A 110,704-nucleotide genomic window follows, 5' to 3' on the forward strand; every position below is an offset into this window, starting at 1 on the left:
ATTCTATAATGTCAGAGCAAGGTTCCAATGAATATCAATGCAAATATACAACACATTTAAATGGTTTTTAATTACATTCTATTTATACAGTTAGCAAATGTTGATCATATCTTATTAAAATAGGTCCATCTAGGAGACTGTGAACAAATTTCTAGGTTTGTCATTAAGAATCCCTGAATCTACTGAATTTTAGAATTTCGACACAATTCACATTTTTTCCAAATAATTATTTCTACTGTTTTATAAATAACTGTATATTGATAATGTTTGCTCAATAATATTGAGATGTTATTTACTGTTCATGATGTATGCAGGAGGAAGTCCAAGGCCAGGTTTTGTTCATTTCCTTTTCCAGGTCTTATATGGCTTGTGGCACTTCACTAACTAGGAATCATTTTCTTGAACGTTCACAAAACAGAAACTATCCTAACCGAAATCCAGTCAGATGATTTCAAAAAAGTAGATCTGAAATGCCTTTTGAGAGCTGCGAGTGCCTTCTGAGCAGTCCTGTGCCCAGGTGAATGCTTTATGTCAGCATTTTGCAAAATGTGTTCTGGGAAAAACCACATGGGAGGGATATTAATAGAGTGTTACTTTAAAGTTTCTGTGGTTAAAATGCTAGAGAAACACCAGACTAAACAAAGTTAAGCAAGTTCATCACGGCAGGCCTTCTCTGAACGATCTAATATTCTATTAACTGTGTTAAGAGACTGGCAGATTCCTCCCTCCTTCCCTCCTCCCCTCTTTCTCTCTTTCTTTTCTTTTCTTTCTTTCCTTCTTTTTCTCTTTTCTTTTCTTTTCCCTCCCTCCCTCTCTTTCCTTTCCTTTTCTTTCTTTCTTTCTGTCTCTCTCTCTCTCTCTCTTTCTTATTTTCTCCTCAGGAACACATAATGGCAAATGCTTCTTTATAGGGAATATTTCCCAACACAATCTCACAGAAGTGTCAGAGAAGGTATATCAGTTTCACACATGAATAGTTTTCGTTTTATGGATAGTTTCCGTTTTATAAATGTTCAAGAAAATGATTCATAATCACTGAACTGCCACAAGCCATATAACACCTGGAAATGGAAATGAACAAAACCCGGCCTTGGCCTTCCTCCAGCATACATCATGAACAGTAAAATAACATCTCAAAATTATTGAGGAACTAACACCTGTGGTAAGTGGCCGCCCTGGTAGAGAATCCAGGCCAGTATTCTCAAACTAGTAGTCTACAATCATGAGTCTCATTTCTCCTTGGTAAGATTTTTTTTTTTTTTTTTTCTGAGACAGGGCCTCATTCTGTCACCCAGGCTGGAGTGCAGTGGCACGATCTCAGCTCACTGCAACCTCCGCCTCCCAGGCTCAAGCCATCCTCCTACCTCAGCCTCCCGAGTAGTTGGGACTACAGGCGTGCACCATGATGCACAGCCTTTGGTTAAGAGATCTTGATTTTGTCTTCACCCTCCTCTCCCATAGGGAGGACGTTAGGACCCTTTCTACCCCTGTACCTCCAATCCTCCTTCCAAGTGGCACTGTCTGCATAGTTCTTGTACTCTACTCTTCCAGGCTCATAGTTCCTCATCTTCTGAACTAATCTTCTTCCCCATTATGTGGTCACAATACTACAGTGCATTTTTTGTTTGTTTGTTTTGGTTACTTGACTTTTTAAAATTGACAAGTCAGTCGTTCTCCTACATACGGGAAAAATGGGCCCTAAAGTATATATATTTACAGGTCTTGTTCTGTCGCCCAGGCTGGAGTGCAGGGGTGCCACCAAGGCTCACTGCAGCCTCGACCTCCCAGGCTCAAGCAATCCTCCCACCTCAGCCTCCAGAGCAGCTGGGACCACAGGCGCACACCACCACGCCCGGCTAATTTTTGTATTTTTTTTTTTTTTTTTTTTAGTAGAGATTGGGTCTCGCTATGTTGCCCAGGCCGGTTTCTAACTCCTGAGCTCCAGCGATCCTCCCAACTTGGCTTCCCAGAATGCTGGGATTACAGGCGTGAGCCAGTGCGCCCGGCCTAAATTAAATACTTTTAAGTTGCAGTGTCACCATTATTTTTTTCGAGCCTGTAGGGGTTATAAAAAGGAAAGTCCAGAGCTTAGGTATTGGAGGGGCCGATCTCGAGGTAGCACTTAGGCGAAAGGGATCCTGGCGCTATGGGCTTCAAGGGGGCCCCTCCGAAAAGCCTTCCACCCCGGCCCCCAATCCCGCGGCGCGCGAGTTCCGTGGAGGAGGCCCCCCCCCCTCCCGCCGCCGCCCGCGGCCCCAGAGTCGGCATTAGGGGTTCGCGTCCACCCGGCAAGGCCTCCCGTGAGCCCAGAGCAGGGACCTAAGAGGATGCGAGAAACCCTCCAGCAGAAAAAAGCCCGCAAACTCAGTGCACTCACGCTGTCTGAAAGAAGCCGAAAGTGGGCAACCGCCGGAAGCCGACATCCTGAGCCCGCATTTCCTCTCTAGGAATCCGGAGGTTTCCGCATCTCTATGGTCTGGGCCTCGAGCGGCGGAGCCTGTGGTCTCTGGCGCAAAGGAAAGTGAACTCCCAGCGAGGAGGGGAAGGAGCATCGGCTTGTCTCTTCGCGATCCCTTTCCTACCCCTTCTCACTCGTGCGCACCTGGCAGTACCACCAGCAGAGCCTCGGAAATTGCTTTCATCACGATTTAACAAAATGAAGACACAGGAACACAATAGGACACCCCCAAACTCAACAAGTTTCTCTAGCTTTTTGCCAGTAGTGTAGCGCACATGCATTTTAAAAATTTAGATGAAGTCTAACATTCATGCAATAACACAGCTGAAATGACGAGTAATAACAATAATAATAACCCAGAAATGTTTGACATTTGAAGTTCCTTTTGAGTTTGAACCCTAGGCTGGAACTGGATGAGCTGGCCTCGTCTCTCAGCACAGACCCTGTCCTCTGGTCCCTAAGGCCGCGAGCAGGAGAGACACACCTGTTCTTCCACTTGCTCCCAGGGCTCCAGCTGGCCCATCTGTTGATTCGAAGGTTCATGCTAACCAACTTATATATACTTTCTTATTTGTATTTTCCACTCTAAAAAGGGATAGGGAAAACAATGCAAATATAAATAACTGCAGAATCTACTAAAATTAGAATTGTCTAGGTTTACAAAACATATGGCATCCAACACAAATAAGGGTGTGGTGAAATTTGTTCATTCTGAGCAGACAGAATGTAAATATATGCATCCTGTTGAAAAACTACTTGGCATTTTATATCAAAAGCCACCGTGACTCATGGGATCCCATCTGTGAAAATTTATCTCAAGCAAATAATGCAAGAGAAAGGAAAAGCTGTATTTTTGAAGTGATTCTGCAATGGACAACTATTGTTATTGTTCGCCCAACATTCAGTTTTTCTTTTAATGATTTTAACAGTAGGATTTTTCTGTGGGAAACCTACTAGCCCTCAATCCACTTCTGGGGTGGGCCCATGACCCAGGCCTGGCCAATGAGAATATCCCAGCATGGCAAGGCAGTAAGACATGAAGTCATGAGCCAGGCTGAAGGCCCCGAGTCCTGGCTCTGCTGCTTAACAGATGCATGAATGTCAGCTTGTTATTCAGCTTCTCTGACTCTCAGTATACTCATTTGTTGAATGGGCACATTAATAGTCCCCTGCCTCACAGGGGTAAAGATTAAATGAATGAAGCAGGTATAACAGTGCTTGTTATGTCCTACCATGATCAGTTCCTACCTCTGTGACTCTGATCAATATTTCCTATGTCTAGCACGCTTTATTACCACCTTTCCTTTCTTTCCTTTTCTTTTTACTTTCCACATGTTGCAAAATCATCTACTGCATTATCCTAGACATTTATTTTATATTTTTCTTTCCTACGGGGAATACCCTGAAGGTGGGACTGTGTCTTATTCATCTTTGTACTCTGGGTGCTTAACACAGTTCCCACCCCAGAAATGGTGCTCAATAAAGGCTTCTTGAAGAAACGGAATAGCCTTGAGCCCAGAGATGAGAAAGAAGTTGGAACAACTAGTGAAAAGGTGATAAATCCTAGATGATAAACAAAAGGGGAATAGAGAGAACCACATGAATATGAACAATTTTCTTTAAAAAACAAAAAAATCTTGATCCCTGGGGATTGCAGACTCCCTATCTCCCTAGCCCTGGACTGGCTCCCATGTGGTGGACAGATGAGTTCTAAGGACAGACTTGTGCCTAAGATTCACTTTCTGAATTACTGCTTCCTTTTTCTGCCTTAGGAATCATCTCTTCCCTTGGAGACTAACAGGAGAAATTAGCATTCTTTTCAGATAGATCCAATCTGCCTTCAGGAAAGACCACCCTGCATGGCCAATATTCATGTGCAAAAATTCAGACATAAAATGCAAAGTGTAGAGGAGGCTTTAAGATACAGTAAACAAGGCCAGGCATGGTGGCTCATAACTGTAATCCCAGCACTTTGGGAGGCCAAGGCAGGAGGATCCTTTGAGTCCAGGAGTTCGACACCAGCCTGTGCAACCTAGCGAGACCCCCATCTCAACAAAGATATAGTAAGACACTAGGGAAAGGACAAGCTTCATTAGGTGCCTGGAGGAGATGGGTCAGGCCAGCCTGGAAACCCTTGAAAACCCTTTCTAATGAGTGATTGCTCATCTTTTGATGGTGATACTGAACGAGTGATACCTCATCTTTTGATGGTGATACTGAACGAGTGATACCAGCATCAATTTCTCTGCTGTACAAGACCCTCCTGGAATCCATCTGAGACTCAGAAATTCTCAGGTTTGAAAGAGATGGACAGCAGCACAGTTTGCCATTGAGTATAGAGTAGATCTCATCTACAACTTTGGACTGTGGCCACTGAAGCTGGGAACACTCCAAAGACACCCAGTTCCCTGGTCTGTGAGATCATCTGCTTAAAGTACAAAATTAGTTGTTAGAAAGTTTTTCCATGAAGTCCTAATTAGTATTAATGTAATAGTGTCTTAATTCAGGTATTGGTAACCCTTAGCAATCTTCGGTGAAGCATCCAGAACCTAACAGATAGAGGACTTCCTGACTTAACTGACTTCTCCTACCACCAGATTCTGCAATTTAGCAAACATTTTCACTTTTTTTTTTTTTTTTTTTTTTTTGAGACGGAGTCTCACTCTGTTGTTGCCCAGGCTGGAGTGCATTGTCATGATCTCGGCTCATGCAACCTCTAACTCCCGGGTTCAAGTGATTCTCCTGCCTCAGCCTCCCAAGTAGCTGGGATTACAGGTGTGCGCCACCACACCCAGCTAATTTTTGTATTTTTAGTATGGATGGGGTTTCATCATGTTGGCCAGGCTGTTCTCGAACTCGTGGCCTCAGGTGATCTGCCTGCCTTGGCCTCCCAAAGTGCTGGGATTACAGGCGTGAGCCACCATGCCTGGCCTAAACATTTTCACTTACAATATTAATTATAATTTTTTAAGAATAATTAGATTTTCTCATAGCAAGCAAATGAATTATTAGAAAGTGGAGGCTTTGCCCAGAGGTACGCATGTTAGTAAGCAGCCAAACCAAGACTCAGCCATGGTTTATTTTGTTCTGAATCCTGTGCTCTTTCCATGACTGCAGTGCTCGGCCTCCCTGAACTGCTAGATAACAGTGACATAAATTCAGTGAAATAAATTCTGGCTGTGTTGGCCAGGCACGGTGGCTCATGCCTGTAATCCCAGCACTTTGGGAGGCCAAGGCGGGCAGATCACTTGGGGTCAGGAGTTTGAGGTCAGCCTGGCCAACATGGTGAAAGCCCAACTCTACTAAACAAACAAATGAACAGAAAAACAAAGCAAAACAAAAAAACAAAAATCAGCCAGGCATGGTGGCATGAGCCTGTAGTCCCAGCTACTCAGGCAGCTGAGGCAGGAGAATTGCTTGAACCTGGAAGGTGGAGGCTGCAGTGAGCCAAGATTGCACCACTGCACTACAGCCTGGGCAACAGAGTGAGACTCCATCTCAAAATAAATAAATACATAAACAAACAAACAAACAAACAAATAGATAAATAAATTCTGGCTGTGTCTACCTGGGTATGGGATTGATTGATCCATGACTGGGAAATTTTGGACAAGTCTGTTAGAAAGAAGGTGAGGGGCTCTTCTTGAAAGGCTCTTAAGAAGGTAGTAGGCCAGGTGCAGTGGCTCGCGCCTGTAATCTCGGCACTTTGGGAAGCCGAGGTGAGTGGATTGCTTGAGCTCAGGAGTTCAAACCTGGGTAACATGGCAAAACTCCGTCTTCACCAAAACGACACCAAAAAATTTAGCTGGGCATGGTGGCACATGCCTGTAGTCCCAGCTACTCAGGAGGCTGAGGTCAGAGGATCACTGGAGCCCGGGAGGTTGAGGCTGCGTGAGCCGAGATCACGCCATTGCACTCCAGACTGGGTGGCAGTGAGACCCCTGGGCCCAGAGAAAAATAAAAAGAAATGAAAGTAGCAAATGTGGCAGACTTAAGCTGAGAGGAGGGAAGACCTAACTCATGAGGGATGGGACACTTGGAGCAAACAGAGGGTCCTGGGATCTAGAGGTTTCACAATGATGAACAACACGTAAGTGAACCCTGAGCAGAACTGAATGCTGGACTTAGAGGGCAAATATACAAGTTCAGACTTTCCAAGACGACTCAGCTCAAAGTTAAGATCAGGATATGGCCATGGAAGTGGATAGCTGAAGTGAAGCAGAAGCAAAGATCGCTGGAAGGGAGGAGGTTAAGGTCAGAAGGTTGGGGAATTCATCCACTGGGACCCTGAATTCACCCAGGATGGACAAGAGGAGGATGTGGGTAAGGTGCTCAAGTTCTGTGGGGGAAAATCTGGAGGAAGACAAGAGTGCAAGGAGGAGGAGAGGGGTGGAGAGGGGTGTGTACGTCTCAGAGGAGGAAAGGTTTAGCACCAAAGTAGAAGAGCGATGCCTCAGAAGTGGCAATGGCAAGCTTGGGGAACTCCTATTACCAGCCTGGAAATAGGGTGATGACAGGGGAGTAAAGCAACCTCCCCTGTAATGGATGTGACACCCCGGGGGACAAGCCCAGTTGCCCTTAGGAGGAAGATCTAGTAGAATATTCCAGGAGGACAGAATGCTCATTCTATTATCATTATTTTTTTAGAGACAAGGTCTTGCTCTGTCACCCAGGCTGGGGTGCAGTGGTGCAATCATAGCTTACTGCAGCCTCACACTCCTGGGCTCAAGTGATCCTCCTCCCTTAGCCTCCCAAGTAGCTGTGATTACAGGTACATGCCACTACCTGGCTCATGTGTTTTAAAAGATTGAGATATAATTCACATACCATAAAATTTACCCTGTAAAGTATACAACTCAGTAGTTTTGGTATATTCACAGGCTGAATCTCTACTACAAATTCCAGAACATTTTCAAGAAGAAACACTATACTCATTAGCAGTCACTTCTCATTCCTTCCACCTCTAAGGATTTGTTTTTTGTTTTTGTTGTTTTTTTTTAAATGAAGTCTTACTCTGTTGCCCAAGCTGGGGTACAGTGGCACAATCTTGGCTCACTGCAATCTCTGCATCCTGGATCCAAGTGATTCTCCTACCTCAGCCTCCCAAGTAGCTGGGATTAATAGGCGTGTGCCACCATGCCCGGCTAATTTTTGTATTTTTTAGTGGAGATGGGGTTTCACCGTGTTGGCCAGGCTGGTCACTAACTCCTGACCTCAAGTGATCCGCCCGCCTTGGCCTCCCAGAGTGCTGAGATTACAGGCGTGAAACACTGCGCCTGGCCGGGATTTGTACTTTTTAATAAAACACCACATTTGCTGTCAGTAGGGTGGCTTCAATTTTGAACTCAGAAGGAATCTCTACTAAAGATAAAGAAAGATGAGAAAAAAAGGACAATTAGCTTTTCCAAGGTTCAGGTGATGTAATAAGACATAAAGATAAAGATGGATGGACGGATGGATGGATGGATGGATAAATGGTTAGATAGACAGGATAGATTGATTGACTCACAGATAGAGAAAGCGATTATTAGGTTCACACATCAAAACAAAGAGAAATGAACCTAGGGAAAGTGGATCTTTAGAAGCAACACCTGAACTGGATTAAAAATGCATTCTTGCAGCATTTAATGTTTCTTTGTGTCTCCTGTATCAATCATCTTCCTGTGCCCTTCCAGACATTTCCATTTCTGGGAAAACCAAGGGTAAAATGGGCAGGAGTTTTGGAAAATCCCTGGCTTTGGAAAACCATAAGACAGACACTTGTTCCCTATCACCCTCTCAGCTCCTTACAAAGAGCGGTGGTGGCTGCTGGAAGCTGAAGGAGGAGGTGGGACCCCCCCAACCTCCAACACACCGCTGTGGTGCCTGAGCCATCCCGTCACAGTCAGGCAAGGGGAGAATCTGGGCAGTTGGCAGAAACACCGAGGGAGCCACAAGCCTCCAGGTGGATCTTGGGGGCCTGTGTCAGTAGAGGACCCTCAGTTGGCGTGCATTCTGTTTAAGCATCCTTTGCAGGGTGGGAGTGTTTGGCTAAAGAAAGGGGCTGCGGTGAGATTGATACGCATGGAGTGCAGCAACTAGTACATTTTCCTGAGGCCTTTTCTTCTAAAGCAGGTCCCTCTTGCTCCATCCCCGATCTCTGTCTGATAACTTGTGGGGAATGTTGATGGTAGCACTCAGCTCTTTTGAATGTCTGCCACATGGAATCCCATTTTGGGGCGGCTGGTCTAAGTTCAGAGGGGCCTTGACTTAGGGGGAGCACTGTTCCCACTCTGCTACACCTCAGGGCTGATTGAACTTTTTACTCTACTCAGAATACTGACCTCATAGGATTTCAAAATTTGAGGGGACTTTTGAATTCATCACGTCTGATTCTTTCTGAAATTACATATTACTAGTGAGAAACTAGAGAATCAGAGAGGTTAGGTAACTTGATCAAAGTCACCCATCCTCAGTGGGTGTGGTGGCACACATCTGTAATCCCAGTTACTTGGGAGGCTGAGGCTGGAGAATCGTTTAAGCCCAGGAGTTGGAGTCCAGCATGTGTAACACAGCGAGACCTTGTCTCTACAAAACATAAAAGAATTAGCCTGGCGTGGTGGTGCATGCCTGTAGTCTCAGCTACTCGGGAGGCTGAGGCAGGAAGGTTTCCTGAGCCCGGGAGTTGGAGGTTGCAGCGAGCTATGATCGTGCCACTGCACTCCAGCCTGTGCAACAGAGCTAAAAAATAATAATAATAATAAAAATAAATAAATAAATAAAACAAAGTCGCCCATCCAACTAATCCATAGTGACAGAAAGCAGGTCAGTTGTTGTGTGGGTACAGTGTAGGGGGAGGAGGTGAAGGTCAGAAGGTGGTGCAAAGAAGTTCTGGAAGATGATGGATAGGTTCCCTATCTTGATTGTGTGTATAGTTTCATGGGTGTATATATATGCCAAAACGTATCAAATTGTACACTTTAAATATGTGCAGTTTATTGTATACCAATTATACTCGACGAAGCTGTGAACAAAAGGTCCCTATCTGGTCAGAAGCAGAGGAGGGATAAGAGCACACATCTTGTGCTTCGTGGTCTTCACACCGCCCTAACCCCAGCACTGTCTTAAAACCAAAGCTTATTCTAAGTCATAAAAGTACCTTTACCCATATTGTCATTTTTTAAAACTCTGTATTTATAAATTTTCTACAATAAAAAATAATAACACCCTTAAAACAAGTAGCAAATGCCCTTCAACAGTTCCAATCTGACCCGGTCCTTAGATGGAATTGTACCCTACAGAATTGGGAAGGGGTGGGGAACAGAGAAAGGTGTGAGTTTTTTCTTTTTTCCTGTGTTCATCTTGAGCAATGCATGTGCCAAATATCTTTTCTGGATGCATCAAGTGAATTTAATTTAGGATAAAAAAATTGAGAGGAGCCAGGTTTCTATTATAGGACTGTGGTTTGTGGTGGTATCTGGTGGTCCCCACTAGGTCGAAATAGTTTCCGAACAACCCCTAGATGAGGAAGATGCAGGAAGCCTTCTAGGAAGTACCAACTCTTCTTTTTCTCCTTCTTTCCCTGTTCAAACACCCAGGGCCACGAGGTGTGGCCAGCTTCCGGAGGTCCAACATAGCTTCTTTGTGGAGCATGTGAAAGTGCAGAGACAAAGGTCGGTGTGTCCAACCATCACTTCCCTTTATTGTTGAACTTGGGCTGACCCATGAGGAGCATAGAGACTCTGCCCAGCTGGCTCGATATGCTCAGTGTGGAAAATGAGGCCCTTTGGTTTCCCACCAGAGTATGTCTTCATGCTGTATTGCCTAAAAGGACCTAAGAAGAAACATTCATGCAACTGAAGGTTTTTCTGTCTGTATGATTTTTTTAGAATTGCAAATGTAATATACACTTATCATAATTTCAAACAAGACAATTAGATGAAATGTAAGCAAGGGTAAAGGATGGGCAGTGACTCTGGGAGTCAGATGAACCCGACACCATTTCTGTCCAGGTCAGGGAGATGTCTCTTTGTGCACGTGTGGGAGGTGCTGTACCTGAGTTGTCCAAAGTGCTGGGGGACAGTGGATGAACTCTGAGACCGAGATCTGGGTGTGCACACTACCATAGACATTTAACCCATACGCTGCCTCTTCACACTGTGCCTCCCCTGTGTCCCTTCCAGCCCCCAGAATTTTTGCCCTTCTCTGCCTGACTTCTGTGCTCCAGGAGGCTAACTCTAAAAGACTGCAGACCCATTGCCCTCTGGATTTGGGTCAAGACTGAACACTGGGAGGAAACAGGAGATGGAGGGCAGGAGGAGAGAGAGCCAGGATATGTATTCCCTCAGGCTTTCTCCTTCCAAGATGACGGACCCCCCAGCAGGGCCCTGGCTCTCCATCCTTAAATGCCTAGATAATGCATAGTAGCTTTCCACGGTTGCTATTATATTACCTGGGATCTTTAACATCCCTTAGTGGCTCCTTTAACCCTGCCCCACTTCTAAGAAGTCCCTTCATGGAAGTCTTGGCCTGGCAGCGGTCTGAAACATCCATCCTGTTGAAATGAACTGTTTAAGTTTCTGTCTCTTTTTCCAGACTTTGAGAAGGGCACAAAGGCAGGGAACATGTCCTTTTAAGCTTTAGTGCAGCGCTTGGACTGAACTAAATTGTTGGGTTGACTAGGGGTGTTGCGACATTTTATTGAGATGATCTTAGACCTGGATTTTAAAGGGCACTGCTGCTTGCATGTGCTGTCTGGATGAACACATGACTGTACCGAGATGAGGTTTTAGCCTACAGGGAACAAGGTCCAGGACCGTGTAGATCATGTTGTACAATACCCAGGGCAGCATGACTCCGCTTAGGGTCTGAATCACACTCTTTTGTTGATAATGATGCAGAGGACACTGGTCACAAAACTGATGATGATGTTGATGATAATGGAATGTCCATTTACTGACTCAGTCAGAGTCACAGGAGGATTTAATTTTAGTACTGGTTTATTGCAAGGTAATATCTGTTTTTTTTGGTCCTTTTTTTTTTTTTTTTGAGACAGAGTCTCACTCTGTCACCCAGGCTGCAGTGCGGTGGCACGATTTTGGCTGACTGCAACCTCTGCCTCCTGGGTTCAAGCGATTCTCCTGCCTCAGCCTCCTAGGTAGCTGGGATTATAGGCATCTGCCACCATGCCCAGCTAATTTTTGTATTTTCAGTAGAGATGGGGTTTTACCATGTTGGCCAGGTTGGTCTTGAACTCCTGATCTCAAGTGATCCACCTGCCTTGGCCTCCCAAAGTGCTGGTAGTATAACAGGCATCAGCCACTGTACCTGGCCTCAGTTTTTGTTTTTGTTTTTGTTTTTTTTGGAGACAGGGTCTCACTCTGTCACCCAGGCTGGAGTACAGTAGTGATCCTGAGCTCAAGTGATCCTCCTGCCTCAGCCTCTCCAGTAGCTGGGACTACAGGTACGCACCACCATCCCTGGCTAATTTTTAAAACTTTTTGTAGAGACAGGGTCTGACTATGTTATCCAGGTTGGGTCTCAAACTCCTGGCCTCAAGTGACCCACCCGACTCAACCTTCCAAAGCATTGAGATGACTGGGTCAACCTTTTAATCGAGGTAAAGTTTATATTCAAGGTACAGTTTACATATAATTACACGCTCTAATTTTAAGAATAGTTGGATGAGTTTTGGCAAACTTATTTCCCTGTTTAACCAGCACTCCCATCAAGATAGAAAACATTTTTTATCCCTTTAATCCCTGACCCAAACCCTCCAAATTTCTTTTCTTTTCTTTTTGAGATAGATTCTTGCTCTGTCGCCCAGGCTGGAGTGCAGTGGTGCGATCTCGGCTTACCTTGGCCTCCTGGGTTCAAGTGATTCTCCTGCCTCATTCAGCCTCCCAAGTAGCTGGGATTACAGGTGCCTGCCACCACATCCGGCTAATTTTTGTATTTTTGGTAGAGACAGGGGTTTCACCATGTTGGCCAGGCTGGTCTCAAACTCCTGACCTCAGGTGATTCTCCCGTCTCGGCCTCCCAAAGTGCTGGGATTACAAGCATGAGTCACCATGCCCGACCCCTCTAAACTTCTTGACCTTGTGTCCAACAAACTCCTAGTCACCACCCTCAAATTATGCTAATCCTTGCCTCTGCACCTTTTCTCGTGCTGTTCCCTGTGAGGAAACTTAGCTTGCCCCTACACCTGGTTAACTTCCTATTTTCTTTTAAGACTCCTCTTCCAGGAAGCCTTCCTGATCTTCTCTTCCATTCAGGATGGGTGAGGTGCCTTTCCACAAAATCCTGTATTGCATTGACTACATCTTCATCACACATAGATTTTATTTTATAACATTTTTGTCTAAATATTCTTTTTCCACTTTAAACTCTGAGCTCCTTGAGACAGGAACTGGGTCATATTCTTTTCTTTCTTTTTTATATTTGTATTTTTCTGGTCTTATTCTCATAGAAAGGACTGAGTCATATTCTGCTTTGAATTCCAGACTCTAGCACAATGGCTGGCAAACAATATGTTTGTTGATTAAATAAATCGATGAATTAAATCAATTTTTTCCCCTAGGACACTGGCATGAAACTTTGAATACCATATTATATGACAGGCTCTTTCAGTTGCAAGAAACAAAGACTCAGATATGTGGGAGGATTCCTGAAGATACCCTTGCCCTTGGTAAGGCACTGACCCAACTTAGTCCGAGGGGCTTGTCTGTGTCATGGCCCCTCCGCTGCTCTCTGTTCAGCTTGTTGCTTCCCTTTTTTTCTTTTCTTTTATATGTATATTTTTTGAGACAGAGTCTCGCTCTATTGCCCAGGCTGGAGCGCAAATCTCAGCTCAATGCAACCTCCGCCTCCCAGGTTCAAGCGATTCTCCTGCCTCAGCCTCTCGAATAGCTGGGATTACAGGCATGCGCCAGCATGCCCGGCTAATTTTTTTGTATTTTTAGTAGAGATGGGTTTTTGCCATGTTGACCATGCTGGTCTCGAACTCCTGACCTCAGGTGATCCCCCGCTTCGGCCCCCCAAAGTGCTGGGATTACAGGCGTGAGCCTCCGCGCCCAGCCTGTTTGCCTCCCTTTTCTGATCAGCTTCCTCTGCTCACCTTTCATTTCTCCTTCCTCATAACTTCAGCTTGCATTTGGTCTCAGCTTCCTGTGGCCCTGACTTTATCTGACTCAAGTTGGCATTTGTGAAGGTAATAATCTAACAAGCTCCTCTCCATTTTTCGGATCCACATCATGGTCCTATCATGTGGGGAACTGGCCTCTGGTCCAATGAGCAAAGATGGGTCCCACAAAATGTAGTTGCTTGGAGAGCAGGGCCTGACAGAAGGGGTGGGGAGGAGAGTGGCAGGCACTGAGGCCTCTCCTATTCTATTAGTGAGCAAAGTGCCTTTTATTTTTGCCTCTCTTTGCTCCTGAATAATTTTTCTCATCCTTCATTTTAGGAATGCCACTTATCTTCTCGATGCTTAGGGTTTCTAGAGACAAGGGATGTTGAAGCTGGAAGGAACTTCATAGCTCATCTTGGTCAGATCCCAGCACGTGCTCTGTATAACACTAGGCTCAAAAGATGCTTCATGAGAAAAAAAATCAAGATATTCCAGCATTTTCTTTGGATTTAAACTCACACCAGGCTCAAAAGATGCTTCATGAGAAAAAAAATCAAGATATTCCAGCATTTTCTTTGGATCTCAGCTCACACCAGGAGCATACTTCTCAGTGGTTCAATTTGCTTGGCAGGATCTCTGGTCTTCTGCATGGATGGATCTCTGCAGGGTCCAGCGTCCTCTAAATTGGAGGCTCTAAATCAGGGATTCCTGAAAAGGCACAAGAGAGGCCCAAGCATGAACCTCTTGAAATTGTTTGCAAACTTCAGTCAGTGTTGTGTACATGTGCATGTGTGTGTGTTCCTGAGTGTCTGTAGCTTTCATCAGATTCTTACAGGTAAATATCACCCGAGAGAATGGATAAGAACCACTGCTTTTTTTTTTTTTTTTGAGACAGAGTCTCACTCTGTCACCCAGGCTGGAGTGCAGTGGCTCGGTCTTGGCTCACTGCAGCCTCTGGGTTCAAGTGATTCTTGTGCCTCAGCCTCCTGAGTAGCTGGGATTACAGGTTGCTCCACCATGCTGATTGATTTCTGTATTTTTAATAGAGATAGGGTTTTGCCATGTTGGCCAGGCTGGTCTTGAACTCCTGACTTCAAGTGATTCACCTGCTTGGGCCTCCCAAAGTGCTGGAATTATAGGCGTGAGCCATCACACCCGGCCAAGAACCACTGCTTTAAAGGGACATTGGTTGACTGTGCCTTCCTAAGGTAAAGTCCTTCTTGTTTTCTTCCAACTTAAACATTTTATCTGCTACACTCAATAACCATCGAGTATGTTTAAGAGAAAGTGCTTTATATAACAAAGCAGAAAGGCTCTTGATAATAACTTAGAGGCTTCATCCTTGCATTTTTCTCAAGATGAAAACGCTAACATAATGAGCTGTCAAGGTAGGTTCATCAATTGTAACAAATGGGCCACTCCAGTGGAGGATGTTGATCATGGGGGAGGCTGTGCGTGCGTGGGGAGAGGGGATATATGACGTGTCCCTATACCTTCCGCTCAATTGTGCTGTGAACCTAAAACTGCTCTAAGAAATAAAGTCTATTAAAACAAGCAAACCAGCCAGCTGCAGTGGCTCACTCCTGTAATTCCAGCACTTTGGGAGGCCGAGGTGGGCAGATCGATTGAGCCCAGGAGTTTGTGAAACTCCCTCTCCACAAACAATTTTTGTAAAAATTAGCTGGGTGTGGTGGCACGTGCCTGTAGCCCCAGCTACTGGGGAGGCTGAGGTGGGAGGATTGTTTGAGCCTGGGAGGTTGTAGCTGCAATGAGCCATGATTACGCCACTGCACTCCAGCCTGGGTGACAGAGCAAGACCCTGTCTCAAAGAAAAAAGTTAAACAACAACAAACCCAAACCAACCAACTAACCGAAACACTAAGAATCAGAGAAGTGAAATATAATTCGCTTCATCCAGACAGCTAGCCCGGTGAGGACTACAACCTTCCCCTCTTCCTTCTTCACTTCTTTGCTCTCTCTTTTCAAACCCACATCTTAGCAATTCCTCTGCTATTGGGTCATTAAATCGCCACCTCTAATTTTTTTTCTAAGCATGTATTGAGGGCCAAGCACTGTGTTACACATCTCCTCATTAAAATGGTATAGCAACCTTTTCTGGTCGATATTATGATCCCATTTTCCAATTTTTACTTTTGAGTGAAGGACATTGATTCTTAGAGATTGTAAGGAACTTGCCCAAGGCTGCCGGCTGGTTAGTGGCAGAGCTGGGATGGGAAAGTCCGTATCTTCCACCGCGCTGTATTAGTGAGGGCTCTTTGTGTCACTTCTGTGCATAACTCCGCCCCAAGTTAAAAGGCTCGCTGCTCTCGACAGGTCCTCCTCCTCCTCCCGCCAGGTCCTCCTCCTCCCGCCAGGTCCTCCTCCTTCTTCTCCTCCTCCCGGGGCCCTGCCCTGCGGGTCTCACCTGCTGCTCCGCGGGGGCCGGATAGCGCCCCCTGGCGGCAGGTGGGCGCCCGTGCAGCGCATGCTAATGAGCCCGCGGCGCCGCTCGCGGATTGGCTGGCGCGGATTCCAGCTGCTTTCCAAGTCAGCGGCGCCTAGTGAGAGTCAGGGGGGCCGGCCCGCGCCCTCCCCGCCCAGCCGCCTCCCCGTTGACGCCCAGGGCTGGGGCGAGCCAGGCTGCCTTTCGAACTTGGGGGGCTTCTCCTCTTGTCTCCCACTGGTGCTCTGGCTGTGAATCCATCCAGGGGCCAGGATGACAATCCGACACCAAGGCCAGCAGTACAGGCCGAGGATGGCATTTCTCCAAAAGGTAACCCTGGCCCCTCACCTGGACCCTGGAAGGAGGGCGGGGGACCGCATCTGCGAAGCGTCCGAGGACAAGAGGGGCAGGAGTGGAGGGCACCCCTTTGGGTCGATTTGTGCTGCTCGATTTTATTAAGTGACTTCTTTGCTGTGTGTGTCGATATTGATGGCTATAATAATTAGGTTTTCGTGTGCCCTGCCTGTAGTGGAGAATCTGAAGCCAGCGCTGATGGTCTGCGGGAGGTGAAAACAACCTGTTACTCGGGAGAGGCAGGTTCAGTTCAGGCTGTGGCAGATTTGAGACAGCCTGCCGATATTGTTGTAAGACGACCAGATGTGACATTGCCATTTTTGCCTTTTTTTTCTGATCCCAAACTGCACTATTTTAAAGTGTGTGTGTGTGTGTGTGTGTACACATAGACCATGAAAACGGGGTGATTTGTAGGATAAAGGGCCACCCCATTTACAATGTCCTGAGAGCCCTCATTTGAGTGTGTCTATCTGTGCATCTCCTGCTGTCTGCGCTGGCGGCAGAAGTCCCAACCTTTTCACTTCCCTTGCGAATGCTTTCCCAGACAAAGTGACCGGGCACAGGGTGTGCACACAGGATGGACATGTGGGAGGTGGAATGCACCTGTGGGGTGATGTGTTTAGGGACAAAGTGGTTCATTTAGTTCTGAGCTTCTGGTGTAATCACTGTCCGATGAGATCTACAGAGGATTAGGTGCCGGGTCACATCTTTGTCCTTCCTCCCACCCGTAGCCACTTTTCACAGCCTAGTGTCCATCTTCTTAGGCTTATCTTGTTGAGTAGAATTAGTTGAATGTTTTGTGACAAGCTGGGCTCTCCCTGAGCCCCTGGAGCTCAGCAAATTGGTATAGTCAGTGACCGCTGTCCTGATTTGCCTAGGACTTTCAATGCTAAAACCTGGACAGTCCTGGGGACCCCGAGACAGTTGGTTGCATTTGGTCCACCTGTTTCAAGATGCTCGTGCTCATCTTCCGGGTAGCAGAGGTGTGGGTATCATCTGTAAAGCAGACAGGCTGAATGTTGTCTCACTCAGAAAGAACCCTGAGAGCCTGTATTGCAGATACCAGTTACTAAAAGCAGAAGAAACTGCCTAAGTCGGCTATCTCAAAGCCACACATCATCTTCCAGGATTTATCCTAGGACTGTCTCCTCCCAGGCAGGACAGCTCTGGCTTGGAGGCTCAGAGGGTAATTGTCGAGAGATAAATTCAGTTTGTTTATTGAATCTCTGGCATTCTTTTCCATCATGACTCTTCTCTGATAGATTCTCCTCTCTTTACCTTGGTCTTCTGACTAGTGTCTTGGTCTCTAGTTTCTCTCCTCCACCCCAGGCTTCCCTCCTCCTCCCCAGCCACCCCTCCTTCACCCCGGCATCCCCTCCTACATCCTAGCCTCCCCTCCTCCACCCCAGCATCCCCTCCTCCACCTCAGCATCCCCTCCTCCACCCCAGCATCCCCTCCTCCACCCCAGCCTCCCCTCTTCCACCCAAACTCTCCCTCCTCCACCCTAGTCTCCCTTCCTCCACCCTAACCTCTCCCTCCTCCATTCCAGCTCCCCTCCTCCACCCCAGCTCTCCCCCCTCCACCCCACCTTTCCCTCCTCCACCCCAGGTCCTCTTCCTCCACCCTGTCTTCCCCTTCCTCTACCCCATCCTCCTCCTCCTCCCCAGCCTTCTCCTCCTCCATCCTAACTTACCTCTCCTCTACCCTAACCTCCCCCTCCTGCATCCCAGCTCCCCCTCTTCCACCCCTGTCTCCCCTCCTCCATGACAGCTTTCCTACACACACTGTTTTTTTTCCCCCAAATCAATGGTGACCTCCTTGACCTGAAACGCTCCACTGGCTTCCCACATTCCCAGCATAAAGTCCAACCTTCCCCTGAGCAGCCTGGTTACCCAGGATTCCGTTGCCACCATCTTCCTGGCTTTGCCTCCTGCCTGCCTTCCACACCTGCCCTCTGGGAAACAACAAAGCAGCCACAGGCACCCCTGGGCTCCTGCCTCAAACACTTCCTTCCTTTTTAGGAACCCGGTGCCCTTTCATGCCTCAGGGTCCGTCTGCTGGGAAAGTCCTTTCTCCCCCTCTCGCTTGCCAAGCTCCACTTCTCTTCCCATGCCCAGCTCAGTCACCCCTCGGCTGTGAAGGCTGGTTCTCCTAATGCCCCTGGGCAGGACAGCTCCCTTCTCTGTGCCCTACAGACCTTGCCACACCTCCAGCATTGCTCTTTCCCTAGACCTTGTGCTGGCAAGGGTCCTGTCTATGTATCCTCTATATCTATGTATGTATTGGTCATGTCACAGAGCTCCTTGGAGCAGCGGACAGAATAAAGGTCTGCAGAACAGGTCTCAAGAGCCCATGCCAGGTGATCCTTAATGAAGAACCAGCTACATTCGATGTTCAGCTTTCTGGAGAAGGGCCTGGAACAAAAAAATGTGGACCTGGGTGCAACTGTCACTCATCACTTGTTCCATGCGTGTGATGAAGTACGCCGTGTCTGTGATGGTGTGGAGGGGTGGGCATTATGTGCATTATCTCATCTATTTCATTAGCTGGAGGTTATGGCCACCATTTTACAGAGAAGAAAGCTGAGGCTCAGAGAGGCTAAGCGGCTTGCCAGTCACGCAGCCCTAGGTGGTGAAACCAAGAAGAAATACAGGAGTGGTCATTGTCTGTCACAAGTTGTGATGCAATGCCCTGAGCTTTCCCATGACGTAGGGCAGAGTGTGGAGGCTGTGGGAAAGCCTGGCTCAGTGTGCTTAGGGACACAGAGCTGAGACCTGAAGGATACATAGGGTTTCCAGGCAGAAAGGGAAAGATGTTTCAGGCAGAGGGAACAGTTTACGCACAGAGGCATGGGAAAGCTAGTGGGTTTGGGGCCATGTTCTGTAATGGATGGATTTTGAAGTGCAAGGGGAGTGGGAAGCTGGAAAGGAAAGGCAGAGGTAGTGGGTGCCTATGGGCCTTCAAGACCTTTGAAACGTTTGGTTTTATCTCGTACGGAGCCACTATAGAAATTGGAATGGGCAAGTGATATGGCAGATTTGCAAATTAAGAAGATCACTGGTGGGCCAGATGCAGTGGCTCATGCCTGTAATCCCAGCAGTTTGGGAGGCCAAGGTAGGTGGATCATCTGAGATCAGGAGTTTGAGACCAGCCTGGCCAACATGGCAAAACCCTCTGACTATTAAAAATATAAAAATTAGCAGGGTGTGGTGGTGGGCACCTGTAATCCCAGCTACTTGGGAGGCTGAGGCAGGAGAATCGCTTGAACCTGGGAGGTGGAGGTTGCAGTAACTGAGTTCCCAAGTTCTTGCCACTACACTACACTCTAGCCTGTGTGACAGAGAGAGACTCTGTCTAAAAAAAAAAAGGACCACTGGTGTGAGCCAGAGGAATGGGTGGGATGCCTTCTCCCTGAACTAAGAGAGTTTACTCAGGATCCTCCTGTGCCCCTGCAGCTCCAACCTCTTGAGAAATGACAGCTGTCATGGGGCCATGGAGAGCCATACTGGTCAGAAAGGACTGTGTGCGATTCCCGAGGTTCTCACACCCATGCCTCCATCTCAGTCTCAATGCAGCTGTGGGTCGGGATGCCCGCCAGCCATGCTGCTTCCCACCTCTGATGCCTGGGCTCGTTTCAGATGTGGTAGAAAGAGGCAGAAGGCCCATCTGTTCTTGGCTTTGCTGGGGAATTAGCTGATGGCACACAGTGGACAGATGAACACAGGTGGGTGGCCTCCTGTGGTTCCAGCACCCATGGACTCTTGTTCTGGGGATGGCCCATTCCCCTCTGCAATTACCAGATCACCATCCCAGCCAGTACCACCACTGCCCTTGGGATTCACCATGGGATGGACTTTCTTGGAGAAGCCTTCTGGTGACAGCTTTGTTTTCCTGTGTGGCTTCTGGCATCTCTTTTTGCCTGAGAAAGGAATGCAGAAGCAGAAATATTGAGGATATCCAGGCCGAGTTTGGTATCTCTTGCTTGTAACATTCTTTCATTCAATACAGACACATAATTGGGCACTTATGGGCTAGATGCTGTGCCAGGTGCTGGGAGCACCAAGGAGCTTAGAGTCTAGTGGAGAAAGACAGATGTATAAACAAGGAGACAAGAAGTGTTCCATAGGCTGTGGCAGACATTGTTTGAGGATACATGTGACACCAAGCAGGGAGTGGTCAGTTCTACCTGGGGTCAGGGGGGATCAGGACAGATTTTACAAGGGGGCTTGCAATGGAGTCGAATTATAAAAAGTCAGTAGTTTTTGGCCAGGAGGTTGAGGAAATGAGTGACATTTTAGGCAATACAAAACAGGGACATGTAAAGTAGCATGGTGGTTTGGGAGATTGCCTACGGGTTGGGAGAGCTGGCCCCAAGTGTACAGGAAGTGAGTTTGGCGTTGATGGAGGAGAAGCCTGGTAGGTAAGAAAGGCCCAGATCTGCTGGGTTCGGTGCCACATGTCTGTAATCCCAGTACTTTGGGAGGCTGAGGTGGACGGATCACTAGGTCAGGAGTTCAAGACCAGCCTGGCTAACATGGTGAAACCAAAAATACACAAATTAGCCAGGCATGCTGGCATGCGCCTGTAATCCTAGCTACTTGGGAGGCTGAGGCAGGAGAATCGCTTGAACCCAGGAGGCGGAGGCTGCAGTGAGCCGAGATCATGCGACCGCAGTCCAGCCTGGGTGACAGAGCAAGACTCAGTCTCAAAAAAACCCCAAAAACCAAAAACCAAAAACAAACAAACAAAAAGAAAAGCCCAGAACTGGAGGGCTTCCTAGGTCATGCTACAGAGTTTGATGACTTCTGTGTTTAATGAGAAGCTGTTTGACGTTTTAAAATCAGGGATGAATAAGATGAGTTGGTTTATATGCTAGAAAGATGATTCTGGTGAGAGGGAATGAGTAATTCTCAACCTGGGCTGCACTTTAAAAAACATTAATATCAACTCACTCTACTTTGAGTTTCTGATTTACTTGGCCTGGAAGTGAGGCTTAAGCCTTGGTCTTTTTATGCCACTGTTTTTCTCCCTTCCTTTCTTTTTTTTTTTTTTTTTTTGTTTGTTTTTGAGACAGAGTCTGTCTTTGTTGCTCAGGCTGGAGTACAGTGGCGAGATCTCGGCTTACTGTAATCTCTGCCTCCCGGGTTCAAGTGATTCTCCTGCCTCAGCCTCCCAAGTAGCTGGGAATACTGGGACCTGCTACCATGCCTGGCTAATTTTTGTGTTTTTAGTAGAGACGGGGTTTCACCATGTTGGTCAGGCTGGTCTCAAACTCCTGACCTCAGGTGACCCACCTGCCCTGCCTCCTAAAGTGCTGGGATTGCAGGTGTAAACCACAAAGCCTGGCCTGGTTTTCTTTTCGTTTCTTTCTTTCTTTTTTTTTTTTTTTTTTTTAACAATTTCTTTTTTTAGAGATGGGTTTTCACTATATTGCCCAGGCTGGACTCAAACTCCTGGGCTCAAGGGAACCTCTCACCTTGGCTTCCTGAGTAATTTCATTTACAGGTGCCTGCCATCATGCCAGGCTTAACCATTGCTCTTTTTGAAAAGTTTTCCAGGTGGTTTGAATGTGCAGTCAGGATGAGAGCCCCCGGGGACATTTGGCAATGTCTAAATACATTTTAGGTTGTCAAAACTGGGGGTGCTCCTGGCATCTAGTAGGTGGAGGACATGAATGCTGCTAAACATCCTGCAACACACAGGACAGCCGCTCTCACCAACCCCCAAAGAATGATCCAGCTCCAAGCGTCGATGGGGCCACGGTTGAGAGCCCTGGGCTAAGGAGCACCCCGGAGGCTGGAGACAGATGCCAGCTCAAAGGCAGAACCTGATAGTCCAGGAAGCGGGTTAGAAGATGTTCCACGGAGGCAGGATTGAGTGGGCAGAGAAGAGATGTGTTGAAAACAAAAGCAGTCAGACTGAGCAACATATCAAGACCCATCTCTACAAGAAAATTTAAAAATTAGCTGGGGGCCAGGAGTGGTGGCTCATGCCTTTATCCCAGCACTTTGGGAGGCCAAGGTGGGTGGATCACTTGAGCCCAGGTGTTCGAGACTAGCCTGGGCAACATGGTGAAACCCTGTGTCTACCAAAAATACACACACACACACACAAATGAGCTGGGCATGCTGGCAGGCACCTCTAGTCCCAGCTACTAGGGAGGCTGAGGTGTGAGAATCACTTGAACCCAGGAGGCAGAGGTTGCAGCGAGCCGGGATTGTGCCACTGCACTCCAGCCTGGGCGACAGAGCCAGACTCTGTCTCAAAAAAAAAAAAAAAAAAAAAATTAGCTGGGCAGGGTGGCACATGCCTGTAGTCTTAGCTATGGGATGCTAAAGTGGGAGGATCACTTATGCCCAGAAGTTTGGGGCCACAGTGAGCTCTGATCGTGCCACTGCACTCCAGCCTGAAAAAAAAAAAAAGGAAACAAAAGCAGATTCAACAAAAGTTGGCCACATCTTGGCTGGGGTCACCTGGAACGATTCCCAGGCTTTTGAATCGGTGGGAAGAGCAGATTTTGGAGAAAGACTACCGAGCACTGGTTAGGGCGTGGTGCCTCATGAGTGTCTGAGCGTCTGGGAGACATCGGGTGGGACAGCGGGAGGGCGGCTGGACTGTGTGGCCAGGCCTATTAGCAGGAGTGCATCCTCCTCTGTTAGAAAAACAACTCTGCGGTTCTGGGTCACTTTTCCCATCTTTGTATAGAAAAGTACCGATTATTATTGTTCCCCCGGGTGCCTTCTCCAGCTTAAAGGAAAATTCCAGCCCCAGAGATCTTCCGCAGTGAGTGACAGCTCCTTAATGTGAGGAGCAGCGTGGGCGTGGTGGGTGGGATGTCAGAGCCATCAAAGCCCTCATTTCTGATCCCTCTGTGATGTCGGGGTTCCCTGGCACGCCCACTGTCATGCCTCAGCACGTTGGCATCTGAGAGAGGAAAGGTGCAGCTGACACCCTGACCCCCTTCTCCCCGACACGGGGTCAGACAGGGTCCCGCGGTGGCCTGGTTGTGCAGCACTGACATGTTGCCTGGGAACGAAGCGGGGCTGATGCTTTGTCTTGGGAGGAGCTGGGAAGCAGAGTCTGTTTGGGAGTGAGAGTGTTGGCCTTTGAGGGTGAGCATGCCCCCAAGGACACAAGGAGGAGAGTGCAAGGTCTGCCGAAGTTTGCAGCAGAATAGCAAGGGCATCTCACTCCCTGGAGAACTTGGGAAACAGTTCAGATTCTCTCCCCTCTGTGCAGGGGAAGGGATGTTTCTGATTGAATATAGGACACAGAGTCTGTATGAGTTTGTAGGGCTGTCGTCACAAAGATCCATAGACTGAGTGGCTTAAGCAACAGAAACTTCTTTGCTGACAGTTCTGGAGGCTGGAAGTCTGAGTTCAAAGTGTGGCACGGTTGGCTTCTCCTGAAGCTTCTCACCTTGGCTCGCAGATGGCCGTCTTCTCTCTGTTCTCACATCATCTTCCCTCTGTGTCTATCTGTGTCCTAATCTGTTCTCATAAAGACACTGGTCATAGGGGATTAGGGTCCACTCCATGACCTCATTTCACCTCTTTATTTTATTTTTTTATTTTTATTGAGAATGAGTCTCACTCTGTTGCCCAGGCTGGAGTGCAATGGTGAGATCTTGGCTCACTACAACCTCCGCCGCCCGGGTTCAAGCGATTCTTCTGCCTCAGCCTCTAGAGTAGCTGGGACTACAGGTGCCCGCCACCATGCCTGGCTAATTTTTTTGTATTTTTAGTAGAGATGGGGTTTCACCTTATTGGCCAGGCTGGTCTCAAACTCCTGACCTCATGATCCACCGGCCTTGGTTTCCCAAAGTGCTGGGATTACAGGCATGAGCCATTGTGCCCAGCCTTATTTTTACTTTTTTGAGACTGAGTCTCACTCTGTTGACCAGGCTGGCGTGCAGTGGCTTGATATCGTCTCAGTGCAACCTCTGCCTCCCGGGTTCAAGCGATTCTCCTGCCTCAGCTCCTGAGTAGTTGGGATTGTAGCCTGCCACCACTCCTGGCTATTTTTTTTTTTTTTTTTGTATTTTTAATAGAGATGAGGTTTGCCATGTTGGCCAGGCTGGTCTCGAACTCCTGACCTTGAGTGATCTGCCCATCTCAGCCTCCCAAATTGCTGGGATTACAGGTGTGAGCCAGTGCACCTGGCCTCATTTCACCTCTTTAAAGACCTTATCTTCAAAAGCAGTCACAGTCTGAGGTACTGGGGTTAGGACTTCAATGTACGAATTTGTAGGGGGACGCAGTTCAGCCCATAGAGCTAGAGTTCTGTGGTTTCCTGGGGAGACTGAGGAGATGCCTCAGAGGAATTTGTACGGGGAAAGGTCTGAGGAAAAAGGATCGGGATCCCAATGGGCCGAACTCCCTCAAAATGTTCCTGAGGTCCACGTGACGTTCCCTCCTCCCACCCAGCCCTTCTTTCTGTGAAGGGTGACACACCTGCTAGAAAGAAATCTGACTCCCCTCATTGTGTTTTTAAAATAACTCTCATTATTCCTCCTCTGAAGGTTATTTTCAAACTCTTTATAACTCGATTTTTTTTAAATGCAAAGACAAGGAATCAAATCTGCCAACTTTCTATCGGAGAAACTCGGGTTTCTAACTTTTAAAGTGGGATTATATGTCTTCTCCAATATATGGGCTCCCTGCTTTTATAACATGCTGCTGTTACATCTAATAAAAACCATTTTGAATGAAGGCAGCCTTTCATCCGGCAGCTAATGTGGGAAAAAGGAGTCTTGGGCCCTCATATTAGAAAATCTTGGCCGGGCATGGTGGCTCACGCCTGTAATCCCAGCACTTTGGGAGGCCGAGGTGGGCGGATCACGAGGTCAAGAGATCGAGACCATCCTGGCAAACATGGTGAAACCCTGTCTCTACTAAAAATACAAAAATTAGCTGGGTTTGGTGGCGCGCGCCTGTAGTCCCAGCTACTTGGGAGGCTGAGGCAGGAGAATCGCTTGAACCTGGGAGGCGGAGGTTGCAATGAGCCAAGATCCGCCACTGCACTCCAGCTTGGCGACAGAGCAAGACTGTCTCAAAAAAAAAAAAAAAAAGAAAATCTTGGCTGGGCGCGGTGGCTCATGCCTGTAATCCCAGCACTTTGGGAGGCTGAGGCGGGCAGATCACTTGAGGTCAGGAGTTTGAGACCAGCCTGGACAACATGGTGAAACCTCATCTCTACTAAAATACAAAAAATTAGCGTAGTGGTGTGCGCCTGTAGTCCCAGCTTCTCGGGAGGCTGAGGCACAAGAACCGCTTGAGCCCAGGAGGTAGAGGTTACAGTGAGCCAAGATCATGCCACTACACTCCAGCTTGGGCTACAGAGTAAGACTCTGTCTCAAAAACAAACAAACAAGAAAATCAGGCACTTCTTGGGTACCATGGAGACCTGAGGTCACAGTTAGTGGAGAACTCCAGAAGGAGTCACTCCTGCAGCCTGTTGGCTCCTCAGTTCCCTGGGCCACCCCCAGGAGCAGCAGCTGTACCTCCCAGTGCCCCGCAAACACCCTCCTGGGGTTGTCTCTTTGCTCCCCTCATTGCTGCTGGACCTACAGCTGACCCAGCGACCTCAGATGCTGCCAAGTCCTGTCACTGCAGATGGCCAAGGACTATGGCTCTGAATCAAGCCAAAATAAGTATTTTCTGTTCCAAAACAATTCTGTGAGCCGAGAATGTGTCCGTGCAGAGGAAGCTGACAGTCAGTCTTGCACTGGGAGTCCCTGGAGCTGCCTGGGTCTGCACGCTGGCTGGCTCTGTGCTCAGAGTGGCCTCAGCTGTGTACCTGCCCTTGGCCCATTTCTCGAAATCATGGTTCAGCTGCAAATGCTGGTTTAGCAATAAAGATTGAAATAGGGAATCTCACCCCTCAGCATCAAGTTAGGTCATGGTCCCACGCTCCTTGGGAAGGTGGGAGCTTCCCAGCTTCAGGCTGCCTGAGTGACAGGTGGCAGGTAGCATTTTTCCACTTCAGGACTCCCTTGAATGACCCGTCACCTTGAATGCACCTGGATCATTCTCTCTCTCTTTTAAAAACTTTTTTTTTTTTTTTTTTTTGAGACAGAGTCTCACTCTGTTACCCAGGCTGGAGTGCGGTGGCATGATCTCAGCTCACTGCAACCTCCACCTCCTGGGTTCAAGTGATTCTCCTGCCTCAGCCTCCTGAGTAGCTGGGATTACAAGCATGCGCCATCACACCCAGCTAATTTTTGTATTTTTTGTAGAGACGGGGTTTCACCATGTTGGCCAGGCTGGTGTCGAATTCCTGCCCTCAAATGATCTGTCTGCCTTACCCTCCCAAAGTGCAGGGATTACAGGCATGAGCCATTGTGCCCCGCCTCTCTTTAAAAAATTTTTATTTTATTGCGGTAAGAACATCTCACATGAGATCTACCCTTTCAAAACTTTAAGTGCACAATACAATATTGTTGATGAGGTACAATGTTGTACAGCAGATGTCTAGAATGTATTCATCTCATTTAACTAAAAGTTCTTTATGTCTGTTGAGTAGCAACTCCCCATTTTCCCTTCTCCCTAACCCCTGGCAACCACCATTCTGATATTTGATCTATGAATTTGTCTATTCTAGGTACTTCATGTAAGTGGAATCGTGTGGTATTTGTCCTTCTGTGACTGGCCTATTTCACTTAGCATAATTAGCCCTAGGTTCATCCATTTGCTTGCATATTGCAGAATTTCCTTCTTTTCGAAAGCCAAACAATGTTCTTTTGTATGCATAGAACACATTTTCTTTGTTCATCTGACAGTGGACACTTAGGTTATTTCCACATTTTGGCTAACGTGTATAGTGCTGCAGTGAACATGGGAGTGCAGGTATCTTTTCCAGAGCCTGATTTCAATTCTTTTGGATACATACCCAGAAGTGGTATTGTTGGATGCTGTGGTAGTTCTATTTTTAATTTTTCTGATGAACCTCCATACTGTTTTCCACAGCAGCTGCACCATTTTACATTTCTACCAACAGTGCACAGGGTTCCAGTTTCAATCTCTTTCCTTTTCTGAATTAAGAAACCTGAGTCCTTCTTATACCACCCCTCCCTTAGAGTGCAGCCTGGTCCTCACCATCTAGGGAGATTCTGTTGGCCCTCTCTGCACTTTTTTTGGGATCATCTCAGCCAGTTTGCAGTTGCTATTTTTTTTGTGGGTAGGTGTGGGGAGGAGGACAAGGGCTCCCTGTGTTGCCCAGGCTGGTTTCGAACTCCTGGGCTCAAGTGATCTTCCTGCCTCAGCCTTCCAGGTAGCTGGGATTACAGGCATGAGCTACCATGTCTGACTTGCAATTGCTATTTCATAAATACTTTGTGCACAGAATGATATGAAATGCTTTGTATGCTTAATCTCATTTAGTCTTCACAATATCCCTACGATGATTGGTTTTGGTGTTTTTTTTTTGTTTTTGAGGCAAGGTCTCTCTCTTGCACAGACTGGAGTGCAGTGATGTGATCTCGGCTCATTGCAACCTCTGCCTCCCAGGTTCAAGCGATTTTCCTGCCTCAGCCTCGTGAGTAGCTGGGATTGTAGGCGCCTGCCACCATGCCCGGCTAGTTTTTTTTTTTTTTTTGGTATGTTTAATAGAAACGAGGTTTTGCCATGTTGGCCAGGCTGGTCTCGAACTCCTGACCTCAAGTGATCCACTCGCCTTGGCCTCCTAAAATGCTGAGATTACAGGCATGAGCCATCGCACTGGGCCTGATACTATTGCAAGCTCTATTTTACAGATAAATGAGTCCTAGTGAAATTTAGCAATTTACCAAAAACCTCTAGCTTCTAAATTGGAGCAGAGATGCGAACTGAACTTTCTCTGCATTCAGACTCCTAGCTTTCATATTAGTTAACTTTTCATTTTCATGTAACTGTCTGCTCAACTTTCGGAAGACTGGGTGTGTATCTTTTACCTTGTATCCTTGCAGTGCAGGGTTCTTAATACATGCTCAATAAATACCTATACTTATTTGGTTTGTTGACCTGGGTTTCTATTCCTGGGCACCTAAACACAACCCTGCATGCAAAGTTTCAAAATGTATTAGTATGAATGCTACTAATATTAATAATTCTAACCATAATAGTGAACATATGTCTCTCCTGATAAAGCATATATCTTCATGCATACATAACATATATCTCTCCTTATAGAGCATTTTACATAATTAAATTCTAAGGGATTATAAAGTCACAAATTAATTAAATTCTAAGAGATTATAGAATTCTTTAGTAGTCCACATCATGGTCCCCATTTTATGGAGAGAAAGGAGATTCAGAGAGGTTAAGTGAGTTGCCCAAGATCCTACAGTTAATAGAGAAAGAAAATCCCATGGAGACTGAGTGATTTTTCTTTGGACTGCAAGCAAGCACCTTCAGATCATAAAAGGATTTTGTAAATTGTAATGAGCCAGACAGTGTTGGGAGATGTTGTTTAATTCAATGCCAGAAGACTAATGATGGTGTAAGCAAGGTGGCTAAATGGAGGGGAAGCAGGTAAATGGATGAGATGTTTTACTTTGGGTAATGGCGGGAATGTGGACAGACTGGGTGTGAGAGCAGCCATCCACGTTGATGTCCAGCTGCACGCAGCAGCCCAGACCTCAGGAGAGAGCCCTGGGCCAGGTGAAGGCAGGAAAGGGCTTTGTTTCCCGCTGCTGGTTCATGTTCTGTGCTTCTGCTTCTGTGGCCCTTCCACCTAGAACACCCTCACCCATGCTCCTTTTCTCTTTCTGCTTCCTACTCCTTGCTAATCTTTGTAAAATTCAACCTAGGAGGCTGGGTGCAGTGGCTTATGCCTGTAATCCCAGCACTTTGGGAGGCCGAAGCGGGTGGATCATTTGAGGTCAGGAGTTCGAGACCAGCCTGGCCAACATGGTAAAACCCTGTTTCTACTAAAAATACAAAAATTAGCTGGGTGTGGTGGCGGACACCTGTAATCCCAGCTACTTGGGAGGCTGAGGCAAGAGAATCATTTGAACTCGGGAGGCGGAGATTGCAGTGAGCTGAGATCACGCCACTGCACTCCAGCCTGAGCAACAGAGAGAAACTCAGTCTAAAAAAATAAAAATAAAAATAAACCTAGGAGGAGTCCTTCTCTCCTGCCCAGCTCTAGGCACTGCTGTGTTCACATGACACCATAGACTCACCCTTGTCATTGCACGTTCTGCATTGTCCTAGAATATCCTTGCACTGGTCAGTTAGATCTTTGGGCTCAGGGACCACAGCTTCTCTCTTGTTTCCCGGAGTTGATCATGACTGTGCCTGGATGTCGAATGACCAGCTGACCATTGGCAAGCACATCTGGGGCAGGGGGAGTGGACAGCTTTCCCGTTAGTGGGGGTTTTTCCAGGGGAACATGAAGTTTGAAACCTCTGCACGTGAAGCTTTGTCAAGATCAGTAGCAAACAACGAATAACAAGAGAAACACCTGGGTTTTCTCTAGTCATCTTTGTTAACTAGTGTCAAACATCCAGTTTGTTTTAAAAAAAAATCCTTCACGCCAGGTGTGGTGGCTCACGCCTATAATGCCAGCACTTTGGGAGGCTGAGGCAGGTGGATCACTTGAGGTCAGGGGTTCGAGACCAGCCTGGCCAACATGGCAAAACCCCGTCTCTACTAAAAATACAAAAATTGACTGAGCATGGTGTCATGTGTCTGTAATCCCAGCTACTCGGGAGGCCGAGGTAGGACAATTGCTTGAGCCCAGGAAGTGGCGGTTGCAGTGAGCCAAGATCGTGCCACTGCATTCCAGCCTGGGCGACAGAGGGAGACCTGTCTCAAAAAAAAAAAAAAAAAAAAGTCCTTCAGCTGATATTATTTCCATTTGATTTTTTCAAGTGGGAAATAATTTTTAATAATAAAAATGAAAAAAACAACTCTAAAGATAGTCAGGGCTGTCCCTGTGGCTGCCTTCCTGCAGTGCAGGCTTCCTTGGACAGTTTGTTGATTCTCTTTAGCTTCAACTCTCCCTGACATTCATGGCTCTAATTCATATCTCTGACCCTGTCTCTTCTGAACCTGGGGCAGTCATTTCCAATCACCTCCCAGACATTGTGGGAATCTCAGCAGCCCCTTACAGTCGACCTTCCAAGGCAGATACCTTTGCTTCCAGAAGTGGCTTCTTCTTTGCATTTTCTAGTTTGGTAACTGGTAACTCTGGTCGTATAAGTTATAAACATTGGCATTATTCTGTGTCACCCTTAGTGAACCTTTCAATCACTTGCAAATGCAGTTTATTTTCGCTCTTCTAGGGCTCTGAAAGTCATGCCTCCTTACCATCTTCCTGGCCACTGCCTCATTTATTTATTGATTCACACATCACTTGCTTACTGGGTACTATCTATGTGGCAGGCATGCTTCCTGACACTTGACATCCAGCAGCAAACAACAACAGAAAAAGACCCCCAGGAAGAGCTTGCTTTCCAGGAGCTAGGGGAGATGCACCATCAACAATGTATTAACTAGGTCAATTATTTTGTATGTTTGAAGACCACACATGCTCTTGAGAAACGGAGCAGGGCGTCAGGAGTGCCACGTGTGGAGTTCAGGGTTGCAGCTTTAGGAATGGTCAGGGTGGGCCTCCTGAGACCATCAGAAGGGGAAGAAGGTGAGGAGGGAGCCAAGTTGGTCTCTTGCGAAGACTGGCCCAGGTAGAGGGAACAGCCAGAACATGGGACCCGCCCAAGGCTGGCTGGGAGTGTCCTTGGTATGGCTGGGGGAAGGAAGGTGGCCAGTGTGGCTGGATCAGAGGGAGCCGGTGGGGAGTGGGTAAGAAAGAAGTCAGAGAGGAAGGAGGTCCCGAACATGTGGACCAGTAGGGGAACTTTATCATTTACTTGGAGTCAAGTGGCCCTTGCAGTGGAACAGCCAAGCAGAAGAGTGACATATTCTAAAATAATGGAAAGCCCATCTGGCTGCTCTGCTGAGAATACAAAGAGTGGGAGTGTTAAGGGTTGAAGCGCTGTCATTTCTTTTCTTTTTTTAAAAGAGACAGGGTCTCGCTCTGTCACCCAGGCTGAGTGCAGTGGTGCGATCATAGCTCACTGTAGCCTGGAACTCCTGGGCTCAAGTGATCCTCCTGCCTCAGCCTCCCAAGCAGCTGGGAACTACAGGCATGTACCACCACGCCCAGATAATTTTTAAGTTTTTCGTAGAGGCAGGGTCTCACTATGTTGCCCAGGCAGGTCAGAAACTCCTGGGTTTAAGCGATCCTCCCGCCTCTGCCTCCCAGATTTTGGGATTACAGGCGTGAGCCACTGTGCCTGGTCACTGTCGTTTCTCACCTGGGCTGTACGTAATAGCTTTGAATAGGTCACTGCACTTTTTTCTACCTCTGCAAACTTCTTCACACTTCAGTGTTCTTCTCTCTGTCATGGGCCAAATTTCCAGAACGCTCTCTAGGAACAGTCACTGGAATAAAATCCACACTGCAGGGGTGGCTTTGAGGTCCATGTGGTCTGGCCTCCACTGGCTTTTCCAGCTGCAACTCCTGCTGTTTTCTGTTCCACTAACCCTGGGAGCTGTCATCCTTCCATGCCTTTGCCCATGGTGTTCTATCACTTTCTGTTCAGCAAAATCCTTTCTTGTTAAGCTCCATCTTTCCTTAAAAGCCACCCCAGAATCTCCCAGTCAGGATGAATCTGCGAGTCTTCACATGCAGGGATGGGATCTGTGTCTGTGGAGCACACCTTAGTCTTGGTTGCATTAGAGTCACTCAGTGCCCACCTGGCTCCTGTACCAGATGGGGAACCCCTGTGTCCACCTTTGCATTTTGAGGTCCCTCTCAGTGCAGTGGAAATTGCCCTGCACAACTTTCAAAATTGTTCTCGTCAGTCGGCTTTTTCCTGTTCTGTCTTGCAGATTGAAGCGCTCGTGAAGGACATGCAGAACCCAGAGACAGGGGTCCGAATGCAGAACCAGAGGGTCCTGGTCACCAGCGTTCCTCATGCCATGACAGGTGATGCAGCTTGCACTTTAGTCTTGGCCTGGAATAGACCCCACAGGCCCAATACGGCCCACCTCCTGTGTTTGTAAAAAAACTTTATTTTTGGCCAGGTGCAGTGGCTCACGCCTGTAATCCCAGCACTTTGGGAGGCCGAGGCGGGTGGATCACAAGGTCAGGAGATCAAGACCATCCTGGCTAACACGGTGAAACCTTGTCGCTATTAAAATACAAAAAATTAGCTGGGCGTGGTGGCAGGTGCCTGTAGTCCCAGCTACTCGGGAGGATGAGGCAGGAGAATGGCCTGAACCTGGGAGGCAGAGCTTTCAGTGAGCAGAGATTGCGCCATTGCACTCCAGCCTGGGCGACTGAGCGAGACTCCGTCTCAAGCAAAACAAAACAAAACAAAACAAAGCTTTATTTCTAAATAAAGTTTTATTGGAACATATCCATGTTCACTCATTTATGTATTGTCTATGGCTGCTGTTACACTACAATGGCAGAGTTAAAATATATAGTTGTGGCCAGGCACAGTGGCTCACACCTACAATCCCAGCACTTTGGGAGGCCAAGGCAGGTGGATCACCTGAGGTCAGGAGTTCGAGACCGGCCTGACCAACATGGTGAAACCCCGTCTCTTCTAAAAATACAAAAATTAGCCAGGCATGGTGATGCATGCCTGTAATCCCAGCTACTCGGGAGGCTGAGGCATGAGAATCGCTTGAACCCGGGAGGCGGAGGTTGCAGTGAGCCAAGATCGCACCACTGCACTCCAGCCTGGGTGACAGAATAAGACTCCCACAAAGCTGAAATGTTTATTTACTATCTAGCGCTCTACAGAGTACATTTACTGACTCCTGGACTAAAGTCTTCCTCTGAGGAAGGGGTCAGGAGGGAGAAAAGGACTCAACAGGTCATTTCTTGAAGCCATTCCTCCCAGAAGTTCATTTTAGAAACCTTCACTGTCATTTTTTGTTTTGTTGTTTTGTTTGCTTTGTTTTAATGAAACCAAGTAGCAGAAAAAAAAATACTATTTAGCAGAAAAAAGTTGGCCTTTGTTTTGCTCCACCTTTTACCTTCTAATTCATTTCAGGCCCTTCTCAACTGCCCTGTGGGGGTGGTGCCACTGTCTCCTCTCTGTGTGTGGTGGGGGTGAGGTGCCTGCAGAGCATCATTTGGGGATATTGGCAAGAAGGGCTGGACGCCAATATTAAGAGAGCATTTTGGTTAATGTGTTACCTGTTTTCTGATCTTGATTTTGCAGTAAAGACAATGTTTCATACTTGGGCGTATTGCCTGCAGAAGCAGACAGCTTCTCATGGCCCAAGCCCGGGCCTCACCACGGCTGTGCTCAACCTGAGGCCTCCCTCTCTACGCCACCCCTGACCTGACTATTTATTTTTCACTCAAGGTGCCCTAGTCTTTGCAGAGACAAGCTGGCTCACAGCTTCCCCTTTCCCTTTCTGACTGCTTAGAAGAAAGGATGCCCCCACCAGCAATGTGTCACTCAGGTTTCCTTGCATGCAAGCAACAGAAGACCCACTGTTTTGTTGGAGCAAAAGGGGAAGTAATTGAAATGCTATAGAGCAGCTCATGAAGGAAAAGGAAACACTGACAAGCCAGACTTTGGAAAGGCCAAGAACCAGAGTAGCTCTGGGCACCCAAAGAGTGGAAACAGGGGGCAGACTTTTCAGGGTGCCTTTGTGTCCCCCATCACCTCAGATGCAGCTGGGGCAATTCTTCCTGAAGGCATCCCTGACCCCGTCCCCCTCCCTGCCTTTGACTGTCATGAATTTTGGCCTGAATTCTCTACTGGACTGGGGCCCTTTAAGGGAAAGTATCTTGTCTTGCTCATCTGGGTAATCCCAATGCTTAGCAGAGCTGTGTTTGTAACAGATGGTTAGTAAAAGTTTATTGAATGCATGAGTCACTTCTTGTCTGTCATTGTGCGGAGAGTGAAGGATTAAATCCTTCAGGTGTCTTTTCTAGCTGTAGCCCTGGTCTCAGTTTACTTTCTCCATTGTTTTTGTTTGTTTGTTTTGTTTTGTTTGTTTGTTTTGAGACAGGGTCTCATGCTGTCTCCCAGGCTGGAGTGCAGTCATGCAATTATGGCTCACTGCAGCCTTGACCTCCTGGGCGCAAGTGATCCTCCTGCCTCGGTTTTCCAAAGTGCTGGGATTACCAGCTTGAGACTCCACAGCTGGCCAGTTTTCTCATTTTGAATGCAAGAATGGCAATCCCTCCCTAAGGGAACGAGTGCAGGAAGGAAGCGAGAGAGTGCTGTGCAGGTGCTGAGTATGCGGCGGGTGCTGGATGGTGGTGGTAGCTAGTGCTTTCCCACTCATTGTCTGTTAACACTCACAATAAAGTTAGGGGTAGATATGACTGCCCACTTTTTGCACATGGGGTTATGGAGACCAAAGAGTTTCAGCAACTTGCCTTCATGTCCTTAAGCTCATTTCATTAGTGAGCTTGAATTTCAGCCCAGCAATGTGACTCCAGAGTCCATATATATATTTTATTTTTACTTTTATTTATTTTTTTGAGACAGGGTCTTGCTCTGTTGCTCAGGCTGGAGTGCAGTGGCACTATCTTGGCTCATTGCAGCTTCTGCCTCCTGGGTTCAAGCGATTCTCATGCCTCAGCTCCGGAGTAGCTAGGATTACAGGCACCCACCACCACATCCAACTAATTTTTGTATTTTTAGTAGAGATGAGGTTTCACTATGTTGGTCAGGCTGATCTCGAACTCCTGACCTCAGGTGATCCACCTGCCTCGGCCTCCCAAAGTGCTGGGATTACAGGCATGAGCCACCGCGCCCAGCCCAGAGTCCATATTCTTATCTACTGTCAGTGTGCACCAGCTGCTTTCCTTCCCTGCACACGGGGCACACTTGGTTCCTGGATTTGGGTGAGGTCGCCCATCCTGCCATGGTTTCCTTGTTCCTCCTGCACAGGTGAATTCCAGCTGCTGTAGAAACAACACAGGGAGAAGCCCTGGTCCTGCAACAACAGCACTGATAAAAAAAAAAATTATTTAACTTCTTGGATGGCAGGCGTCCCAGGGCTTCCTCGGGACAAAGGTGGCTGATGCAGGAGCCTGAGCAGCCTGCCATGCTGTCAGCGTAGACCGCGTGGTACAGATGCTGGTGGCACCATAATCTCATTTGATCTATTTCGGGAGGCAGTCAAGTGGATGAGAAAGCCCTCGGCTCCTCGGTGGAGAGAGCTAATCAGTCTGATGTCTGCCTAGGTCTGTCTCTCTGCCTGCGCACCACTGTGTAGCATTTAAAGAGAGAGACTTGGTGTGGAAAGTCTAAACACCCAGTCCTAGGAGTTTAGATGAAGGATTTTGCTTTTGAACAGCCATCCAGGGGTGAATGATACTAAGAGCAACAGAGGGAGAACCATGGAAAGCCACGACGGTGTGCATGTGGACAGTGACAGAGATCATGGCTGGACATTTGTGTCCTAGGGTGTGGGCATGAAGGGAAGAATTACAGGTTGTCTACACCCAGCCATGGTCGTAGGCAGGCAATTATGCCCAGAGAGTGTGTATGTGGGTCATAAGAAGAAATGTCCCTGCACCGCCTCCGAGGAGGGAAGTATCATTGGCAATTATCCAGACATAAGAACACAGGGAGTGGAGTCTCAATCCTGGCCCTCTTCTTTGATATGTTATGTGGGCCTGTTCCCATGCAGACAGGCTTCCACCTTGGCCTTTGGAAAGCAGGCTAAGATTGCTGGAAAATGTGACCATTGGCATCTGCACGATGGTATCTGTGATGCGGTGCTTCGTTCCAGGGCACCTTGTCTATCTTCTGAGATGCTATTACCTTGTGCCTACAAGCTGTACCTTCTGCTTGTGAGGCGAGAGGGCCCAGGCTGAGGGAAGGGGCTCAGAGCTTCTGTGGGGTCGTATGGCAGCTCTGGGCTTGTTGGTGGAACTTGGCTTGCCTTGACCCTTAGATAAATCTGAATCCTTGAGGGGAGCAGGTGGGTGGGACGGGTGTACGGGTGCACATTCTCTCCTGGCCTCTGAGCCCGCCTCTCCTGCTGTTTTTCATGCCATTTTTTCATGTTTTTTTGTGTGTTGTTCCCAAGCCAGCCCCTAAGATTTGCAGGGCCTGGGGCGAGAGTACACATGGAGCCTTCATTCCATCATCTAAAGTTATAAATCAACTAGGATAGGTCCCAACCTCCTACCCTGACAAAAGTACCTTCACAATGTCATGGAAGGCCAGGTTCAAGTTTAGAAGTTTCTGACTCCTCGGAGTTCTGCCTTGGGACTTGGGGAGTTGGAGAGCCGGCCCCAGCCCTCAGCCTGTCCTCTTCTCATCCCTGGCTCTGTTTTACTCCCAGAGTCCCAGCTTGGTCCAGAGCCCTGCAAACAGCTTGCCTCGGGTCTGTTTTGTGTGTGTGTGTGTGTGTGTGTGTGTGTGTGTGTGTGTTTAGACTTAGCCTATTTACTATCCAGTTAGTGAATAACAGTCCATGTACAAGTTATCGTCAGGTAAAAGATCGATACAACAAGAGATGTAAAGATGAAGCGTGTGTGTATGTATGTGTGGGCTGGGAGGGCGTGCGGTGTTAAGTTGCACATCTGCTGGAGTCAGATCATGGATAGCCTTGAATTACAGGCTGCAGAGCTGGGACTGAGCATGATGAGGTGGGGGTTTCTGAAGGTTCTGAGCGAAGAGGAATGAAATCGCAGCTGAACAGGAAGGAGACCAGTCAGGCAACAGCGTGGAGGAGCGGGGATGTGTCAGGAGGCTATGACAATAACCGCAAATGTCTCTTGTTTTTCAGGAAGTGATGTTCTGCAATGGATCGTCCAGCGGCTTTGGATCTCCAGTCTGGGTGAGAGCTCATCTGGCACTCAGTTATCCGGGACGGCTGTGTGTACAGCACCATGGGAGAAACTAAATAGAGACTTAGCCTGTGTTTCTGAGAAATTTACATTTTAATTGGACAGACATGACCTTCGTGTGTAAAAGTACCAGAATCAAAAGCAAAGGCAGGATAATTTGGGGACGAAAGAGTTATTTTGTACAAAATATTTAGAGCATAAATAACAGGGATAAGTGCGGAGGACTCAGTCAAGAAAGTCCTGGAGGGGGTGCTGTGTATAGCTGGTCTTGAAAGAAGTGATGCTTGTGAATTGGTGAAGAGGAGCTCTGAGGGTCTTCCTATAAGGGGACACTAGCAAGAGCAATGGTTTAGAAATGGAATGAGCGGAAAGTGGAGGAGTGACAAGGGAGATTGAGAGTCATGGCTCCAGATGGCTATGGAGGGTGGCAGAGGGGTGGAAGAGCACCTGAAGATCTGGGAGATAGGCAATAGGAAGCCACAGGCAATTTTTGAGCATGGCAATGTGCCTGATAATCATATTTCAGCTAGGGTGCCTCGCAGTGTCAGGCCTCTGAGCCCAAGCTAAGCCATCATATCCCCTGTGGCCTGCACGTATACATCCAGATGGCCTGAAATGAACTGAAGAATCACAAAAGAAGTGATATTTACATGGCCTGTTCCTGACTTAACTGATGACATTCCACCACAAAAGAAGTGAAAATGGCCAGTCCTTGCCTTAACTGATGGCATTACCTTGTGAAATTCCTTCTCCCGGCTCATCCTGGCTCAAAAATCTCCCCCACTGAGCACCTTGTGACCCCCCACTCCTGCCCGCCAGAGAACAACCCCCGCTTTTTCCTTTACCTACCCAAATCTTATAAAACGGCCCCACCCCTATCTCCCTTCGCTGACTCTCTTTTCGGACTCAGCCCGCCTGCACCCAGGTGAAATAAACAGCCTTGTTGCTCACACGAAGCCTGTTTGGTGGTCTCTTCACACGGACACGAGCGAAAGGCAGCAATTTAGAAAATGGACTGGAGCAGAAAGAAACTGGAGAGTAGATTTCACACTAGAAAATAGGCTGTTGGTACAATGAGGCATACAACTTTAGGACTTGGTCTTTGATGGAGGGAGCGAGACCTGGAGAGGGAGGGCTGGGGAGGAAGTCTTCCCACACCTTGGAGGCTGAGCTATGGGATGGGGAGATGGGTTGGGTCCTTGGGCTGGGGGGTCCTGCAGGAATGGAGGGATGGAATCCTCTCCAGAGGATGGAAGGATATCTGCTTTCATTGATGCTTTGGAGAAAGAACCAAGGAAGTTTGTCCTTTAATTGATATAATTGATAAACAAGGCTGTGCTTCCGAATAAACTGGAGCAGGGTGGGAATGAAAGTGAAGTGGGAAGGAGAGGAAGGGTCTGGACCCGAGATGCAGGCAGAGGTGAGCTTGGGATAGAAGTTGGCAATAAACATGATGCTCCTTGCTCATTCTTGGAGTGACAAAGTGTCTGTTGGTCCAACAGAGACATTTTCTTCCCAGTCCTGTGACCTTTCCCAGACCCAAAGGGCCTATAGAGGCTTCTCTAGGCCTTTCTTAACCGTCACCCGCTGCAGCAGACCACGTGTGGTTTCTGTTAACATCCAGATTTCCTAGTTCCCATCTAGACTTATTGAGTTGTCATTCCTGGGGATAAGACCTGGAGGCCCTCCTTTTAGCGTGCAACCCAGCTCACGCTTGTCCACAGCCAAGTTCAGGAACCAGTGTCCTCACTGCTCATGAGATGCAGTGCTGTTAGGAAGGGGCACCTGTCCTGGAGTTTGGGGTGCCGTGGGGGCCGGCAATGAGCTCCTGTCTCAGCCCTGCTCTTAACTTCCATGTCTGAACTGCTTTTCCCAGAGGCACAGAACTTGGGCAACTTTATTGTCAGGTATGGCTACATTTACCCCCTGCAAGACCCCAAGAATCTCATTCTCAAGCCTGATGGCAGCCTCTACAGATTTCAGGTGAGTCTTGGCCTTGACCCTGGCTGTTCATATGGGGTTGATCTCATTTGAAAAGGTGGGGTTCATAGTTTCACAGATCAGGACTTCAGAAACGGTGGAGGGGGCCAAGGTGGTTGGATTTCTTTAGCCACAGGGTTGGGGTCCATTGAGTCACAATCCAGTTTTAAAGCGTGGTTTCCCTGGTTTCTTTTGCAGACACCGTATTTCTGGCCCACCCAGCAGTGGCCAGCTGAAGATACCGATTACGGTAAATACTTCAGCCCCAACTATGCCTTTGGTAGTGCTTAACATGCTGCTTATTTACTTGCTGCACTTTGGTGACATTTGTCTTGCTGTCATCGTGACCTTTCTGTCAGTCCACATCTGTACTGGGCATGTCCCCAGGGGCAAGGGGCTGGGTGTGCTGAGCGTTCTCTCCCCGACTCTGAGCACAGCAGCCTCAGGCTTAGGGAGGCTGCAGATGGGGTTTTGAAAGATGATGATGGAAAATGTCATTGCTTTCTTTTCCAGCCATCTATCTGGCCAAGCGAAATATCAAAAAGAAAGGGATTTTGGAAGAATATGAAAAGGTATGGAGGTGCTTTTAAGTAGAGGTTGTTATAATTGAGTGGAAGATAGTTTTGAGCTGTACTTTCCTCATTCCCACATCACTACATTCATATGCGCCCACATTCATATGCGATCCATCCAGCCAGCCAGCTAGCCATCCATTTATTAATTAGAAGCAGCTAGCTGAAGTAAATTCTTTCTCATGTCTAACTTCAGTTTCTCTTGCTGTAATTTAAGCCCTTGCCTCAGTGGCTACTGGGCACACAGTGGCTACCCACTTCCTTTTGCCATCCCAAAACAATGTGACATAATAAATATGTACTCTAATGGACAACCCTTGGTTAACAGATTTGAACTTGAATTGTTTTTTTTTTGTTTTTTTGAGACAAGGTCTTGCTCTGTTGCCTGGGCTGAAGTACAGTGGCATGATCTCAGCTTATTGCAACCTCCACCTTCCAGGTTCAAGCGATTCTCCTGCCTTAGCCTCCCGAGTAGCTGGGATTACAGGCGTGTGCCACCACGCCTGGCTAATTTTTGTATTTTTAATAGAGATGAGGTTTCACTATGTTGGCCAGGCTAGTCTCAAACTTCTGACCTCAAGTGATCTGCCTGCCTCGGCCTCTCAAAGTGCTGGGATTACAGGTGTGAGCCATCGTGCCTGGCCCGAACTTCAATTTATGATGGGAAAACAATAGGACTGTATAGACTTTTGTTTTAGGCTGGGTGAGTCCAGTTTCCCAAAGAACACATGCTAGCCCTCAAAAGGCCAAAATTTCTGGGTGGAGGGTTAAAATCTTGCTGTGTTTTTATATTTATTTATTTATTTATTTATTTATTTATTTATTTGAGACAACGTCTTGCTCAATCACCCAGGCTGGACTATAGTGGTGCAGTCTCGGCTCACTGCAACTTCTGTCTCCTGGGCTCAAGCCTCAGCCTCCCAAGCAGCTGGGACTACAGGAGCATGCCACCACACCCAGCTAATTTTTGTATTTTTTGTAGAGACAGGAGGCCCAGGCTAGTCTCAAACTCCTGGGCTCAAGTGATCCATCCACCTCAGCCTCCCGAAGTGCTGGGATTACAGGCGTGAGCCACCATGCTAGGCCACGTGTTTTTATTCTTACAAACATGTTTTCAGAAAGGCCGGTTTATCTTTGGTTTATCTTAGGGTTTATTTTGTGAATTTGTGATGCTGTGTTGTTGAATAGTGAGTTTCCAGGTTGGGTGTGGTGGCTCACGCCTATAATCCCAGCATTTTGGGAGGCCAAGATGGGAGGATCACTTGAGGCCAGGAGTTCAAGACCAGCCTGGCAACATAGTGAGACCCTATCTCTACAAAAGATTAAAAAATTAGCCAGGTGTGGTGGCATGCACAGGTAGTCCTAGCTACTGAGGCAGGAGAATGGCTTGATCCCAGGAGTTTGAGGCTGCAGTGAGCTATGATTGTGCCACTGCCTTCCAGCCTGGGCAACAGAGTGAGACACTGTCTCAAGAAAAAAAATTGATTTTCAAATTATTTTTAATCTCTGATGCTCTCTTCCTAATCAGATTTGGGATACATTTATTTATTTATTTATTTTTTATTTATTTGAGAGGAAGTCTCACTCTGTCACCCAGCCTGGAGTGCAGTAGCACAATCTTGGCTCACTGCAAGCTCTGCCTCCCGGGTTCATGCCATTCTCCTGCCTCAGCCTCCCGAGTTGCTGGGACTACAGGCACCCGCCACCACGCCTGGCTAATTTTTTGTATTTTTTTTTTAGTAGAGACAGGGTTTCACCATGTTTGATGGTCTCGATCTCCTGACCTTGTGATCTGCCTGCCTTGGCCTCCCAAAGTGCTGGGATTACAGGCGTGAGCCACCACGCCTGGCCGGGATACATTTATTTTTACAAAAGCAAAGAAAACCAATAAAAGTGAGGCTTCTTGTGAAAGTGTTTTGAGAATTCAGCTGCTCCTTGAGTGAACACCATGGTAAAACCAGCTTAGATTCCATCGGGCTGGGTCCATGGTTGCCATGAGCCAGGGGTGTGCCCTTGCTGACTTAGAGTTTGTTGCCCTGCGGCACATGGCATATGTCTTGGGGCTTACTGTTCTCATTTTGTTTTTCTTCTTTAGGAAAATTACAATTTCTTGAACCAAAAAATGAACTATAAGTGGGACTTTGTCATTATGCAGGCCAAAGAGCAGTACAGGTGAGTGAAAGGAGACCATGCTTGTCCTCTCGGTGTCTTTCCTCCCTCTCTTCCTTCTTTGTTTCTTTTTATTTATTTTATTTTTTATTTTTATTTTTTTTTTGAGACAGAGTCTTGCTCTGTCGCCCAGCCTGGAGTGCAGTGGTGTGATCTCGGCTCACTGCAACCTCCGCCTCCTGGGTTCAAGCGATTCTCCTGCCTTGCCTCCCAAGTAGCTGAGATTACAGGCACCCAGCACCATGCCTGGCTAATTTTTATTTATTATTATTATTATTTGTATTTTTAGTAGAGACGGGGTTTCACCATGTTGGCCAGGCTGGTCTCAAACTCCTGACCTCGTGATCGGCCTGCCTCAGTCTCCCAAAGTGCTGGGATTACAGGCGTGAACCACTGCACCTGGACTCTTTCCTTTTATTAAAATAAACTTGTTTTTGAGCATTTATGTGCCTAACACTGGGCTGCGCAGGGGGAATCAAAAGACACAGTCTCGTAGGTCAGGCAGATGAAAGAATAGGCTATGGTGCTGCTGTGAGATGAGGGCCACCTGGCTGGGGTTTTCAGAAGGAATCGTAGAAATGGCATTGAACCTGGGGAATGCATAGGAGGGGTCCAGGTGAAGGATGGCAGTTGTGGAGGAAGAGGAGAGGTGTGGTGAGAGGAAGGGGCTCTCAGCAGGCAGAACCAGAGGCTGGAGGCAGGAGTGTGCCCACTGCAAGCAGTTCCTTGCAGCTGCATCTGAGAGTGCAAAGTGTGGAATTAGGAAGATGTGAACTAGAGATGTTAGCAAGAGCGGATCGTGAGAGGGCTTTGTGGTGAGGGCCATAGGGAGCCATAGAATGTTTAAGCAGGGAAGGGTACACAGTGATCAGATTGTCATGTTAGAACCATGCCTCGCTCACTTGCATTTGCCTGTTGCCATATCAGAACTGGAACTGGAAGTCCCCTCCAGGACTCTGCCTTAACGAGAGCCGGATGCAGATATTGGGGACAGTGAGTGGTAGGGAGAGGGTGTGGTCAGGACAAGGTTAGCCTATCATTACAAACAGACCCCAACTCTCAGGGGCTGGAAACCACAAGGTCCATTTCTTGCTGGTGCTCCTCATCCACCGTGGGGCAGCTGGGGCCCTGACATGCTTTCCCCACCTCCAGGACCCATATGCAGAAGAAGCAGCACCATCTGGGCTTTGTGCGTTGCTTAGCAGGGACAGGGATTTCCTGTGTGTATCAGAGCAGCCCTGTCATCCTGCTCATGAGTCACTAGGCAAAGCAGGTCAACGTCAAAGGTTGGTGGGTGGGGACATAGAATCCTACTAGGTGCCTGAGAAGAGGGACAGCTGGGAACATCTGGTGACCCGCACCAGTGATTACCAAAACCGATGATCCCCCCAGTCCAGCCTCACTCGCTGTGACAGTCCCAGATCCAGGAAGGTCTAGACTTGCTGGTGCTCAGCTGGACTGGATGGGGAAGACCTGATTCTCACCCAGCAGCCTAGGTATTGGAGTAGTGATGAACACTGTTTATGGGAGAGCTGGTCCGGGAAAAATAGATTCTTATGGTGGAACAGCTTTACTGCCCTCCAGGGGGGAAAATATGTTCTTAGGGTTTAGAATCAGGTAGAACATCAGTGAGAGAGCTGCCACTGCTCATTAGCCACAAACATGTTTCTACCTGGGTACATTTGAGGCAAAACAACACGGGTTATCTTTAATCACTTATATTTGTTCATAAGGCTTCATTTGGTGAGTTTCTGGGTACTGTCTCACTTTATGTTGGTGTGGGGAAATACTTACCGTAGTAATTATTGTCACCCTTCATTTCTACAAATGGGGAGACTGAGACTTAGGGAGGTGAAAATTACTTAGCTGAAGTCACTTGGTGAGATAATGGTAGATCTTGGGCTGATATTACTTAATTCCATTTGTTGCACCAGTTTTGAGTTTCTGATGGGTTCCAGCACTGGGCTGGGCTCCAGGGACACAGAGATGGGTAAGATGTGCCCCTCTCCCTCAACCCCTCCATCCCTTCCTCCTCCTGTCTGCTCTGAGCAGGACTATCCCAGCAACCCACAGGACTATGAACCCTGACATCTGCTTTCCTGGGCGCTCTGGGTGCTCTTGAAGCTTGGAGCTGTTCTCAGTGATCCCTGCAGGTCCACCACCAAGGCCTTGGACTCAGCTGCGATAAAGCTCTGTGCTGCCCAGGTCCTGGGACATTCCCCTCTTTCATTCTTCCAGGTGCCTTGGAATGAGCGATTCCTAAAAGGCTTGCTCCATTTGAGACGGCTTTTTCCCACTTATTTTATGGCTTAAAGGCTGCCTCTGATTTCAGATTTAGGGTCTCAGCACAAAACGTGGTTGACCATGTAGGTTGGCCCATAAAGTAGTCATTTTGTTATGCTGAGTCCTGTCTTCCAAGTTGCACACTCAGCACCCAGACAGCTACTCAAGATCTCATGTTGCTGTCAAACCTCAAACTTACCTTGTCCATATTCAAATATGGCTTTCCCTCACTCTCCAAACCTCTTCCTCCAGTATCACCCATATCAGTACCTCTACTGCCCCTACCCTGGTTGAACCAAACTCACCGTCACCTGAACCATGGCAACATCCTCCCAACTGGCCTCTCTGCTCCCAATTTCTCCCCATGTTTGAAACACAGATAAGATCACCTCAATCCATCTTCTCTAGCTATCAGGGAGAACATTCACTTCCAATGTTACTTCCTCAAAGAGGCTTTTCTGATTAGCTGTTACTGCACTCAGATCATCCTAAATTTAGTGGCTCAAAACAACAACAATTATTTTATTATGTGTCCTGATTTCTATAGGTTAGGGATTTGGGAAGGTCTTGGCCTATCAATTCTGACTCAGAGTCTCTAGAGTGGTTGCTGTCAGATGGCTGGAGCTGGGGGCCTGGAGCAACTGGGGGCTGGCTGGCATTTCCTACTCTCTTCTTGTAGCCTCTCTGTGTGGTCTAGCTTGAGCTACCTCACAGCACGGCGGCATCAGGGAGGGTTGTTAGATTGCTTAGAGGTGTTTGGGGACTTCAAGACCACATATTCCAGTAAGGAGGGTGACTGCTGTCCCACCTTTTATGGCCTGGCCTCAGAAATTAGTGCCATGCCTGACGTCCCATGTTGGTAGAAACCATCACAAAATCCCATCTGGCTTCAAGGGGAGGAGACATAGACACATCTGTCAATGGAAAGAGTGTCAAAGAATTGTAGACATATTTAAAAATCACCACAGAGGCCATCCCTGATGCTACATGATGGTACTCTGAATGTTTCCTTATGGCAAATAATGCAATTTGCAATTCTGTATTGATTCTTTGACTGTGTATGTGATGTTTAGCTCAAAAGCTACTCAAGGGCAGGGACTATGTTCGGTTCACCAGTAGACTCCCAGTGCTTGGAATATACTGGAAGATCAATGAGTACGTGAATGAACGAATGAATGAATGAAAAATTAAGCAAATGCTGTTGCTGAAAAAATCACAAACTAAAGTAATTCCTAGGTTACTAACTCTCTTGCATTCCATTTATCATGACTCTCCTCTAATAACATCTGTTACAGAAAAGCAGAAGAGCAAAGCCGGAAAGGACCCGTGGGGTAAATCAGAGAGTGACTCTATTTACCAGGCTCTCCAGCATTGTGGAAACTGCAATGCCTCAGGCTGGTTGTGGCCCATGCTCCTGAGGTCAGGGGCTAGTTAATGTGGTAGAAAATCCAGTTAGGCTGTCAGGGGGAAGTTTGAAAACAATGTTTATATTTAATTTCCAGAGGAGGCTGACGGAACGCCCAAATGGAATGGCGCTGTTCACCCATCTGGCTCCCTGAGTGTTATGATGTTTTTCACAGTACGTTAACGGGGAGATGAATTCGCCGACTCTGTCTTGCAGAGGGCGTGTGCGTCATCCCACGTTGCCTGGGAAAACAAGCATTAACAAGTGTGAGCGCGGGTCACCATGGAAATGGTACAGAAGGGGGCCCACGGCAGGATCATTAGTGTTACTTTGCCCCTGGAGGAAGAAGGCCCTGCGTCATTTCCCATCCAGAGTGGGAAAGGGAGAGAGACTGCGAGATAAAAAGGAAAATAAACAGCCCTTTTTTATTTATTTATTTATTTTTGAGACGGAGTTTTGCTCTTGTTGCCCAGGCTGGAGTGCAGTGGTGCGATCTCGGCTCACTGCAACCTCTGCCTCCCAGGTTCAAACGATTCTCCTGCCTCAGCCTCCTGAGTAGCTGGGATTACAAGTGCTTGCCACCATGCCCGGAACATTTTTATATTTTTGGTAGAGACGGGGTTTCACCATGTTGATCAGGCTGGTCTTGAACTCCTGACCTCAAGTGATCTGCCCACCTCAGCCTCCCAAAGTGCTGTGATTACAGGCATGAGCCACTGCGCCGGTCCATAAATAGCCTTTTATAGCAATAAGTTGTGCTCAGAAAAAGCCCCGACGTGGCATGAACTCTTTGCAGTGCCAGAGTAGAAGTTACAGGCACGGAGGAGAGAGGACTCCCCAGGCCAGCATCTTCCTCGTCACCATCCCACAGGGGGTTGCCTGCCTGACCAGACGTTGACTATGTTGTTGGCCCAAACAGGGAAAAGTTAAGAAGCCAGGAGGTCAAATGTCGACCCAGAAGTTCACCCATGCGCACTGCTCTCCAATGTTGAAGTTGGTGGAGTTGGTTTGATTTAGGGCTGGTGGCGGCAGTATGATCTCAGTGCAGCACTGTCCTGTCCGGGGAAGTTAGACCCCGGCCAGACTCCCAAGTGCAAGTGCCACTTCTGCCAATTGCTGGCAGTGTGACCCCGGTGGGCTGGTGGGGCATTCACCCCCTCTTCATTTCAGTGCCCTGAACTTTGAAGTAAGAAAAGGCCACCGGGAGGATGAAGTGGGATTAAAAGAGTTAATACGTGTCAAAGTGGTTAGAAGGGTGCTAGTACTTAAGTGAGATGTCAGTGCTTGCTGTGTTCATTACTATTACGGTATATGTGAATTACTTGGGCAGGTTGGGAGAGGGGTCTAGGTCATCAGGAATGAGGGGCATCACTAATCAAAAGACACAAAGTCTTCCTGGCCTTACACGTGGCTTTTGGCTTTCCAGGGCTGGAAAGGAGAGGAACAAAGCAGACAGATATGCCCTGGACTGCCAGGAGAAGGCATACTGGCTGGTGCACCGATGCCCTGTGAGTATCCTCCTGCCTGGTGTCCTCTGTCTCTTCCTGTGCCTCCCACCTCCATCCTGTGCTCTCCATACCTGTTGCCAACTCCTCTTTCTCTAGGGCGAGAATTGGATCAGCAGGAGGAGCTGCTCAGTGTTGGGTTAACATCCAAGTGCCTCTTGGCCAGAAAAGGAAGTTCTCTGCCTGGATGGGGTCTGCTCATGGCCCATCTGTTGGTGTTAGGTAGGGAGGGACCTGAATGAATTTGTCTTTTACGAGGGCTGGGACTTTTTTTTTTTTTTTTTTTTTTTGCTAGGATATCATACCTTGGGAAAGGAATATAAGGAGAAAAAATTAGAACGTAGGCCCCAATGGAGGCGCCAATGCAGAAAAATAGAGTCCCGTGAGAATGGAAACTGCTTGGCCAAAGTTCTCCTTGGTGTCTCTAGCTCCCTCACTTTTTCCTCTCCTAGATCCAGTTCCCAGCAGCTGAGATGGGAGAAGGAGAAGGAATACGTCTGTGTTGAGCTTCTCCTTGCTTGGAGCACACTGAATCTCTGGCTTTGGGACTTCAGTGGCCCAGAGAGACAAGCTGTACAGAGCTGGTGTAACTTGCCCCAGCTCATCACTGGGAAATGGTAGCCTCATTCCCCAGCACACAGAAGTGGGGTCTGACTGCTACATACTGGGATTAACTCTGCTGCCTCAGTTTCCTCCTGTACAGCTCCCTGTGCTGCCTATGGGTCATGGGAGGTAGGAGATGTGAATGAGATTCTGGAAATCGAAGAGTTAGAAAGAAATGTTCTTCCTCCTCTTCCTTTAGCTTCCTTGCCTGCCAGGTATCAGAAATTCTCAGAACCAGAAGGAGAACTGAGTGAGGCCTGGTGTCAGAGTTTATGGATTTTTGAGCTTCAAGCCCATCGATTTTGGCTGTTTTGCTTATATTCTTTATATACTGAAAACAGATTCTCCTAAGGTGTTCCACTCTGTAGCGGCATGGGTTTGGATGCTGTGTTGTTGAGGTTAAGGTGCTGAGGTTGATCCCAAACAGCTTGTTTGATTTTTTCTTTGCTTCAGGGTTTCTCCTCTAGGGAAACCAGTTTACAGATGCCTGACACAGGTATCTGGGGGCTGGGTGACAGAGCACAGGGTCCCAGAGATAAGCACCCCTCCTGGTTGGTAGCGAAGAAACTCTTTGTATGAGAAGGAGCCTCACATTGCTCGTGTGTTCCAGAAGCACTCTGTGGTGAGGATAAGGAGACTTGGCGGATATGCCACATTTGGCAAGACACCTTGGTGCCCAGTGGCACCATACCTGAGGGTAGGTAAAGAACGGCTTCTATATTATGTGCAGAGACTCCTCACTGTGCGAATGCCTATGTGACTACATTCCTTGCAAAGTGACATAGACTAGCTATGCATTAACATGAAAAACTGATCATCCGGGTTCTTCTCAGTTCTTCTGGGGTAAGTTCTCAGCCCCCACCAGGCTAGTGGCTGAGTGGCTCTTCACAGGATGATGCAGAATCACATAAATATGACCATGTGTCTCTATGACCACCACCTCCCCCCAGCCCATCTCCACCACCATGACCGTCATCCCACCTCCCACTCCCTCACCTCCCTTATCTCCCTGACCTCTACCACCTCTCTTATTTCCCCCACTTTCTCCACCACCTCCACCACCCTTATTGTCTTCATCATTGTGGTCACTGTCACCGTCACCATCACAGTAGACATGAACTGAGAACTCCCAGTGTGCTGGCCACTGTGCTAAGCCTTCTGCATTCTTTTTTTTTTTTTTTTTTTCTGAGATGGAGCCTTGCTCTGTCACCCAGGCTGGAGTGCAATGGCACGATTTCGGCTCGCTGCAACCTCCGCCTCCCAGGTTCAACCAATTCTACTGCCTCAGCCTCCTGAGTAGCTAGGATTACAGGCACACACCACCATGTCTGGCTAATTTTGGCATTTTTAGTAGAGATGGGGTTTCACCATGTTGGTCAGCCTAGTCTTGAACTCCTGATCTCGTGATCTGCCCGCCTCGGCCTCCCATAGTGCTGGGATTACAGGTGTGAGCCACCACGCCTGGCTGCCTTCTGCATTCTTATTGAACCTTTGCAGCCCTGTATGGAAGGGTTTATTATTATTCTCATTTTACTGATAAGCAAGTGAAAGCTCAAGGATGCTGCTAATTTGCCCAAAGTTACACAGCTAGTTAGTGCCAGAGGGTCTGAACCCACATACCACTGACTGTGGAGCACCAACCCCTGCACCTTAGCCCTGTGCACTTCTGCCTCTCATGACAATGTCATGTGATATCTTGGTACAGTTCTGTCCTTTGGTAACCTCCTCGGTCATTAGAACGTTGCCTGGGTCACTGCTGCTCTAAGAAGCCGAATGCCTGGGTTTACACGTGCCTGGTGCTTCTTTGACAGCACTGGGGACCCAAGTTCAGCATGAGGCTATGATGGACTTGGAGTGGTCCTAGAACTTCCAGGACTAAAAACTGCTCCCCACATCTAACCTCTTTCATGGCTGCTCCCTGAGTGAAAACCAGACCAGTAGTCAAAGATGAGGCAGGAGAGTGCAGTGGCCCCACTCTCTGTGATTTTCTTAAAATTCTCCCCATCTCTTGTTGGCCTGTGGGGGTGGAAGGTAGTGTTTTTGAAGAGCATCTCAGTCTAGAAATTGAGCGATCTGACTGACAGGCTCAGGAAGCCCCGGAGCTCACAGGCTGCCAGACTGTCTCCAGGAGACCCAAACAAACCATCAGTTCAATGGGAAAAAAGCCAGCCAAGGCAAACAAAGCACTTGGCGCTGTGGAGTGTCGCGGCCACTCCGTGTCAGACTGTAACCAACAGTTGTAGAGTGAGACGTGGCCTGCTGTTACTGAACCGACTCATTCACTTGTTCATTTGTCTGTTCGTTGATCCATGAAATCTTCGTTGAGCCTTGACTTTGTCCCAGGGAAGGGGTTAGGTGCTGGGTGTGAAATAACACCCAAGAGTCATTGAGTACTCCTCTGAACCTGTGTTAAGCTCTTGGCACAGATGACCTCATTGACGCCTGATGCTATGATGTAGGGAATATCACCATCCCCGTTATTCAGATGGAGAAATTGAGGCTCATAGGGGTTCAGTAGCCTGCTCAGTTCTGAGAGAGGAAGCCACATCTTTCTGATGGTAAAGCCCGATATTCTGCTTCTGTGCAAGGAGGCCCCACCCGTGGTCCCTCTCTCAGCTCAAGGAGCTCGAAATCCAAATTGCTGGAGCACAGGTGAGTGACACTCTCCCAGAGATAAGACCTAATTGCAGAAGGGGCACAGCGAGAGGGTGATTGATTTAGAAAGGCAGGGAGAAACGTCTGATAGATGCTGTTTCAGGGAGATCATCACTGGCAAAGGCCAAGACCCCACGTGGGTGGTGGTAGTTGAGGCTCTGACCTGAATTCCTACCCGGAGCCCAAAGGACACCTGTGATTCAGCATCCTGTAATGAAGGAAAACGATGTTTCTCACCCGTTTTTTACTCAAATGGAACCAAGTACAGATCTGAGCACGATGCAAACAACAGTGAGTTTTGTAAATGAACAAAGGGAGAAAGCGCTCCCTTAGACAGGCATGTGGAGGCCTTCCCTGCATCCTTGCTGTGCCATCTGTGACTTCCTGCCTCCCAAGGATGTAGTCTGAAGCTGCTTCCTGGCGGTGGGTGTGCTAAATCAAGCGATCCCTTATCTGCTTATCAAGCTAAATGACCCTTGTTTCAACCACATATGCAGACACTTGCCAGAGATGTCTGCCCTCCATTTCCCATCGAGGTTAGGCTAAATGTCCAACAATGGAAAATGGCAAAATAAATTGAGGTATATTAACATGATGGAACATTGTGAAGCTATTCAAATAATATTTTCAAAGGCCATTCATTGATCTAGGAAAATGATCTGACATATAATGTGTTTTTTGTTTGTTTGTTGTTTTTTGTTTGTTTTTGAGACAGAGTCTCGCTCTGGGGTGCAGTGGCATGGTCTTGGCTCACTGCAACCTCTGCCTCTTGGGTTCAAGCAATTCTCCTGAATCAGCCTCCTGAGTAGCTGGAATTACAGGCGCCTGCCACCACACCTGGCTAATTTTTTGTATTTTTAGTAGAGACGGGGGTTTCACCATGTTGGCCAGGCTGGTCTCGAACTCCTGACTCTGCCTTGGCCTCCCAAAGTGCTAGGATTCCAGGCATGAGCCACTGTGGCGGCCTGACACATAATGTTATATTGTAAAACCAGGGTGGGTGGAATGCTCCATGTGCCATGGTCCAAAAATAAAAAATAAAAAAAATTAACATATATTTTGTGAATATCTGCTCTATGCCGGGTGCTTACTAGGCATTGGGGATATTTGGATTATGAGCCAAGACAGACATTGCCCGTGACCTCAAGGAGTTTCTTGCAGTCTGGTGGAGAGACAAAGACTAAAATGATTAAACCAATGAATGAGTAACAAGCAGAATGCCATGGCAGCTGGTAGGAGGCAGGGGCTCTGCGTCCGGTTGGGGGTCAGGGAACACAGGACACAGGACGTGGAGAGTGACATTCAAGCCAAGATCCTCTAGGAGCTGACTTTCCTAACACAGCAACATAAAATTGTCTCCCTGTTTCACCTCATCTCTATTTCTTTTTTCTTTCTTTCTTTCTTTTTTTTTGAGACGGAGTGTTGCCCTGTTGCCCAGGCTGGAGTGCAATGGCGTGATCTCAGCTCACTGCAACCTTCGCCTCCTGGGTTCCAGCGATTCTCCTGCCTCAGCCTGCCGAGTAGCTGGAATTACAGGTGTGCGCCACCTCGCCTGGCTAATTTTTTGTATCTTTAGTAGAGATGGGTTTTCACTGTGTTGGCCAGGCTGGTCTCGAACTCCTGACCTCATGATCTGCCGGCCTCAGGCTTTCAAAGTGCTGGGATTACAGGCATGAGCCACCGCGCCTGGCCTCATCTCTATTTCTTTCCCCTATCTTATTTTGTTCAGAAAACGAGTTAGTGTTTTACTTAGTATTTGTTTTCTGTTCCATGCACCAGAAGAGTCTGATATTTTTGGGAAGAGGGTGAAGCTGAGAGAAGGAGGGGCAGGGGGACACGGTGGAGTACCACCGAGAAGTGTCCGTCAGCTCCACGCTGGCCTTGCTCTGTATGTGGGTTCCTGGGAACATCGCCTCCTCACGAGCAGTTGTCACGAGTACAGGAGCTCCTTTCCTGACCTGAATGATGATGCATTGAGCAAATTGCCTCTTTGGCTTACACCCAAGGGATGTTGTTTGGGGGGGGGGCAGGGTCACACCCTGGTGTTCACAGTTCCTCAGGGTGAAGGAGGGGAGCTTGCATGTCTCTGAAGGCTTCCTGCATGAGGCACCAGGGCAGAAAGTGCCTGCTGCCTCCTTATCTGCGGGCCACACACCGCAGGATGCATCGGCTGCCCTTATTTCCTGGGCGCTGACAGTCAGTTCTGGTTAACTTCATCTGAACACCCTGTTATGTGCCAGAAACTGTGTCAGCAGCACTCTGGTGATGATCATAGTGGGTCAAAGACTTTACACTACCTGATGAATGAAGAAATGGATGAATGAAAGGAGCTTGGGAGTCTCTGAAACCAGCAGAGGCAGAAAGGCAGCCCTCTCACCAGTTTCGAGGGCAGGGAACTGGAAAAGGACCACAGCTTGATTGGGAACAACTGAGACTTAAGGGCTGCTGCCCACAGAGGTGCAAGAGCCGAGGCAGCAGTGGCCAGAGGACTGTGCCTGGCTGTTCTGTAGGGAAGGCACGGAGAGCCAGGTTGGGCTGGAACTGGACAGGCTGGCAGAATCATGAAGCCCAGTGGGTGGCTGCAGGTCTGAGAGTCTAAGGCCGTCTGGTCTGGGCAGCTGAGGGCATAGAGGAGTCTATCTCAGTTATGCAGTGCACTGTTGAGCACTGGGGCAACCAAATTTATATCAGAGCCTGGGGCACATTGGAAGGAAAGAACTAGATAACGAATTCAAGACTTGAGCAGATGACCACACCGAAGTCACCGAGGCAGTGAGCTCCTGTGGAAGAGCAGCCAGACACTGGTTGTAGGGCATCATGAGCACAGGCTGTGTGTGAGTGTGAGTGCATGTCAGTATGTCTGGGTGTGCATGTATGTGAGTGTGTGAATGTATGTGTGCGAGTGTGTGTACATGTGTGCATGTGTGTGAGCATGTATGTCAGTGTGTTGGCGTGTCAAGGTGTGCATGTATGTGAGAATATGTATGTATGTGTGAGAGTGTGTGTAGATGTGTACATGTAAGTGAGCATGTATGTGAGCGTGAGTGTGCATATGTATGTGTGAGAGTGTGCCTAGGTTTGTGCATGCATGTAAACATGTATGTGTGTGTCAGTATGCACGTGTGTGAGTGTGTGAATGTGTTACGTGTGAGCATGCATATGTGTGTGCATGTATGTGAGCATGTTTTTGTGTATTCATTCTCATAGTGTTATAAAGAAATACGCAAGACTGGGTAATTTATAAAGGAAAGAGGTTTAATTGACTCACAGTTCTGCATGGCTGGGGAAGTCTCAGGAAACTTACAATCATGGTGGAAGGGGAAAAGGCACATCTGACATGGTGGCAGGTGAGAGAGAGCGAGTATGTGAAAGAGGAACTGTCAGACACTTATAAAACCATCAGATCTCATGAGAACTCACTATCATGAGAACAGCATGGGGGACACCACCCCCATAATCCAGTCACCTCCCACCAGGTCTCTCCCTCAATCCCTGGGGATTATGGAGATTACAGTTCAAGATGATATTTGGGTGGGAACACAGAACCAAACCATATTAATGTGTGTGTGTGTGTGTGTGTCAGGACATGCGTGTATGTGAGTGTGTATGAGTGTGCATATGTACATGTGGGAGTATGCGTAGGTGTGTGCATGTATGTGAGCATGCGTGTGTGAGTGTGCCAGTGTGTCAGGGCATGTATGTATGTGAGCATGTGTGAGTGTGCATATGTATGTATGAGAGTGTGTGGGTGTGTGAGTGTGAGAGTGTGTGAACGTGCCAAAGTGTGTGTATGAAGTCTGCCTTCAGTTATGCAGGGGGATTTCTCCATACCAGATTCAGGGGGCAACTCCTAGAACCCTTTTTGGCAAAGACACTGACTCTGCTGAGCCCCTGCCATGTGAGGTTAGATCCCATGGTGTTATCCCTTCAAGACACCTGTCTCAACTCTAATTTATCCTTTGTGTGATTAATTGCTGAGTGGCTACCTCCCCCTTGAGACTGGGAGTGCCTCAGTAATGCCTGCTGGGGGGCAGTGGTCTCGGGGCACACTCACCATGGGCTCCCCAGGGCTCGCACAATGTCCGGCACATAAGAAGTGCCCCATAGATATTTGCTGATCAAGATCCACTTGTAACAACTAGGGTAAGGATGGCCGTTCCCTTTCCCTGTCCTCCTCCCCACCCACTTTCTATTGCCTTTTCCTTTCTCTTCCCTGTGTCGTCTTGTCTGCACATATTTGCCTCCATGGTAGCCCAGTGAGCTAGGTTGCTAGATTTAGCAAATAAAATACAGGAAATTTGGTTGAATTTGAATTTCAGATAAACAACAAATAATTTTTATGTAAAATGTATTTTGTATATTTAGTATAAATATATAATAAGCATCAAAATATTGGGAGAGAAATTATTTGCCATTTATCTTAAATTAACTGGGCTTCCTATATTTTATCTGGCAGTCTTACATCTGAGCTAAAACCCAGTCTGATCCCATGGATGAGGCTGAATTTGATGGCAAGAAAGCCCAGTTGCTTCCCAACTCTCTGCTTCAGTGTAGCCAACCTGGTTGGTCACATGTGCTGAGCAATGGGTGGATGCCTGGCATCACACCTGCATCAGGGGAAGTGAAAGACCCAAATTATTGGCCTCAAAGAGTCAAGGAGTTGAGAGAGACCAAGTAAGATTTTCTGGAGAGCTGGGTTACCTGCTGGCAAAGGGAACTAACAGAGATTACAGTCCCAGTTTTGGGCCATTCTTTTACATATGTAATCTTAAAATGAATACAACCCCTTGCTCAGCAATAGCTACCTTCTGTGGAGAGCTTCACACCCTATCTTGTTAAATCTTCACAAGAACCTGCCACGTAGGAGGCTTCTTCTCTGTTTCTTAGAGAGGTTAGTGAGTGCCAAGACAAGGAGTGTTTTCCAAGATCTTCTGCACAGCTGGGAAGTGGCAGAACCAGGAGTGGCACCCAGACGTGCCTGACAAGCCTGGACTTTCCCAAAGCACTGCTCTGTCACTTCTCTTTTCCCGCCAAGCCCAAGATGAAACCACAGAGTGTGGGGAAGGAGCACTGTGGGAAGAGTCAGGAAGCCCATGTATTAGTCTCAGTGAACTCTTTTGGAGCCTGAATGTTACCCATCCATATGCCCACTCACTCATCCATCCATCTACTCACTCAACCATCCATCCATCCATCCATCCGTCCATCCATCCATCCATCCATCTATCCATCTCTCTCTCCCTCCCTTCATCCATCCATCCCTCCATCTGTCCATCCCACTATGGTGCTGAGTTTGTCATCCATCCATCCATCCATCCACCCATCCATCCATTTCTTCACCCATCCATTCACCATCCATCTACCACAAATTTACCCATTCATCCATGCATCCATCCCTCCGTCTATACATCCCACTATGGTGCTGAGTTTGCCATTCATCTGTCCATCCATCCATCCATCCATCCATCCATCTCTTCACCCATCCACTCACCATCCACCTACCACCCATTCATCCATCCATCCCTCCTTCCCTCCCTCCATCCATTTGTACACCATTCCATTCCTCCATCCATCCATCTCACTATGGTGCTGGGGATGCCATTCATTTGTTTGTCCATCCATCCATCCATCCATCCATCCATTCATCCATCCATCCATCCTTCCATCCCTCCATTCATCCATCTCACTATGGTGCTGGGGATGCCATTTATCTGTCTGTCCATCCATCCATCCATCCACCCATCCATCCATCCGTTTATTCACCCACCCACCATCCACCTACCACCCATTTACCTATTCATTCATCCATCTACCCATCCCCCTCTCCTTCCCTCTTTCCTGCCACCCATCCAACTCTGGTGCTGGGAATGCCATTCATCTGTCTGGCCATCCATCCATCCACTCACCCACCCATCCACCATCTACCCGCCACCCATTTACCTATTCATCCATCCACTTATCCATGCATCCCACTATGGTGCTGGGGATGCCAACCACCTGTCCATTTTTCCATCCATCCACCCACCCACGCATCTACCCATCCTTCTCTCCATCCATCCTTCCATCTCACTATGTTAGGTGCTGGGGATACTGGGAGGCAGAACAGCCCTCATGAAGCTCAACAGCTCACCTGGAGGGTTTACACCCACTCAAAGCTTCCCATGGGCTAGGCCACAAGCTCTTCTCAGCTCGATCTCACAATTGGCAGATTAACCGAGACCCACAGTTAACCAGAAACTGGAGACTCTCCCTGTAATGACCTTATGTTGTTTTTATTCCATTTAGCCTGGAATGGACAATGTGCTGGACTACGGCCTGGACCGAGTGACCAATCCGAATGAAGTCAAGGTAAACCAGGTATGTCTCTGCTGCATAGTTTGGGTAGGGCATAGGTCGGATTCTGGGGCTGGGAAGGTGTCCACATGTCTATTCGTGTCTGTTAGGGCAACGATATCTCCTCTTTGAGACTGTCAAAGAGAGGAGGACCGTGGGCTCTGTGGACTCAGGGTTAGGGGAGAAGTGGGACCATGGCAGGGTGCTAGGTGAGAAGAAATTACGATTGAAGACAGACAGAGGCTGTAGAGTGCAGGGAAGAGCTAATGGGATCTAGATGGCTGGTTTTCAAACTTTTCTGAGTCACTTCCCCCTTTGAAAATCTGATGAAAGTTATGAGCTCATTCCACTCAAAGATGCACAGACAGACATTCTGTACACAGTTTCAGCCAGTTCCTTGATCCCAAGGAGACTGTAGACCCCAGCCTCGAAACTCTTGAATCAGTTTTAGATTTAACCTTAATCCACATGACAGGACCTGGAATCTAACACTTTCTTTCACATCCCAGTGGAGTGGGATCTTTGTAAAGATTCTCCAAGCAGGTTTCATTAAAAAAAAATACCTTTCCTCAAATAGGCCATCTTTCGTGATGGAGAGCCAATGTCCTATGAGTATTTATTTATTTATAGAAATACAGTTCATAAGCTGTTGAGCCCATGGCCCTATTGACATTTGGGGCCAGATAATTGTTTTTTTCCTATTTATTTATTTAATTCATTTATTATTTGAGACAGGGTCTCACTCTGTTGCCCGGGCTGCAGTGCAGTGGCATGCTCATAGCTCACTGCAGCCTTGACCTCTTGGGCTCAGGTGATCCTCCTGCCTTAGCCACCCAAGTAGCTAGGACCACAGGTACATGCCACCATGCTTGGATAATTTTTGAAATTATCTGTAGAGACAGTGTCTTTCTATGTTGCCCAGGCTGGTCTTGAACTCCTGGGCTCAAGCAGTCCTCCTGCCTTGGCCTCCCAAAGCACTGAGATTACAGGTGTGAGCCACTGTGCCTGGCTCAGATAGACAATTCTTTGGTGAAGTTGTCCTGTGCATTTTAGAATGTTTAGCAGCATCCCCAGCTCTGCCCATGAGATGTCAGTACCTCCATTCCTCTCCCTGCCCACCTAAGCCCCAGTCCTAACAATCAAAAATGTCTCCAGACATTGCCCATTGTACCCTGGGAAGGAAGTCAACATTACTCTGGCTGAGAACCACTGATTCCAATGAACCATCCTAGACCCATTTAAACAGATCTTAGGTGGTTTCATTGCTTTCTGTCAAACATTGTCTTTGGGTAGCAAGGGTCGTCATCTCTAGCCTAGGGTGCATCTATAGGGCTCTGCAGAGCCTTAAGGCATGAGTGGGGGCCTGTAGGGGTGTGCAGGGGAAGGAGGAGGGTGGAAGTGGGAGGGGAAAGAAAAAGGAGCCAGAAATGTTAGCAAGGCCGCTCTGGGACAGTGTTTGCTTTTGCTCCCTGGAGAGGGTCACCGGGGGAACCATTAGGTCTCTTGTCCACAAGCTGGAGAGACCCTTCCTTTGATACACACAGGGCACAGTCAGCCTTAACTCAGCTGTTCCCAGGGCAGCCTTTCCCGTGTTCTCCTTGTCAGAGAACAGATCACTGCTGAGGCCTTGTAGGCTTGGTTGCCATGGAAACAGAATCCTCGAGTAAAAGACTGAACCTGGGTGGAAGGTTTGCTTTTTTTTATGGCTAACTAGCAGCTCTGGAAACCTCTTTCCTGGGGAGGAGAGAGAGGGTGGAGGCAGAAAGCACATCACTCATTCTGAGATGGGGGGGTGGGAACAAAGGGTCACCCATCCGTGACCCAAGCCAGGATACTGCTCAGCTGTGTGTGTGTGTGTGTGTGTGTGTGTGTGTGTGTGTTGGGGGTGGTTGGGGTGGTTAGGCAGGACCTTAACTTCATCCATTTGAGAGAGAAGCTAAGGAGCTGAGCTGCTCCATCCTGGGGGTGACTTCTGAGGAGGGTGACCAGATTACTGTCTTTACTGAGGAGGCATCTTTGTGCTCCTTGGCTTTCAGAGCCCACTTCCTGCGGATGTGGATGCTGGCAACACCCTCAGCCCAGAGCCCAGTGGGCAGGCTGGGTGTACGACAGAGGGTGCCTTTGCCATGGTGGGGTGTGATACGGGCTGTGTCTCTGCTGTTGTTTACCGTTATCTTCTCTGTCTCTCTCTCTCTCTCTTCCCAGCTATCTATCTATCTCCTGCCTGTGCACTCTGGCTGCTGTGGAATAAAGTATTAAGAAGAATAAAGAACTGCAATTCTCATGCATGCAGAGCCCCTTCCAGCCCTCCCCTCAGGCAGCCCCAGCATGCTGTGGTTTATCTGTCTGCAACATTTTCCACTGTCTGCGAGTCCCCTGTGTTCCTGGGTTAATTTGCCCTGAGAGAAGAGGGTTGCCAAGAGCATGAAGCATCTCCATGAAGACCTGGGAGTGCAGAGGCTTTGGATTTTTGTCTCACTTCAGAGAACTCATGGTGCCTGAGCTGGTTTGAAGAGAGGTCATTTTGAGAAGGAATCAATCCTTCTTTCTTTTTTTCTTTTCTATTCTTTTGTTTTGAGACGGAGTCCTGCTCTGTCACCCAGGCAGTAGTGCAGTGGCGTGATCTCGGCTCACTGCAACCTCCGCCTTCCGGGTTTAAGTAACTCCTTGCCTCAGCCTCCAGAGTAGCTGCGATTACAGGTGTGTTCCACCACGCCCAGCTAATTTTTTCATATTTTTAGTAGAGACGGAGTTTCTCCATGTTGGCCAGGCTGGTCTCGAACTCCTGACCTCAGGTGATCCGCCCATCTTGGCCTCCCAAAGTGCTGGGATTACAGGCATGAACCACTGCGCCTGGCCATCAATCCTTCTTTTTAAACTTTTATTTTAGGTTCAGGGGTTACATTTCAGGTAAACTGCATGTCACCGGAGTTTGGTATATAGATTATCTTGTCACTCAGGAAATAAGCATAGTACTCATAGGTAGTTTTTCTATCCTCTCCCTCCTCCCACCCTCCACCCTCAAGTAGGCCTGGGTGTCTGTTGTTCCCTTCTTTGTGTCCTTGTGTACTCAATGTTCAGCTCCCACTTGTAAGTGAGACCATGTGGTATTTGGTTTTCTGTTCCTGCGTTAGTTCGCTTAAGACAATGGTCTCTAGCTCCATCCGTGTTGCTACAAAGAACATGATCTCATTTTTTTTTATGGCTGCGTAGTATTCCATGGTGTATATGTACCACATTTTCTTCATCCAGTCTACCAATGATGGGCATTTAGGTTGATCCCATGTCTTTGCTATTGTGAATAGTGCTGCAGTGAACATAGGCATGCATGTGTCTTTATGACGGAATGATTTATATCCCTTTGGGAATATACCTAGTAATGCGATTGCTGGGTCAATGGTAATTCTATTTTAAGTTCTTTGAGAAATCACCACACTGCTTTCTACAATGGCTGAACTAATTTCATTCCCACCAGAAGCATATAAGCTTCCCTTTTCTCCTTGCCAGCATCTGTTATTTTTTGACTTTTTAATAATAGCCATTCTGACTAGTGTGAGATGGTATCTCATTGTGGTTTTGATTTGCATTTCGAGAATGAGTAAATTCTTGAGAAGATGTATCTGTTTTCCCCAAATAGAGGCAAGTAACTGTCAACCATAAGGAGGAAAGTCATTAGGTTGGCAGGTGTCTCGGGCCCTGGTGACCCACTCCCACTGGCTAATGGCAGCTGGGAGGGACTGGCCAGGGGCCGGGACCACACTCTAGAAGTGAGTCCTCTTTTAGCTCCAATACTTTGAGGCATACGGAACCCCCAACTCCTGCACTCCAGGAGGTGATGGGGGCAGGGGCCGCTCATGGCAGGATCACTGCCATCATTTAGGGATAAGGGCAGTGTCGGGTGCTGAAGAGACCCTTGACATTGGCCTGAGCCCCAGCTCTGCCACTTCCGGTCCATGTGATCTTGGGCAAGCTCTTTCTTGAGCCACAGTCTCAGTTTCCTCATCTCTAACAGGGGAAGCATGCTAGTTCCTTCATCAGAGGATTAAGCAGGATCACTTATGTGTAGTGTCTAGAATGCTAATCAACACGTAGAGACACTCCACACACAGCTGGTATTATTCTAAATGTTGTCATGCTACGAGAGAGAATTTATGGGACTTGTAGACCTCAGACTCCATGTTAGGGTGCTGTACCTAGCCAATTTCCTCTTCTGCCTTTTCACCTTCTCATACTTCTCCCCTGGTTGGAGGTGGAAGGAGGGGTTACATGCCAATTTCAACCTCTCTGCCTACTCCAATGAGCAGCTGCTCAGAACCTCAGTCTACACTGGCAAGTATACAGATCTTTAGGTAAAAGGCAGAAATATGGCCTCCCAGTATAAAATACTGTGCTCTGCAGAGGTGCTCAGCCTGGAGCCTTCACACACCATATGCTCCTGCCAATAGGGGACAAACTGCTTTCTTCTTGTGGCTTCTGTGTGACCATGCCTAGCTGAGGGAAGGGAAGGGGCTGATGTTTGCTGACAGCTCCCTGCATGCCAGGCATGGACCTGAGTGTGCCACTCTCTGTGACGGCTCAGCTAAGACTCACTACTGCATTAGGAGGTAGATGGCCACGTTGACCTCCGTTTCACTGTTGAGAAAGCAGGCTGAGAGAGAGGGTGGCTCCCCCAAGGACACACAGCTGGGAAGTGGTGAAGCCAGGATCTAAACCTCAGCTGATGGCCGCCAGAGCCCACTCCACATCCTGCCTGATGTTTTCTAATGTCCTTATTGTGGCTTTTAGAAGTTTTTCTGCATTTCCTGAAATCCATTAACAGAGACAATGTCAGTTTCCTTTTTCACATGAAGAAAACAAAATAGAGAGACATAGCCGTTTGCCCAAGGTGACCCAGCCAGGATTCAGTTACGTGTTTCCAGTTCTGTAGCTCATGTGCCGCCCTGATCCAACCGCTGCTCCGCTCTCCACCCCACAAGGCCTACATCCTGTACCCAGGGCCGGCTTCATGGGCAGGGGGCTTGTACAGCCGCCCAAGACCCCATCCTCAGAAGGACCCTTGTTTGATTTAATGTTCTGTTACCATCTCAGAATTCCTTACACTTTTTTTCTGAACAGTGAACTGCATTTTTATTTTGCACTGAGCCTTGCAAATTGTAAGCAATTCTACCTCTACTTGATGAGGTCGTACCTGGCTGGACAGCTATTTACTTCACATGATTGCAATCTTAAATCCAAGACTCCTTAGACAGCTGCACCCCCTTAATTTTTTTAAATCTATCTATCTATCCATCTATCTATCTATCCATCTATCTACCTACCTACCTACCTACCTACCTACCTACCTACCTATCTATCTATTTTGAGACAGTCTTGCTCTGTCACCCAGGCATGAGTGCAGTGGCACAATCTCGGACCACTGCAACCTCCGCCTCCTGGGTTCAAAAGATTTTTATGCCTTAGCCTACTGAGTAGCTGGGATTACAGATGTGTGCCACCATGCACAGCTAATTTTTATATTTTTAGTAGAGACAAGGTTGTGTCTTTTTGGCCGGGCTGATCTCAAAACCCTGGCCTCGAGTGATCCGCCTGCCTTGGACTCTCAAAGTGCTAGGATTACAGACGTGAGCCACCACGCTTGGCCTTTATTTATTCATTTTGAGACCAGGTTATAAGACTAGCTAATTTTTGTATTTTTAATAGAGACAGGGTTTCACCATGTTGCCCAGGCTGATCTTGAACTCCTGGGCTCAAGCGATCCACCTGCCTTGGCCTCCCAAGGTGCTGGGATTACAGGTATGAACCACTGCACCCAGCTCCATCTCTTTTCTTGCCTCCTTTGCCTTAACCACTTGTGTTTCTGGATCTCCCGGTTTCTGACTTTAGACCCCCTCTCTGCTCTCAATGCCAGTGCTGCCCGATTCCTCATGGTTCTCCCCATCTCGGCTTTGGCTCCGTGGCTTGCTTGGCCCCCCACCTGAGTTTCTCTGCAGATACCTGCCTGGCTACCCCATTCCAAGGTCCTTGCTTATTTCTCCCCTGCACTCCTGCCGGTGGCCTGACCCCTTCTGCCCTGTGCCAATTGTCTGCACCCTCCATCCGGGGTTCGCCAGTCAGCCGGCCCAGAGCTATGTAAACAACAAGTCTAGATGTGTCCCTATTTGGGCAACTCTGCAAGGGAAAAATAAGAAGTTGTTAGAATGCTAAGAATGCAGAGCATCCGGAGATTCCTTAAGCAGAGTCTTCCTCCTGTAGCAAAGTGTGTCGCTGAGATGAGGCATAAAGAAGTGGCTTCACTCCAGGAGGGCCGGCAGCTGAGAAAGGAGGGAAGTTGTGTGTGAATGCCAGGCTGGAAAAAAACTCTTATTTCTTATTTTATCATGAGGTGGTTTTCTTTGAATTGCTTAGAATTGTGCGTACTTTTTTTTTTGTAACAACTTCACTTTAACATAATGTTTCTTATTGCCTTTGGCTAAGATATAATAATATTGATAGTAGGTTTGAAAGACTTAGCAAATAAAAATACAGGATTCCCAGTTATGTTTGAATTTCAGATAAGCAATGAATATCTTTTTTTGCATAAGTAGGTCCCAAATATTGCCTGTGAATCCTGCATTTTATCTTATGATGAGGGCTTAAATTGTGCCGCTCACGTGCTCAGTGGTGGTGTAGTAGCCCTAATGAATAGGCACTGTGTGTGGGTCTCTGCTATGTGCCAGGCACCTTATGTCTATTATCTCATTTAGTCCCTCTTTTTTTCTATTCTCCTTTTACAAATGAGAAATTAGAGGCTCTGAGATGGTGAGCAACTCATCCAAGGTCATAGCCAGGAAGTGGTAGGACTAGAATTTTAACCTTTGTCCAATCCCCAAAGCCCATATGCTTCTATTTCTTTTTTTCCTTCCTTCCTTTTTTCTCTCTTTCCTTCCCTCCTTCATTCCGTCTCTCCCTCCCTCCTCTCTCTTTCTTTTCTTTTTTCTTTTCCTTTCCTTTCCTTTCCCTTTGTTTCTTTGTTTCTTTCTTTCCTTTCTTTCTTTCTTTCTTTCTTTCTTTCCTTTCTTTCCTGTCTCTCTCCTTCCTTCCTTCCTTCTTTCCTTCCTTCTCACTGTCTCTCTCTCTCTTTCTTTTTTGAGACAAGGTCTTGTTCTGTCACCCAGGCTCCAGTGCAGTGGTGCCATTGTAGCTCACTGCCACCTCAAACTCCTGGGCTCAAGCAATCCTCTGTCCTCAGCCTCCAGTAGTTGCTGGGACCACAGGCATGTACCACCATCCATACTCTTTCCTGAATCTCTTCTCCACCACTCCCTCCAAATCGATTTGTCTCTTCACCTTTTAAAAAGTTCAGGACTCTTTTCCCTCACTGTCCCCTCCCTATACATACTCCTAGAAGAGCAGAGATCCCTGTATGTTAATCTAGAGGAAGCAGATCCCATGGATGGCTGCTTTTTCCAGGTTCATAATTTATTGTACAAATTGAATTATCACATGACAAGTCGACATGAGCTTCTCCAGGCATGAGAACTAAACGGCTGAGGCACAGATAGTTTAGAATCCATTATATTGCTTTCACAGATGGAGTGTTTTTAGATCTTGACTTGAAGTGAAAGATCATCAAAGCAATGCCTCCATATGTGGCCAGTACTCAACTCACTGTACTTGTGAGCGTCTAAGAGTTGAAATGCGTTTTAACGCCTGGAATTGGGCATCAGTTTCTGGACCTGCCATGATTTCAATCTAGCCAAAGCCACACATTCCACAGCCACTGTCCTTCAACGTACGCAACCTGGACAGCTATTTTTAAAGCTAGAAATACAAGCTAAATTCATGTGGACAATCCAAGGTAGAGGTGGGAAAGTCTCACCTTCAACCAAATCCTATTAAGGGAGAGCAAGCTGCAGTTCAATTCCAAGAAGGTAACTGGTAATTCTGGGAATCAGAAAACAAAATAGCAAACTACAGCACAGAGGCAGAGCCCTAGGGAGATAGTAAAATCAAATGAAGTGAACAGGAGTATACAAATTGTAAACCCCGGAAGACTGAGATAATGGCCCTAGAAGCAAGTATATTAAGCCAAAGGGAGACCCCCTAGAGGCAGAATGGAAATGAGCATGGCAGAAAGTCCTGCAAATACAGCTCCCTACAGGGCCCAGAGAACACCAGGCAGCCAGGATGCATCTGTGTGCGTCCACTCAGGAGCCCTGTGCCCCCACGTTCTGGCCGCAGAACAGTGGCCGACAGGCAGAAAGCTTGATGCTGGGGTCTGGACACCTTGGAGGTGCTTATGACACTGGCGGCTGAGTGTGAGCCCAGCACGATTCTGGTCTTCACCATCATGAGTGTTAAGGACAGAGTGTTTCTGGTACTTGTATTTTGTCTTGCGTTACGGCTCTAGTTCACTTTTGGTTTACATTTTATTTATTTATTTATTTATTTATTTATTTATTTATTTATTTTGAGATGGAGTCTCGCTCTGTCGCCCAGGCTGGAGTGCAGTAGCATGATCTCGGCTCACTGCAGCCTCCACTTCCTGGGTTCAAGCAATTCTCCTGGGTCAGTCCCGCCTCCACCCCACCCCCCGCCAAGTAACTGGGATTACAGGTGTGCATCACCATGCCCGGCTAATTTTTGTATTTTCAGTAGAGATGGGGGTCTCACCATGTTGGCCAGGCTGACCTTAGATGATCAGCCTGCCTCAGCTTCCCAAAGAGCTGGGGTTACAGGCGTGAGCCACCGAACCCGGCCTTGTTTACGTTTTAAATTAAGTGACTGGACAGAGTCATTCCATCCTGTAGCTCTCTCAGCTTCAGGGCAAGGAAGGAATGGGAAGAGAGCAGGCTAGGAGGAGAAAGTGAACAGGATCAGCGATTTTGTGTTTCTCAACAATCGCTCTTCAGCTTTGCAAAGGGAAGAGCTGAATTTGAATCCTGGCCCATCCAATTACTGACCAGGAGGTGTTGAGAAGTTTACCTACAACCTCTCAGAAGCTTTGTTTCCTCAGCTAAAAATTAGTATAATAAAATCTCCTTACCTTAAGCTTTGTAAAGGCTCAAAGAAGTGTAAATTGCTTTGCAGTAGTTGCTAGGCAGTTATCATTATGTAAAAGTACAGCTCCCCCTTTGAGCAGAGGGCATAAACCAGTAGATGCTATTCTGAATAACCCACTTCAGCAAGGCTCCAACAGAAGGAAGTAATTTTAAAGTATTAGATTTGAATGTAAGTCCACTCTGTCCCCAGGGTCCTTTTCTACCTGAAATGTGCATCTTCTAAAACAGTGCCTTAGGTTGGAGGAGAATGGGATCAAATAAGTATGACTGCCAATGCATTTGGATCATTTGGGGAGTGCTTTCAATTTTTTAGTGGAAAGAAATGCTATTAAGCTTAGAAAATGTCCCCATTCTTCTAGGCTCCCAAGCATGCTGAAGTCATCATTTATTACATATTTGCTGAGCATCTGCTCTGCATCGGACATTGTGCTAGGGAAGATAGACCTGGTCCCCTGCCCTTAATGGTGCCTTCATGTTGATTCATACATTAAACAAAGAGTCACACAAATAAGGATAAAATTCAAATGGCTATCAATGCTATGAAGGAGGAAGTCAGGATGTATAAGAGCCTAAAACATAGAGAACTACGTGAGCCTTACCTTTCTGAGATAACTCTTCCTAATCCCCTATGCAGGAAAAAGATTTCTTGTGAAAAGCAATGATAGAAGAGCAATCCGGGGAAGCAAAATGAAACCCAGCCTGAGTTAGAAAGGAGAGACCAGTACATGACATTCTAGACTGGACTCTCCTTTACTCCTTTTCAATGGGCTCATGGGCCAGTGTTTATTTTGCTGACTGCCTCAAAGGAAGTAGTGTCCTCCTCAGACTTAACCACTCTTTTCCAAGTGAAGACTTGGGTGGGTTAAGCAGCATGGATATTAGCAAGGCAGGAATTAAGAGGGTCCACGTGAGGTCGGGTGCGGTGGCTCACGCCTGTAATCCCAGCACTTTCGGAGGCCAAGGCGGGCGGATCACGAGGTCAAGAGATCGGAGTGAACCTGGCCAACATGGTAAAACCCCGTCTCTACTAAAAATACAAAAATTAGCTGGGCGTGGTGGTGTGTGCCTGTAATCCCAGCTACTTGGGAGACTGAGGCAGGAGAATCACTTGAACCCGGGAGGAGGAGGTTGCAGTAAACTGAGATCACACCATGTACTGCAGCCTGGCAACAGAGAGAGGCTCCATCTCAACAACAACAACAATAACAACAACAACAGCAACAAAAAGAGGCTCCTCTTGAAGTATAAGAGTCAGTACCAACCAGCCCCTGGACACAACCAAACCTAGAAGAACTGAGGCTGGGATCACCACCTTGCCCAGTCTCCAATAGTTACATGGAGCAGAAAAGTGGTGCAGAGGAAGCATGGCCCACTGCAATTGCAGATCTATGTATTTTAGCCAGAGATAGATCTGAATGGTTTCCAGGAGCTTCTAAGAGCCTGAACATGAAGCCCCTCTTGGAACTGTCCTTTCTTTCTCTGCCTTAACTCAAAAAGTTGAGAGGGGACACCCTGAAGCTTATCCCCAGTATGACCCTGCTCCAACAGCTTCAGCAAGGGGATGGGGCCTGATTCCACAGGGCAGCTCAACTCGGGGACTCAGCTTGCAGTGCATGCTGGCCTCAAGCCTTTCCATTATGTGCTTTATTTTTGGTAACATTGGTTTATTTTTCAACTTATATTATTGGTCAAATTGTTATGACTACTTGGGGAATGCATCTCACCATTGCTTCAGAGCTCTCCCCTGTAACAAAAGAAACCAACACCCAAGCTCTGTGCTAGTTTTTCTATCTCTTCTCTCTCTCTCTCTCTCTTTTTTCTTTTTTGAGACAAGGTCTTGTTCTGTTACCCAGGCTAGAATGCAGTGGCATGATCATAGCTTACTGCAGTCTCAATCTTCCGGGATCAGGCAACCCTCTCACCTCAGCCTCCCAAGTAGCTGGGACTACAGGTGCACGCTACCATGCCTGGCTAATTTTTTTGTACTTTTAGTAAAGACGGGGTTTTGTCATGTTGCTCGGGCTAGCCTCAAACTCCTGGGCTCAAGTGATCCTCCCTCCTCGGCCTCCCAAAGTGCTGGGACTACAGGCTTGAGCCACTGCACCTGGCCTTCCCCATTTTTCTCTTAATCCATATCTCAGACAGGAATCTGTATCTCTCACTCTACAGATCATTCTGTAGGCACTATGCTAAATTGACACCAGTTCCAAATTTAGTCCTTAATTCATCTTGGCCTTTAGGCAAGCAAAGTTACAGTGGTAAGTTATGCTCCTTTGCTTACAAAATATCTTACTTGGTATTTATTCCCCAGGGGTTACATAGAATAGAGTGGAGGCAGTAGACATGGAGAAATCCTGTCTTTTAAGAAAGAAAAAAATGGGCATTTTTCTCATGGGGAAGGATTTTTATTTTTCAAATGGGTGTTTGAACTGTAATGATTTCATGACATGTGCTTAATGGTTTTGTTTCTTTGTCTTACAGAAACAAACAGTCGTTGCTGTCAAAAAAGAGGTAATTAGTCTTACACTTCCAGTGAAGAATGGTTTTAAATCTACTAACAGGTTATATGTACTTTGTTTTACCCTCTGCGCTTGGTAATGAAATGAAAACCACGTGCAACGTTCAAACAATTATTTCCAAATTCACGGACAGCACAGAGTGACGAAGCATCTTTTGTAAGCTCTGGCTGGGGCTGAGGCTGACACTCAGGGTCTGAAAAACCCCTCGAAGGCACAGAGCTGAGGGGTGGCCATAGAGGACTGTGGAACCAATGCTGCAGGCTGCAGAGACTCTACATCCCCAACGTGGCCCCTGCACCTATCATTACAGGGCCAGAATCTACCCAAGGTGGCAACTGCCTATTTTGGCAAATCTTATGTCTGGGGCCCAAGACAGAGTCCTGGGAACCATGGGGCATTGAGGTGGGATGTACGGTTAGCTATCTGAACGTGGAGGAAGGTGGTTGAGGAGGGGATAACTTGCTTTGGCCAATGCTGCAGAATCAGGAAGTTTAAGGATGTCACCTGTGGTGGGGACCGCTCTCTGCTTCTGTCTGCCAGAGACATGTGAGGGAAAAGCCAAGCGTTTGTCCCCGTGTCTCAGTTGAATGCTCCTTAGAACTTTTTTTTTTTCTGCTGATGCTTTTTCCCAGACTAATACATAATGGCTGAAGGAGGCCACTGATTTGAAGTCTGTGGTCATCTGTCCACTGTGGGCCTGACCCACTGGTACTGAGGGGGCTGGCTCTGGGCGTGGAACGGGATGCGGCTCTGGGTAAAGGGCTTCTGGGCTTGGAGGCTGTGTGTAGTGACACTGAAGGGTGGGAGGGGGTTGAATACCTTCTAACAACTGTGTCTCTTCCAGATCATGTATTACCAACAGGCCTTGATGAGGTCCACAGTGAAGTCTTCTGTGTCCCTGGGAGGGTATGTCCCTGATTTGTTGATCTTGCTAAAGTCTGATGAACAGGTAGACAAGAGGAGAACTGCAAACTCGACAAGTCCTGGGCTGACAGACTGAAGATTCAGCAGAACTGTGAGGGACAAAACCAGTCTCTTGGGGGCTTAGTTCCCAGTTCATCTCTCAGAATAAGCCTCCGGGTCTCATCTTGGGTTATGCAAAATCGAGCGTAGGTGAAGTTCTAGAAAAGACTGTTATGTTTCTTGGAATCCACTAATGTGTGGATGGGGAAGTTGGAAAGAGTTGGAAGTCCGTGGACTGAAGACCCTGTGAGGATCCAAGACAGCCTGGGTTCCTATTGTTACCCGTTCCAATTCATTAGGAGTGTGTGAGTCATGTTTACTGGTTCCATGTGCTACTAAATGTCCGTTGTTCATCTTTGATTTAAAATCCCATTAAGATAAATTGGACATTTATGTTTGATTTATTCAACTTTCTGGCTACCTTGACCCAGCCCCCCATAGGACATCGTCTAGGAGACAAGAAAGAGCTGAGTGCCGCCTCCCACGTGCAAGCAGTTATTCTTTTAAAATGCGGAATTTATCTTAGGACTGCATTGCTAACTCTGGGATTTTCCTGCACACATGAAAATAAACTTGGCTTATTCCTGGGAGGCACGATGTGACTAATCATGTATTCTGACTGTGTAAGACTCAAGTCATGGTACTAATCGGGACTGAAGATGCTGTTTTGTTTAGTGCCTTCCTTCAATATGTTTAAGGGTTGGGCTCTTGTAAAAATGTTTTACATCCTCCTATGTCCCCAGTTTGCAAAAATGCCACCTGTCTGAGAAAATATGCCCTGACCCCACACACATTTCAGTGACTCTGCTGCTGCTAAGCCCTGATCCCAGCTGAGGAGGGCACCTGTGTACTCAGGGGCATTCACTTTGGGTTATGATAATCATCATTGTTCAATGATAAACTCAAAACCATTTACTTCCGTGTTCCATAAACCCAGTTTCATGAAACCAAACAGAAAGAAAATGAAGGAGACCCAAGGATATTTCTTAGACCCAGTTTCCAATTTTTATTTGTCTCAGGACCTCATTACCATAATTTTGACATCATTAGTGTTTTGACCTGTGAACCAGTTTTTTTGTTGTTGTTGTTTTTGTTTTTTTCCTCCATCTTCTCCACTGGTAAATGTCTGGGCCCGTCGAGGTGGCTCATGCCTGTAATCCCAGTACTTTGGGAGGCTGAGGTAGGCAGATCACCTGAGGTCAGGATTTCAGGGCTGAGGTCGGGGCGGATCACCTGAGGTCAGGAGTTCAAGACCAGCCTGGTCAAAATGGAGCCCCGTCTCTACTAAAAATACAAAAATTAGCCAGGAATGGTGGTGTGCACCTGTAGTCCCAGCTACTTGGGAGGCTGAGGCACAAGAATTGCTTGAACCCAGGAGGAGGTGGCTTCAGTGAGCTGAGATAGCGCCACTGCACTCCAGCCTGGGAGACAGAGCAAGACTTTGTCTCAAAAAGAAAAAAAAAAAAAAAAAAGGTCTGATTGTCGACTAAGAGAGTCTCGGGAGAGAATAAGCCAGGGGGCTTGAGTTCTGAATAGAATTGCAAACCCAGTGCTTGTCTCTAAGGTACCAGTGGTTTATCTCTAAGGCACCAGTGGTTTATCTCTAAGGCATGGATCCTGTTCTGTCCAAATCTCATGGCTGAGGGAAGACTTCAGGGCAGGTGCATTTCACATTCACTGTGGACACAATTCCCCACCTACGGGGAGGAGGCACAGCAGGTTTTCAATACCCAGACAGCAGGAAATGCATTGACTCAGAAGGTCTGACTCAACTCAAGGGAATTAGCTTTTTTTAGAAAAGTTTTTTAAATTGACACATAATTGTACATGTTTAGGGGGTACATAGTGATGTTTCAATACATACAATGTGTATTGATAGGATCAGGGTAATTAGCATATCCATCATCTCAAACATTTATCATTTGTTTGTGTTGGGAGCATTCAATATCTTCTTTTCTGGCTATTTGAAAGTATATAAAGTAAAACAAAGGTTACTACAGACTGGGAAGGGAAGGGGGAAGGGGAGATAGGGAAGTATTTGTTAAAGGATAAAAAATTAGGCCGGGAGCGGTGGCTCATGCCTATAATCCCAGCACTTTGGGAAGTTTGAGGCAGGAGGATTGCTTGAGTCTAGGAGTTGAAGACCAGCCTGGGCAACATAGTGAGACCACATCTCTACAAAGAATAAAAAAAATTAGCCAGGTGGTGGCACATGCCTGTGGTCCCATCTCATCGTGAGACTGAGGTGGGAGGATGGCTTGAGCTGGGGAGGTCAAGGCTGCAGTGAGCCGTGATTGCATCACTGCACTCCAGCCTTAGTGACAGAGCAAGACGCTGTCTCAAAAAAAAAAAATCCTACAAAATTACAGCTAGATAGTGTTCTGTAGAACTGAAGGATGACTGTAGTTAATAATAATACAGTATGTATTTCCATAATAGCCAGAAGAGAAGGAATTAGCTCTTCCTCCAAATAGTGTGTTTGGGCCAATTAAGCACCAGGTTTAAATAATGGGCCTAAGTTTCCAAACCCAGGCATTAGCCTGACAAAGGGTAGAACCCAACATGGCAAGAGTCTTGGAGTCTGTGGCAACTTTGGGCTTCTAAGATGGGTGCAGAGACACAAGTTTGAACACTCCAAGTTGGTTTTGAATCTAAAAACCTATTGATAAAATATAAACAGGCCATATTTTAATGAAATAGATACAGAAAGGCCGGGCATGGTAGCTCACACCTGTAATCCCAGCACTTCGGGAGACTGAGGTGGATCGCTTGACCCCAGGAGTTTGAGACCAGCCTGGGCAACTTGGCAAAACCCTGTCTCTACCAAAAATACAAAAAAAAAAAAAAAAAAAAAAAAAATTAGCCTGGCCTGGTGATGCGCGTCTGTGATCCCAGCTACTCAGGAGGCTGAGGTGGGAGGATTGCTTGAGCCTGGGAGGCGGAGCCTGCAGTGAGCCAAGATTGTGCCACTGCACTCCAGCTTGGCTGTCTCAAAAAAAAAAAAAAAAAAAGAAATAGGTACAGAGGAATGACAGAGGGACTGGATGGAAGACAATGTTTCATTTCACAAGTAGAATTGGGACTGATTTTGTCAAATACCTGCCAATCCCAAGGGTTATTTGATTTGAGGAAGTTTCTAGGAAAACAGTACTAAGTATGTCACCAAATCGATACAGGAAAAGAGGACAGCCTGGTCAGTTGACCTGCGTATTGTTGTCGTATCTTGGGTGTCGAGCTTCTAGGAAATCATTTTCTGTTTCCTTTTCAGGATTGTGAAATACAGTGAGCAGTTCTCATCCAACGATGCCATCATGTCAGGCTGCCTCCCCAGCAACCCCTGGATCACCGATGACACCCAGTTCTGGGACTTAAACGCCAAATTGTATGTATTTTATATGTTGGTGTTTTTTAAAAAACCGTTTTTGAGTTACAATTCACATGCCATAAAATTCACCCCTTCAAAGCATACAGTTCAATGGTTTTTATTATATTCATAGAGCTACAATCAATTTTAAAACATGTTCGTTACACAAAAAAGAAACCCTGGACGCCCTCCAGACTTAGGCAACTATGAATCTACTTACTGTCTTTACGGATTTGTCTGGTCTGGACATTTCCTATCAATGGCATCACTTGGAATCCGAGGAATGACAGAGGGACTGGCTGGCAGACAATGTTTCATTTCACAAGTAGAAGAGGAACTGATTTTGTCAAATACTTGCCAATCCCAAGGGCTACTCGATTCGAGCAAGTTTCTAAGAAGACAGTAATAAGTATGTCACTAAATCGATACAGGAAAAGAGGACAGGCTGGTCAGTTGACCTGTGTATTGATTTCATCTCTTGGGTGTTACGCTTCTAGGAAATCTAGGAAAGACTATGGGGTCTTTTGCAACGAGCTTTTTTCACTTAGCATCATGTTTTCAAGGTTTATGAATCTTGTAGCATGGATCAGAACTTCATTCCCATTTATGGTTGAATCATCTTCATGGTATGGATGCACTAGAGTTTGTTTATCCATTCATCTGCTGATGGACATTTGGGGGGTTTCTGCCTTTTAGCTATTATGAAGAATGTGGCTATGAACATTCGTGGGCAGGTTTTTGTGTGGGCATGTTTTCATTTCTCTCGGGTGTATATCCAGGAGTGGAATTGCTGAGTCAAATGGTGACTCTATGTTTAACAACAGATTGGTTTTGAAAATTAAAAAATCATATGTATGGCTTTGCATGTTTGATATCTAATTAGCGTAAACTTACGTTCTGGGCAGGCAGGGCCCTAAACCTGCCCTTTCCCTTGCCCTTTGGCTTTTTTTGTCAGTTTTGAATAGTCATTGCTCACTGGACCTGCACGCTTGTGTTATTTGGAAGAGGGGGCAGAGGCAGAAACGCAGGAGAGTTCCAGCACACAGAGGGAGGAAGAAGAGAAGGGTGTAATGGTCAAATTAGAGGGAGAGAGAGGAGGACAGGGGAGAAGGGACAGGCCTGAGTGTGTGAGGGAGGTGGGGTGATGGGAAAGGAGGGAGTGCCAGGTATAGGTCACAGCTTGGGTCAACACTGCCGAGGCCATGAGGAACACACACGTGACACTGACCCAGCTGGGTAAGCAGGCCTGGCCTGGGAGGGCCCTGATTCTCATCTTGAGCAACACTGGTACCTATTCCATGTGGCCCGCTCTGGGCAGCCAACGGGTTAAGGAGGCCACTCCTCTGGAGTTGGGGGTCCCCTGTCTACTAAGGTCAACTGCAGAGCCAAAGACTCTAGAACTACCTTCTGGGGAGGCTTCCCTTATCCTCTTTGGGCTCTGGCTGTTGGGGTGCTTCTCTGCAGCCCATGTCTGCCTCCCAGGGTACTGAATGAGAGAGGCGACCTGTGTCTGCCTGTGGACAAGCATGTGCGGACGCTGGCTCTCCCTGGAGGAGAAGGCAGGGAACCTGGCCAGGAAGAGGGTTGTCCTAGGAGGGCTTGGGGAGGAGAGGTGGATGGCCGCTGAATTTTAAATAAAATGGGGAGCATGGTATTGAAGACAGGTAGAGGTTGCTGGCAAGAAGAAAAGTGTGTGTTCTGTGTAAGAACCGTTGATCAGAGGGCACTGGGTGGGTGACAACTGGAACTCCCCATTAAAGTGGGAAGCCCTATTCTTTTTTGTGGATCCTATATGTTTATTGAACCAAATATATATATACACACATATATATTTGTATATATGTGTACATATATATATTTTTATTGGTGCACCTATCAACTGAGCAGCGTACACTGAACCCAGTTTGTAGTCTTTTATCCCTCATTCCCTTTTCACCCCTTTCCCCTGAGTCCCCAAAGTGCATCGTGTCATTCGTAAGCCTTTGCATCCTCATAGCTTAGCTCCCATGAAAGCGGGAAGTCTTGTTCTTAATGGTTTAGATTTTAGAACAGTGTTACAATTACTGGGGAAGCTTAACAAAAACATCAATGTTCAGGCCTTATCCTCCCAAACCTCTTATTTAGTTGGCCTGGGTTGCTGTCTCACCCCTATCAGCGTTTTTTGAAAGCTCTGCTGATTTTCACAGGCAGCCAGGATTCTTAGGCTGGTTTACAGCGTTGATTCCCAGTGTGGGCCCTGGACCAGTGGCATCCGCAGCACCAGGGAACCTGTCAGACATGCGTATTCTTGGGCCCCACCCACTCCTACTGAATCAGAAACTCTGAGGTTGGGACCCAGCAATCTGTTTCAATGCATCTTCCAGGTGATTCTGATGCATGTGGAAGTTTGCAAACCACTGCCGTCATCACAACTCAGCTTCTTACTAATTATGTGAGACTTGGCAAGTATTTAATCTCTTTGAGCCTCAGTTTTCTTGACAATAAGATGGGATAGTAATACTCAATTCATAATGTTCTTTTAAGGATTCGATGGTATGTGTGTAATGCACAGTACCTCACATAGGACAATGCTTTGTGAATGGCAGTTGTTAATGTTACAGTTTTCTTATTGTTTTTACACTTATTCTTATGGAAAGTGTAAAACTTGCTTGGCATGCTTTATCTTGGATCCCATAGACATGAATTGTGCCTGGTTCTGGTCCTAGCTGCTACATCAGTGGGAAAAATGGTGTGAGGGACTTGAAACCTTAGTTTCAAAGGTCTGTGTTAGGTTTAGGAGAATTCCATAAGGGATAGGAGAGAAAACTGAGTCTTTTTCTGATTCTCTGGAATGTTAGATCTCTGCTAGCTAGGCTCGAATGTCCTATCTGGGATCAGGGAAATCTTTCCAAACAAGGAGGTGCAGTGGGACCTGCATCTTAGAGGAAGCCCTGAAAGGGAGTGCAGAGATGGCAAATGGGTCTACTCAGAGGCACACGGCCTGAGGCAGGTACAGGAGGAGCCACCGGCTCCCACCAGAAGCCAGGGTGTGCCATGGTAGGGGGGCAGCTGTCGTGGGTGATAGGCACCCAGCAGGTGGCAGTGATTGTAGCACCCATCCCCAATGCTGCTCCAGAATTCTCTCCTAGTCCAGGTGGCAGCCTGACCCTCTGCTGGCCAGGCTCCAGGCTGTTACCACGCCTTGGAGGAGGCATTTGAATTCGTTTGTCCTTAAGGCTAAGTGAGCAGGACCTGAGTGTGGGCTCCCCACGGTGGGCATCCTCCTCACCTCTGGGATGGTCATGTCTTTGATGTGAGCCCCAAGGGAATTGTCTGTGGCTGCATCTTCCTAGCAAGTGATTACTTGGCTTGTGTGTTATGCAGGGATTGGGAGGAGGAGGATTGAATTGAGCCCTGGGCCATGAGACTAAAGGCCCTCACCCCAACCCAGGCCACCACCTGTCACAACCGCTACCTGTCTGGTGCATTTACAAATCATCCTTGCAGGGTGGAAATCCCAACCAAGATGCGAGTGGAACGATGGGCCTTCAACTTCAGCGAATTGATCCGAGACCCCAAAGGTCGACAGAGCTTCCAGTACTTCCTCAAGAAAGAATTCAGTGGTGGGTCTTTGTTTTAAAAAAAAAAAAAATTAAAATAACTTACTTTTAGAAAGAGTCCTTTAATGTCTAGCCTAGGGTTTGGGGAATTTCTCAGCAGATGTTTTCAGAGCTTTGCTTATGCCCTTAAACAGTCGCTTCCTTTCACAGCTTTAAGAATGGGACCTGAGCCCAAGACTCGTTCTTTCCATAGACTCTAAGAGGCCCCACCGTCTGGGGGAAAATTGCACCTGCTCACAGAATCCACATCAGGATCCCTCACATTTCTGAGGGCTCCATCCATCCTGGATGCCCCCACTGTCACCCAAGGAGCCCCCGCTCCTTCCAGTCAGCCTCTAAATATAATGAACCTGAAGGAAGGGAAGGGAGACAGGCAGGCTTTCCCTTTCTTTCTCTTTTTGTCTCCCAGCCTGATTTTCTTTTTTCTTTTTCTTTCTTTCTTTCTTTTCTTTTTTTTTCTGGAGACAGAGTCTTGCTGTGTTGCCCAGCCTGGAGTGCAGTGGGATGATCTCAGCTCACTGCAACCTCCGCCTCCCTGGTTCAAGCGATTCCCCTGCCTCAGCCTCCCAAGTAGCTGGCGTTACAGGTGCCTGCCACCACACCTGGCTATTGTTTTGTATTTTGAGTAGAGATGGGGTTTCACCATATTGGCCACGCTGGTCTGAAACTCCTGACCTCAGGTGATCCGCCCTCCCCAGCCTCCCAAAGTGCTAGGATTACAGGCGTGAGCCACTGCGCCTGGCTTCCTGATTTTCTTTAGCTCAGTGGTTCTACACATTCAGTCTGCCTGGGGATATTTTAAAACATGTTTTCCTGGATCTCATCCCTAAAGTTGCTTTTAAATTGGTGGGGGTTGGAATCCTTGAAGTTTTGGAAACTCCCCAGATGATTCCAATGTGTGGTGATTGACAGCCATAACCTTAGCTCCTGGCCTGATTTCTTCAGGGCCTTAGGAGGGTGTGGATTTTAGTGGAATGGGCAGGGCCACATTTTATGTCCCATCTCTGAATGTCACCTCATGAGGGGAACTGTGACTTTTTTTTTTTTTTTGATATGGAGTCTCGCTCTGTTGCCCAGGCTGAAGTGCAGTGGCATAATCTCAGCTCACTGCAACCGTCGCCTCTGAGGTTCAAGTGATTCTCCTGCCTCAGCCTCCCAAGTAGCTGGGACTATAGGCACGTGCCACCACACCTGGCTAATTTTTTTATTTTTAGTAGAGACAGGGTTTCGCCATGTTGGCCAGGCTGGTCTCGAACTCCTGACCTCTAGTGATCCACCTGCCTCAGCCTCCCAAAGTGTTGGGATTACAGGCGTGAGCCACTGCACCAGGCCTGTGGCTTTTTAAATATACTGCACTTCCCGGAGAAGCATCCACAAAAAAACACGAGGCCAGATCAGAACCAGGCTGTGCATTCACCACCTTCATTGAAATATTTACCTTTATGGGATTCTTTTACTTCCTTGCTCAGTACCCAGCCCTGGGGGCATCACGCCTGAGCCTTGACACTCAGCTGCTTACTACCCAAGATCCACTTGTCTGTGGCACTGCTCCAGAAACGAATCCTACTGGACATGCCTTTAGCCTGGCTGACTGCCGGATGCAGAACATTACATGATAATATGGATTGTTGATAATCATCTCCCTAATCAAGTCTAATTGCCGCTCTAGAACAAAACCCGGAAAAGATGGATGGACTGGCGAATAAGTGGTTATAGTGCCATCTAGTGGCAAAGTGACAACATACACCCTGAATTTATTATCTCCCCCTCAACTCATTCCTTAGAATCCAGCGAAAAGATTTCCCTGCATTATTTAAACCGTATTATTAGCAATCTCCTCATGAGATTCCTGAGGCTTTAGGTATGAACAGGGCAGATAAATCATCAATTTGCTCATTTACTTTTTAAAAAGATTTTTAAATTGAAATATTATTTGCATATGATGAAATTAACTTTTTAAAAGTGTACAATTCAGGGGTTTTAGTGTATTCACTAAATTGTGCAACCATCATCACTAATTCTAGAACATTTTTGCCACATTAAAAAGAAACTCTTTACCCATTAGAATCATCTTCTATTCCTGCTTCTCCTGCACCCCAGCCCTAGGCAACCACAAATCTACTTTCTACCCCTACGGATTCACCTCTTCAAGACATTTCATATAAACGAAATCATGCAATATGTGACCTTTTGTCTTTTTTCACTTAGCATAATATTTTCGAGGCTTGTCTGTGTTTCAGCATATAACAGCGCTTCTGTTCCTTTTTTTTTTTTTTTTGACAAAGTCTCACTGTCGCCCAGGCTGGAGCGCAGTGGCGTGATCTCATCTCACTGCAAACTCTGCCTCCTGGGTTCAAGTGATTCTCCTGCCTCAGCCTCCCAGGTAGCTGGGATTACAGACGCCCGCCACCATGCCCAGCTAATTTTTGTATTTTTAGTAGAGACGGGGTTTCATCATGTTGGCCAGGCTGGTCTCAAACTCCTGACCTCAGGTGATCCACCCGCCTCGGCCTCCCAAAGTGCTGGGATTACAGGCATGAGCCACTGTGCCTGGCCGCTTGGTTCCTTTTTAATGACTGCATAATATTTCCTTCATTCCTTTTTAATGACCCCATAATATTTCCTTGTTTGTATGTACCACATTTTGCTTATCCATTTGTAAGTTAATGAACATTTGGGTTGCTTTGACTTTTTAGCTATTATGAATAATGCTGCTATGAACTTTTGTGTACATATTTTTGTGTGCTCATTTAATATTTTTGGTGGGAAAACGTATGTAACATAAATTTTACCATTTTAACCATTTGCTTTTGAGACGGAGTCTTGCTCTGTTGCCCAGGCTGGAGTGCAATGGTACCATCTCGGCTCACTGCAACCTCCGCCTCCCTGGTTCAAGCAATTCTCCTGCCTCAGCCTCCTGAGTAGCTGGGATTAGAGGCGCCCGCCACCACGGCCGGCTAATTTTTGTATTTTTAGTAGAGACAGGGTTTCACCATGTTGGTCAGGCTGGTCTCGAACTCCTGACCTTGTGATCTGCCCCACCCCCCCTCAGCCTCCCAAAGTGCTGGGATTACAGGCGTGAGCCACCCATGCCCAGCCGAAATCTCCTTCCTTTTTAAGGCCAAATGATATTCCCTTGTAGTCTTCACCATATTTTGTTCATCCATTCTTTTATCGATGGACATCTGAGTGCTTTCCACTTACTGGCTATCATGAATAATTGCTTATTTAATTTTACTAAGCAATCAACTGTCTTTTGCTATGGGCAAGATGGTTTACATGGCACTTTTGTCAGATCAGTTACATTTTAGTTAAGAGCATCACTGGTCTGTGATCTCAGTCCAAAGAACACCCTAAAGTTCATGCTGAAAAGGAAGGACCTCTATAGAGCTATGGGACAAATGCCAACTAGTTTAAAATTGTGCAGCCTTTTCTAATATGAAGCACCCAGGAGCTTTTAAAAAAATGCAGGTGACCCTTGACCAACACTGGTTTGAACTGCACGAGACCACTTATAGGTGGATTTTTTTTTTCAGTAAATATATTTAAAAACTTGGGGGGATTTGCAACAATCTGAAAAAACTTGCGGATGAACTGCATAGCCTAGAAATAGAAAAAAGTTATGAAAAGGTATCATGAATCCATAAAATATATATGCAGATACATATCCACTTATGTGTCCATTGACTGTTTATGTTATTAGTAAGGCCTCTGGTAAACAGTAGGCTATTTGTAGTTAAGTTTTTGGATTTTCCACTGCATAATTGTCTGTGCCCTAACCCCTTAATTGTTCAAGGTCAACTGTACTGAGAAAAGAGAGGAGAGGATTTTGTTGTTCATTTCCCCACACTGTGACACACTCCACGATTTACACACACACACACACACACACACTTGCTCTCTCTTGTGATCGTCTTTATTTTCCCAGGCAAAAATCACCACCTGGGACCACTGTATGAACATATGCATGGTACCTCTGGACGCTGCAGGTTAGAGAACCTCGAGTTGGAGGGAGATGAAGGATTTGGGGGAACCTGGCTTTTCCTTCTGGGCCAATCTCCTCTGGCTCAGGTGATGCTCAGTTCAGTCCTGCTCCTGGCCAGACCTTCCCTGAGGGTCAGTCCATCAGCACTGCTTCTTGAACAGCCTCTCTGTAAGAACCGTTGGCCTGGAATATGCCTGGTGAGGGACTGCAAATGATGGGTTCTCTAAGCACAGCCAAACAAAGGAGGAAGAACTCACGCTCAGTCATTCAACGGGAGCAAAGGAAGGAGGTCTTGATGTAGAAAACTGTAGCGTAGCAACGCATGTATAGAAGCCTATTCATGTGCGAGCTCGTTCAAGCAATATTTCCTACAGCCAAATTCTAGAATAAAAAAGAGTATGACAACCTCTGGGGGGTGATATGAACTCTGGCCTGTGTATTGTTGGAGGAAAGGAAGCTGCCACGGTGTGAATGCATTGCTGCAAACATGGTAGGTGCCAATCTAGTTTATTTCTAAGGCCACGTATTGAGCAATTACTAAGTTCCCAATGTTCTTCCAGGCCGTAGAGGTGAAGATGTGGCTCCTTTCTCCAAGGAGTATTGTTGTCTAGCATCACAATGTGCAATAGCTTGTTCTGCGGCAGGAAAGGTGTTCACCGAGCTGGGAAATGGAATCCATCCCGGCTGACTCATTTCTTTTATTTCCTCTTTTCTTCTTCCAACTTATTTCCTGCCCGGCCCTCATCCACGTGGACTTCTCACCATGCAGGAGAGAATCTGGGATTCTGGGAAGCCTGTGAGGATCTGAAGTATGGAGATCAGTCCAAAGTCAAGGAGAAAGCAGAGGAGATTTACAAGTGAGCATCAGCCAGGGTGTTGGAAAGCCTTCCCTTGGGCCTCTGAGGACCACCCCATTGTGCTTGAGGTGAAGATAGGATGAGAGGACAACAGCCTGGTAGCTGGCTGGGCCCTGGTCAGCATCAGTTCACTGTACTTGCCATGCTAGAAATAGTTCCCCGCTGCTTTGGGAGGTTTGGGGGTTCCCTGAAGAAAGCCTGGTGAGACATGCAGTGTGAGTCACCTGTTCCTATGGGGAATGTGTCTAGGGGTTAAAAAAGCAAGCTGTCCTGAATTACAGTGCAGAGTGCTCTGTCTTTGACTAAAGCCTTCTTAGGTGTCCTGAGGGGTGTGTGTGTGTGTGTGTGTGTGACAGAGAGACAGTGAGAGAGAGAGAGAGAGAAGAAGAAGAAGCAAGACGGGAAACCTATTCCTCACGCTTCCTTAGAGATATGAGGAGCACAGGGGAAGGGAGCTCCTCCCACATGTCTGGAACAGTGAGCGCAGCTTGGGGTACAAACATGGGTGGGCACATCTCATTCCTGACATCACGGCTCCAGCCCCCACTTGTTCTGAGCAGCAATAATTCTGTCCCTCTCCATGACTGTCTCTCCTCCAAATTACACAAAAGCCAAGAGTTCCAGGTTAAAAGGGTCAGTCCTGTTTTCAATGGCCAGGTGGAGAGGGAGGGGAAGGTGCGATGAGGCTCCCAAGGTTGCTGAAAGCCATGCTCCCCCTCCCTAACACTCCTCCCCCTACAGGCCTGGTGGGTGCTCCTGTCCTGCTGTGGTCCCATCTCTGTGGGTCCTTTCATCTGCACTGGCTGCAGTGGACATGAGTCCTGGATACTGAGGGCCCAGCATTGTTAGTTCATACTCACATGCTTAGCCGTGTTGCCCAAAGCCCAAGCACCACGCTGGGCTGGAACCAGCCCTTTGCAGTCACCAGACTGTGGTGCTGAACTTCGGGCAGCAGGCCAAACAGCCCCTTCCCTCTGAGGACTTAGCCTCTGGACCCTGGATGTCCTTCCTGCAAATGAACTCAGATTGCAACACCCCGGTTTCCAGAGAAGCACCAGCAGCATTGAAGAGAAAAGCTTGAGGTCTCACTTCTTCTTATACTTAGAGGTTCATACACTCTATTGCAAATTTGCCCAGCTCCTCCCACAGGGAGGGGATCCATGCGCTAAGAGAAATGGGGGTGCGGGTGGGGTGCAGTGGGGAGGGCTGTCGGTCCGGGAAGCTTCCATGACATCCTTTGCAGTACAATGGGTGCCTGATTGCCTTACACACAGTGACACACACACAACTCCTGATTCCAAAAATCTGCTACAGGAAGCCCGCTGCCTCTGCCATTAGACCAGTTTCCTTCCCCAGGCTCCCTGGTTATGTTATGTAAATCTCAGTTTCAATTTCAAAATTTTAATGTACATCTTAGAAAGGTAGGAAAATATTCATATGAGTATTTCTAATTCAGCAACAGCTCAGAACTGGAAATACTGAGAGAGCTCTGCATCCCGACATCCCAGGTAGAGCCACAGGCTCAGGAAGTGTGGCCAAGTTTGGTCTAATTGGGAGCCTTGGCCTGTCTGCCCAGCGGGTCAGACCTCTGGGTTCTGGGACCATGGGCTGCCTCTCGACACAGCATGTGAAATTCATTACAAAGCACATGTGGGTTGGGAGGAGAGCAGAGACCCCCAGAACACCTGTGTGAAGGTGTCTTAGCCTGGTCCCAGGTTGGCCCTGGAATCCTGGTGCAGAAGGTGTGAAGTTGGAGGCTGAGTTCTTCACCCTCATGGCCAGGACCTAATCCGACCTGGACCCCAGCCCCTTCTTGCTCTCTCTCCTGGAGGTTGGAAACATCAAAGTTAAGTATTCATATTCCCAATACTGGATGTTTCTTGCTTCAAGGAAAAATTGCTTGACAACCTCTTCAAAAGTTCATGCTCTTTAGTGTCTCCTAAAAAAACCACCACCCTCACCCTCGGTAACCGAGTCGTACCAGTCCTTCCCTCCCAAGCAGCTGTGAGCTATCCATGAACTGACTTGGTTTAGTTACTTTTGCTAACATCTCCCTCCCACCCCAGGCTGTTCCTGGCCCCGGGGGCGAGGCGCTGGATCAACATAGATGGCAAAACCATGGACATCACAGTGAAGGGGCTGAAGCACCCCCACCGCTATGTGCTGGACGCCGCACAAACCCACATTTACATGCTCATGAAGAAGGTAGGTGGGTCCATGCTGTGGATATGGGGTCCAGATAGGCTTTCTGTCCCTAAGTACCTGGAAAATTCTTTAGATATAGGAAAAAGGGAGAGGATACGTGGATAGAGCTTTGCCGGTTGTGGCATGCAGCTAAGCATGGGGGCTCATGTCTGTAATCCCAGCTCTTTGGGAAGCTGAGATGGGAGGATATCTTGAGCCCAGAAGTTTGAGACCAGCCTGGGCAACACAGTGAGACCCTGTCTTTATATAAAAAAGAAAGAGAGAGAAAGAGAAAAACCCCAGAATTGTCAACCGTCTCTTCCACCTGTCCACTGGGGTGGACTTGCCTTGAGCCCCTCACCCACGGGCCTAGAGGGACTCCTGTAGAAGCTGTGTGCATCCTTACGGGCCCCACTCTGCAGCAGTAGACAGGTAGGAGTAATGGCATTAGTAATGACAACATTATAATAACAGCCATCATTCGTTGAGGGCTTACAAGGTGCAGTCGCTGTGCGAAACACAGAACTTTATGCTCAAAGACAGCCCACAAGTTAGGCTTTGCTGCTCCAGAATCTAGTGGCTTGGTCAAGGTCTCACCAGAGATGGGGCTGGGATTCATAGCCAGGTTTGCCTGGGTTTCAAGGCCGAGCTCTTAGTTTCTGCTGCAGAGTGATGGCAATTCTCACCACCCTGGCCCCAACAAATATTACACATAGAGGCGTAGTGTCTAGGAGAGACAAATTTGTGTGTGTGTGATTGTAGTAAGACCCTGTGAGAATTTAGATAGCCCTCTGGATTATTAACAAAGTGCGAATGCGGTGGGAATTAAAAAAAAAAATACGTGAAGGGTACCTGAGAGAAAAATCAATCATTTTCTTAAGAAACTAGAATCGGAGGCTCAGAGTTAGCCTTAAAGAACTTGTCTAGTTTGATTCTTCTTTGGTGCCATCCTTGACAAGACTTTCTTTGGGTGCTTCAACTTCTCATTATGGCAATGATTTCTTTAATGGCAAAGTATCTTTATAGGATATAGGTTATGTGATATAGGCTATTTGATATAGGTTATGTGATATAGGTTATATGATATAGATTATGTGATATAGGTTATGGATATTGGTTATGTGATATAGGTTATGTGATATAGACCATCTGATATAGCTTATATGAGATAGATTATATGACATAGGTTGTGTGATATAGCTTATATGAGATAGACTATGTCATACAGGTTATATGATATAGGTTATGTGATATAGGCTATTTGATATAGGTTATATGATATAGGTTATATGAGATTATATGACATAGGTTACATGATGTAGGTTATATGATATAGGTTATAATGTGATATAGGCTATCTGATATAGATTATGTGATATAGGCTATATGAGATAGATTATATGATATAAGTTATATGTTATAGATTGTAATGTGTTATAGGCTATCTGATATAGGTTATATGATATACATTATATGATATAGGTTATGTGATATAGATTATGTAATATAGGTTATATGATATAGATTATATGATATAGGTTATGTGATATTGGTTATGTGATATAGATTATGTGATATCAGTTATGTGATATAGGTTATATAATATAGGTTGTGTGATATAGGCTATCTGATATGGGTTATGTGATATAGGTTATATGATATAGATTATATGATGTAAGTTACATGATGTGGATTATATGAGATAGGTTATATGATGTGGTTTATATGATATAGGCTATGTGATATAGGCTGTGTGATATAGGTTATGTGATATAGGTTATATGATATAGATTATATGATGTAGGTTACATGATGTGGGTTATATGAGATAGGTTATATGATGTGGTTTATATGATATAGGCTATGTGATATAGGCTGTGTGATATAGGTTATGTGATATAGGTTATGTATATAGGTTTGTGTGAATGGTAAATACTGATTAGCTTTCCTGATTTATATTTCTTCTATTTAGTCTTTTATTGTATCATTTAAAAATATTTTTACTTTGTTTTTGAAGCATGTAATAATTTAGAATTGCCGCCAAGCCAGATTAGCCATTTTCATCATTTTTTGAATCAGTGGGGTGTTTCTGTGTGTTTTGAATCAGTGGCTGTCTCTTTGTTTTTGTTACTAGAAGATTCACAGCAGGGTTTCTTTAATAATAATCCTCTTTAATGTATTTTAAAACGTTTTGGTTCTTAAAAATGTAGTTTTTGGCTGGGCGCGGTGGCTCACGCCTGGAATCCCAGTACTTTGGAAGGCCGAGGTGGGCAGATCATGAGGTCGGGAGTTTGAGACCAGCCTGGCCAACATGGTGAAACCCTGTCTCTACCAAAAATACAAAAATTAGCTGGGCGTGGTGGTGGATGCCTGTAATCTTGCTACCCAGGAGGCTGAGGCAGGAGAATCACTTGAACCTGGGAGGTGGAGGTTGCAGTGAGTTGAGATCGTGCCACTGCAATCCGGCCTGGGCGAAAGAGTGAAACTCCGTCTCAAAAAACAAACAAACAAACAAAAAAAACCTGTAGTTTTCATACGGCCTTTTAGGGGATGCCCAGGGAGGCCAGTTACTAGCCAGAATGGAACAGTCATTGGTAACTTCAGAAAAGAATGGCATATATGCCCACTGGACTCCCTATATGCCATTACAGCTATGTCCTATGGTGAAACACTCAACGTATCCCAGTGGCTCCATGGTCCCTATTCCTAGACTCCATCCAGTTCTCATAACTTTTACTGCTCCCACTTAGTCTTTAGAATAGCGCCATTTCAATAAATTTTTAAAATATCTCAATCCCTGGTTTGTTGCAGTGGCCTTTGTCCCATATTGGGTATGACTAGAGTTTTCCGCTCGCTTAAAAGTAACGAGCATTCATGAAGCTTCTCTGAAATTGCCCAGAGTCCCAGTAAACAGCCCCATAACTGGACTCTATGCATTGGTTGTTTTTGTTTTTGCTTTGGTATTCTCTTGCCTTTACACCCAAAACACAGGGCAGAAAGGGATGTCAATGGCTTAGAAGTGGGCTCCATACTCCTGGCTGCTCATCTTCCTTGGAAGAAAGTCTTGGAGAGGAGAGGTCAGATGTGCTCTTGTCTCATGCTGGCTTCACTGAACCACTCCAAGGTGGATCTTCATGTGTAGGGTTACAGACTGTAATTCTCAAACTTAAAGGTGCAGCAGAATTACCTGGAGACTGTTCAGGTAGTTGTTAATTGTTAATTGTTTAGGTATCCTCATATGAACAAATGATGACAGGCAATGTCTCCATACATGACCAGTTGTCTCACCTGTTTGGCATGTAGCATGCAGCATATGAGAATAAGTGAAACAAATTAAGCAGTTCTGGGTCTAGTGTACTTTTAACTGTAGCAGCTTTTATGCAACTGGCTACATTTACAACATAGGCTGAATCACAGACAATGTTGATAGGATCTGAAGCTGTGAGCTGTAAAACCTGAGACTGTTCAGGCTCAGGGTGAATCACTCCCAGAGTTTCTCATCAGGAGGGCTGGGGCAGGCCTGAGAAGTTCCCAGGTGAAATTGATGCTTCTGGAGGGGACCACACTTGAGAACCACTGCTCTCAACACCTCCCCCAACACCTTTCACCCAAGGAGACAAATTCTCATAACTTTTCCATTCTACTGCCAAGGGAGGCTTGAAAATGGCAAGGGTATTGGTTTGATTTGACTGCTTTTTTCTCTCATAATTACTGTTGTTTTCTTGTTCCCACTAGGATTCTTATGCTCGCTATTTAAAATCTCCGATCTATAAGGACATGCTGGCCAAAGCTATTGAACCTCAGGAAACCACCAAGAAAAGGCAAGTGGAATTATCTGTAATTGCTGGCTGCCTGCTGCTTAGTTTACAGAGAAGTGAGGGTCTCTTTCAGCCAAATGGCTATTATGGAGATATTTGCTTGATGAAAATATTGGGGACTGGGAAGTATTGCTCAGGGAATGAGTGCCTCATTTGCTTCATAATGCCCTGAAATCACTCTAGCAAGATTTCCTTAGTAATTACCACCACTAAGTTTTGTTTCCCCTAAAGCTGGCTTGAAAGAGTTTAGAGGATCAGACCAATAATTACCCTTATCACAAATGGAAGCTTCTCCTTGGTTTTTTAACTGCTACTCGTTACCTCCAAACTGATGTATGGGAATTAATTAAGGTACATCCTTGTATTTAAATTGTTCTAAGACCTTAGAGAGGATAGCAGATTGCACCCCAAGAGAAAATGCTCAGTGAAGGGGAAACGGATGGTAACGGGCTAGGTATTCTTGCTGCCTCCGGGGACCATGTTTTAGAAGTCCGTGAACTTGTTCATTCTCACTTTTCTCATTGGAGATGTGGATCATCTCATCTGGTAGAGCCATTGGGACAATGGACGAAATAATGTCCTGAGGGGCAGATTGAACTCTTTTCTGGGGGAATTCAATCTACAAGGATTGAAGATTTAAAATATAAATTGAATGGCAGCTTGAACAAAACTGTAAGGCTTTGGCAGAGGTTTTTCCACTGGCAATCATGTGTCCTGTCCCCCCCCAAAGTGAGTGACTGTTCCCCTGTTTGCTGGGTCAACCCACACTGGGCTCCTTTCCAGCATCTTCCATCAATTCAAAAGGGGGATGGCCGGACCAGAGCCTTTATCAAAGGAGAAAAAACAAAAAAAAACAAACCAACTTGGCTTCATTCTTGAGGATAATGGCCCTGTTATGAAAAGGAGAGAAAGAAGGTCTTTGTGGTGCTATTCTTCTGGGTTTACCAAGTAAGGAAGGGAGTTCAGTGCCCCTGGGGACTTAAAAGCTTCTACTTTAAGCCAGAAGAAAGGCCTGTAATAGCTCCAGTAGTTCTGCCAGAAAATAATGAGGGGACAAAAGAGGAGTCTCATACCTCTCTCTCCGGATATTTTAGAAGTTGGGGCAGACGTGAGAATTCTCACTATTGTGAGTGAGAATTACACGTGAATGCATTCGTAAAGTGTGAAGCCTGGTCTGTGTCCATACCAGGACTGCAGTGGGTGTGAATTTTGTTCCATGATCCCAGGTATAAGACAATGTATTCAAACTCAATTTTTGCATGACAAGTTACACCTAGCTCCAAGCCTTCCTCTTGGCAGGGCTGGTGAGAAATCCAATGTCAGTGTCAGGCTTTACATCCTGGTAGGGGAGCCCTTCTTCTCCTTAAGATAGATATAAGAGTTCAAGGGGCTTATGTAGTCAAGGGGCTTATGTAGTCCAGAAATGTGGAGTACGTTGCAGGTCTTTGTCTCTCATTGCTGCTGAATTTCTTGGCTCCAAGCTTACGTGGGCCCTCAAAGGCAGGTGGGCTCCACTGCTCACTGCCCACTACATCACTTGGATACCTAGAGCTTTGTCCTGGCTCCTAAGGCCATGGCAGGGAGAGTTTGGTTCCAGGAATCCAGTTTGGCTTTGAAGAAGGTTCTGGCATGTGTCAAGATATTGCACATGAGCAGGGTACCACCAGCCCACCAGCCCTCTTCAGGCCTCTTCCCTCTTTCTCTGTTCATTGGGGCCTAGCTATTTTGGACAGTCCAGCTCTTTCCTTCCTTCCCAGAACCATAGCTTTTGAAAACAAATGCTCCAGCCAGGCGCAGTGACTCACGCCTGTAATCCCAGCACTTTGGGAGGCTGAGGCGGATGGATCAGTTGAGGTCAGGAGTTTGAGACCAGCCTGGCCAACGTGGTGAAAGCCTGCCTCTACTAAAAATATAAAAATTAGCCTGGTGTGGTAGTACATGCCTGTAGTCCCAGCTACTTGGGAGTCTGAAGCATGAGAATGGCTTGAACCTGGGAGATGGAGGTTGCAGTGAGCCGAAGTCGTGCCACTGCATTCCAGCCTCGGTGATTCAGAGAGACTCTGTCCCCGCTGCCCACCCCCCAACCGCCCCAAAAAAGAAAAGAAAATAAACAAATGCTCCAACTCTCTCCAGTACCCAAGCCTTCATTATCCACTTCTTTCACGAAGATGTTACAAGAAGTTAAGATAACAAATTGATTTCTACATACTGTAGAAGTTCAATGCAACTTCGCCAACAAAAGGGTCTTCCTTGTGCCTGACCTAAAATCTGATGGCAGTTGGTACTCACTCTCGTCTCATCCTCCAAGTGGGGAGAAAGGAGCCAAGGTTGGACCCCACTGGAGGTTCACTGGAAAAAGGAGGGAACAAAATATAGATTCTGGACCTTCCAGCCCCAGCTCCCATCAAGTGTGACAGGGTCAGTGTTGGGCAAGCTGTGTCATTTTCCTCCAACCACCAATCTGTCCTTCCTTCCAGCTCCACCCTCCCTTTTATGCGGCGTCACCTGCGCTCCAGCCCAAGCCCTGTCATCCTGAGGCAGCTGGAAGAGGAAGCCAAGGCCCGAGAAGCAGCCAACACTGTGGACATCACCCAGGTCATGAGCAAGCTGGACCGGAGGAGCCAACTCCAAAAAGAGCTGCCTCCTAAATAAATCTGTGATTCCTGGGGGTGGGGTCATGCACTTGGGAGAGGCAAATGAAGAAGGGTAGGGTCAGAGTCTAGAAGGTTCCATTCCCCATTTGTGGAGGTCATCAGGTTCATCCCATACTCCTCTAACTTTCTTCATGGGGGACTTCCTAATACCACAGCAACAAGAGCTTGTTCTCCCAAGCCCACTAATCAGGGGACAGGGTGGGCGAAGGCGGTGGGTGGGAGAGGGGATCACCTGACTCAATTGCTGTGTGGCTGCCTATTGTACCTTAGAGAGTTCTTAGGGGAACTATGAACTTTCTCAGTAAGAGCCAGGGGGAAAAAGCTGTCTCAGTGAGAGCCATAGGGAAAAGTGGTACACAAAGCTCTCACTGAGAGAGAGCTTTGTCTACCACTCTTTGCTTTGGAAAATTAAAAAGAAGGCCTCTCCCCATACCCAAGGCCTAGTGTTTTTCAGGGAGATTTGTTTAAAATAGCTTTATGAAGCTCCTCATCCTATCTCTCTAATTTAGACTATTGTTTCCAAATCATTCTGAGGTTCCGCCAAGGGGCTAGTTGCAGGGAAGTATTTTCTCTGAACTCCCCTGCTATGCCTGCCTGGAAAGACCCTGCTGAGACGTTTCTCCTGTTGAGTTTGTTCTTAGTCATAATTACTGGAGGGTTGATGGGCTCTCTTCTTCCCATCTCCCCATCCCCTTGTCCATGCTGGGGAAACAAGCGGCTTGCGGGAATGAAGGACTCAAATGGCCCTCTGAGGAGCATCTTTTTGGCTAAAGAACAAAGGCATTGATGTCTTCATTCATGGGAAGAGGATGGTAGACATCGAGATGAGTGAGGATCAGAGACGATACTCTCTAGGACATTTTCTAGATGTTGATTCTTCCCTCTTCTGTAGGTGTAGACGAGGTCAGCCCTGTGGTCAGGACTGGGGGAGAGGACAGTTCTAACTGACCTTGGGGGGTTTAGAAGGTCATTCTCGAAGTTAGGCTCACTCCTTACACTTGTGCAAGAATGCAACAGAGATAGAGCACAGAGGTGAGCAAGAGACCAGCCTGACCAAGCAGGAATACTCACTCATTCAGCACATCTATTGAGCACCTACTATGTGCAAACATCGGTGAATAAAACAGACGTGGTTCTCTCTCATGGAGTTTCTTCTAGTCTAGGACTGAGACAAAATAATGAAACAAACTATCAGGTAGCTATTGTTGTGTGACAATCAACCAGAAAAATAGAGCAACATCAGCAAGTGTTCATTGTTCATGCATGTGGGGTCATCTGTGTGGCTCTGTGGATCTTGGCTGGGTCCACTCATCTGTCTAGGAGTGTTGCAGTGGCCTAGGCTGAGATGAGTGTGATGAGTTTTCTCTGCTTCATGTACCTCTCTTCTCCCAGCAGTCTTGCCTAGGCAGAATCCCATGCTGAGGACTGAATTGCAAGGGAGCAAGTAGAAACACACAAGGCTTCACATAGTCTCTTCTACTTTATTTTATTGGCCAAAGAAAGTCATAAAGCCAGCCTAGATTCAAGGGGCAAGGAAATAGACTCTACCTCTTTAGTGAGAGAAATTTCAAAGTCTCATGGCGAAAGATGGATGAAATTTCAAAGTCTCATTGCAAAAGACAGGGAAAGTTGAAGAATGAGGGCCATTGTTGTAATTAACAACACAAATGCCTGCCCAAGGATTATAAAGGAAATTAATGTGGTACTGGGATAGGAAAGATGGGATGTGTGTAGGCTATGCCCCTGCTAGGTGGTGACAGAGAAGCAGGGAATGAGAAAGAGTTGGCCATAAGAGCATGTGGACCAGGCAGGGAGAAAGTTCTGGGGAGAGAGGGCTGTGTGGGCAAAGGCTCAGAGCTGGGAAGTAGCTCAGAGTGAACCGAAAGGCCAGGTGAGTGAAGCCTGCTGGGTGAGGGGGAAACGGTGCAAGATGAGTTTAGAGAGTGGGCAGGGGCCAGATCATTGATGACCTTCAAGGCTGTTCTAAGGAGTCTGTGGTCACTGGTTTCACGTTAGCAAAATGATTCTAGCCCAGAAGAGGGGCACTTACACTTTCCATTTGCACTGGTTGCAGACCAGTTTCCACTCTGAAAGTGCATGGAGGGATATGCTTTGCTCATCTCTCTTCTGGAGAATCTTGGAGTCTTCCCACTCTGGAAGGTACCCCAAGTAGAAATGTAAACCATTGTAAACTGGGTGACACGAGTGGAGGGACTCTATTTATCTCATTCATTACTTGGAGCCTGATTCCTGACACCCAGGGGGTTCTGCACCAACATGAATGACATGAGTGGATGAATGAATGAAAGAATGAATGAATGAAAAGAGCCCTGGATTTGGAGAAAGCCTCCTGGTTCCTGTTCCTGGCTCTAGCACTAGTCATGTAGCCTTGGACAAGTCACTTAACCTCTCTACGTCCTTATTTGTGAAATGAGGTATCAGGACCAGCTCTAAACTTCTGTAAACAGACTTTGTGAATTCCGACTGGGAACCCGGGCTGGGGCATCCATTTTACTTGAAGATTTGGAATGGGAGGAAAATTAGGTAATTTCTAAAAGTTTCACATTAAAATAATCGTGAATATATTATGAAATAGAATGTAAAATGTACATGAATTTTTAAAGATACAATTTGAGACATCAAAGGCATTTTGTGCTTGGCTGTGGCAGGCTCAGGCTCTGCCCTCCAACTTCTGGGGGAACGTGTTTTCGGGCTCTCCTGCTGTGTGGCCTACTTTTATGGGAACATTTGAGAAGCATGAAACCAGAGAATATTTGCTGTCCCTTTTGGTTACTCCATATGAGCTGAGATGACATACCCAGCAGCCTGGTGGTGAGGGTGGTGGTGAGCATGTTGTTGAGGGTGGTGGTGAGTGTGGTGGTGAGGGTGGTGGTGTGGGCATTGCATGCATTGTGGCTTCTACAGGGCACAGATTGTGTCTTGTTCATCTTTGGCTCAGGTATCTCTTGTCTCACTCGCCACAGGTTTGTGCTCCAGTTATCTCTCATTCTCCCACAGGTTACTATGTGCTCTGTGTCAGGCTCATACGGGGACTCCTTGTGTATTGATGGAAGCCTGCTCAAGTTGAGACACACAGGATCTCACAATCTAATAAGAGACACAGCACGTAAACAAAGCAGATGAGCATTCTTTATTAAATGAATGAGGACATGAGCGTCTCAACACTATCTGTCTAGAGGAAGGAATATAAATGACTTCATGGCTAAATGGCAGCATTTATGCTTCATAGATGTATTTTATTTATTTATTGTTTGAGACAGGGTCTTGCTCTGTTGCCCAGGCTGGAGTGCAGTGGTGCAATCATGGCTCACTGCAGCCTTGACCTCCCAGGCTCTAGCAATTCTCTCATCTCAGCTTCCCAGGTAGCTGGGACTATAGGTGTGCGCCACCAGGCTTGGCTAATTTTTTGTATTTTTTGTACAGATTGGGTTTCGCCATGTTGACCAGGCTGGTCTTGATTTCCTGGGCTCAAGTGATGCACCAACCTCAGCCTCCCAATGTGCTGGGATTATAGGCATGAACCATTGCACCTGCCCCATAGATCTATTTTAAAGACCTTTTTTGTGTAAGAATCTGTGGTGAGTGCTATGGTGGATACAAAAATGAACAAAATGGTCTCTGCCCTCAAGGGGCTGACAAGGTGCATGGATGCAAACAGCTGTAGCCGGAGGCAGGATGCAGTCGAGACTGGATGATGATCAAGGATGATGATTGTTGATTGAGACCACAAGCTGGAGGAACCCAGAGGTGGGAGAGAATTGTTTGGCTGGGGGATCATGATAAGGTTTTTGGAGAAGGCGTGCTTGAGGTATGTCTCAAAGGAGAGTAGGGTGTCATCAGATAGAGATTGGGAAGTGGGCACTGCAGGGCATGTGGGCAGAGCCCAGGCATGGCTACTGCTGGCCTCTAGGCAGCTTATTGGGTCAGGAAAAGGTGCTCCCTCCAAGTAGGTGTCCTTATAACACCTGGCTGGATTTCAGTCCCACCTTGCCCCTCAGCCAGGTGCCCCTGAGCAGCACACAGCTTGCATAACCATTTGGTGGCCCTGAGCACAGGGTCCAGGAAGCAAAGCTGGGAGGGTGCTGGGTTGAAGATGTATCATGGAAGGCTGGAATGTGGACTCTTTACTGCAGTCTCATAAGCGCCACTCCCCACCCACCCCTGGCTGATTTAGATGCCCCTTCTCTGGCTCTCCTTCCATTCTGCTCATACCTCTGTCTGTGAATGCTGCACTGTATCGAAACAATTGTTTATGTGTCTTTGTCTCTCACTAGGCTGTAAAACTCCTTAAAAAGGAGAGATAGTGTCTTGTGGGGTTTTGTGTCTCAGGGCTAGACACAGCATGGGCTTGCAGTTCGTATGCTGGATGTCTGAAGAGCTTCAGCACACTGGAAATCAGGAGCTGGGGAGTGAGGACGAGTTAAGAAGTGGTTGCTGTGGTCTCCGTCAAGAGGAAGGTGTGGATTAGGAGGGTGGTGGTGGGTTCAGAGGAAAGAGGAGAGATGCTGGAGGCAGGTGGATAGGACCCGATTGAAATGGGGTGATGTGGGGGAAGAAATTAAAGAAGACCCAGAGATTTTGATCCTCCTAAGATAAGGGTGATGTTATGAAAGAGGACTGGATTTTGTGTTAGCAGTTGGGGAGGCACCAGGGAGGTTTGGAGTCCCAGACGAAAATGTATACACCATTCATGTAATCAACATTTATGGAGTTTCTTTCTTTCTTTCTTTTCTTTTTTTTTTTTTTGAGACAGAGTCTCAGGCTGGAGTGCAGTAGCACCATCCTGGCTCAATACAACCTCAGCCTTCCAAGTTCAAGCCATTCCCCTGCCTCAGCCTCCCAAGTTCAAGCCATTCCCCTGCCTCAGCCTCCCCAGTAGCTGGGATTACAGGCACCCACCACCACGCCTGGCTAATTTTTGTATTTTCAGTAGAGACAGGGTTTCACCATGTTGGCCAGGCTGGTCTCGAACACCTGACCTCAAGTGATCCGCTAGCCTCGGCCTCCCAAAGTGCTGGGATTACAGGTGTGAGCCACTGTGCCTGGCCTTGGAGCTCTTATGTACCAGACACTGGGAGCCTGCAAAGCTCCTCAAGGAGTTCCAGACTAGGAAAGAGACAGACACACTGTACAACTCACTGACACAGAGGGTATCAGGACTCATAGCAGAGCAAGCAGAACAGAAGGAGAATGTCAAGGAGGAAGTGATGGATCCTATCTGGAGGCATCGGGGAAACTGGACCTCAAAGATTGAGTATAATTTTCCAAGTGGAAGGCAGAGAGCTGTGGTTAATAATTATAGTTCCCCCTTCTTCCAGAAGGGATTTGAGGCAGCTCATAATACTATAATACCATATGATGGAATGTCTAAAATGATAGATTGAAAACTAATTTTAGACAGTAGTTTGTACACAGGGAACCGTGGATGACTGGGTTATCAAAACTGAATGTTACATTTTTTTTTAAGCATTAAATTTTGCTCTGAAATTCCTGACAACTACCAAGCAAACAGAGAGACAGATTGGTTTTAGAATTTTACTGTGTCTGGTTGGGTGCAGTGGCTCACGCCTGTAATCCCAGCACTTTGGGAGGCAGAGGTGGGCTGGTCATGAGGTCAGGAAATTGAGGCATCCTGGCTAACCCAGTGAAACCCTGTCTCTACTAAAAATACAAAAATTAGCCGGGCGTGGTGGCAGGCGCCTGTAGTCCCAGCTACTCAGGCGGCTGAGACAGGAGAATCGCTTGAACCCGGGAGGCAGAAGTTGCAGCGAGCTGAGATCGCGCCACTGCACTTCAGCCTGGGCAACAATTTTACAGTGTCATGAAGTCAAGCATTCAAGTCCTTTTTTACCTGGATCCTCCCCCTACTCCTAAGTCCCAACACGAAGTTGAAAATGTGCTTCTGGAGAGGGAGATTTCTAATCCATTCCTGTTCTAGGCATAACGGATGCAGAAGTGAATAAGATCATTAAGTCTTATTTCATCGAGTTTGCATTTTAGCTGGGGGTGCGGGGACAGGCAGTAGATAATAAATAAGTGCTCTGAAGGAAAGGAAAGTAGGTTCGAGTAACTCTGAATTAAGGAAGGGGAGTAATTTTAGATGGGTTCATTGATCCAGAATTGACTGTTGAAGATGTGACAGTGGATGGAACTTGAGGGCCAGAGAGTTGATGGACAGAGAAAAGAAGGCTAAGAGGGAAGCTTGGACGAGGCCACATTTTAAAGGTGTAAGAGGAGAGAGAAGAGTTAAGAACGGAGTGGCAGAGCTGTTAGGACGCCTCCCTGAGAAGATGGGTGGGGGATACGGGTGGGTGGCCAGCAGCGTTGAGCAGAGACAGTGCCTACTGGATAGTCCCTGGGCACCCTTCCACTTCCTAGCCACCCTGCAATTAGCTGGGGCCACATGTCTAGTTGTGGCCAATAGACATGGGCTCTGCTGAGGTGGATCAGAGCCTGGGGCTCCACCTCCATCTCATCCCCTGCTGTGGACCTGGGAGTCCCTCCTGGCCCACACAGGACTTTATGTGAACAAAAAACCAGACCTTTATTATAAGAAGTCACGGAGAGTTTGGAGTTGCTGTAGCATAGCCCATCCTGCCCTGCCGAATCAAGAAGTTGAGCATGTCAAGGACTGGCAGAGGCCACTGGATTTAGCAGTAAGGAAATCACTGGGGATTTTGAGTAGGTGATTTCAGCAGAATAGTGAAGGAAGAAGTCACTTTTATGGGAATAAAGGAGAAGATGTTGGAAGTAAGGAGAGTGAGCTGTGTGTGTAGATTACCATTTCAAGTAGTTTGGGAGGAAGGCGAGAGATATAGTGGTAACTTAGATAATGGAGGGTTGAGAGGAGGCATTTCCAAAGGACAGCGTGAGGTGGGGGTGTTTGCCAAATGAGGGGATGATCCTGGGGAGGTGGGGAGATAAAATAAAGAATAATTGATAAGAGAAAGCCTGGAAAAAATTGGAGGGGATCAGACCAAAGCCAAGATTGGTTTTGGAGAGGAATAGTTTACTCTCTGATGTTGCAACTCAGAGAGATTTGGAAGTGGAAGGGAAGGAAGCTGAAGGCTAAGTTAAGGTAAGATCAATTTTAATGATTAGGGAATATTTGAGGCATTTGCTGAGAGCATTGCAGGAGGAGGGCAGTGTGGCTACAGAAGCAAGGCCATGTGACTGCAGGAGAAGTCCCTGAAGTGTTGAACCAAACAAGTGCTTGACAATCACTGTGAGGCAGTGATGATGGATGCTGAACCAAACAGTTGAGTAGAAGGTTGTCAAGCTATGAGAGGGAAGAAGTGTCTCCTCTCCTTATATGGAACTTTCTGTACGTTCAAAGGTGGCATAGAGAGAGATGTACATTCCATGATAGTCCTTGGTCAGGCAAGCAGCCATTCAGGAAAACTTTGGAATTCCGAGCAACTTTGTCAATGGGAAATGCTGTGGGATGGCCACAGGAAAGAGGGAGGTGTTGTCTTCCAGCAGTCATTGACTACTTTCGATGCAGAACTTTAAGAAACCCGCTTGCTATCAGCTTCCAGTCAGAACAGCACTTGTAAAGGGTTGATCCTTAAACATCGCTAAATGAACACATCTCTGTCTTGTGGTTCCAGGAATTTTAATCCTTGAAGCTAGATGGTATGAGAACAGCTTTTTTTCTGAAGCCAGGCTTGAATGGTAGGGGAAGGAATGTGGACTTTGGGGTTAGGCAGACATAGTTTTGATATTTTAGCTGGGTGGCTTTGACCTTCAACCTGTCTGAAGTTATCATTTCTCTTAGAATGTTATTGATAGTAGAGAGTGTCTGGCTTAGGGTGGATGCTCAGAAATAGCTCTCTCTCTCTTTCCTCCCCCTTTCTTTCTGCCCTCTTCTCTCACTCTCTCTTTCTTGCTCACTCTCTTGCTTCTTGTAATCTGCCAAGGCTGGGATCCAGAGTTCCAGCTTCTGTGAATAGATGGGTCAGGCTCTGATAACAGTTTTCCTCTATCTGTTATGACCACTCAACATTCAACAGAGATATTCAGCACCTGTTACATGCCCAGCATCCTGCTAAGTGCTTGGGATCACCAGTGAGCAAGAGAGACACCCTTGCGGCATTTGCTGTTCAACAGGAGAGACAATTAAACCAAATGGTGTGATATTATAGGGAAGCCACATAATGTTTTGGGAAGGGTTGGCAAGGACTGCTAGCCTGATGAAGGCAGTGGAGACTTGGGGAGATCAGCAGAGGCTAAAGCAGAGGGGTGGGCAGGGCCAGGCAGGGCAGTTCGTTGGTGATCAGGACCAGTGGCCAACCGGGACCATCCATCCTGGAAAGCTCTATGCAGCTCCTAGGGACTCAGGGCTGTGTGCATTTGTGTGGCTTCACCATGATCTCAACTCCAGGTATCAGCTCTTTTCCACCTTACACCTCCCTCTCCCCAACATCAGTGTATGCCAGTGCTCTGCTTTCCAACCCTGGAGTCCACCAGGAAATTCTCATGTTTGGTAGTGAAGGGACTGCAGGTTCTGAGGGCTTGCAAGAGCATCTGTGGCTGCTGCTATTGTTCCAGCAGGTGGCAGCTTCTCCTGCTAATGTTTAAACTATGTGTCCCACAGGGCCCATTGAAATCCCAAATAGCATAAAAAATAAACATTTATTTGGACAATATTAACGATATATTTAAATCATTATGAAAATCTCTATTATGCCATGTCCTTAGACACCTTTGAATTCCTTAATGTTATATTTTAAAAAACTTAACAAACCCCTCTATCCATGGGGTGTATAGCTTGTGCTAGGATATAAGTTATTCTGTAGGTAGAGAAAAGGCTGCTTTCATTGTGAATATTAAGTAAAAATATAAGGGCCAGGGACAAAATATGAGTAAAGACCTAAGACAATTCTTGGCCTATTATAAGCCCTCAACGAACACTAGCTGCTATCATCATCATCACCACCATCATCATTGTCACCACCTTCATTGCCATCACTATCACCATTATCACCATCACCACCATTACCACCATCAACATCACTACCATTACCACCATCACCATCACTATCACCATCATACCATCATCACTATCATCATCATCATCACTATCATCATCACCATCAACACCACCACCACTACTGTCATCACCATCACCACCATATCATTATTATCATCACCGCCATCCTCACCATCACCATCACCATTAATACACAATCATCATCATTATCACTATCATCATCACCATCAACATCACCACCACTACCATCATCACCATCATCACCATATCATTATTATTATCATCACCACCATCCTCACCATCACCATCACCATTAATACACCATCATCATCATCATCACCTAGTAGCTTCAGTCTTAGAGTAAGCTTGTGCTTTCTTCTAGCTGTTGGTGTTGTCCAATATAGTAAATCATTATTCTTTATTTAAGGCATTTCCTGAGAGATATTTAAAACATTGTCATCTCAAACCATCTATCTTCTCTGTTCTTTGAGAATTTTGCAGTGCGGTCCTCCAGCTCTCCAGAGAACGTTAGGATATATTTGAGGGGAGGAGGGGGAGAAGTTGATGTCATGTCCTCTGTCTGCAGCTTCTAGTAGAGGACTGACCAGCAACAGTGTAGTGACTGGTCAATCCTGTAGTCTGGAGTTTCATGGCTGAAGTAAGGGTCGTTGCTAACTGAGAAGGTCTTGTGCTAGACTGTGTCAAATGGGATGACCAGTATGGGGTCATGCCATGTGTTCACCCATGGCAGAGTTTTCCCCATGGGGCTAACTTTGCACATTTGCTTGGGGGCGGTGGGGAAGGGGAGAGTGGGAAGGCACTGGAAGAGGGGACTTTGCACACTGCATGCTGCACCTAAATGTGGCCCTCTGCTCACCTTCCTGCTCCCAGGAAGTGGGAGTTCAGGTGCCCCCAAGGTCTCCTTCAAATTCTCAACCACATTCCGAGGACAGAAAATGAATTTCATCTCTATGCATTACCTGCTTTGCCATTCATTAAAATGCCTGTGATTGTGTTCTCATGTAAATGTACCTGTTTCATTTCATACTCCTTTACTCCCTTCTCTTGGTTCCCTTGTACAATAAAAGAGCAGCATGAAACAAAAGAATGCTAAGCTCTCCTTCACTGTCTCTGTGGTGTCACATTTCTTTGCCATGTGTCATGCATGCCACTGCTTTGCTGCTTCACACCAATGGTAGGTGGAGCATGGGCTGGAGGGGCTGGGTCTCCAAGCAGAGCCCCAGGCTCCATGGGAGGGACCAAGGTGGGGAATTGTGGGAGCGGGTGGAAAAGGCATCTGCTTAGATTGTCCAGGACCAGTAAAGCTAATGGTCATTTGCCCAGAAGAAAGGACCATCTCAGGCCAGGTAAGTGGCCATCTTCCTCACCTGTCTGTCATCCATCCCAGAAAAGAGAAGATGCTAGGGGAGGAGTGGAGCCAGAGATGGACCGAGAGAGGTAGGAGGGTGGGAGGAGGGGAGCCAGAGATGGACCGAGAGAGGTAGGAGGGTGGGAGGAGGGCACAGAGTTGGGGGAGGGCATAGAGTTGGGGGAGGGCATATAGAGAGGCTGATCTGGTCACAAACTATGAGTTTTGTCAAGTTGCATCATATCCATGAGCCTCAGTTGTCTTATCTGTATAGTGGGATGATAGAAGTTTATCACAAATTCTGAGGAAGTGGAATGGAAGTTAATTCTGTATCTCTCTTGACAAAGCCGAGTTCCTAGTTTTGGTATTTTTGGATGGCAATGTGAATCAGTAAGGAAAGCAAGGCCCTTTGGGTCACACAGACCTGGCCTCAGGTTCTCATTTAGTCACTGCTTCGGTTTTCTATTGCTGCATAACAATGACCACAAGCACCAGCCAGGTATGAGCTCAGTTTTCCAGGAGACATTTGGCTGATGTCTTGTTCAAGGGGCTGTAAGGGAATTCCATAAACTAGGGAACTTATCAACAACAAACACTTCCTGCGATTCTGAAGGCTGGGATGTCCACGATGGAGGCCCCAACAGATTCGGGGTCTGGTGGAGTCCCACTTTGTGGTTCATAGATGGAGTCTCTTCACTGTGTCTTCCCACGGTGGAAGGGCCAACCTAGTGCCCTGGGGTCTATTTCATAAGGATACTGATCCTTTTCACAAGGGCTCTGCCCTCATGACTAATCACCTCCCAAAGACCCCGCTTCCTAATACTATCACCTGCAAGGGGAAGGCCTCCAACATATACATTTTGTGGAGGACACAAATCTTAGACAGCGCAGCTGGGTTCTCAGCTCAGGGTCTCACATTCAAGGTGTCAGCCAGGCTGACAGGGTTCTCATCTGGATGCTTCTAAGAAGAATCTGCTTCCTAGCTCATTTGGGTTGCTGGCAGGATTCAGTTCCTCGTTTAAGACTCAGGTCACTGTCTTCTTGCTGGCCATCAGCTGGGAGCTGCTCTCAGCAGCTGGGGGCCACCTGCATTCCTTGAGATGTGCCCCCTCCATCTTCAAAGCCAGCCATGGAGACCTTCTCCCCAGTTGAATCCTTGCCAAGCTTCCGATCTCTCTGCCTTCTGCCTCTGGCCTCTAGACTCAGATGGAAAGGGCTCCTGTGACCAGCTGGCGCTCACCCGGACACTCCCCCTTTTTAAAAGTCAGCTATGCCTCATCACATAGCCTGACTGGGAGTGACTACCCCATCACATTTATGGTTCACGTGTACACTCAAGGACAGGGGTGGGAATCCTACATGCCACAGTCACTGTGATTCTACGTGCCACAGTCAGTGACTAGTTATGAGAGCTGGTAAAGGGTAATGAGCCCCTGTGGGCCTCAATGTTCTGTTCTCTAAAATGGGGTGGTTATAGATAAGCAAAATACCTACCATGTAGTAGATACTTGACACATCTAAGAGCCACCCTTCTTCACCTAACAGTTGTCTCCCAAGCCCCTAATCAAGGCCCAGCTTTCCCTGCTGTATATTCTTTGCAGAATGTGTCCTAAGTAGAGTTGCAACTCCCTATAGAAGGTAAGGGCTTAGAAGCTTAGTGCGGAGTCCCTTAAGCTTACAGGGCAGAATAATCTCAGATGTCAGCTAGAAATGCTTTCCTTCAGTCGTACCCCCCTGATATTCTCCTTCAGTGGGGCTGTGGTGGGGCCAGGTTCTGCCTTTGTACCAAGCACCCTGAGTGATTCTGATGTGGCCGATCTGTAGACCACACCGAGGCATCCCGCGAGCGATGACTGCGCCGACTCCGAGTCAGCCAGTTGGGTTTCAAAGTCTGAGCCCACTGTTCCCGGCAGGGTGTCCCTGGAGGAATGGCTGGACTTCTCTTAGTGTCCTCATCTGTAAAATGGGGATAATAACAGTTGCCTCACTGGGTGGCTCTGTGGAGCATGCAATAATCCACAATAGTGGATTTGCAATTACAGTAATAATTGCAATTATAATAGTTATTGCAAATGCAATAATTCATGATTATTGAGTAAAGTGCTCAGCCCAGGTCCTCACATTTGCTGTGTTCTCACTGTGAATTAATGATGTGATTGTTATTACTATAATAACCCCATGGCCCTGGGCGTGGGCCTGGCTTTTGCTCTGCCACCCTGTGGGATTCTGGGCAGTGAGGGGGAATGATGGGCTCTGAGCTGCTGTTTGGGAACAGAATCTCGTTTGAACTTCAGGGAGCTGGTGGGAGGGAATGAGACAAGCCCTCCATGCCCTCCTGGCCCTGCCCTCAGTGGCCCCTGGCCTTTCTTCCCCCACCAGAGCTGTTCTTGGGTGCGCCTGCCCTTCCCTGTTCAGGCTGGGACCTGCCCATGCAGGTGATCTGAAAGCCAGGCCACCCTCTGCAGGAGCCACCTGCTCAGGGAACAGGGCTACCTCCTTCAGCCCTGGGGCAGTGCCCAGATCCCGGGGTCAGCCAGCTCTCACTGAGCAGGGCAACTATGTGGCTGTGCTGTGTGTTAGGCCTTTTGTGCTCTGACTGTCCTGGAGCCCCTCACCTCCTTCTTGAGGACCAGAGCATCCCCAGCTTGTTCATGCCAGGCTTTTTTTTTTTTTTTTTTATAAGATGGAGTTTTGCTCTGTCACCCAGGCTGGAGTGCAGTGATGTGATCTCGGCTCACTGCAATCTATGCCTCCCGGCTTCAAGTGATCCTCCTGCCTCAGCCTCCTGAGTAGCTGGGATTACAGGCACCCACCACCACATCCAGCTATTTTTTTTTTTTTTTTGTATTTTTAGTAGAGATGGGGTTTCTTCATGTTGGCCAGGCTGGTCTCGAACTCCTGACCTCAGGTTATCCACCTGCCTCAGCTTCCCAAAGTGCTGGGATTACAGGGGTGAGCCACCATGCTGGGCTTCATGCCAGGCTTTGATGTGGCTTGGGCCACAGCAGGCCTTTAGGAGGGAAACCAGCAAACCCAGGCCCATGGGCCAGTGTGTTCCGCCATGGGAAAAGTGGTAATAGCAGACAGGCTCACTGAAAATTCCGATTTTAATTTCCTTTTGTCTGCTTTCAGGCAACTTTGGGCTGTAAATGCCAGATTTACCCCTCCTGGCCTATGCTCTGGGGGCTGGGGCCATGGTGGCCCAGGAAGGTTGAGATACTTCCCCTTTCTCCACTGAACACCTTCTCGCCATGTATTCCTGTTTCCTTCTCCCCAGCCTGGCCTGGTTCCACATTCAACCTTTCTTCCTGACCACCCTGGCTCTGCCTGAGGGGAGATCTGGGAAGGTGCTGGGCCTAGACCACCCCAAAAGGGTGGTCACTGTGGATACTGGGCAGGGCTCAGCGCAAGGAGGGGCCTCAGGCCTGGAGCAGTCAGGAAGGCATGAGCTGGGACTTCTTCTGTCACCTCCACTTATCGGCTAAAAGTGTTTTAAATGCCTCCAGACCTGAGGTTGGGGCCCAAGGATGGAGAAGGCAGGGCATGGGCTGTGGCAGGTACTATGCATTGCTCATTTGGGGACTGGAGTTGAGGGGTGATCGGGAATGCAGCCTGGCCATACTCCAGCATCCTTGGCCTGGAAGAAGGTCAGTTCATGTCCCGGGATACAACTGCTTAGCCCTGAGACTGTGACCAGGGCTGGGCGACAGGCAGGTCCCTGGACAGGAGGCCTCTGTGTGGCTGTGCCATTGTCATAGGTAGCTTTGGACACCGTTCCCAGCTCCCTAGGAGGCAGCCATATCAGGCCCGCACTCTTGTCGCTGGAAGGGGACTAAGTTAGCAGAGGACAGCCCAGGGGCCCTGCTGGCTGGGGCCATGCAACTCACCACTGAGCTCTCTCCTTTCCTTCTCTACAGCCGGGCCAGCACATGGCTCCCAGCCCCCATCTGACCGTGTACACCGGGACCTGCGTGCCCCCGTCTCCTTCTAGCCCCTTCTCCTCCTCCTGCCGCTCCCCCAGGAAGCCTTTCGCCTCACCCAGCCGCTTCATCCGGCGACCCAGCACCACCATCTGCCCCTCACCCATCAGAGTGGCCTTGGAGAGCTCGTCGGGCTTGGAGCAGAAAGGGGAGTGCAGCGGGTCCATGGCCCCCCGTGGGCCCTCTGTCACCGAGAGCAGCGAGGCCTCCCTCGACACCTCCTGGCCTCGCAGCCGGCCCAGGGCCCCTCCTAAGGCCCGCATGGCTCTGTCCTTCAGCAGGTTTCTGAGACGAGGCTGTCTGGCCTCACCTGTCTTTGCCAGGCTCTCACCCAAGTGCCCTGCTGTGTCCCACGGGAGGGTGCAGCCCCTGGGGGATGTGGGCCAGCAGCTGCCACGACTGAAATCCAAGAGAGTAGCAAAGTAAGAACCCGAAGGGGACGTGCCGTATGCATGGGTGGCTGTGGGTGTGCAGGCCTCTGCATGTGAATGTGCATGCTTTGGGCTGGGGACTGGGATGGGGGAGAACAGATACCCCAGGCAGCCCACTCAGATCCCTTGGCCACTGGAAGATATTCAGAAACTCAGTTTTGTCCTCTGCTGTCTTCCTGAGGGAGATGGAACAGATGTCCTTCTTTTTCATCTTCCAAATCTTTTCCATTTTTCCAAATCTTTTTTCCCCTTATATGTTCTTCCACTCACATTGTCCCATCCCAAGACCGTTATTAGTCTAAGAAATCCATTGCATCTGTAAAGAGCAGGAAAGATTGGTGGCAGCAGTGGGAGCTGCAGGTGTTGGGATGCCCTGGGCATGCTTCTGGGTGCTCCAGCCCCTCCCTCACCATAAGTGCCCTTGCCTCCCTTCCCCTCACCCTAAGGAAACCTTCCCACCCTCCTCTGCATCCATTGGCACAGTCTCTTAGAGGGACTTTCAGGGAGCCTTGTTCTGGCAGTCATTTCTGTGAAAATGAAAGTGCGTAGCCTTTGCCTGAGGGGTGGCCCCTCTAAACTTCATTTTGGGTGATCCTGCAAGCCTGATCTCTGAGAACCCCAAGTTCCCTGAGACAGGCCAGAGGGGGCAGAACTAAGGCTCTGAGGAGTGCTCCATAATGCCTGGATCAGAGCAGAAAGAAAACTTGCAAGTGATGCAACACAGAGAATCAGCTCCTACTCTTACTGAGTTTTGGGGGAGACAGTCAGGGGCACCCCTGCACCAATCAACATGTGTTTGGCCCTGTCTGGGCTTGGAGAAGAAAGCACCATGCAGAAGTCTTAGGTTGCCATGGATACCCGGGGACAGCCAGGCAGAGGTTGTTATCCCTCCTGCCTGTGTCGCTCAGAGGGAGAGGGAGGAGCAGGTGACTCCAGTTGCCTTAGGAGAAGGGTCAGAATCCTGTGTGAGTGTGTCTATCGATTTTTCCCAACAGGCCCTGCAGAGGGAATATTCCAGCTTTGGGGCTGCTGCTATGCCTCATACATGGGCTTGGGACTTTTAAAGGCTCTCTTCTCAAGGGCCACTACTTCCTCAGAAGGCAGTTTTTTGTTTGTCTGGGTGTTTTGTTTTTTTTTTTTGAGATGGAGTTTTGCTCTGTAGTCCAAGCTGGAGTGCAGTGGTGTAATCTCGGCTCACTGCAGTGTCCGTCTCCCAGGTTCCAGCAATTCTCCTGCCTCAGCCTCCCAGGTAGCTGGAATCACAGGCACATGCCACCACGCCCGGCTAATTTTTTTGTATTTTTAGTAGAGACGGGGTTTCGCCATTTTGGCCAGGCTGGTCTCGAACTCCTGACCTCAGGCAATCCGCCTGTCTCAGCCTCTCAAAGTGCTAAGATTACAGGCATGAGCCACAGTGCCCAGCACCCATGAAGTCAGTTTAAAGGGATTGATGATTAAGTCCTGGTATGTCCTACAGGGACCTCCTGAATCCATCAAAACCATAGGGATCCAAGCACCTCAAAAATGAAAACAAAGCACCTTCAGAATTATTTTTCATTCAAAATGAAAATATGAATCCCCAATAAAAAGATTCCACCAAGCCAATCACTGCACACACAAACTTTGTAGTCAAATGCTCTACCCCTGAGCTATACCTGCCCCCACCACAGTCTTTGGCAAATGCACCTGGTATGTTCATCTTCAAGGATGTCAGGATAATTTGGGGAGGTGCAGTCCCTCCTGCCCCTGCCCCTACATTACTGGCTTTCCTCTTGCACCTGAAGCTTTTTCCAGATCAAAATGGATGTGCCCACGGGGAGCGGGACCTGCTTGATGGACTCGGAGGACGCTGGAACAGGAGAGTCGGGTGACCGGGCCACAGAAAAGGAGGTTATCTGTCCCTGGGAGAGCCTGTGAGGAAAGAGGCAGGCTGAGCTGGGGGCTCTGGACCAGGAAGATGCTCTGACAGATGCCATGGTATGGGCCACAGGACACACTTGCTCGAGAACCAAAGTGCATTTGGGTGACATTTGAGGGTTGGGGAAACAAGATGGGATAGATTGTGGCAAAGAATGCTCTGGCTGGTTACCAGGGACCAACTCCTTCTCCTCTTCCTGACCCTCCCTCCCCTGGGCAGAAGAAACGCATGTGGACCAGAAGACTTTCCCTGCTGCCTTAAAACCAATAAAAGGTTAACTTCAAGTTTCTTGGAATGTTAGTGTGTGTCTGGTTTTGTTAGTAATTTGTGAGCTATTATTTATGAGTTAAACTCACGTCTTCTTCAATCTTCTGGACAAAGGGACATTGAGTCGCTTCCAAGAGCTCTCTCCTTGTCTAAATTGGTTTGTGCACAATGCTTTTCTCATCAGCAGAGCTCCCCAGGGGATGCCCCAGGGCATGGCATCTCACAGGAATGGAGAGAGGGCTGGGAGCAGGCACACTCCTAAAATGCCAGGTGTGTTGCCTCAGGTCCTCCAAGAAGCAGACACCAAGGTGAGATTCGATGGACAAGAGATTTGTTGGGGAAAACACCTGTGGTAGATAAAGGAAGGGCCAGAGCTGGAGAAAGTTGAAGTTGAGTGTTGAGGGGGTTCGGGGCGGGGGGCAGTCCAGACTGTGCTGCAAGTCTGACCTCTGGGCAGGGAGAGTCTTAGATGGCAGTGCAGTCCAAGAAAGTTTTGACCAGGCTGCTGGGGTGTCCTTTATGCAGTCCAAGAAAGTTTTGACCAGGCTGCTGGGGTGTCCTTGAGCCCAAGTCATTGCTGGAGAGGGCCTGCATCTCTGGGAACGGCCCTGCATTCATACCCCTACGGTGCATGGTCATGTGCTGGGAGGTCCCGTGGAAAGCCTGACCTTGGCATGGATATGCTGGTGGATCCTGAGCTGCAGCAGCTTGGCCATCAGCCCGCGTGCTCCCTGCAGTTGGAGATCTGAGTGCTCCTTTTCACTTCTGCTGCACTAGGCCAGTGGGAAATTCTAGAGGTTTGGGCTTTGGTGTGCTCCTCCCACCTCCTCTCCTAGTTACTCACTCAACATGTGTTTATTGAGTCCCTACTATGTGCCAGACACTATGACAGGCGCTGGGGATGTTGCTGTGAGTAGGACTCCTTGTCTCATGGAATTCATCTGGGACAGTGTTTCTCAACCAGGTCAATGTTGCCCTCTAGGGAACACTGGTCAGTGTTTGGAGACATTTTTGGTTGTCAAGACTGCGGCAGTGGGTGAGGGTTGCTACTGGTGTCTAGTAGGTAAAGGCCAGGGATGCTGCTAAGTATCCTACAATGCACAGAAGCTCCCACAACAAAAGATTATCAGTTCAAAACACCAGTGGTGCCACTGTTGAGAAACCCTGCACTAGAGATTACAGTGTATGTACTCGTCCCTGGTTTCTGCCCATGCTCTGAAGTATTGCCCCAAACGGCACTGCTGGGATCATAATTAGATTGGACAGCGGGTTGCGATTAAGGGCTACGTGGTGAATAAAACAGCTCTTAAAAGTTGCATAGGAAGTCCTCACAGGAGAAAAAAATCAAGTGGTTTGCCAAACCACTCATTATATCCCTCCCCTTTAGCCCTCAACTTCCTCAGAATTCAATTAGTAGATAAGAGCCCCTGACTTGCTTTTAACCTCTGACAACTTATTTAGCCCATAAATACTGGGGTTGCTGACTCATCTCTGCACACTTCTACAAATGAATGTTGGGTGGGTGCATGGCTGAAACCTAGATTTGCTAATCCCTGTAGGGAAAACACAGAGCTTCAATACTTAAAGACCATTGCTCATTGTAGATTTTACTGAATCTATTCCACTGGGCTCACAAGAGTCACTCACAAAGGGCTAAGAAAAATTTTCCCCCAGAATGTAAGTGAGAGAGTCTGGTCCTTTCTTGGAAGGGTGAGTGAGCTGTTAACCTGATGCCTTTATTTGCAATGCTGATCTAAAATGAGATGAAAGGCGAAGCAATCCACACCCTTAGTTTACTACCAGCCAATGTCAAGAAATAAGGAGAATCTCAACCCTAGGTTTGGATATCAGTGTTTAAGGGTTCCTCTCCTAAGCCCCCAGGGTCCTAAAGAGAAACTAAGCCCACATGGAAACTAAGATCCACATGGATAGAGCGTCAATGACAGAAGGCTCCAGAATCCACTGGTTGGATTAAATAAAGTCCAGGCTATAGTTCAGTAATAAATAGACCTCAGAAGGGAGGAAGTGGGTTCAAACATGACAGAGTTTCTGTCTGTAACACAGAATTGCCTAAAGGCAGTAGGGCAGTCCAGGTCATGGGCTGGAAGTGAATGGAGGCCAGGGAAGAGAAAAAAAAAAATCCAACAACCAATAAATTTTTTTATCTTGTTGCTCCACCCATCCCCTGGTCACAAGTATGATGCTCCTCCATCTTGTCTGGACATTAGAATCCACTGGGGAAACTTGAAAGATCCCGCTGTCCAGGGCACACGCACAGAGCTGTGACACTGGGATTTTTTTTAGAGGCTCTCCCAGGTGATGTCTATGTTCAGGTGAGCTTGAGAACCACTGCCTTGAGGTAGTGATTGAAGCTGGTTCACCACCCCTACACCCATGCCCATACCCAGGGGATAACTGAAAAAGAGGCAATGGTGGGAAGGTGGCTTCATCTTAAGTTCACAACCAGGAAGTAGCATGGGTCATTTCCATTCACATCCCATTGGTTGGCCCTTGGTCACATGACCATGGCTAGCTGCACGGGAGTCCGGGAAATGTAGTCTTCAGTTAGGCCAGTTTGTGAGTAGTTAAACTTCTAGAGATTTAGCTAGAGGAAGGAAGATGGGGAGAGTGGATATTGGTGGACACTTGGTCTCTCCCACAGTGGAATTATTACACAGTTTTGGGGGTAATGGGTTACACTAACATAACATAACATAACATAACATAACATAACATAACATAACATAACATAACATAACATAACATAACATAATGCAAGAGGTGGGGCAAGAGGAGACAGAAGTGACCAGTTAGTTTCTGTTTGGCCAATATTTGGTAAATGCCTATAAAATGTAGCTATGCTGTATTCCATGGTTGGGTGCTTTCCACTTGCTCAAGGCTGAACACCGGCTAGGTGTCAAACACCAAGTGAGGTCCTGGGAATAAAGTTGATTCCCTCATGGAGGTGCTATCATTGCTTGAGGAGCAAGCTGGGGGCATTGGATCTAGTCCATGTTGGGGGAGTGTGGGGCTGTGGGCTGTGGGAATCCTGCCGCCCGCCTTTCCAGCTTGGAACAGCTCCTTGATTTCCTCATCTGTGAACTGGGAGTAACAATTTGACCTTTACAGGGCTGCTTGGGAACCTATAGAGTGATATGGATATAACTGTGTTGGCTGCTCAGAACCTTATATGGTGCAAGAAAAAAACAGTTTTGTTTTTTCCCCACGATGCTCCTTTAAATCTATGCTGCAAGTTATTTCTTTTCCTAACCCTGGATGAAAACTCTGAGAAGTCCCATAACTTTTCTGGTCACTTTTAGATAATACAGATCCTCCAGGTATGATCAGTGACAAGGACAGTCTCCATTTAGTTCTGTATGCAGTTCAATGTTAGTGTAATAAGCAAAACTTGGAACTTCATTCAAAGGTAAGGTTCCTTCCCTCCTTGGGCTTGGGCTGTTGCAGCTGGGATGTCTGCAGGGGGGTGGGAGGGGGGACCCCGGAAAAGCAGAGGTGGGGTGGGAGAACAAGGAGGTTCTTAGTTGACTAACACATAAACCATTCAGCATGGTGCTCTTGGGATCCCCCTACTGGCTCTCACTTAGGTAGAGGGTTTCCTAGATTTTTGAGGCCTTCTAGCCTGATATGGTTTGGCTCTGTGTCCCCACCCAAATCTCATCTGGAATTGTAATCCCCACATGTTGAGGGAGGGACCCGGTGGGAAGTGACTGGCTCATGGGGGCGGTTTCCCCCATGCTGTTCTCACGACAGTGAGTGAGTCTCACAAGGTCTGATTGTTTTATAAGTGTTTGGCATTTCCTCGGGCTCTCTCTCTTTCCTGCTTCCTTGTGAATAAGATACTTGCTTCTCTTCTGCCTTTTGCCATGATTGTAAGTTTCCTGAGGCCTCTCCAGCCATGTGGAATTGTGAGTCAATTAAACCTCTTTTTAAATAAATTACCCAGCTGCAGTTAGTTCCTTATAGCAGTGTGAGAATGAACGAACACCACTAACAGGGTGAAGTCATTGAGTCTGAGAGGAGGCAGGGCTGC

At 47.4% G+C, this 110,704-nt stretch overlaps 1 protein-coding gene across 2 annotated transcripts; it reads left to right on the forward strand.

Annotated features, from left to right (window-relative positions):
* The first annotated feature begins 16,098 nt into the window (after positions 1-16,098).
* Positions 16,099-106,681, forward strand: RGS9 (regulator of G protein signaling 9). 2 transcript variants are annotated; one of them, XM_003812348.4, is made up of 19 exons: positions 16,099-16,335; positions 32,236-32,332; positions 37,126-37,176; positions 39,063-39,169; positions 39,365-39,416; positions 39,680-39,738; positions 41,834-41,910; positions 47,022-47,103; positions 56,644-56,715; positions 68,214-68,243; positions 69,096-69,157; positions 72,483-72,596; positions 76,065-76,180; positions 80,932-81,019; positions 83,086-83,224; positions 86,939-87,024; positions 89,499-89,616; positions 103,975-104,459; positions 106,253-106,681. In XM_003812348.4, the coding sequence occupies exons 1-19, from the start codon at positions 16,279-16,281 to the stop codon at positions 106,383-106,385; spliced, it is 2,025 nt and encodes a 674-aa protein (XP_003812396.1). In that variant the 5' UTR covers positions 16,099-16,278; the 3' UTR covers positions 106,386-106,681. The 2 variants fall into 2 exon arrangements, with proteins under 2 accessions (XP_003812396.1, XP_008962980.1); XM_008964732.4 differs by having other exon boundaries at positions 16,100-16,335; positions 56,644-56,706.
* Positions 106,682-110,704: the final 4,023 nt, after the last annotated feature.

This window comes from Pan paniscus, chromosome 19 (genome assembly GCF_029289425.2).
Source record: "Pan paniscus chromosome 19, NHGRI_mPanPan1-v2.0_pri, whole genome shotgun sequence".
NCBI classification, from domain to species: Eukaryota; Metazoa; Chordata; class Mammalia; order Primates; family Hominidae; genus Pan; species Pan paniscus.

Bases quoted from the DNA above. Each gene is read 5' to 3' on its own strand.
- RGS9 (XM_003812348.4), top strand. From the start codon at position 16,279: ATGACAATCCGACACCAAGGCCAGCAGTACAGGCCGAGGATGGCATTT. The intron at 68,244-69,095 runs GTAATTAGTCTT...TGTCTCTTCCAG, and splicing joins TCGTTGCTGTCAAAAAAGAG to ATCATGTATTACCAACAGGC. The intron at 83,225-86,938 runs GTAGGTGGGTCC...TGTTCCCACTAG, and splicing joins TTTACATGCTCATGAAGAAG to GATTCTTATGCTCGCTATTT.